The 144,179-nt window shown below is 35.3% G+C and overlaps 1 protein-coding gene and 1 long non-coding RNA gene across 54 annotated transcripts; one reads left to right on the top strand and one right to left on the bottom strand.

Annotated features, from left to right (window-relative positions):
- Positions 1-30,915: 30,915 nt before the first annotated feature.
- LOC100987968 (uncharacterized) lies at positions 30,916-47,505 on the bottom strand. Of its 4 annotated transcripts, XR_008620674.2 has the most exons (6): positions 47,057-47,192; positions 40,972-41,197; positions 38,511-38,764; positions 35,957-36,038; positions 33,123-33,178; positions 30,916-31,956 (listed from the first exon to the last, which is right to left on the bottom strand). It is a non-coding gene; the product is annotated as an uncharacterized LOC100987968 (long non-coding RNA). The 4 variants fall into 4 exon arrangements; XR_004665962.3 differs by lacking the exon at positions 35,957-36,038 and having other exon boundaries at positions 38,511-38,613; XR_010109633.1 differs by lacking the exons at positions 35,957-36,038; positions 47,057-47,192 and adding an exon at positions 47,371-47,505 and having other exon boundaries at positions 30,916-33,178.
- Positions 43,689-142,921, top strand: RBM26 (RNA binding motif protein 26). Of its 50 annotated transcripts, none has more exons than XR_008620657.2 (24): positions 43,689-48,144; positions 76,013-76,131; positions 77,424-77,560; positions 82,818-82,906; positions 83,587-83,804; positions 85,753-86,013; positions 87,862-88,101; positions 88,509-88,679; positions 89,001-89,156; positions 95,092-95,203; positions 96,345-96,504; positions 99,389-99,553; positions 100,204-100,335; positions 101,543-101,614; positions 109,989-110,114; positions 110,461-110,535; positions 111,947-112,114; positions 113,566-113,670; positions 117,488-117,688; positions 120,354-120,440; positions 132,273-132,386; positions 134,022-135,200; positions 135,859-135,914; positions 139,756-142,921. XR_008620657.2 is itself a non-coding variant. In XM_055096880.2 (22 exons), exons 1-22 carry the CDS (start codon positions 48,074-48,076, stop codon positions 139,777-139,779), a joined length of 2,949 nt encoding a protein of 982 aa, XP_054952855.1. In that variant the 5' UTR covers positions 43,689-48,073; the 3' UTR covers positions 139,780-142,921. The 50 variants fall into 50 exon arrangements, 48 of the variants coding, with proteins under 48 accessions (XP_054952855.1, XP_054952856.1, XP_054952854.1 ...); XR_008620656.2 differs by having other exon boundaries at positions 135,856-135,914; XM_055096880.2 differs by lacking the exons at positions 134,022-135,200; positions 135,859-135,914 and having other exon boundaries at positions 88,539-88,679; positions 89,016-89,156; positions 100,213-100,335.
- The last annotated feature ends 1,258 nt before the right edge of the window (positions 142,922-144,179 follow it).

The following is a 144,179-nucleotide window of genomic DNA, read 5'->3' as shown; positions in this document are numbered from 1 at the left end:
ATGACAGTATGCCTTGGTGTGGATCTTTTTAAATTTACTCTGCTCATACCAGTGGCCTTTCAATCTGTAGGCTCATTGCCTCAGTTTCAGGAAATTTTTTCTCTTTTTCTGGACTCCTCTTACTTCAGATGTTCTTACAGTTTGATCATTAGAATCTGTTATGTTTTCTCTACTAATGTCTTCTTATTTGCTTTTTTTTCTTGTTTCTCTGGGAGATTTGATTAACTTTATCTTTAATCTGTTCTATGAAAGGTTTTCTTTTATATATTATGCTTGTAATTTCTAAGCGCTCTTTTCTTTGTTATTTTTCATTTTATCCTGTGTTTGTCTTTGTTTTTTATGGATGCAATATTTTGTGGAAGGAAAGGTATATAATAGGATATGGTACTTGGGGATCAGGTTAGGAAAAGATGGTTGGCAGCCTTCTTTAGAGAAATCTGAGGACTTATTACACTAAAACACTTTCTATGAAAATACCAGGAATAACATAGAATCAGACTTCTTACTTCTCAAAGTGGCTTCAGGACTGTGCTTGTTTAATGCTATGGAATAATGATATGTTTTTCATTTAGATATAAGACAAATCTGTAAATTAGGTTACAACAGGTATTAGATACTCTAATGGACTGGATAATGATTTCTAACCAAATAAGATTATTTTCCTAGTATTGGGCTCTCACCAATACCAAACGATCCAGTTAGATTTCAGTTTGTCTTCCAATTTTCTGGCTGCAGGATTCCTTAAGTTCAGAAATAATTCAGACAGCTTTGCAGGGGAGAGAAAAATGGCTCCCCTCCATCCTTGTAGGTTCTTTGGCTGGGCTACAAATTAAATTGACATAAGACAGATTAACTGAAGAAAAACCATTTTAGTTATGTGCATATGCATGGGAGTCCCGGAAAACATGAGACTCGAAGAAAGGCCAGATGATTGAAATTTATATAGCATCCTGGGGCTTCTTGTGGGAGGAGGCACCAAGTTATGGAAGGGTGATGGGGGAAAATGTATGGTAAATGAAGTTTGTCTTGCTATGCAGATAAGCCTCTCAAGTAATAAAAGTTGTCTGGAGCAGCCCTCTTCCTGATACAAATACTTTTGATAACTTAGATTTGTTTTATAGATGTAAATTTCTCTTACACAAGGGGAGCTTTTCAGAGCTACTCCCGTGTCTGTAGATTCTCAGAATAACCAGCTCAAAATATGCCAAAGAAGCATATTTTGGCATGGCATATTCTTGTCTCCTCCAGTCATATTTTGGGATGGTATGTCTGAGTCCCAACAATGTCATAGAGATTATAGATATTTGCTCAGTTTTCTCAGTTTCAAGAGACACATAAATGCACAATAATAATTGAGATTCACAAACTTTATCACACGGAATGATTTTCCTCAGTTTCTTGTTTATGACTCTTATAACTGGGTAAATTTTACACTCTGTAGTTTGCTTAGGTTTTTTGTTTTGTTTTGTTCTGTTTTCAGATCTATCTTAAAAGAACAGCCAGGTAGGCAAAACTCTTTGTACCTTATCTGGCCGTCAAGTTAAACTCGATTAGTATCTCTCTCTTTCTCTTCCCATAAATGATCTAACTGTATTAATTTCCCTTTATGAAGTTCTGCACCAGCTTGAGCTGGGACAAACATCACAGACTCACGCTTCATTCCAGCTAATGGACCAAAGTTTCTATACAGGTGGAATTGCATTAACATGAAGATTAGTGGCAACTGGTGTGTTTTTTAGGAAGAATAAGGGAGAGACAGTCCAACCTTTTCCTTTGAAGACGATGGAGACTGTCATGTGCTGATAGTGTAGATGCAGATCTCAGGTCTGTCTTTCGAAGTGGCTGAGCCATTTCCTCTCTTGCTGAAGAGAGTCTCTGCCCTGAGTCACCGCCCTGTGGTTGCTAGGGGCTTGTTAGCTGCGTGGTAACCCTCTCCACCGCCACCTCCCACACACTGAGTTCTGGGGAATTGCCCCAGTTTTCAGCTCTGCTGAGGGTGGTTTGTGACTCATCTTCTTTTCTCTTTAGTGACCTTTTAAAGGTCATTTCTCTTGTAGGGCTTTTTTTTATTTATTTGAACACAAGCAACAATGGTCTAAAACCAATACATTCATTTTGCACACCATTTATGTAAAATTGGCTTTCTATTCTGCTTCAGATAAAATATTTACTTTCCATTAGGGAAAAAAAAGTGCAGGATGATCTTATTTCCTATGGGACAGTCAAGATTATATTTCCCAAAAATGTTATCAGTAAGTGTCCAAAACAAGGTAAAGAGCCACAATCCTAGGAGTCTTATTTAGAACCTGTTTATTCCTAGCTTTATATACAATACCTTCCCTGGAATGAATAGGGTTGCCAGTGCAAGCAAAGTTGAAGCATCCAATCTTTGCAATATTTTGCAATAGTAAGTAATTTTTTTAAATCTTTTTTAAAAATCTGTATAAATTTAAGGGGTACAAGTGCAGTTTCATTACACGGATATATTGCATAGTGGTAAAGTCTGGGCTTTTAGTGTAATGATCACCTGAGTAATATATATTGTGTCCACCAAGTAATTTCTCAACTATCACTTCTCTCCCACCCTCCCACCCTTCCAGGTCTCCAAGATCTGTTACTCCACACTCTATGTCCATGTGTATAAATTATTTAGTTCCCACTTATAAGTAAGAATAAGCAACATTTGACTTGTTTTATTTAAGAATTTAATCCTAGTATATATATTTCTTTGTTTTATTTTATTGTTATAGTTTAAAGATGTTATCACAGTTAAATATCCTCTACCTTTTAGAATTGAAAACCTCCTTGCCAATATTTCATAAGTCAGAATTCTTGGCATGCCGATTAGCAATTTAACTCCCCATACAGAGGAGAATATATATGGATGGGATATGGAAGATGTGCCTTTGCTATGCACTTAACTCTTATCCCTAGTAACCAACTGGGCTAGAGAAGTATAAGCAGCCCACTTGTATTGGAATATAAAGTGTGAAGGTGAGAATGGCCGATGATATAAGAGAGACAGCATTAAGGAGCTTACATTTTTGTCATTTCATTTTGAAATTTATATTCTTAAATTTAGGAAATTTGTAAAGTTCAGAGGAAAAACATATAAGACTTTAATATAATTCAAGAGAGTTAAAAACTACAGAAATATATTTCTCATTATATAATTCAAATGGCACAGTAATCACACTGAGTAGATGCTAAGTAAATGCTCTATACTAGAGTTTTATTGGTTTAGCATATGTGTGAATATGAGAGTGAATGGGGAAATATCAAAAGAAACAATATGATTCAGAGTGTACTTTTTGGTAATCTCACATTTAAAACTTCACAGTTTTATTATGTATACACACGCACACACACACACACACACAGACATGTATACATCGTGAAAATAAAAACACATAACCAAGGCAACCCTAAGAGTCCTAGGATACCAAATGCCTAAATAATAAACTGAGATTAATTTTTAAATACCATACATAGTAAGTTGTTTCTTTCCTTCCTGCTTGCTTCCCTTCTTCGCGCCTTTCCTCTCTTCTTTCTTCCTTTTCTGTTACATTTGACAACAGGAAGGAAGGAAGGAAGGAGGCAAGGAAGGAAGGAAGGGAGGGAGGAAGGAAGGGAGGGAGGAAGGAAGGGAGGGAGGAAGGAAGGGGAGGGAGGCAGGGAGGGAGGGAGGCAGGAAGGAAGAAAGAAAGAAAGAGGAACTTCGAGAGGGGTGAAGATCAAATTTGCATTCCCAGTGCTGGCATGTGAATGTGGTTGGTCCGAGCTAGCCACCCCTTGAGCATGTTTGCAGATTGGTCATTGTTGCATAGTGCCAATGAGAAATGATTGCAGTGCTAGTGTACACGGACAAGAGCAATCATTTTTATGGACCATGTAGCAAGATTGTGTCTATGACATTAAAAAACTGTACCCAGAACCGGGATGATGATCCAGATAGCATAGTTTGCTTAAGACAGGTTTAGATGCCATATAAGTCATCACACAGTTTGTTGGGAGAGCCCTACTTAACAAGAAATAAAAACTGACAAATTCAATATTTCTGTGCTCTCTCCCAAGGCCTTGGGAAAGGCTCATGCAAGTGAGAGATTCTAAAGCTTAAGCTTAAATATTCCTCTGCTCCAATAGGGCACGTTCTTTGATGTGACACAACCTTCCCATGGACGATTACAAAACTATTGCCACCAACTGTCTTAGTCCATTTGGGCTGCTATAACAAGATACCTTAGACTGAGTGGCTCAAAAACAACAGCAATTTATTTCTCACAGTTTTGGAGGCTGGGAAGACCAAGACTCAGGTGCCAGCTCACTTTCTGGGTTACAGATGGCATCTTCTCCCTGTCTCCTTGCATGAGGGATGGGGCAAGGCAGCTCTCTGAGGTCTCTTTTATAAAGGCATTAATAACTTCCTAAAGCCCTTACCTTCTCACAACCATCACCCTGGTGATTAGTGTCCAACATATTAATTTTAGGGGACACAAAACTTCAGACCATAGCACCAACCAAGCACATGTCCTCTGGGGGACTCAAGAAGCCACATTCTCTGCTCATCTGACCCACACAACATCAAAAAATGATTTCAGTGACAATTTTGTCTATTAGCCCAAGATGGTCACATAACTAATACCTCTCCAGATGTATAGGATAGAAGTTAATTATTTGTATATTATGGATGTATTAGTGCAATAAGGACTAATTCTCTCATGGAACTAGTTGAGAAATACTCCTTTATTCTCATATCTTGTTATCCTTTGCTGAAAATGTATCACTGGAAGTTATACAATCAAATGTATAAAATACATGTGTTAGAGTACTGACTGGTAGTACTCTTCAAGCCAATTTCTGTGAGACTTATTTATCACCCTGGACTATAGTCCCAGGAATTGGGGTTACTCAGATTGGGCACATATAGGCACATATAATCCTCTAGTTAGTACTAGAAGAGCAATCTCAGTCACTAGGGCCAAGAGGCAAAGATGAGGTCATAAACAGGAAGTGAGGAAAAGCAGCAGGAACCATGGTGGTCAGGAAAGGAAGTATCAAGTCTAAACAAGGAAGAAATATTGCAAACCTGTTCTTAACCGGCCTAAGTCCCATGGTACAAACATGAACTTGACAGAATGAGTCCCAAATGAGAGTCAGTGGTGTGCTGACACAGAGAAAAGATAGTCCTTATTACTTATTCTCATGTTTTCCAAAAATGGAGAACAATCTTTTAATGAACAATCATGAAATTAATATTAGTCAAGAGTAGAAAGTCACAATTAAAGAACAGGTTGCAAAGAGCATATCAATAATCTGAATGAAGTCTGCTAATTTGCATAAATTCCATGTCAGTTGTGAGATGCATATTAGCTATACCAACGCGGAGAAGAGCATCTAGGAGGAATTCTCAGAAAAGGCAATGCTTAAGATGAATCTTAGAGATGAATAGAACATTTCAGGATAGATTAAGCAGGATAAGGACAACAAAGTAATGTGAATAAGAACTTGTGTATCAGTGTACTTGAGGGACTGTGAAAGATGCAGGAATAAAATAAAGATTATCTAACATTCAAAAGAGATAAGAAGATCATTCCACACATTTCCCAAGGGGGATTCTAAATTGGATTATTAAAGAATGCTTCAAGTTCTTCTAGTTCCCAGCATGGATTAATTTGAAAAGATCAACACATCCTAATCTCTCTAAATCCCACTTCTACCATTCATTACTGGCATTAGAGAGTGTGCCTGTGCGCTTGCAGAGGGAGTGGTGGGAAGGAGAGAAGGAGAAGAGGAACATTGATTAAGGGGCTGCAATGAAAATTAGTGCAACATGACACTGGGGACTGAAGCAGGCAACAGAAAGCCTATAGCAATGAGAGATGTTTAGGCCAGATGATTAAGAAAAGAAAAAGAAAAAATTCGCCAAGTTTCAAAAATACTAGAAAAAGAGTTGCAGGAATTGAAGGCAGAATTCACTACCAAAAATATAGATCCCAGGAAAATAATAGCACATGCAAATAGTTTGGGATGAAATAGGAGGAAAGGGTGAAAATGGGAGAAGATAAACTCTTGCTCTAAAACATTGGTTCTTAAAGTTTGGTTCCTACACAAGCATACATGAAAATTTGTTAGGAATGCAAATTCTACTGAATTAGAAACAGGGTGGAATCCAGAAGTCTGTGACTTGATAAGCCCACCAAGCAATTCTAGTGCACACTGAAGTTTGACAACTGCTTCCCTAGAGCATCAGCTAGAGTTCGCAGCTTATTTTAATGGGATTAAGGAGCTCAGTGTAATTCCAATGGCCAGTTTCTGCCTCATGTGTTAAAATTGTTTTTTTAAGAAAAGCCATCCAAAATCTTTGCCCTGCGTTTAGAGTCCAGGGATCAATCACAAATCCTTTTGCTAAAAAGATCTGCTACACAAAAGAATGCCAGCTTTTTCCTAACCACCGAGAGTTACAGTGCTTTTTATAGTTCTGAAAATAAAAGACCTAAAAAGAGAAAACTTAGTGAACTTGCTGCTGATTCATTTGTATGAAAATTTAGTGAACTTGCTGCATCAAACTTTATTGACCAACCAATACAATTTATGAACCACCATCGGTTTTCACTCCAGCTATTGTATTATGACTTTTGGCAATTATTTGCAATAATATTTCATAAAATCTTAATGTTAATTCAACTGTCTAGGTTCCTATTGTGTATTTCATAATAGATAAAGTCAGGTTCCATAGCACATCCTCTTCTTCTTCTTGGGGACAGGAGCTTAGAGAAAAAAACACTATACACTATAAAACAAAATGCAGTCTGATTTAGGACCTGTATTTCTAACCTAATAAATCCAATGAGCAAAAGACAATTTGCTTGGAAAAAAAAAACATACATGATTTCCTTTTCATAGGGTTTATGAGTCAGGGTCTAGGCAGGAGACAGAATCACAGCAGTTATCTAAAAGCAAAAGTTCAATATAAAACATTATTAGTTGAAGGTGGTTATCTGTGAGCATGGGCAAAAGGAATACAGAAGTATCAGGTGTAAAACAGCAGCTACTACCTACCTATTGCCTGTGAAAACACAGACAATAAAAGAACTAAGTACAAAGAGAAGGCTGCTTCCTGAGCGCAGGCTGAGATTTTGATCTCTTCAGATGGGGAGCCGCTGCCATGGAATGCAACAGCCTGCTGGTGGTGAATGAGGTTGCCAGAGTGGAGGTTGGCTCTGGTCTATAGAAGAGGCTTACAGGCCGGGCGCGGTGGCTCAGACCTGTAATCTCAGCACTTTGGGAGGCTGAGGTGGGCAGATCACCTGAGGTCAGGAGTTTGAGACCAGCCATACCAACGTGGTGAAAACCCATCTCTACTGAAAATACAAAACAAAACAAAATTTAGCCGGGTGTGGTGGCTGGCGCCTATAATCACAGCTGCTTGGGAGGCTGAGGTGGCAAAATCGCTTGAATCTGGGAGTCAGAGGTTGCAGTTAGCTGAGATCACACCGCTGCACTCCAGCCTGAGTGAAAGAGCAAGACTGTCAAAAAAAAAAAAAAAAAAGGGCTCACGGTTGCCAGAAGGAGAGAAGGAGTGGGCAGAATAGTGCTGCTCAGAAGTGGCTTCTGGTAAGGAGATCATGGGCTCAGGGTATGACTAGAGCTCATCTGCACGGCTGGCTACTGGTCTCCTGTTCTGAATAATACTATTTAAGGACCGGAATATGGAAGGGGAAGGGTCTTCCTGCTGCTATTTTCCTGGCATGGTTACGCCTGTGCCCACTACTGGCGAAGTCTAACATTCCCCTGGCAGGCAAGTGGGAACTGTTGAGTCCAGCTGCAGTATCATAAAACAGGGCAAAGAATAGTGCATTTGGAGCTGAGAGACAATAAATTGATAACTGTACAGCCCAGCCTTTGGCTACGTAGCTTCCACATACAGTTTTCTACACACATTTAAACTTCTACTCAAAAACAAAACCACTGAAGTTTTCCACCCAACCAGACGTAGCTATCCTTCATATACGTGAAGTTCTGACCTTCTTCCCAAAATGAAAGGACACACTATTCTAAGGGTTATTGTCATTCAAAGTCCCACCAAATACTCTGTTATCTAAAGGCTAAATTGTAAATGCGACCTTCAGAAACTTGTATGTAAAATAATAAATGAAAGAGAGAGAAGAAAATCACTAAGACATACAAATAAATGTATACACATACCAAGCAAACAGAAAATCTACAAAGCCTCTATAGTCCTTGTTTCTGGAATAGGCCATGAGGCTGTAATTGCTATCTACATTATTCTTCAACTATCCCTTCCACATTTCTCTTGCTTTCAGAAAAATGCCAACAGGCTGAGCCTCTTTACCTGGTGTAATGACCCAAAACCATGGGTAAGATATTCATATTTTATAAAGTTGATATAAAATCTTTTTCTAATAGATGACATGGATCACATATTTGCATACATAATACATAAAGTAGACAATATTCTCCTTCTTTCCTTTTTCTCAGAAAGTTATGACATGAACTTCTGATGATCCTAATCTTTTTTGTTTATACTAAACTTTCTATATAGTTTGTCCTTTTTATTTTTTCACTAGTTATAAAGCCAAAGTTTGTCAGTGTCAGTTTCTCATATAAATGAAATGGCTTTAATTATAATTACAACAATGAAAATTAGTCTTGTGAAAAACACTTCCAGAATTTTTCTTACTAATATTACACTCAATGTAATTTTATAATTTAATATTTATTATTTTATTTTATATTTAATATTTATTATTTAATATTAACATTTAATATGTATGCTGAAAATATAATTTACTATATTTATAAATATATAATATTTATGCTGAAAATATAATTATCTTGTTTATGAAACACATGATGTATTGCAATACCAAATACCTGTTTCAAACATTGTTAAATGTTTCCATTACAAAAAAGAAAAAGCCCAGATTAATTTTAATCAGACAGTTCTATATTCTATTTATATGGAGAGTTTAGGAAATGAAAACTCAGTTTATCTCATCAGCCTTATTAATATTTGCTTTTCCCCAGATAGAATGTTAATATAGCTTATAACAACTACTGAATTGTAATTAGTATGTAAGATTTTCCAAACAATAGCTAGAAAAAGGGCGATTTTATAATTCATATCTTTAATTTTAAAATAATTTGTACTTATGTTTTATTTTCTTTTAGCATATAAACTTGATAAAAGTCAAAACTATAAGACCAATATAAAGAAATACTATGGGCTGAATGTGCTTCCCCCTAAAATTCATATATTGAAGCCCTAATCCCCAGTATCTTAGAATGTGACTGTAGCAATAGGGCCTTTAGAGGTAACCTAAATAAAGTCATATGGGTGAGCCCTAATCCAATAAGAATAATGTTCTTATTAAAAAAGGAGGATAGGAGACAGACATGTGCACATTCACACAGCGAAGAAAGACCAGGTGAGGCCACAGTGAGAAAGTGACCATGTGTAAGCCGAGAGACCACAGAAGAAACCAGCCAACCCTGTGGATACCTTGATCTTGGACTTCTAGCCTCCAGAACTGTGAGAAATACATTTCTCTTGTTTAAGCCATAGTCAGTCTGTATTACTTTGTTATGGCAGCCATAGCAAAATAGCCAAGGAGTTTTTGACATTTTTCTCAACCTGTGTTGAAAATGCCTACTATATACTACACGCTATGAGAAACACAAATGTTTTAAGGAATGATGGTTTCACTCACGTTTAGAATATTCATACTTATTGGGGTTGAAGACCACATTTGTAGATCTTATATTCTCTAATAAACAGATGAGAAATTTGAGGGTTTTTTCCTTCATGATGGCTAAAATACATCTGATAGTGTTTGTTTGAACTCCAATACATAAAATCTTTCAATAACATGTACATATAGCTTATTCACAGAAAAAGTATTAATGAAAGACAAGATATTTTTCAGTTCAACTGCCCTATCACAAGGAATAGCAAAGCAAAAGCAGTGAAACTTATACTGCCTTTAAGTGAGAATGTCCCAGTAATTTCCAAACAGGTGCTTATTACCAACTGAACACCCACTGAAAAATAATAGTTTGGGGCCAGAGGACTGATAACTAGAACTGAGTAGTGAGCGCAGTCCAAGCACCAATGGAACTATCTTCCCATCTGTAATATCCAGGATTTTTCTTTTCTTTTCTTTTTTTTTGAGATGGAGTCTCATTCTGTCACCAGGCCAGAGTGCAGTGGCATGATCTCGGCTAACTGCAACCTCCACCTCCCGGGTTCAAGCAATTCTCCTACCTTAGCCTCCTGAGTAGCTGGGACTACAGGCATGTGCCACAATGCCCAGCTAATTTTTGTATTTTTAGTACAGACGGGGTTTCACAGTGTTGGCCAGGATGGTCTTGATCTCTTGACCTTGTGATCTGCCTGCCTCGGCCTCCCAAAGTGCTGGGATTATAGGCGTGAGCCACCGCGCCTGGCCTTTCTGTTCTTACAAAACAGGAGTGGTTCTGGTATTTGTTATTGTTCTGAGGAGTAATTACAGAGAATTTCTCTCCAGTAAGAAGTTTTAAAGCTTACACAACTGTTTTTATCCACTTAAAATAAAAAAGAAAAAGAAAAACCTGGGGTATTACTTGAAAGAAGATACGTTAGTAAATGAGAGTTTCGTCTGTTCTCTGTGGATTGGTACAAGCTGTATAATCTGTTCCAACCCACTCATCTACATTACTCATCTCTATCACTGAATAATTGAAAGTTAGCCTCACTTTTGGGCACTTACTGCATTGTCTTCTCATACATTCTTAATTCTGTATTGCTAATAATGTATTAGCAATACGTTGTTGATAATGTACCCCCTTATATTAGAAATAAATAATTAATCAAAGGTGCTAAACTCTGGGAATATGAGCTGTCAGCTTTGCTTTCCTCCCTAAATATTGAGTTCATTACTTTTATTACTTGATCCAGTGGTTAGAGTTAGCCCATTCTCTGCTGAATATTAAATAAGCATTTGGGGGAAGCTCCTTCTGGAAATGAACTAATTAATTTTATCATAAAGAGACAGAGGCAGATTTACAGACATGTTTATTTATAGTACTTGCTAAGAAATGTCCCCAACACGTACTTATTGCTGAATGTGAGGCATTCTTAGGCTGTGTCTCTACCTTTTATGATTAAATTAAACAAGATTAATTCCATTAATTCATTCTGTCAGTCCACAAACATTTGATAAATGCCTGTGGTAAGATATTGTCTGCATTAAGTTCCCTAGAAGCAGAGTGTGAGATGGGGATTCTTATTTATTTATTTAGAGACAGAAGGCAGTGGCTTAATCTCAGCTCATTGCAACCTCTGCCTCCCAGCTTCAAGCAATTCTCCTGCCTCAGCCTCCCAAGTTTTTGGGATTATAGGAATGTTCCACCATGCCTGGCTACTTTTTGTATTTTTAGTAGAGACAGGGTTTCACCATGTTGACCAGGCTAGTCTTGAACTCCTGGGCTCAAGTGATCCGCCCGCCTTGGCCTCCCAAAGTGCCGGGCCTGTCCCGCAGACCCTGGCTGACGGATGAAATGAGTACTCCAACACAAGTATGCAGTGTAAGAGCAGCTAGGTGACTGCCTGGCTCTAGTGGCCAGAGAGCAGCCCCAAGAAGCTGGAGCTGCTTGCTTTTTTTCAGTGCAGGCATAATGCCAAAAGCCTGGAGCAAACACAACCTATAGGTAATTAACATTTATTGTTCCCCTTTCAGGGAACATCATGCGCACGGATGATCAAAGGTCAGTTCCTGGTCAACATAAGTAAACAAGCCTGTTTAAGATAAATTCCCCTACACTTCCTTGTACCTACTCCTTGCCCTCTGCCTCTCGGTTATAGAACAGCTGCCTTCAGCTCTTCTCCCCAGGGGCTCTGCAGAACCTTCCAAACTTTCAGAAGGTTTGCATCCTTTCCGTATAGTTTTTCCCACCACTCTGACCAATTTCCTACACCAAACTGCTGGGATTACAGGTGTGAGTCACTGTGCCCAGCCCAAAATGGGGATTCTTATTTAAATGATTAGTTGAGAAAATGCTCTCAGGAGAAGTTGGGGTGGGAGGTAAGAGAGTGCAGGAGGAAAAAGCTTAGCAAGGATGTAGTCTCATTAGGACACTGCTTTCAGGCTGGTCCAATGGGAAACTCTGGACCCTTCAGGGAAGGGAGTCACCTTTTGTGCCTCATGTCAGTTAATTATTGGAAGGGGTTATAACCCTTGAAGGTGTGGCTGCTCTAGTCTTCTGTTCTACTGAGAAGAAGAGACCAATTCTCCTGAGATAGTAACAGTTGTGAGTTGTTAACAGCAAATACTCATAAGAGCTAAGGAATAAACCAAGGCCAGGGCACCAATAGTGTCCACTAGATCAGGGGTCTCCAACTCCTGGGCCATGAACCAATACTGGGCTGCACAGCAGGAGGTGAGTGGCAGGCGTCGTCTGTATTTACAGCCACTCCCCATCGCTCACATTACTGCCTGAGCTCTGCCTCCTGTCAGATCAGCAGCAGCATTAGATTCTTATAGGAGTGCAAACCTTATTGGGAATTGCTCATAGAAGGGATCTAGGTTGCATACTCCTTATGAGAATCTAGTACCTGATAATCTGTCACTGTCCTTCATCACCCCCAGATGGGACCATCTAGGTGCAGGAAAACAAGCTCAGGGCTCCCACTGATTCTACATTATGGTAAATTGTATAATTATTTCATTATATTACAATGTAGTAATAATAGAAATAAAGTGCACAATAAATGTAATGTGTTTGAATCATCCTGCAACCATCCCCACCACCTTGGTCCATGGAAAAATTGTCTTCCACGAAACTGGTTCTTGGTGTCAAAAAGGTTGGGGACCACTGCACTAGATGACTGTGTTAGATACGATAATGACTTATTAAATTTTACAGGTAGAAAGTACCATAGAGATTATATAAGAAATTACCACTTCTTTTCCAATAAGGACAACTGAGTTGAGACACAGTACCAGAAGCACCCAATTTGGCATAATTTGGATTAAAGCACAAATCTTATTTCCAGCAAATGTAATTTTTATTATATCGTAATTCTTGTTTACTTCCAGAAACTTTTCTTTTGATTAATATATAGGTAGCAGAAATCTTATCTCTACTATGTTTCAGAGAACTAAAGGACTAGATAACATATTTTGGGACTGAGTGTTGTAATAGGAAAGAATTAACTGCTCATGAACAGGTAACTGGATGACTTCTTCCTACAATGAGTTTAAGAATTCAGCATCAAAGTTTATACGAAAATGCAAAAAATAATAATAATAGAGCCCCAAACTGGAAATACGAATAAGAAACGAGAGATCAGTTTCTTCCTATCCTAAGTGACAAGGCAGAAAAACCCCAGGGCTGGAATAATGCCTAGAAATGGAAGATCTGAAAGAGATATCTCATCACCAATTTTTTTTTAAACACCATTAAGTATTTTGACCATATTTTATAAGGTGGAATCTCGAAAGAGTGAGGATTCTATATTCAAAGCTTTGGAATTGACATAGACAAAACCAGGAATTTTCCTTTTCTCTTAAAATGTCCCGGCTTTATAGGTATATTTTTTGCAGTCTTTAAGGATTCTGTAACTATACCAAATAGCCAAACTGTGAGAGTCATAAATTCTATTTATCTATCTGTTTATATCAGGAGTTCTTAACCTGGAGTCCTTGGATGTACAAAGGGTCTACCTGGATGGAATTCAGAGGGTCCTTGAATTCGAATGAGGAAAAAAATTACGTCTTTATTTTCAGTAACATTTAACTGAAATGTAGAAAATCCTTCAAGTATGAATGCTTGCAAGAATCTTAGTCCCTATGACCTTGCCACCAATAGAAATTACAGATACTTTCCTATCACAGTGAATGCATGAGTGCATTAGATCTCAGCCTTCCTGTCTACAGACACTCATGCACTGGAGCTGGCCAACCAGAGTGCAATGCTGGGCCTGCAAATGGTGAAGCTGTATAACCTCATAATAGAAGTTTAACTCAATGGATTTGGATAATTTTCATATTTGCAATGGACTGAATGTTTGTGCCCCACCAAAAAAATTTACATGTTGAAATACTAACCCACCCAGTGTGATGGTATTAGGAGGTGGGGCTTTGGAGGCGTAACTAGGTCATGAGGGTGGAGCCTTCGCTAATGGGAATAGTGGCCTGATAAAAATATATGAGAGAGCTTTCTTCCTCTCTCTCTGTTCTCCACCATGTGAGAATACATGAAGAAGCCAGTGGTCTTCAATCCATACAAGGGCCCTCACCAGAACCTGATCATGCTGGCACCCTAATCTTGGACTTCCGGCCTCCAGAACTGGGAGAAATATGTTTCTGTTGTTAGCATCACTTGTTTATTGTAGTTTGCTATAGCAGTCCAAACTGACTAAGACAGTATTTCTTGAGAGAACCTGTTTCTTTTTAAGCAAACTATGGAAACTTTAATTACATTTATGGTAACATATTTTTAAGAATCAGGAGGCCAGATGTGGTGGCTCACATCTGTAATCTCAGTGCTTTGGAAGGCCAAAGCAGGTGGATCGCTTGAGGCCAGGAGTTTGAGACCAGCCTTGCCAACATGACAAAGCCCCATCTCTACCAAAAATGCAAAAATTAGCCAGGCGTGGTGGCACACTCTTGTAGTCCCAGATACTCGGGAGGCTGAATAGGAGGATGGCTTGAGCCCAAGAGGCGGAGGTTGCGGAGTGAGCCGTGATTGCACCACTGTACTCCAGCCTTGGCGACAGAGCAAGACCCTGTCTCAAAAAAAAAAAAAAAAAAAAAAAAGAATCTGGATTATCAATACTTGAGCTAAAAACACCAAAAGCTGGAATTCAACTGGCTTTTACACGACATGCGCATTGCCTTATCAAAGTTTATTGTTCTTATTCATTTTTAGCAACAACAGCCTCACACTGATGAATATGGTAAAAAAAATTTAACTTTGACTTGCCAATATTTTAAACCTATTGTTATTTAACACATTTTAAAAGCTCATATTTTGCCACCTAATAAAAATATTTTAGGGCCAGGCGTGGTGGCTCACGCCTGTGATCCCAGCACTTTGGGAGGCCGAGGTGGGTGGATCACCTGAGGTGAGGAGTTCGAGACCAGCCTGGCCAACATGGTGAAACCCCGTCTCTATGAAAACTACAAAAATTAGCTAGGCATGGTGGCACATTCCTGTAATCCCAGCTACTGGGGAGGCTGAGGAAGGAGAATTGCTTGAACCTGGGAGGCCGAGGTTGCAGTGAGCCGAGATCATGCCACTGCACTCCAGCCTGGGCAATGAGTGAAACTCCATCTAAAATATATATATATATATATATATATATATATATATATATATATATATATATATACACACACACACACACACATATACATATACATATATGCAATTGATTTTCCATGTAATCTTATATGTTTCTTATATATTTTATATACTCCAAACATTTTCTTAATAGGGGTACATTGGCTTTACCAGACTGACAAGGGCCCCATGATATAAAAGAAAGTTAACAAACCCTGGTTAGGTATAAATTACTTTCTATCTATGTAAATAATGACATTCACTGGCCTTTGCTATTACATTTTCACTTAAATAATTATATTATTTTCAACTCATTTTTTTTTCCTATTTTTAACACCTTTAACAAAATATATCATATATTATAAAATTCACCTATTTCTTGTGTAAAATTTGATAATTGTAATAACTTTATCAAGTGGTGCAACCATCACCATAAGTCACCTTTAGAACATTTTCATCTCTGCAATTAGATCCTGCATGCCCATTTATGGTCTTTAGCTCATTATTAGGTATATTGAATGAAATTGCATTCCACCTAGGATGCAATTGATTGTAAATATTTTTATGTTATAAAAGTGAGTCTATAATAAAAATTCCGTAACAGTGCTGACACTTACCATAGCATGACATTTTAGAAACAAAATTAATTAAAAAATACTCATTCTAGGTTAATGGTTACAAACATGCAGTTAGAAGAAACAGGTTCTAGTGTTTGATAGTACAGTAGTTTGACTATAGTTAACAATATATTATATATTTCAAAATATCTAAAAGAGAAGATTTGAAATGTTCCCAATACAAAGAAATGATAAATGTTCAAGGTGATGGATATCCTAAATACCTTGACTTGATCATTATACATTCTATATACGTATCAAAATATTACACATATACACTATAAATATGTACAAATATGTATAAATACAAAAATTTAAAAATATTCATTCTAATTGATTCTGGCAGGAGTCATCAATGGATACAAAAACTAGTGTGAAAATGTTTGAGGAGTAACCGGATAGTTATGTAATCTCAAAATATCTTTCCATAAAGCATTTATTAATTATAATGGGTAAAACAATGTTAAAGTGGAGAAACATGACAAGCATCAACTTAGCCAAATGGTCAAGGTTAACATCACCAATAATAGGACAAATCAACAGCAAATGCCTTCTAAGATGGTGCACCGAGAAGAACATAGCATCATTTGTCTGGTAATCCTGCCAAAAGTATATAACTTGAATCTAATCAGGAGGAAACATCAGACAAACTCCAATGTGAAGGACAGCATGCAAAATAATTGTCCCATACTCTTAAAAACATCAGCTTCAGTGGGCACTGTGACTCATGCCTGTAATCCCAGCAATTTGGGAGGCCGAGATGGGAGGACCACTTGAGCTCAGGAGTTTGAGACCAGCTTGAGCAACATGGCAAGACATTGTCTCTACAAAAAATTTTTTAAAAAATTAGCCAGGCATGGTGGCACCTGCCTGTGGTTCCAGCTTCTGGGCAACACAATGAGATTCTGTCAAAAAAAAAAAAAAAGAGGCTGGGCGTGGTGGGAGGCCGAGCGGGGCGGATCACGAGGTCAAGAGATGGAGACCATCCTGGCCAACATGGTGAAACCCTGTCTCTACTAAAAATACAAAAATTAGCTGGGTGTGGTGGTGCATACCTTAGTCCCAGCTACTCGGGAGGCCGAGGCAGGAGAATCGCTTGAACCCTAGAGGCAGAGGTTGCAATGAGCTGAGATCATACCACTGTACTCCAGCCTGGCAACAGAGCGAGGCTCCATCTAAAAAAAAAAAAAAAGTCAGCTTCATGAAATACCCGAAAGACTTTCTATAAAGAAAGCCTCAGGAATTCCATAATATAGGCAAGTAAAGAGATAAGGGCTATATATTAAGTAATAGTATTATATCAGAGTTAATTTCCTAATTTTTATAATTATGCTGTGATGTAAGAAAATGTCCTTGGTTTTAGGAACTACACACTAAAGTGTATAGCAGGAAAAGACATTATATCTACAACTTATACTTTTAAAAATAAATTTTATGGTGTATATTTGAGAGTTACAACATGTTATGGTATACATACAGACAGTAAAATAGTTACTATAGTGAAGCTGATTAACATATCTATTATCTCGCATAGTTTCTATTTTCGTGGTAAGAGCAGCTAAGATCTACTTCATTAAAAATTTCTAATGCAATATAATTTTATTGACTTTAGTCCTCATGTTGTACATTAGATCTCTAAACTTGTTCATCCTACATACTTTCTATTTGGTTATCTCGCATAGTTTCTATTTTCGTGGTAAGAGCAGCTAAGATCTACTTCATTAAAAATTTCTAATGCAATATAATTTTATTGACTTTAGTCCTCATGTTGTACATTAGATCTCTAAACTTGTTCATCCTACATACTTTCTATTTGGTTATCTCGCATAGTTTCTATTTTCGTGGTAAGAGCAGCTAAGATCTACTTCATTAAAAATTTCTAATGCAATATAATTTTATTGACTTTAGTCCTCATGTTGTACATTAGATCTCTAAACTTGTTCATCCTACATACTTTCTATTTGGTATCCTCTGACCTACATCTCCCCATTTCTTCCCCACTCTGCCTCCCCTGCCATGGTAACCACTGTTTTATTCTCTAGCTGTGTGTATTTGAAGTCTTTTTTTTTTTTTTTAATTCCACATGTAAGTGAGGTCATGCAATATTTTTCTTTCTCTGTCTGGCTTATTAACATAATGTTCTTCAGGTTGTTCCAGGTTGTGGAAAATGGCAGGCTTTCCTTTTTTATGAGGCCAAACAATATTCCAGTGTGTATATATATATATACACACATACACACCCATTTTCTTTAGCCATTCATCTCTCAACGGACACTTAGATTGTTTTCATATCTTGACCACTGTGACTAATGCTGCAGTAAACATTGGAATGCAGATATCTTTATGAGGTGGTGATTTTGTCTTCTTTGGGTATATACAGAGAAGAGAATTTGCTGGGTCATATGGTAGTTCTATTTTTAATTTCTTTAGAAACCTCGCACTGGTTTTTATAATGGCTATGCCAATCTTCATTCCACCAACTGTGTGCCAGGGTTCCTTTTCTTCCACACATTTGCCAATACTTACTATCTCTTGTCTTTTTGATAACAGCCATCTTTATGGGCGTGAGGTGATAACACACAGTGGTTTTAATGTGCATTTCCCTTATTGTTAGTGAGGTTGAGCATCTTTTTATATATACCTCTTGGCCATTTTTATGTCTTCTTTGGAAAAATGTTTGTCTTCAACTTACTTTTAAATGGTTAAGAAAATGTATTTGGGTGGTGTGTGTGTGTGTGTGTGTGTGTGTGTGGAGAGAGAGGAGGAGGAGGAAAAGAGGAAATAAAAATTAACATTTGGGGAATCTGGGTAAAGATTATTCTGAAATTCTTTGTACAGTTCTTGAAACTTCTATAAGTATTAAATTATGTTAAATGAGAAAAAAAAGCACTTAGTCTTAAGTGTACCCACTGTCATACTGAACACAGAGTTCTGATACCTCAATTTATACTCTACTATCAGTTATCTTTAGCTACTGGGGTAAATTTTCTCAATAGACTTTTTTTGATGTGCCCCATTTGCTTCTTTATTTGAGTCTTTGTGCTCTCTTGTTTTGTTTATTACTTCCCTAGGGCAGATGATGCTGAGTTTCAAACATATGGCCATTTTTATTTTCTGCCAATCACCTACAAAAAAAATGCTAAGAAAGACCAATCGTTGTGATAAACTAAAATAAGGTATGGAAAATGTGGAAAAGAATGAGTCATGTATTTTGGGAGTCAGCAGCTTTGGTTGGCCACTGATTCAATTCACGACCTTGGAAAAAACCACGTCATTGCTTTATGCCCTATTCTCCTCATAATCTTTTCCCCAGAGCTTATATTACAGAGTGTTGACAGGATTAACTTATGATTGTGCATCTCTTTGAATCTCCATGATTTAGGTATTAAAGAAGTTGCCACAAATAAATATCCCTAAAAATAGTGTGCTTATGCAAATCCTCTTCTTGATATTTTGGTGGTTGTTTTAGAACTGTAAATGCTTTTCAGAAAACTCACAGTATTTCTGTGAGTTTTCTGAACTCACATTGGCTTGTGGTATACTTTTTCCCTGTGGATATTGTATTATTGAGTATTATTAAAGACAATAGAAAATCATACAAGAGATTTATTAAATCTCCATTATGTTTCCTGTTTTGCGTTTTCATTTCTAGACTGGAAGTGCCTAAATTATAATTTTTTTCTTCCAGGTTTTTACCTTCTGCATCAAGCATACTATTTTTGCCTTCCTGGCGTCTATTCACTCTTTTTCTGGCATCAGCATGCTGAGTTTCTTTCAGGGAAATATGCCTCCCCCAACTTAGTTTATCTGATTTAATTGGGACTGACCCAGGGAGATGGGGTCCGTGAAGCAGATCCGACCAATCAAAGCAGCACATGTCCTATCCACAGGAACGAAATATGATACCAAGGACCATGAATCCCACGCATAACTCTTACCAAAATTATTGAGAAACGGGTGATCTCTTTCCACTGGGATTGCTAAACTGGGAAAATGGAAGTCTGGTCTTTCTAGCAGCTATCTCACTAACCTGAGGAAAGAATATGTCTAAGCCTGTTTCCAACCGAGTTGAAAGCAGAGCTGAGAAATAAAAGGAAGAAGTTTCCTTTTATTTAACGATTATTTAAGCACCTAGATTGGGTATGCCTGTATAGAGATACCTGAGGTTTGCTAATGTGGGTCAATATATTTCCTTTCCTTTCTTCTGCCCTCCTTCCTCCTCCTCTGTCTCCTTCTCTTTCTCCTTTTTCTTCTCCCTCTTCTTCCTCTTTTTGCTTAAGTTTGTTGATAGAGCTCTGACTAAATCATTTGGTGCATGTGGTAGAGATAGCTAGTTGCTTATTCAATATCCATTTTCCCCTTTATTCTCAGCAACGTAACTTCAGTTTTATTCAAGATGTCAATGGCCCCCACTTTAAAAATGCACTTCACAGCCTCTTTCATAGATAGGCATGACCATGTAACTACATACAGGCCAAAAAGATATAGGCAGAAGTTATAGGATGGGATTTATTAGAAGGCTCTTATTAACAGAAGCTCAGATGAGTTCATTTGTTCCTTGCCCTTCTGCTTATTCCTGCCTGGAATGGACATATGATGGTTGTGTCAGGGGACCAGCTGGAAACCTCTGTGGCTGGCAGTGCCTTCTGCCTGAGTATTACTTGCTCCCACTGGGCTCATTCCACCCACTTGGCCTGGCAGGCTGCACTCAGCTCGCGCTACCGGCCCGGATCCCACACCTGCTAAATGTGAGCCAGGCACAGAGTAGCAAGGGGTGTGTGTGCGAACAAGTGCGGGGTCCAGCCGCTGTGCACACCCAGGCACACTGGCTGCTGCAGTGGGGCAGGCAGCTCCAGGCACTGGCATAGGTGCCGGCTGTGTGCAAGGCTGTGGCTAGATGAGATGTACTGCACGTGGCTTCTGCTGCAGGCACCTACATCTGGCCAAGGGGAACACAGTGCCACCTGGAAGCTTGGAGACGCCAGGAACCACAGAAACCCAAAGAGGGGGTGGGGTCATAGCCCTGGCTCGGGGAGCCCCTAGGTCTGGGATCCCCAAAGGGCCACAGCTCTTTTCTTCTTCTCTCTTCTTTCCTCATTGCCCGTAACATGGCGAGTGCAGGGGCATGTTTCAGCTCTGTTTGTGTTATAGCTCTTTTAATCCCGCCATTAGCGGGTCCAGAGTTCTTGTCCCACCTCCAGGAAGACTTAAGTATGCAGATTCTGGAGGGTGAGCAAGGCAAAGAGGTGCTTTATTGAGTGCCGGAAAAGCTCAGAGGAGACCCTCAGTGGGTAGCTCCCCTCCGCAAGCAGGTTGTCCGGTCATCTGCCAAGTCGGGTGGAGTCCAAGGTTTTTACGAGCTTCAGAGGGGAGAAAGTGCATGCTGATTGGTCCATAGGCAGCCATGGGTGGGCCCAGAAAATGTACCATATATTCTCACTCCAGTCCACAGAACTGTCAGCCAAGCCCCCAGGCTTCAGGCCATCCCTGGCTTGAAGGTGGGGCTTCACCGGGAACCCGCCCCGTTTCTCCCAGGAGCCTGTCTGCTTCCTGCTGCCATCAACCTGCCATCCCTGAACAGCAGAGGCTGTTCATGCCTACGGGTGCCTACAGGCCCATGCAGAGCTGCCCTTAACCCTCCTTGGCCTCCCTCCCATGCTTGTGGGAGCCCAAAGTCCAGAGGGGGCCCAAGTGGCAGGTGGCTGGTGTCAGCACTGCCCAGAGCATGCTCACACCCAGCCAGGTCAAGACAGTGTCTGGGCTAGGCCACAACCTTGCTCCAAAATTGGAGCAGGGGCCAGGAGTCTGGAGAGGCCAGGCAGTGGGAGCAGGCACTTCCGAGCCTGTGGGGGCACAGGAACTTCCCGGCCCCTGAGAGTGCAGAGATGCCCAGGTCCACAGCTGCTGCTGTGCAGCCACAGCTGCACCGGGGAGCATGAGGCTCCCCGACTCTGCCAACTCAGAAGGGCTTCTGCCTGTTGCCAGCTCTTGTCGGCTCTGTGGAGCATGCCGCCCTGGCTGAGCCTCCCCTGCTGCAGCCAGTATCATGGCAGTGGCCCCTCCAGATGGGCCACCACTGTCATCAGTTGCAATTCCAGTGGCCATCTTATAACCTTGAGGATGAAAGACATGTATTAAGAAAGGCCTAGGCCTAGATTCCTGTTGTTTTTGTGGAACTCCTTATCAGTGTGGATCACCCATTTCTGAACATTTTTTCTGTAAAATAATATACTCTTAGACATTTAAGTCATTGTAGTTAGGTCTCTATTTCTAGGAGCTGACAACATTTCTAGATAATATGATACATCTCTGCAATCAGACATCAATGGTACTTCCTGAAATACTTTGGTTTATTTCGTGTGGATGTAATATAAGGAGAAATTATATAAGAATATCTTTGCTTAAAATGATAGATATTTCTCTTTATTTTTCCTCATTTATGAATTTTAGGTGAGAAGCAATCAATAATGCTGGCCACTACTACCTCAACTTTTTAATCTCATCTTTTCCATACTATGACAAAAAATTTAGATAGGTCAATGTGTGGCAGTTTAGAATCACAAAGCTTTGCCAATATGAGCTTGTAGAGATCCTCAACTTTTTACCTTCTGTTTATGTTTACTATTACTGTCCCATTTTAGGCCATCATCATTTAGTCAGTTACTTGGGGCTTCCTGTATCTAAATCTTTTACACTAAGCCCAATTATCTGTACTGACATCTAATAACCATTCAACATACATTCTGATTTTTAAAATTACTTTAAAAACAACTACCTAAATGAACTGGAAAGTAACTAAAATCAGGCAGAAGTTGGATATAACACTTAAAGGAAAAAAGTGGCAACAGATGAGATACAACACTAGAAAGAAATTAGCTATCAAGTCATCAAAAGACATAGAGAAACCTTAAATGCATATTACTAAGTGAGAAAAGCCAATCTGAAAAGGCTACACGTACTGTATGATTCCAAATATATGACACTCTGGGAATGACAAAATTAAAGACACCAAAAAAGATCAATGGTTGCCAAAAGTTGTGGAGAGGGAGGGATGAATTGACAGAACACAGAGGGTTTTTAGGGCAGTGAAACTATTCTGTATGATACTACAATGCTGAATAAATGTCATTATATATTTGTCAAAATCCATAGAATGTACAACACCAAGAGTGAGTTCTAGTGTAAACTATGCATTTTGGGTGATAACAATGTGTCGGTGTAAGCTCAATTGTAACAAATGTTCTAATGTGGTGTGAAATGTCCATAGTTGGGGAGATTATGTGTGTGGGGACAGGAGTATATGGGAAGTCTCTCAACTTTCTGATCAATTCTGCTGTGAACCTAAAACTGCTCTAATAAATAAAGTTTATTAATTTAAAAATTTTATAATCTTCCAAGAAATATGATAGAATCCAAAGTCTCTACAATATGATTTTTACAAGAACACTTAGAAAATTACTACATATGGGCCATACTTACAAGAAAAGACAATCAATGAAGACTAACCTCATGATGTTGGGATTAGCAGAGGATTTTAAAGCAGCTGTTATGCTGTGCTCAAGGATGTGAGAAAAAATATGCTCATAATGATTGAACAAATAGGAAATATCAGAGAAAAAACTAAAAAAAAAATTTGATATTTAAAAAATACTGTGTGGGCTTAACAGCAGTTTAAAGATGATGAAAGTCACTCAACTTGAGGATACAGCAATCAAAATTATCTACCCGGAGAAACAGAGAGAAAGAAAGCTGTAAATTAAACTGAAAAAAAAAAAAACCCTCAGGGTACTGTGAGACAATTGAAAAAAATCTAATATATGTAAATTAGATTTCTAGAAAGAGAAGCAAGTGGGAATGAACCTGAAAAAATATTTGACTTAATAATTTGTTAAAAAACATAAATGTACAAAATCAAGAACTCAGACAACCTCAACTAGAAAAATATGAAGAAAATAATATCATAATCAAATTGCTGCAAATCAAAGAGAAAAAGAAAATCTTGAACGTGGCCAGAGTAAAATGACACATCACATATAGGAGAATCATGATATGAGTGACTGCCAACTTTTCTTCAGAAACAGTGGAGACCAAAAAGACAGTGGCACAACACTTTTAAAAGGCTGGAAGAAAAGTACTATAAAGCTTATATCCATGGAAAAGATCCTTCAAAAATAAGAAATACACATATTTTCAAATAAATATAAACTAAACCTTACACCAAACAAATAAAAATGTATATGTATAAATAGATATGTACAAGAATGCTTGTAGCAGCTTTATTCTTAATTCTTAAAGCAAAACAGTATCTACAAGAGCATGGATAAAATGTTGGTATATTCATGCAATGGAAACTACTCAAAAATAAAAATGAATGCAATACAGATATATACAACATGGATGAATCTCTAAAACAATGCTGAGTGAAAGAAAGCTTATGCAAAACAGTACATACTGTATGATTCTATTTACAGATTCTATTTTAGAACAGTGGTTGTCTATGGGTGGAGGGGTGGGCATTCACTGTGAAGGGAACATGAGGCAACTTTTGTCGTGATGGTATTTTTTTGTATTTTCTGTCTCAGGTTAGTCATTTGTTCAAACTCATGGAATAGTACACTTAAGAAATGTGCATGTCACTATATGTAAATTTTATCAAGACATAATATAAACAAATAATGAACTCATGTTAATGACAACAAAACTATAATCATAACACTTCTACATATCATAGTGCCTTATTCACTCTTTTGTCACACTTATTAAGTGTAATGTGCTCAGCTAAACATTCCATTACCATGGAAGGATGGTATTTTATCGAGGGTAAAGTGGATATTGGATACATTGCATTTGTGTCACAGAGAGTAAGTTGGTGGATAGATTTCTAATTATGGATTCAATCTTTTAGTCAGTTCTAGTTCTATTCAGAATTCTAATTTTTCCTTATTTTTTCTAGGAAATTGTCCTTTTCACCTAAATTTTTGAATATCTTGCCATGAGGTAAGATTCTTTTTATGCTGTTTTAAATGTCTATTGTATTTATAGCAAGGTAATTTTTTAAACTAGGAAGTGATCCTGGTTGGATCACATTCTCTCTGTTGGAATTCCATTGTGTCCTGATTTTGAAGTGTTGGAAGTATCCAGGCCAGATATATCACCAACCTAGTTTTAGTCCAGTTTTTTGGAATGAGTTTTCATAACACACATACACAGATAATATAAATAAAGACTAAAAACCTACATAAGTAAAGGCTTGAGGTTTCGATTTATGAGATATTCCCTCCTTTCTACCATGGTTGCCAGAAGCCTCAGCTCATGCCCTTGTGACTCTGATTTGAATTTTCTTTTTCATTTCTGTTACTAGTGGGATAGTACTTTCTTTGTTGCAAGCTTAACTAGGATTTTAAAACAATTTTCCCATCAATTCTGAGAACAAAAATGTCTAGCATTAATGGTTATAGAAATAAAAATGAAAATAAGTAAATCAAGCATTTTACTCAAAGGATTGACAAGGAATTACAAAATAAGCAAAGGAAAGCAGAAGAAAGGAATTAACACAGATAAAAACAAAAATTGGTGAGTTAGAAAGCTAAAAGAAAAAGTAGAGCCGAAGAATACAATTATAGAATAATTTGAAAAATCGGTTAAGTAAACTAGCTAAGATAATCAAGAAAAAAGAATATAAAATAAAGAGGAAAATAAGTAAGAAACAGAAGAACTTAGAATCATGAGACTAGTTTGCTTAAAACTACACCAAAATGTTAGAACACCTGAAAAAAAAAGTATAATTTTCTAGGAAAGTTGCTTATGAAAGCTGAACTCTGAAGACAGAAAACTTTTAAAGAGATCAACTACCATAGGAGAAATAGAGGAAGTAAAGACCTAACTCTTCAAAAGGCCCAGATCCAGACAGCTCTAGGGGAATTTAACTAAGCTTTTTAAGATCATATAATTCCAGTGCTGTTTTAAAATGTTCCAGAGCAAGAAGAAAAAAAACTACTGAGTTCATTTTTATAAAGTGAGTAAATACTGATTCACTATCTGAAAAAAATGCACAGAAACCTGTATACTTATCTATATGAATATTGGTACAAAATATTAAACAAATGATATCAAAAAGAACCCAGCATGGCAATAAAAAAAAACTATCGCCATTTGGGATTTATTCCAATAATGCAAGAAAGCTTCAATATTAGAGTTGTCAACCTAAATAACATAGAGAGAGGCTCTCCTTAAAAAAATGCTATTGATTCGAGAATGGATATTGTAATGGGAATACATGTGCCACAGTAAACTATGTGCGTATTCAAGGAGTTAAAAAAAGAAAAAGGTTTTTTATTAAAGGAAAAATGAGGAGGATTAAATAATTGTTTTGAGATAATTATCCTTGGCTACAAGGATCGATAACAAGAGTGACACCAGTCTGAGATTGGACAGGCAGCTGCTGGGCAGACAACCTCACAGAAGTATTTTTTTGTGTGTAAGATTGCAATGCCCTTTGTGCAAGGTTGTGGTTTTTGCAGTCTTTTGTTATAGTTCTTGTTGTCAGGCATTCATGCATGACAACTCTCCCTTCATGGCCTTCCCTGACTCCATTTGTCAGGGTTTTAACACAAATAACTCCCATTTTGATTCTGACAACTTTCACAGATCTTTATTAGTACATATAATATTAATACATATACAATGAAAAATCATATAATCCTGAATCATATAATGACTTCCACAGATGGTGAACAGGCATTTGACAAAATTCAACAACTACTTATTATTTAAAAAATTTTAATGAAATATAAATCCATTGATATTTCCTTAAAACGAAAATTATACTTATCCCTGACCAAAAGTTAGCATCATAATTATGATCAAACTTTACAATCATTTCTCATTAAAGCCAGGGACAAGACAAGTCTGCCAACTCTCATCGCTATAATTATTATTGTACTCTAGCTACTGAAAAAATAAATAATACAAGAGAAATAAATTCGAGGTACAAAATTGGAAAGAATTTAAAACTATGACTATTAGTATTACTATTAGTACATAGAAAATCCAAGATAAGAATAGAAAAATTCAGTAGGGTAGTGAGGTAGAAAATAAAGAGCTTTCTTATATACATATTACAATATAATGTGTAATTTTAAAAATCCAATTTATAATAGCAACAAAAAAGATAAAACTAAAAAGAATGCAATATATGTATATAAACAACTGTAAATTGCCTCTGAAAGACATTTAAAAATAGAAAAGAATTAGTATTTTATATATATATACACTTTTACAAATTTTATTTAAAATACTAATAAAAAGCAAGTAACAAATATCAACTTTGTTTTCAGTGCACAGTGTGATCCTAAAACTTATACGGAAAAATAAACAGCCAAATAGCCAGGAAAGCTCTGAAAAGGAAGAGCAATGAAGAAGGCCCAGAATTACAGAGCAATAAAACAAATTATATAAGCACCAATGATTACAGTAAAAACTACAGAAATAGAATCAGAAGCATAAGAAAACTTACTATTTGACATAGGTGGTACTGGAACATTTTGGTAACCATTTGGAAAAACAGAATTGGATCCTTAACTCACACTGTACTTTATTTGTGAATAAAGTCCAAATCTAAATATTTCAATGAAAATTTAATAAAACAAGAAAATACTAGAAGAAAACATGGGAGAGTTCTTTATAATATGGGGGTGGGGATGGCTTTTCTATGACCCCAAATCTAAAAGGCATTAAACAAAATTGATAAATTTGGCTACGTATATATGAAAACTTCTGCATGCCAAATAAAAAACATAAGACAAATGACTTAACAAAGTGGCAACACATATCACAAAGGGCTAATCTCCCTACTCAATAAAGGCCTTCTACAAATTAACAAGGAAAGGATCCCAAAAGTGAGCAGAAACTATGAGCAGAAAGTTAACAGAAAGGAAATACAAATGGCTTTGACACATTCAAAAGATGTTCAACTCACTCATAATAAGAATAGTACATTATACTTAGAGGACACATTTTTCATCTATCAGACTGGCAAACATCAAAAGTTAGATTAAGACTCAGTTGGCAATATCATGAGGAAATAGACATATTGCTCCTGAGGGAGTATAAGTAGCTATAATTTTCATAGTAAGTAATTTGGCAATATCCATCATTATTACAAATGCTTATGTCCTTTTACCTAGCAATCCCACTTTTGGGACTTTATCCTTCAGACACATAGACTTCACATGTAGAAAATGGCAAATATATACAAGTTCATTATTGGAGAATTTTCTGTAATTGAAAATGGAAACAACTAAAAAAATTTATTAAGTGGGAATAGATCAATTATTATATATTCTTACAATCTGTCTGCTATACACTACACATGCCTAAAAAAAAGGAGTAAGGTCTCTACTATAGACTTACGCGAATGTTTCCAATATATATTAGTAAAAAGAGCAGGATACAGAATAGTGTGTATGATATGCTGTTTTTGCATAAGAAAAATTCGATTAGAATAAGATTTTATGTTCATATATGTCTGTATATTCATAAAGAAATTCTGAAAGGATACATAAGAAACCAATAATGGGCCAGATGTGGTGGCTCACGCCTGTAATCCCAGCACTTTGGGAGGCCAAGGCGGGTGGATCACTTGAGGTCAGGAGTTTGAGACCAGCCTGGCTAACATGGTGAAACCCCATTTCTACTAAAAATACAAAAAATTAGCTGGGCATGGTGATGCACACCTGTTATCCCAGCTACTCAGGAGGCTGAGGCAGGAGAATCGCTTGAACCAGGAGATGGAGGCTGCAGTGAGCCTAAATTGCACCATTGCACTCCAGCTTGAGCAACAAGAGCAAAACTCTGTCTCAAAAAAAAAAAAAAGAAAAAAAAAAGAAGAAGAAACTAATAATGGCATTTATCTGTGTCTTTGGAAGGGCTGAGAATTGAGTGAATGGGAATGTATTTAAATTATGTGTTTAATTTCATGTGTAAGAATTAAATTTGAAGTGTGTCATATTTGTCATTTTTTTATCTGTTACGTTTTATGCTTGTAGCTGGAAGGTTTCCATTTTAGTTTACCCCAGAAATCTCTGTTACAAACATTTCTTTTTTTTAGTAAAGGCTATTAGAAAAATAAATTGAATAGCTGAGTGCAGATGAGTGCAGTGGCTCACACATGTAACCCCAACTCAGGAGACCGAGGTGGGAGGATTGTTTGAAGCCAGGAGTTTGAGACTAGTCTGGGCAACATAGCAAGACCCTGTCTCTACAAAAAAATTTTAAAATTAGCCAGGCATAGTGGAATGCATCTGTAGTACTAGCTGCTTAGAAAGCTAAGGCAGGAGGATTGCTTTACCCCAGGAGTTTGAGGTTGCAGTGAGCTATGATCACATCACTGCACTCCAGCCTGGGTGATAGAGCGACACTCTTGTCTCTAAAAAAATTATAATAAAAGAAAAAGAAAAAAAAAACCTTGAAATTATGTAGTTTTAATTGACATTTTTACATAAAATATCATTAATATCTTTTTATTTAGAATTGATTTATTATTTCAACCTAAAGTATGACTTTTTTGTTTACTAATACATTTTTATTATTTAAATAACAACTACATTATTTTTCAGAATCCAGTAGCTTTTTTTTTTTTTTTCCTTTTTCTTGGTTCTCATTGGTTATAACACAGTAGCTTTTAAAAGCAAATTTTCTTCACTAAGTTGAAAACAATAAAAAAGTATGAGCTCCCTCTGCTGGCTCTGAAGTGGCATATCAAGGTACATTTTGTTTATTTGGAAACAAACTGGCACACGGTACATGCCATTAATGCAATTTGCTAATATTAGGGAGAATAATTTTAAACTGTTTTCCATAGTTTTATAAAAGTTAAATTATGCTAATGTGCCACTAATATTGGCAAGTAAGATTAGCATTTCAATATAAATGTTAAAGTTGTATTCACTATGTACCTGAGCTATTTGGTATATCCCTATATAGTGCCATATAAGTGTGTTGAACAGGAAAAGTTTCTGCATGCACCACAACAGGTACAGGAGGATTTGTTTTAAAATTTATTATGACTTTTGAATTGCAGTAATCATAAAACCTATGCTGTGTTAGTATATTAATATTTAGTTCATTAAAAATACCACAGTTTTTGTTGTTGCTGTTGTTGTTGTTTTGAGACAGAGCCCAAGTAGAGTGCAGAATCACCTGGGTTCAGACGATTCTCGTGCCTCAGCCTCCGGAGTAGCTGGGATTACAGGTATGCTCCACGACACCCAGCTAATTATTTTGTATTTTTTAGTAGAGACGGAGTTTCACCATGTTGGTCAGGCTGGTCTCAAACTCCTGGCCTCAAATGATCTGCCCACCTCGACCTTCCAAAGTGTTGGGATTACAGGCATGAGCTACCGCGCCTGGCCCATATGCATATTTTGAAGCTAGGAGAAATAGAAAATATTTGCATAGTAAGCAGTGACATATCATTCTGAGTATAAATTTTTTTGTCATGACACATAATCTCTGATGCATTGATTTATGATGTACTTTGCAAAATTTCAAGATACTTTTATTTTTATGATTTGTTTTTATCTTCCAGATCATTGATCTGTGTCTCAGTGGTAATCATCTCATCTTTCTATTTATCTACTAAATTCTTTAACTTTTTGTGTTGTACTTAAATCTGCTTAAGGATGCCTTTAAAAAAATTCAAATTTTCATCTCTCTTTTACAAGTTCGACTTTCCCCTTGTTGCTTCTGACTGATATTCCTCTCTCAAATTGCTGTCTCTTATATAAGATGTTATTTTTCTTGGTTGGCTCATAAGCTCAATTCTGATGGTTGAAATACTGGGAATTCCACATGTGGTGGAAAGCAAAGGTGTTTCTAGTCAGGGGTGCACTGAAGCCAGTTGTCACTAGCCTATGAGAGCTGATTATTAATTTTTCAAGAATTCTTCAAGCTAGTTGTTAAAGACAGATTTTATTAAAGCTGACATATAAACTTACATTAAAAACCAACACAATTTTCAAAATCATTTCCGAATTATTTAACTTCATTTTATTATTATTTATGCTCCTCAGGTAATTTACATCGACTGCATCTGTATGGTGAAAATATAGTATAATGGGGTGCTGCTGTGAATCTCCTTCCAATTCTGCATTCTGTGATATCATAGTGGTAACCTGAAATCCACCATAGTGGGGACATTTACACAGTAACTGGCAAATGCTACAAGGCTGGGCTTTTTCAGTTTTGTTGATTGTCTGGACATAAAAAAGTAATACAGAAAATGTTACCGATACAAGCATTTGGGAAAAATAAACTAAAACCTTTTGTGAAAAACAACAGGTTTTATGGAATTTACAATAAATAATACTGTATATTTTATTATTTATAAATTCTGTGCTACACATTCTTCATATCAGTAAAACTTAGAACATATATATGTATCCATACATTTTGTTTTCTAGAAAGCCACTGGTTGAACATTAACCAGCACACTACTGGAGTCTCTACCCACAAAGGTAGTATAGGTGGGCAAGGAGTCAATTCTCTGTGAGACTCCTGGGGGAGTCACTGACTTAGTACATCAAGAGTAGTGCTGTGATTTTAAAATATGTCCACAAATTCTTTGATACATCTCCTATCTAAAGACAGGCCCTGATTTTCCTCCCCATGAATGTGAGCTGTACCTAACGACTAATGAATGTGGTGGAAGTAACCGTGTTAGACTTCCAAGGCTAATTCATAAAAGACAGTGTGGGCTCTGTCTTACCCTCTTTTGGACTGCTTACTTTGGGGAAAGCCAGTGGCCATGCCATGAGGACACTCGAACATCTATGAAGAGGCCCCACATGGTGTGGATAAGGACTCCTGCAACGGCCATTTTGGACCTAGATTCTCCTGCCCCAGACAGGGCTTCAAATGACTGGGGTCCCAGCAGACATCTTGACTGCAACTTCACAGGAGACTTTGGAGCCAGAACCTCTCAGCTAAGCAGCTCCTGCAATCATAACACACAGAAACTGTGATGTAATGAACGTTTGTTGCTTTAAGTAAGCCCCTAAGGTTTGGAGTAATTCATTAGATGGCAACAGATAACTAATATAAGCAGGGAAGACTCATTATCCCCATTAAACTTCTTGGACTTTTGGGAGTCAATGAAATCTAAGACTCTCTCATATGGTGCTATACCAACTTTGTTGAAGGGAGGGTGTCTTCCCAGAGATCTGTGAAAACCAAACTATTCAGGATTAAGAAGTTCAGAAGCCACCAATACCACTATTCTTCATTTGTTTGCTTAGTCCATGGGGGAGCAAGTCGTGAACCTACTTCCCATAGCAGAGTCCCCAACACAGGTCAAGGTCCCACCTTCTCCTACCTTCTTATAGGCCTTGGCAAGGATTTGGCTCAAGGGAGGCAAATGTCTTAGAGATGGAAGAGAGGGAAAGGGAGTTATGGCTAAGTTACCATTTTTCAAGAATCTTCTGTATTTTATATATATACACACACACACACACACGAGACAGTAATCTTATATTATTGCCAAAAAAAAAACAAAGTCACTAAAATTAGGTGAAAAGGTTTTAAAGTCATCCATTATTTGAGAAAATGAAAGAACAACAAATCTCATGTAATAATTTCTTTCCTTTTCGGTTTAAGTATTTTTCATGAAAAAGCACAAACAAAGGCCAACATTTCTCGTATTCATGCCTTTGGGCCATCTATAAACCTTTTAAAACTTTCTCCTAACTTTAAATTAATGGCAAAATATACTAAAAAAAGGAGGAGGACCAACAGCCTTGTGCATTTTGGTCTCATACCTATCAAATCATAATTACCAAAATGTCCAAGGCCGTTTGTATCTATTATTTGTATCCTTTATTAGAGACATTCCATTTTAAATTTTTTGTTGATATATTCATATATTTGTAGTCCAAATATTGAGGAAATGAACTAATGCATAAATAATAATGTGATTTAATATCGCTATTTTGTGGTTAGCTTTTTTATTTTAGCATTTTATTTCAGTCTACTTTTAATTAAATAGCTATTGCACTGTCAATTAACAAAGCCTGAATTAAATAGCTATCACATTCTGTCAATTAACAAAGCCTGAATTGAATCCGGCCCTGGATCTTACAGCAGGTAACTTGTGTCTTCTATTACCTTTCCAGCTGACTTTGGAAAAGTCCTTGCACACGTCCAGACCCCAATTTTGTCATCTGTAAATATGAAGATACTGAATTAGGTTATTCTTAAATTCCTATTCAGTTTCTATACTTTTAAACAGTTATTGAATAAAATACTAATCGTATAAAAAATCATTTTTTTTTGTATAAAAGGATACAAAAAAATAAAAACTGAATTCTTATCTGAAACAGATTAAAACTTACTTGGCAAAAAAAATTCATATAAAGAAGTAGCTGGTCAGTTAAGTATTAGAAGAGGTCACAAGAAGGAGAAGGGAGTAGAGGCTGTAGGGGTTAGGGAAACTCAAGAGGAAATAGAACACGGTGTGAATCTAAAGAATCTGAAATTGATGGAAAAACCCTTATAAGATCTTATAAGACCTTACAAGATCATTACAAGACCTTACAAGACCTTATAAGACCTTATAAGATCATTATTGTTTTTCAGCCTCCAGAAAGTCTTATATAATGATAATTTGCACTAGGTTTGTTTTGGTGTTTTGTGTACTTGTATGTTTGTTTGTGATTTGAATTTGTCTTTCAAACATACAGCTCTCCATCTCATAAATTAATATCTACCTTCTGGAAAATTACATGCAAAAAGTTATTAGTTTATTGAAGAAAAAGAATTAGAATCTAGTTCTTGTTAAAGTATTATCTTTATTAGAGTCACAACTTTTAGCATGCCAAGTGATCTCCCAACTTCTATTTGTAATAAATCCCTCTTCCTTACTCAGTGATAGGCATACACTTAAGCAAAGTCAATTAGATTCTCTATTTTGATAATTTGTATCTCAACACCCAGGGTGGGTGATTGTTACTGAGTAAGCTGAATGCAGGAGCATTCTATAGAAAAAGTCCATGACTGAACAAGTTTTGGCAGCTCTGATTCCTAGAGATTTTATGGTTGCTGGTGCCTTGGAAGCCTATTCAGCATTTCCTTTGATGCAATGAGTTACTTTAATTTCATTTTTTAAAAAAGAATTTCTTCTTATATAAGTAAATCGACTACGGATATTGGTTGAATGAATGGAACTACAAGCTATGTTATAAGAAAAATATATGTCAATAGAGGTCATGAGCCTCAGTGTGTGTTTGTTAGGCATTGTATCAATGTTCACTACCCCAGGCTTAGTGGCTTAAAAACATTTATTACTTGTCACCATTCTGTGAGTTGCTGGGGAGTTCTTTTGGTTTGCACTAAGCTGTGCAAGTTGGTTGGTTTAGGATGGTCTCACTCACATGCCTGGTGGTTGTCAGGCTGGATCTTACTGGGACCTCATCACATGGCAGCCTCAGCATTCAAGCACTTTTCAAGTTGTTTCTTGCATCACATTTATTTTTATCTCATCATATTTACCTTAATCTCACTAGCGAAGTAAATCACTTGGACAAATCCAGAATCAGTGTGGGAGGACACTACTCAAAGCCCTGAATATGGGAAGTGTGAACAAACTGTGAGAGAGGACATTACTGTAATACCAGGTGTTTGGAAATATGAGTAGAGATGGCTTTTAGCCTCCTCTATCTTTCTAGCTCCTTAAAATGCAAAACAAACAAAAACCCTGAGATGTAGATGGCGTTTAGCCTCCTCTACCTTTCTAGCTCCTTAAAATGCAAAACAAACAAAAACCCTGGGCCGGGCGCGGTGGCTCACGCCTGTAATCCCAGCACTTTGGGAGGCCCAGGCGGGCGGATCACGAGATCAGAAAATCGAGAGCATCCTGGCTAACACGGTGAAACCCCGTCTCTACTAAAAATACAAAAAATTAACCGGTCGTGGTGGCGGGCGCCTATAGTCCCAGCTACTCAGGAGGCTGAGGCAGAATGGCGTGAACCGAGGAGGCGGAGCTTGCAGTGAGCCGAGATGGCGCCACTGCACTCCAGCCTGGGCGACAGAGCAAGACTCCGCCTCAGAAAAAAAAAACAAAAAACACGGTTAACTCTTTTTTAAAAACTAGTTCATTTTATCTTTTCCTCTTTCTATGGGAGATTTACAAATATCAAAGAAAGATCATTAAAAAAAAAAACAGCCTTTCTTGTGGACTAATGTTTCACTTCATGGCACCTTGAGAGTCAGACAAGTGTCAATCAACATTTCAAAAATGGTAATTATAATGTAGGAAAAAAGTGATAAATGACTGTTTAAAAATGTATTAACTATTCTATGTTAGATTTGGGGAATAAAACAGTGGGTAAAAAAAGCTTTTGCCTTCAAGGAACCTAATCTTTTAACAATACAACGTGATGTAATTGTAACAGGGATAAACACTGTGAACACTCAGCCCAGTCAGGGAAGGTTTCCCGGAGAAAGCGACTTTTAAGGTAAGTCCTGGAGTTAGATGAAGGATAGGGTTGGGCATGGTAAATGTTCTAAACCGAAGGGGCTCTTTGTGCAAAGAGTACAATGACGGACACCATGGCTTGTTTGTAGAAATAGATTTAGGAATTTACAGGCTCTATGCACCAAAATATTATAGTGCTCTCCCACTTGAAATTCAAAATAAAAATAATGCTAACTATAAAACTACATGTAGGGAAGTCTTTCTGATTTTTCCAATGTTCTCATCATTTAAAAAATAATAAATACTCTAAAAATATATTCATGCCTCTGTGTTGATGATTTATTCAGCATATACCAGTTCATCTATTGCATAATGCGGTACTGTTCTGGGAACTGCAGATACATGGTATGGCACCATTGTAGAATGTAAAAAGTGGAGAATGGGAGAAGCTTAAGAGCTAGGCAGGTGTCAATTAATGAAAGATGTAAGAAAGCATGTGGTTAAGGATGTGGTGTTGATTACTGACCTGAGTTCAACCTCTGCCATTGACTCATTCTATAAACTTGGGCAACTTGAAGCTTAGTTTCCTCAGCTGTAAACTGAGAATGCTAAATTGTGAGAATAAATAAATGTAAAGCATTTAGAACAGTGCTTAATACCATAAAACACAGTTAATTTCAATTAAGTATTACAATTAATAAATTTGTACTTTAGCCTGGGATATGGGGAGCCAATAAGGGTTTACATGATTAGAGGGGGCTTTAATGGATTTCGTTGGCTGCAGTGTATCATCTGGGTTGAATGACAATGAGTAGATTCTAGGTATGCCTAGGAGGAAGACTCAATAGATATTCATTGGGATATTAATTGGATAGTGGTAAAAGGAGAAGGATGATACTTAGATTTTTGACTTGAGCAGTTGGATGATGGTGGCTTTCTATGAGTTACATATCACAGGAAAGGGGCAAAATTGGTTAGTGAAGATAATGAGTTTAGTTTTAGAGACTGATTTGAGATGCCTAGAAGACATCCAAGTAATGACCTTTGGGAAACATCAGCATGGATATAGGAATTGAAATAGTAAAAATAGATAAGATGGGTTGGGGATCATGTTTAGATTGAAAAAAGACCAACAGGAATTCCAAGGCACATCCATATGAAGTGTGGTTGAAGTTCAAGAAGGATACATTACAGTATTCAGAAAAATCAGGGGGAAAAACCCAAGAAGATTGTGATACAATAAAAATAGCAGGGAAAAAAGTGTTTCAAGAAAAAAACATGTGAACAATGTTGTCAAATGTTATATTTGATCAAATAACACAAGACTAAATGTGGATATTACATTTGGTCAATGTCAGCGAAAAGCAAGTCACTGATAACCTTGGCAAGAAGTGTTTTGGTAAAATGATAGAGACAGAAGCTAGTTTATACTGAACTGGAGTGATGGGAAGAGAGGAACCTGGGACAATGAGTACAAACAACTCTTGCTTGCCTATAAACAGAAAAGGAAAGAATGGTGGCTGAAAGCAGATCTTCAAATGATAGAGCTGAATAGTTGTTTTTTTAACAACTTTGAAAAGATCAACACCATTAACACTCTAGTTCAAACTTCCACCATCTCACATGGACCATTACAATATTCTCCTAATTGTTTCCTTCTTCTACCACTCCCCATTGTATCTTTCTTGGCTACCCCCACCTCAGCCCCATACATTCTCCATACAAATCTAATTATAGCCTTTCCTTACTCATGTAAGCCAGTTGTAGAAGGCTTTTCCTTCTTGAACTAGAATGGGTATACCTCTTAATATTCTCTGGTGAGAGAGATCAGAGAAGCTATGGGGCCTCACACTACTGATGAGTGTTCATCTCTATCCTGTAATTCATCTGCTGGTAAGTGTTTATTATTACTTAATAATTCACAAAAGGAAGGGTGGTAGCCCCCACTTTGCACTCAGTATTGGCTGGTCTCCCTGCAGGTACTCTTCCTTCCCTGGGCCCTACCACACCTGAGCTTCCCAAACTGAACAAACGCCAATGATGTTTTCAGCAGTAGTTTCATAGAAGCATTCTAAAACATACCAAAGCAGTACAGAGTAACAGGACTAAGAGTTACTCTATTAATACACTGAGCTCTTTATTTCTTTCCTTTATTTCACATAAGGAGAGAAAAAAGTTGTTATATTTTAGGAAAGCACTGTCCAATAAAAATATGTGAGCTGCATATGTAATTTTAAGTTTTCTAGGGGCCACATTTTTAAATAAAAAATAATAATAGAAAGGTGAGGGCCAGGCACAGTGGCTCATGCCTGTAATCCTAGCACTTTGAGAGGCCAAGGCAGGCAGATCACTTAAGGACAAGAGTTCAAAACTAGCCTGGCCAACATGGTGAAACCCTGTCTCTACTAAAAATACAAAAAAATTAGATAGGTGTGGTGGCAGGCACCTGTAATCCCAGCTACTCAGGAGGGTGAGACAGGAGAAATCACTTGAACCTGGGAGGCAGATGTTGCAGTGAGCAGAGATCACGCCACTGCACTCCAGCCTGGGCAACAGAGCGAGACTCCGTCTCAAAAAAAAAAAAAAAGTGAAATTAATTTTATTAATATACTTTATTTAGTATATTAATAGGCCAATATATCCAAATATTCTTTCAATGTGCAATTAATGTAAAAATTAATATATTTTACTTGCTGGTTGTTGAGGAACACGTGAAAAACATTGTTCACGTTTTTTCTAAGGCTTTGAAATCTGATGCACATTTTATACTTACTGCACACCACAATTCTAAATAGCCACAAGAACTTAACAGCTACACATTGCTAGTGGCTATGGTATGTGGCAGTGTAGTTTGTTCTACCCCTATGTTTACTATTCATTTGCTATGAAAACAGTTTGTGATGGATGCTGCTTCCACAGCCAGGAATTGGTCCAGCCGATGCTGTTAAGGGAGTCAACTCTTTCTTCAGGGAAGGAAGGTCAAATCCTGTGTGAGCTTTGGCAGTTACATGAAATGCAGGCTTTGAGCTCATTCCTAAATTCTGGTTTACCTTGTATGGTAGATTATATTATAAACTCACTTATGTTTGCTGCTCCTCCTTGCTCCAGCCTATTTTGAATCAGGCTTGGTCACATGACTTGCTCTGGTCAATGAAATGTGGAAAGAAGTGATGTTGTCCACTTCTGTGAGCAGAAATTGTAGGAGACAATACACGGTTTGTCATAATCTCTTTTGTGTCCACCATTATGACTGACAACATCCCAAACACACAGAGGCTACTCCATCAGCCTGGGACCTGAAGGGAGGACCACGTGGAGTAGAGGTGCAGCTAACCTGTAATGGACATGCAGGGTTTGAGAGAAATGAACCCTTGTTGTTCATTACTGCAGCCAAACCTAGCCTCTTCCTAACTTATGCACTATTGTTTGTGGGTGATGTAGATTGTTTTTTCTCTTTGTTGTCTGGAGGAATGGGATAGTGCAGCTTTAAAACTTTAGAGTGTGTCTCCTAAGGGCATTCATTATGCCTGATGTTTGTTATTGCAATGTTATTGGTTGTTTTCCTGGCTTAGGTTCTGGCCCCCAATAAAAATGGCTTCAAATTTCAAAAGCCCTAATCAAGGTTCTACATCATTACCTTTTTAACAGTTTTGTCCTAAGGCTACTAAGGAACTAAGAACAATATGTAAAGGTGAATTTTCTTCAAAAGATTATCTGTGTCTTCCCACACTTCAATTAATAAGCAAATAAGATTTCTTTTCTGATTTTTTCCCCCTGATTTTTGGCTTGAAAGACAGAGATACCTCTACAATAAATATTTGTTGAAAAAAAAGGAATGAAATGAAATGATATGATAGCAGCTTTCTAGGTGGGATCATATGCATATAAGCATGTATATACCTACTTATGAAATCCATGGTGGAAGTTTATGAATCTGCTTTCTCTTGAAGAGGTTTTCTTTAAGTATTTATTCTTATAATAACTAACAAATGCCATTTGTAGTGACAGGTGAGTGAACCCAAGGATTCTTGACTCTGTCTGAGCTGACAGACTGTCACCTAGGTTACGGGTTTTATTCTCCAATTCATTTATTCAACAAGAGAACCTGCCATGTGCTATCAACTTCTCTAAGCGCAAGAGATACATTTGCAGAAAAGACATGCAAAATCTCTGCTTTCCTGGAACTTCCATTGTAGCCAGTCTGTTAGGCCTTCCCAGAGATCTTTTTGTTTTCTGGGTCTCTCCGCCTTAACAGATTTTTTTTAAAGGTTTTTTATTATGGAAAATTTCAATATGTAAGAGCTGAAAGAATTATAACCATCTCCATCATCCAGTTTCAACCACAATCAACTCATGGCCAATCTTATTTCATTGATACTCTACTCTCTCTCCTTATTCCATTTCAAATCATTTTGATAGCACAGGTATCACATCATTTCACTAATATGATTTTTAATAATATTACATACATGTTTTTCCTCTGAGGACACTTACCTGTCCTCATTTGACAGTTTGTATGGGAGACTTTGTGAGTGTCTGCATGGGTGTGCGTATGAACATGCAATATATGTATATATACCTTTTTAATGTTATTACCCACCATAACCACATCCATAAACAGTTCCACAGCACCTATGGAGATGGAGTCATAATTAGTCATGGGTATAAACAGTGCCCACTGAAGAGTTGGTGATTGCCTCTCAAAGCTTTTCAGCTAGGTGTGGTGACTCATGCCTGTAATCCCAGCACTTTGAGAGGCCAAGGCAGGCAGATCACTTGAGCTCAAGAGATCAGCCTGGGCAACATGGTGAAACCCCGTCTACCAAAAATACAAAAAGAAAATTAGCCAGGCGTGGGTGGCATGTGCCTGTGGTCCCAGTTACTCAGGAGGCTGAGGTGAGAGGATCACTTGAGCCCAGGAGGCAGAGGTTGTAGTGAGCTGAGATTATGCCACTGCACTCTAGCCTGGGTGACACAGAGAGACTCCATCACACACACATAAAAAACAAAAAACAAAAAAAGCTTTTTGTTTTTTTGAGACAGGGTCTCAGTCTGTTTCCCAGGCTGGAGTGCAGTGGCGTGATCTTGGCTTGCTGCAACCTTTGCCTCCTGTGTTCAAGTGATTCTCCTGCCTCGGCCTTCCAAGTAGCTGGGATTACAGGTGTGTGCCACTGTGCTTGGCTAATTTTTGTATTATAATAGAGACATGGTTTTGCCATGTTGGCCAGGCTGGTCTCAAACTCCTGACCTCAGGTAATCCACCCGTCAGCCTCCCAAAGTGCTGGGATTACAGGCGTGAGCCACTGCGCTCGGCCTTAAAAAAGCTTTTTATGCCAGAAGTGCTCTGGTTCAATTTAGGGGGATATGATAGTATGGCGTTTTTTTTTTTTTTTTTTGAGATGGAGTCTCGCTCTATTGCCCTGTTGCTCAGGCTGGAGTACAGTGGCGCAATCTCGGTTCACTGCAACCTCTGCGTCCTGGGTTCAAGTGATTCTCCTGCCTCAGCCTCCCTTCCAAGTAGCTGGGATTACAGGAACTCACCACCATGTCCAGCTAATTTTTGTATGTTCAGTAGAGATGGGTTTCACCATGTAAGCCAGGCTGGTCTCGAACTCCTGACCTCAAGTGATCTGCCTTCTTCAGCCTCCCAAAGTGCTGGGATTACAGGTGTGAGCCACTGTGCCTTGCCTGGGATACGATACCATGTATGTCTTCTGATCCCAGTTTACAACATCAGTAATTGCTCAAGCGTTTCCTCTTGAATTACCTAAGGATATCACAAAAGTGTTACTTTTCTTTGCAAGTCATCAGTGTCTTAACACAGATAAGAAAACTATATTCCCTTTATTAACATGACCTTGATCTTCTAGGAAAATAAAAACCCTTGAATTATTATATTAGAGTACGATATGCTTCCTGTTTTTATTTTAAAATTCCCAAATTTAATCAGGTTCTTTCTTAAAAGAAGTATGCGTTGGTGTGTTCATATTTTAAATTTATCCTATCACACCAAAAACCTTTCAATGGCTTCGCATCATTATTTTAAATAAAATCCAGTTCCAAAATCTTAACATGAAATTTTTTTACCTCTAACTTGACTGACAGCCATTCCCTATGTCCCCAATTTGATACCCTCCCACCACTCTGTCCTTAAGATCCTGACTCTTCTTTACCTCAGGAACATCCTACAAGCTATTATGTATGCTGGAATGTTCTTGTTTCAACTTTTACTCATTATTCACTTTTCTTAACCATTTAAATATCATATCCTTAGAGAAAGCATGCTTGAGCGTTTACAGTCTAAATTGCTAAAATGGTTCTTAGTTTCCTCTTTCATAATACTTATAATTTTATTATTAACTACGATTTTTAAAATGTACAAAAATAGAATGAATCAGATGATTAAATTTGTGTTATGGTGTTCTCTGGGGAGTGGATGCTGAGATGGGGTTAAAAGTGCAAAAAGTTTACTGGAAAGTAGCACCTGTGAAATGGAAAGGGGGGAAGCAGAATTGGGTGGGAGAGCCATTAGATTACCATGCAGGTCTGACAATACTTCTGCCATCCCAATATCGAGCAGGTCCTTATCCCTTGCTCAGTCTTGAGCTGCGGATGGGCATGGGGGAGAGGGTTTTCCCTGAGAATAGTGTAACTTCAACTTGAAAGCTGAGGTGAACCTAGAAAGAGTTAACAACTGGAAGCTGTCCTCCTTGCAGTTGGGCAGTGAGTCCTTTCTTGAAGGGAGATCTGAGCTGCACACCTCTGTGACTGCTATACACTGTAGGATGTCAATTCAATCCAAATTAATCCATAACTTCAATGATGAAGAATTTTTTGTTTACAAGTTCAACAATCTTGTTCTATGTATTTGGAAACTAAAGGTTCACATTTATTTATTTATTTATTTAGACGTAGTTTCACTCTGTCGCCAAGGCTGGAGTACAGTGGCTCAATCTCGGCTCACCGACAACTCCACTTCCCAGGTTCAAGCGATTCTCCCACCTCAGCCTCTGGGCTGGGTACTACAGGTGTGTGCCAACACACCTGGCTAATTTTTGTATTTTTAGTAGAGATGGGGTTTCACCATGTTGGCCAGGCCGGTCTTGAACTCCTGACCTCAAGTGATCCGCCTGCCTCGGCCTCCCAAAGTGCTGGGGTTATAGGTGTGAGCCACTGTGCCAGACCAAGATTCATATTTAGCCAAGCTAAATTTGAAAAAGAGCAAAGAAGAGGGATTTGCCTTATTATATATTAAGATATTCTATAATACAATAGTAAATAAAAGCAACATGGTACTGGAGTAGTCACAGACAAGCTGACCAATTGAAAAATAGGTCAGAAGCAGAACACAAATGAAATGAAAACAGAAAGATATAAGTGGCATCAAAAATCAGACAGGAAGGAGGCTAGGCACGGTGGCTCACGCCTGTAATCCCAACACTTTAGGAGGCCGAGGCGGGCCGATCACTTGAGGCCAGGAGTTCAAGAATAGCATGGCCAACATGGTGAAACGCCCTCTCTAATTAGATGGGCATGGTGGTGCACGCCTATAGTCCCAGCTACTTGGGAGGCTGAGGCAGAACTGCTTGAACCTGGGAGGCAGAGGTTGCAGTGAGCCAAGATTGCGCCACTGCACTCCAGCATTGGAGATGGTGTCAGACTCTGTCCCAGGAAAAAAAAAAAAAAAAAGAAAAAAATCAACAGGAAAGAATAAACTGAGTGAGTAGACTTATAGAAAAAAAAAATGGCCTAGATCCTCACTTTACACCACAAACAGGGATGTATTACAGAGAGAATAAATACTTAAGTGTGATTCTAAGTAGAGTAATGGACTGCAAAAGAAATAGAAGAAAATACAGAATCTCTTTTTGATCCGGAAATGCAGACTGTTTTTAAACAAGACTTCAAAAGCACTATTGAGAGTAGTAAGACTGTATTCAACTAGAGGAGAGAGCTGGAAAAACCTGAGGAGTTCAGCACACTATAGAGAATATTCCTGGGATCGGTGCAGCTAAAAGATGAAGGCAACTTATGGTAATAAACCATAAAGAAATACAGATCTGTTAGAGGGCATATCATTCTCTTGCCTATCTAAAATATTTTCTCCTGCCTCTGCTTCCTTCCTATTTAAAACGAAGCATGTGTCTTCAATAAACATTTTTTGAGTTTCAGACACTGAGTTAAGTGCAGGACGTAGAAAGAGGAATAAACTTGAGTCCAGTCCTTAAAAGAGCTCACAAGGCCGAGAAAGATGAGAAAACTAAATAAAATGTTTTATTTTTATCTGTCCTCACAATCTCTTCCCAGTAAATGTTTTAACTCCTGTTCTACAGGTAGGGAGCTAGACCTTTGTCCAGGGTATCATTGAGGTACTGACATTTGAGCAATAAGGAAAATCATTCTGGCAAAAGAACAGTGCTAATAAAGTCACATGGCTTTGAAAGAACATGGTGTATTGGAAAACGTTAAGCAGGCAACCTAATACTGGACATTCCAAAATGTACATGTTACTGAATAGAGAAAGTAGTCCACAGCAGCTGTTTAGTCTTCTCTTAGTAGAATTGATGATTACATCAGCTAATTGTCGCCTTTGAAGGCGGGGCCAAAGAAGATGAAGCAGGGATAAACGAAGGATAAATGTTAATGGTTAAGGAAGAGAAGCATTCTAGGAAGCAAAAATGACTAACTGTGAAGTGATAATAAGCACTGTACCATAAATTTAGAGGAGGAAGATATTGCTATCAGCCACAGTGGCCAGGAAAGGTTTCATGGAAGTGGTACGGCTTCCTTTGGTCATTCAAAAAATATAGTTAATCCTTATTACTTACAGATTCTGTATTTGTGAGTTTGCCTACTTGCTAAAATTTATTTGCAATGCCCAAATCAATACTTGGAATGCTTTTGCAGTCATTTGTCGACATGAACAGAGGCAAAAAAATTTGAGTCACCTGATGCACATGTTCCCAGCTTTGGTGAAACAAGGGGATGCTCTGCCTTCCTGTTTTAGCTCTCACACTGGAAACAAGTGTCCTTTTCATGGTCTATTTAGGGCCACATTTGTTGCATTTTTGACCTTTTTGTGATTTCACTGTTTAAAATGCCCCCCAAGTGTAGTGATGAGGCTATCTGGGTCCCTAAGTGCCAGAAGGCTCTTCTTTCTTTTTAAAGAGAAAATACATACGCCAGGTAAGCATGAGTTATAGTGCCACTGGCTATGAGTTCAATGTTAATGAATCAACTATATTAAATAAGGTGCCTTAAAATTTTTTTTTTTTCCTACATAAGGTGCCTTTAAAAAGAAACACACATAAAACAAGGTATTTATGGGCTGGTTGACAAACATTTAATAAGAGGCTTGAAGGAACCTAATCCTGCATTTCTCCTAGGAGCAATGGTTCCATATTCACTAATTCAGCATTTGTGGCTTTTTTACAGAACCACCGTGAGTAAGGATTGGCTGTATATATTAGCGGCTGTTCTTGAAGCGGGGGATTCAAAGCTATAATCCACTAAAGAACAGATAATCACATACTTGCAAAAATAAAGCTATGAGTGCTATAAAAGAAGCAATCACAGGCTGATGTCAGAAAATCTCAGAGGGACTCTCGCTTTACAGAAGGGAGGTCAAAGATGGATTTCCAAAGGCGATGCTGTATGCACTGCATTTTGACGCTTAAGTAGGAATCTATCAAATGAAAGGTAGAGAAACACATTTTGCAATGGCTCAATTTAGTGAGAGGACACACTTCTGTGGAGACAAACATTTACTCCCTCTTGAATGCTAATTTGTCATGTTGCCTTCTGATTAACCCCAGCCCTGTGATTATTACTTTATTTACTGTCCTTAGTTTAACAACAAAGCAACCCTGATGTTATCACACAAATTACAGGCTATGATGCATATAGCATTCTTGCCTGTCTGGAGGGTTGCCTTTAAATGTCTCTATAGAGTACGTACACCCTTTCCTTATGGCATGTAAGTACTGGTCTGGGGAGTAAAAGGGCAGAGATCTACCTGTCTTGCTGCCACTGAAGACCATGCTTCTGTCTGTAAGTTACCCCCAACAAAACACTCTTTACTGACCAAACTGGATTTGTCTGCTTTGTTCGTTTGATTTCTCCTTTGATGTTTGGGGGGCACTTTGCATAAAGGGCCTTTTCATGGAACAACTTATTTTAAGGAACTCAAAATAGGATGGCTGGAGCAAAGACTGAAAGGAGTTTCTAGGCAAAAAGGAAGGTGTCTGATTTATGAAAGTCCCTTTATAGGATGTTAAATAATGTGTTTTATTCTAAAGATAATGTGGAAGTTGAAGATTTTAAGCAAGAAAGTGACATGATTAGATCAAAATTTTAGAATTACTGCTATTACAGGCAATGATGATGAGGGCAACTGAAGATGAACTGAGATGGAGGTCAGCATAAAAGGCAAAGATATTAAAAGGCTTTTGCTATTATTTAGGAAGAATAAAAGACTTTAAATAAGACAGTGACAGTGGTATGAGAGATGGATGAGCAAAGTTTGAGCAGTCAGGGAAAGAAGTAGAAGCGTTCTCTGTGGAAAATAAAGTGAACAAATGTTTGGAGAAAGGGAGGGTGAGCAAATCAGTTTATCTGGGGTATACAGTATTTGACAGAAGCTTTGGAAGGCTGAAGTGGAGAGCCAGAGTAATGGAGTAGCTGGTGATAAGGTTGAAAATATTGGTGGCGTCAGCCTGTGGCAAGGCTACGACAAACAGACTAAACAAATATAATTTTAACTTACGGCAGTATTAAATTTATAAACAATTTTTATTGTAAAATACATACAAAACCTACCGTTTTCATTAAGTATATGGTCCACTGCATTAAGTACATTCATATTGTGCAACCCACACAACACCACTCATCTCCAGAATCTAAATCATCCTAAACTGAAACTCTATTATCCACTGAAATATAACTCCTCATTTCCCCTTCTCCTGGGCACCCTCTCCACCCCTGCTCTTGCTACCATTCCACCTTCTGTCTCTAGGAGTTTTGACTACTCTAGGTACTTAATGTAAGTGGAATCATAATATTTGTCCTTTCATGTCTGGTTTATTTCACTTAGCTAAATCACTTTAATCAACACCCTGGTTATTCAGTAGCTGGATTCTAATTTGTATTCTACTCTATATGCTGTATTTTAAAACAAATGTCTTGCTTTGTAGTTCATAATCTTTCCACCTAATCCTTAAAGACACTTCACTCTAGCAAATTATAAACTCAGAGTTCCTAAGAACAATTTAGCCTATCGGTGTCTCTCATAAAGAGCTTTTATTGATCTACTTACTGAAAATGTCTTTAGATTGTGAATATTTTCATTCCATTACAGTTCATGGAACGTAGACCCTTTGTAAAATTCCACCTAGTATCTAAATAGAACTCAAGCAGGAATCAAACTTATTTGATCACCCAGGAAAATAGTTTATTTATTTGGGTTGCTAATATGAAGACTCTCTCTTTTGATACTATGTAATTTCCCGATCTGAGATAGGGCTGAATTTGCTCTAAATAAAGAGAATTTTAAAAATAACAAAACTTATCTTTAGCTGGGGGAAAGTGCAGGCTGGAAACTACCTGAGAGACGTGAAGGTTCTCTCACCTTTCCCTTGTGGGCAGCCCTCAGTCATTAGGGCTCTACCAGCAAGTCGAGTACTGTTGGACAAGACAGACACTAATCCTCTGGCGGTCTCACTGGGCTCCATTAGACCGGCCTGTGTTTACAAACCTCGTTCACATCACAGCATACACAGAATATGATACTGGTAGGGCACTTAGGTAAACTGAGGAGGTAGCGTGCTCGGCACCTGGAACCTACGGACCGTCCGCCTGGTGTCGCGCACGCGGGAGTGTACGCTCTCAAAGAGCGATCCATCCGGCAGGACCGTTCCAGCTGACAGGCCACGGCCGTCTTACCGGGGACGAGCTGGAGTTCCCGCTGTTTCTGAAGTCAGCGGTCTTTTCCTCCTTGTAAGAAATAAGGTCTTTATATCATAAAGGTAAGCAAAGAATAAAAAGGCACAAAGGCCGCAAGCAACGCACACACGCAAAAATCGAACTACAGCACTCGACCCGCGCATTCTCCGCCGACCTTACGTCTCTCCCAGCAGGCTCCGGGAGCCACCGCGAGACTTCATCAATTCTCGCGAGATTTATCGGCAGCCATCTTCTTGGGGGTGCTGGGAGCCGGGAAGACCCCCTGAATCGTTCCCATTGAGCTGCCCTTCGCCTTCGCTTTTTTTACTTTTGCCTTTTCGACGCAGCCAACAAGCACCTGGTCCCGAGGCTGAGAGAAGGCTCGGGTCTAAGCGCGTGTCGCGCTTCCGGTCTGGGTAGATTTGCTGGGGAAGAGGGAAGGGGGAGGGCCCGGGCAAACCGTTGCTGTTTCAGCCCGGGCCGGGGGCCGGGGACGGGGAGCTCCTGGCACCCCGTGCACTTGTGGCCTGCGGCGGTCCTTGCAGAGCTGTTCGCCTACCGGGGCCCGCGGGAACCTGCCACCGGCGCCTCCCACCGCGGCCCACGCGGGCGGCGCGCGGAGGAGGGGGCGGGGGCAGCGGCGGCTGTAGCGGCCGCGACCTGGGCGGGCGGAGGAGTGTGACGGGCCTTAGGGCCGCTGTGGATGGTTTCTAAAATGATCATTGAAAACTTCGAGGCACTCAAGTCCTGGCTCAGCAAGACTCTCGAGCCCATGTGAGTATCCGGGGGATATCTCTTTGCAGGGATGGCAGTGGGAGATAGGCGGACCCAGAGATCTGTGCAGTTTCCCCAAGTGCCTGCGGTGGAGGCCGAAGCGGTGAACGGAGGTCCCAGGGTTCTGTGGCTTCTCCTCCTCGTCCACCTCGCTTCCAGGTTCAGGATACCCCCGAGAGTCTGAGTCGAGCTTTATTTTATTGCTGAGCTGCTCTCGTTTTCCCGTTATATATAGACCGACTCCAACCCCCACCCGCAATATTTTCCGGGGGCCTCAAAATCGGTTTATTTTAGTGAAACCGACTGTATTTTACTTCCTACAGATTATTTTACCTTGTTTTTCTAAATGAAGTAGACGGCCTTTATTGGGGATTCGGGCAGTTCTAGCTTAAATCACTCACGTTTCACCTAAATATAATTCCTGAAAGCAAGGCCACGTCTCCCATGTGCTGTCTGGCTCATCTGCACCTCTCTTCACTGATTGAAGATGTAACAGGTGCTGAGGTGGCCAGTAAAATTCCCCTTTCCCGCCTACGCGTTCGTTAGCTTGGAGAGGAGGAAGAAAATTGAATCTTCATCCATATGGAATATTTAGCAGTTTTAAGTGGGATGCTATAGATAGATTTTGTGTTGGGGGCTGCGGTTAGAGTGCTGAAATAGTCTTAGATTGGAAAATTTAAGGAGTGTTTTGACGACTTGTTAATACAAAATATGACATGAACCAAAGTGCTTAATCAGAATTGGTTGATTTACAATAATGCAATGGGGAAAATTCACGTATTTAATAAAGTTATTAGGTACCTACTGTATACTACGGGAGGCTTTGGGGATAGAGCTTTTAAATTCTAAAATCGACAAGACATAAATAAATCCAGATATTAATAGAGCTGTGACTATTGTAATAATAGAGAATCATGTAAAAGTGATTATGAGGGGGGCTACTTCACATTGGTCAAGGAAGGACTCTCAGAGAAGGTGATATTGGAGTAACATCTAAAGAGAAGGGACCATGTGTGTCAAAGTCTTGGAAAAGAACATTCCTTGCAAAAGGAAGAGCAAATGAAAGGCCCTGTAGCAGAAGTGATTGTGGTGTGTTTCAGAAAGAGAAAGGCCACTGTGGCTGGAAAGAGCCTTGTGATGAGGGAGAGAATATAAAGGCAACAAGTTGGACAAGTAGGTAGGGGCCACATCATGTATGGGAAGATGTGAGATGATTTAAAGCAGACAAGGACTGATTTAATTTTGTTTTAACTCTGCCTATTTTGTAGAGACTGAAAGGGCAATAATGGAAGTAAGAAGACTATTCAGAAGTGTGTTGTAGGCAGAGATGTGGCTAGTTTGCATTAGAGTGATGGTGGAGACAGGCAGATCCAAATACATTTCATAAGTAAAATTAATGGATTAAATGCGGGAGATGAGGGAAAGGGAAATCAAGGGTGGTGCCTTAGATAACCCAAGCAACAGAATGGGTGATAGTAGAGAAGGCAGAGAACAGGTTAAGGGGAGAAGGAAAGGGGATGGCTAGTTTTGATAATAATAAATACAGTAAGTATGAAGTCTGTGGGATACAGCTAAGTGTGATAGCAGATCATTGAATATATGAGTCTAAAACTCAGGACAGGACTGGAGAAATCTGGAGTCATGCAGATAGTATTTAAGACGATGACATTGTGGGAAATTTCATAGAAAAAGTGTGTAGATAGGGAAGAGAAGAGGGCCTAGTACTGAGGCAGGAGGAAAACTGGGCTTTATGTCATTAAAGAACAAGTGTATGGCAAAAGAGAGGAGTTTACGAAATGCTGCAGAATGCATGAAAAAATGGAGGCAAATAGGTAGCCCTTAGATTTAGCAAAGTGGAAGTCATTGGTAACCTTAGCAAAATAGTTTCACTGGAGTGGAGTTGTGCAGATGGAAGTCCTATTTCGGTGTATTGGAGAGTGGGCATCATAGTATAGCGGTGAGGAGAACTCTGGAGCAGAATGTCTGGCTTTGAATTCTGCCTCTGCCACTTACCAGCTGTATGATATTGGGTAAGTTACTTAACTCAGGGCTTCCATTTCCTCAACTGTAAAATTGGGAAAATAATGAGTGTATATTAAGGAAATCTTAGACTACTGTCTGGTGTGTAATTAGCATTCAGTAGTTATTAGGTGAATACAAAACTTATAAATGTTTTGGATTGAAATAGCTTTCCTTTAAGCGTTCAGTTTCATATTAGATTTACTGCCGTATCCCTCCATCTTACCTAAATGAGAAGACTGTAGCCACTTAGAGTGTATGCTTGTAATTTTTCTTTAGTCTTAATGAAACATATTCCATGCATCATAAAGCCTACTCTCGATGGCTGTAGCACTGCAGTCATTATGTTGTAATAAATAAGGCACTGCTAGTAGAGCCTAGACACTGGGAATTGTAATTGGTCCTTTTCTAATGTGTGTAGCTGTGGTAAAATTGAGCCCTTATTCAAGTTCTTGTCCTTTTAATTGCATTTCAGGTGGATTCTTTTGTATGATGACTTATAAAAGCTGATCCCAATTATGGATCAGTGGTTTCTAACGTTGGTTTTGTGAAATGTTATGATCTGTTATCTAAAAGGAATTTTTTTTTTTTTTTTTTGCTTTAACATTGTAATTACCAAACGACCTCTGTTTGAGAGAGGAACATACAGAGGACCAAGGGTAAGCTGTAACTTGAAACTTACATAAAACTTTTTAGTTACCTGTGGTGGTTAAATACTTCATGGTTTTGGACTTACTCCACATTTTGAATGTGTTAATTCAGCAAACATTTATTTTAAGAGTACTTAACCTACTCTGTGCTAAGCAGTGTGCAAGATATTGGGGAAATAGTAGGTAACAAGACATGAAATGACTCACTTCATTTTATTTACCATTTAGCAGGAAAGATAGGTGTTGAAGTCTGGGAACGTCAGGAAACACTTCCCTGGTGTAATGTTTATCTCAGCTTGGAAGGATGAAGAATACTTTGCTGGGGCAAAAGGATGGGATTGGAGACCTGTGAAAGCGTTATAGGTTTGGTGAACAGATTGTATGGAGGTCCTAAAAATGGACAAAAAAGATATGTTGGAGGAATTGAAAGAAATAGAAAAAAGCAAGGGAGAAGAATGGCAGTGGAAAGCTCCAGAGATAGGAGCCAGATCACACAGGACTTTGTTGAGTCATGTTTAAGACTTTGGATGTTATTGAAGGATAGTGGGAAGCCAGTGAAGGGTTTTAGGGCAAGAGGGTTTTCAGATGGATGTTTAAAAAAAAAAAAAAAGCCTGGCTGTGTTTTCAGCGTGAAATAGAAGTCTGCATATCTGTATTTACTGTTTCATAACTTCTGTACATGTATCAGGGTTCTGAGTTTCATAAATTATTGAAAATAATTTTCAATGTCTTTTTCATAAATTGAGAATTTTGAACTTTATTAAAATTGTCATCTTGAAATGCTTAAGATTGATGTTTTGTTATCTCAAAGATTTGCTTAGTCATACTTGCCAATAATATGAAACTAAATGTTAGTCTTTTTTCTAACATTTCGTTTTGATGATAAGAAGTCCTGAAAAAAAAATTAAGCTCCTTTGTTGTAGTAAACTTTTAAACAAACAAACAAAAAAACCAGAAAACACTTTCTACTGTATTTAAAACTTTTAGGTGGACTTACACATCAAAGTCATGTTTTTTTTTTTTTCTGAAGAGACACCTAAACATCTAATGAAACTTTAATTTTTTAGAAAATAAAATTGAGGGGCAGGTGGATGTAATGACGTACTGAGGTTTTGTGAGTTGAGTAGTAAAGAACAAAATGCCTAGTGTTGTGCTTCTGCCACTGTGTAGTGCTGTGGAGGAAGTGTGTGGTGGAAGGGAGATCTCTGTGTCCAGATCAGTATTCAAATCTCACTTCTGCCATTTATTAGCTGTCTAGGCAAAGGAACCTCCTCTTTCCTTATTGGTATAATAGGAAGAATTACACTATTTCCATCTATAGTTGAAAGGGTTGAATGGGACACATGTTTGTGAGCCTTGCCCTTCCCCTCCTTTCTTAGATATTGGTTGATTAAACACAGATAGGCTACATTACTACTGTTGCTACTGTTAGAATTATCACCAACACTCCTGTGGCTACCACCTAAACTGTATGCATTGTTGTTAAACATTTTGTATTATTGGACTTACAAGTTTTATGAGGTAAGCATTGTTATCTCTCCATTTTGCAGGTGATGATACTGAGGCACTGAAGCATGAAGTTATTTGCCCACAGTGATTTAAACTAAGGCTTTTTGACCCTAGAGCTGTGTGCATATTCTTAATTTACTACTACAGAATGCAGCATCCTAGTGTTTTCTGTTACTGTATATACTTTTTTACTATGACATTTTGATAGTATTGGCTACTATTGTAAAAGAACAAAGTTCTAAAGCATCGTGATTATCAGTGCTTTAGAGTTTAAGAAATAAACATCTTTGGAGTTTTTGTAGTATTTTTCCCTTCACCTGTACTTGTTACTACACCTTTCTCACCACATTAAAATTTATTTTTGTTCGTGTCTGATAGGAAGAGTTATTCTTTTGGGTTGGCTAAATGATCTTTTTACTCCTGAACTTTTGAGTATTTTTTATTCCTTTGACCTTTCCTTTTCAGTTGGCTTCTTTTGGCATAGTAAGTCCATTTCCCATTCCTTAGGAAAAACTCAGCAATAATAGCAAAAAACAAAACAAAAGATAAAACGCTTCTAGTCACTTTCTTGCTAGCTTTCTGTTCCTGTCGCTGGTAAATCTTGAAGTAGTAGTCAGACTTTTAATTTTTTGTTAATTTGCCCTCAGCCATTTACTTCTTAATGTCTTGGAATAGAATTTCTTCGTTGTAATATAATTACAACCAAAATTACTTACCTCAGTGTTACCAATCAATTTATATTTATTGCCTGAAGTTTTATATTTTTTGCCCTATGCGTGTATAACATCAGTGTGATGCCACCTTTTTAACTTACTTGCCTTGAATCCCTAATGTGTTGGTTCCTTTTCTTAAGTCAGTCTTACCCTCTTTTGTTCCTTTTCTTCAGATTCTAATTGTATTTTTCAGTGTTGTTACATTGACATTTTTTTCTTCATCCATTTTTTACTTCTGACATTTCATTAATTACTGCTAAGATTTGAATGTTTGTCTTCTCCAGAATTCATGTTGAAATTTAATTTCGTTAAGTATTAAGAGGTGATTAGGTCACGAGGGCTCTGCCTTTGTTAGGTCACGAGGGCTCTGCCTTTGTTGATTGGATTAATGCCTTTATAAAAGGTTAGGTTTTGCCTCTGCCCCTCTGACTTCTGCTATGGGAGACCTCTGACTTCTGCCATGGGAGGAACTCCGGAGGATGCAGTGTTCAAGGTCTATCTTGGAATCATAATTGCCAAACCTGCCAGTACCTTGATATGGGACTTCCCAGCCTCCAGAACTGTGAGCCAATAAATTTCTTTATAAATTACTCATCTTGTGGTATTCTGTTATAGCAGCACAAACGGACTAAGACCTTTCCCATGAATGGTTTTCTTTGTAATACATGCCAGTGGTTCTTAAAAACTTTTTTTGGAGTGTATATTGTAGATCCTTTAAAGTCTGATTAAAGACTGCCTCCCTAGGATTTACAAATACATACACATTTGCATTGAATTTCAGAGCTTTTCACTCTGAGCTTGTTAATGGATTCCAAACTAGAACCTCTACTCTGCATTTATTTTCACATAAGTATGTTTAGACTTAACCACTCTTCACAGTCTTAAGCTTTTATCTCTAATTGCTGGCTGTATATCTGCTTGGATCGCTCATCTAAACTTCAAACTAATTTCTGAAAAGAAGTGTTTTCTGGATTCACTTATTTTAATTTCATTTCTCCAAATTATGCTGGCTTGAAATTTTTTGGCTTCTCCTCCCTCCCATTCACTTAGTCATGAGGTTCTCTCTTAATAATCCTTACTGACATTGCTTAGTAGGGGGCTCACACTCCGTATCTAAATGATTGCAGTTTGCTTCCTAACAAATCTGTTTTTATCTCTAGGCCTTTCTCCCTTCCAGTTCTTCTGACATGGATGCCCAGCCTTGTTTGTATCCCATTGCTTGATCAAAACCTTCAGCATTCCCAGATAATAAATTGCATACTTTTTAGCTTGCCTTTAAGAAAGCTAATAATTTGCTTTAAATTATCTTTTCCATTTATATCTTTCTACTTTTTATATGAGTCTTAATTTCAGCAAAGCTGAACTTTCGTGATTCACTGTCATGTTATTTTTGTTGTTTCTTTTTTCTGAAACTTTACTGTTTCTTTTTTCTGAAGATTAGTAGTGGGCACCATTTATTGAGTGCTTACTATTAATATATGTTAATTGTTATACATTCATTGTGTGCAAGATAGGTATTAGGAAGATGAATTAGCATACTTCATTCATAGCTAGTAAGTGATGGAGACAGGATCCAAAAGAAGACATTTTGATTCCAGAGCCTTGTTGTATTACGGTGTACTGTCTTTATATCCTTTCTTTGTGTCGAAGTCAAAGATCAAGTGTGATTCCAGTTCTTCCAGAAAGCTGTCTATGATCTATCCAGCTGGGTGAAGTGACTCCTCCCACCATGACTCCTCTCTCTCAGCACTGGTTTCAGTTGTCATGACACTCATCACTTGTACATTAAATTATTTAGTCGTGTTATTTTAGCTTTATTATTAGAGTCTCAGGCCCTTGAAAGCAGACTCCAACTCTTAAGATTTAACTATGTTCCTGTTCATTATATACATTATCTAGCACAATGCTTTGTGTGTAGTATATACCTGATTATTAAATGTGTTAGTTGAAATTTCAAGTTTGTGTACCTAAAACCAAGGGAAGAGGCAATAATTTGGGTAAAACTATAGAATCTACCCAACTTCAGAACAGCAGATATGTGAGCTATTTGAAGATTAAGTAGTCTTTGGGTCTACTTCTTTCCATTTTTACTCCTAGCATCTTCAGTTTAGGTAAAGCTTAAGTTCAGATTTTTTTTTTCTTTGAGAGGGAAAGGTCATTGAAGTATATTAATATTTACTTGTTTAAGTATTATTGAATGTTGCTATGTGCAAGATTGCTGTCTCCATAGAGCTGCACATAAAAGAATTATAGTAATTCTAACCTGATGAATTTTACAGCTGGTAGAAGAGTTAATAGTCTATAATTATTGGTTAAAACATTTTTCTTTATTTCTTTATCCCCTTAACTTGTGATAAATTGACTTTCATAGTCACATTTTGCTGCTGCAATCTTATTTGGCCTTTCCATCTGAATGCTGAGTGGTTAAAATGCATTTAGCACTTTTTTTCTGTATGTTTTAGCACTTCCTTATCTTTGGCTGACAGTGCTTCTCAAAATTATTTTACATGCTTAAACTGAGAGATAGGGACTGTATTATGAGCAAAATGTAAAATATTCCCATGTTAGTTATGTACATAACCTAAGCTTAAGAATGACTAACCGAAGCTTGAGCTAAATAGCTTGTAAGATTTTTTTCCCTCTTCTTGCTTCCTTTGTGCCAGAGAAAAGAATGAATGAGAGAAATGAATGAATGGTAAGCTGTTCCTACTAGACTTACTCATTACTCTCCTACTACCTTATTTCTATGGAAAAAGTCTTTTCAATTTACATGCAGTAACTTTGAAATAGGTAAAAGTTTATTTTTAACTTAGGGTTTTATTTAGTATCTTTTATGTGTGTATTAAATAACGGAGTAAGTTCAAGATCTGTTACTTAGTGATTCTTCTTGAGATATTTTACCTATGTAGAAGCATTTCTTTTGTTATTTTTTTCTGCGACATGTTTTACAAATGCTTTTAAAATTTTGATTTTCTGATTTTTATTGTTAGTATATAGAAATATATTTGTATATCGACCTTGAATTCTGAAATTTTACCAAGTGTACTTATTCTAGTAGCTATTTTATAGATTCTGTGGAATTTTCTTCTACCAATCTCATCATCTATGAGTAATGACAATTTTCTGATTTTTATACCTTCATTTCTTTTTTTTTTTTTTCGAGATGGAGTCTGGCTTTGTTGCCCAGGCTGGATTGCAGTGGCGTGATCTCAGCTCACTGCAGCGTCCACCTCCCGGGTTCAAGCGATTCTCCTGCCTCAGTCTTCCGAGTAACTGAGACTACAGGCATGTGCCACCACACCCGGCTAACTTTTTTTTTTCATTTTTAGTAGAGACGACAGGGTTTCATCGTGTTAGCCAGGATGGTCTCGATCTCCTGACCTCATGATCCGCCTGCCTCAACCTCCCAATATACCTTCATTTCTTATGCTGGCTAGAAGCAATAGTACAATGTTGAAGTAGTAAGAGTGGACGTCCATGTCTTGTTTCCAGTCTAAAGGGAAAGAGATTAAATGTTTCACTATTACTGATATTGGCTCTAGGTTTTTAGTAACTGCCTTTTACCAGATTGAGAATTTTTTTCTTAATTTGCTTAATTTTTTTGTCATAAAAGGTTATTGTTAACTTGGCTAACTTCTTATTTCTTTTTCTTTTTTTTGAGACAGAGTCTTATTCTCTCACCCAGGCTGGAGTGCAGTGGTGCAATCTCGACTCACTGCAACCTCCACCTCCCAGGTTCAAACGATTCTCAGGCCTCCGCCTCCTGAGTAGGTGGGACTACAGGCGTGCGCCACCACCCTTGGCTAATTTTTCGTATTTTTAGTAGAGGTGGGGTTTCACCATGTTGGCCAGGCTGGTCCTGAACTCCTGACCTCAGGTGATCTGCCTGCCTCAGCCTCCCAGTGCTAGGATTACTGGCATGAGCCATTGTTCCTGGCCAGTTCTTTTTCTCCATCTGTTGAGACGGTCATACAGATTTTTCCGTTTTTTTGTTAATATGGTGTATTACATGGATTGCTTTTCAAATATTAAGCCAATCTTGTATTCCTGAGGTAAACCAGGCTTGGTCATGTTATATTATGGTAGATTTGATAATATTAAAACAAGTGGAAGTATTCTATCCTCCGTTTTTCTGAAAAAATTTATTTAGGGTTAGTACTATTTTTTTTTCCTTAAAATTTTTGGGATCCTTCACCAGTGAAGCCATCTGGGACTGAAATTTTTGTTGTGAGGATTTTTTGGTTATAAAATCAATGTCTTTAATAGGTATAGGGCTGTGTAGGTATTTCTGTTTCTTCTTGTGTCACTCTTGACAATTTATGATATTCAAGGATTTTTCTGAAGTTGCCAAATTTATTGACATAAAGTTACTTGCATTGTAACCTTACTGTTCGTTTAATAACTAGGATTTATTGTGATGCTTCCTTTCCCCTTTTTAATTATACCTTTGGTTGCTCTTTTATTTTCTTAATCAATTTTGCTATTAGTTTTTCAGTTTTATTCAGCTTATTAAAGAACAATGTTAACTTTTTTTTCTATTTTCTATTTCAGTGTTTTATTTTTATGATTCCCTTTTAAAACACTTTGGGTTTAATTTGCTGTCCTTTTCCTCTTTCTTAAAGTGGAACCTAGGTCGTTGGTTTTACACCTTTCTTTCAGCTAATTTATGATATTGTTCCATTGCCACTGTCCTCTGTTGTTTCTGGTGAGAAATCTGCTGTCATTTGAGTCTTTGTTCTCCTGAATGTAATGTGTCTATTTTCCCCCTTTGACTACCTTTAAGATTCAATTCCTTTTATTTGGTCAGCAGTTTGATGATGATAGGCTTGTCTGTCTGTATTTATGTGTTTTATCCTTCTTAGATTTGCCAATTTGGATCTGTGTTTTGGGTCTTTCATCAGTTTTGGAAAGTTCATGGTCACTATATCTTCAAAATTTTTCTGCCCCATTTTTTTTTCCTCTTTTTCTGAGGCTTTATATTTAGTTCCTTGTATGTTAGATTATTTGATATTATCCTGAAAATCTCATGTATGTTTTAAAAAATTACTTTTGTCCCTTTGCTTTTGATTTGGATACTTTTTATTTTCCATTTTTTTTTTTGTTTGTTTGTTTAGAGACAGTGCCTCACTCTGTTGCCCAAGCTGGAGTGCAGTGGCATGATTATAGCTCATTGCGGACTTGACCTCCTGGGCTCAAGGGATTCTTTTGCCTCAGTAGCTGGAATGGCAGTCACACACCACCACACCCAGCTAATTTTTTAATTTAATTTTTATTTTTTTTTGTAGAGATGGGGTCTCACTATGTTAACTAGACTTGTCTTGAACTTCTGGTGTCAAGTAATCCTCCCAATTCAGCTTCCCAAAGTGCTGGGATTATAGATATGAACCTCTTCCTGTTTTCAAGTTCACTATTGTGTTTCCTCTACCGTTTCCAGACTGCGAAGGAGAGTTATTTCTGATTCAAATTTTTTATTTCTGGATTTTCCCATTTGGCTCTTTTTAATAGTTTCTGTGTATTCACTGAAGTTCCCCACCTCTCCATGCATGTTGTCCACATTTTCCAGTAAATTCTTTAGCATTTTTATCATTATTGTGAAGTCCCTGTCTAATATCTGGACAGTCTCTGAGTATGTTTCCATTGACTGTTTCGTCTCATGTAGATCACATTTTCTTACTATTTTGTGTTCCCTTTAGTTGGTTTTATGCTAGATCTTTTGTGTAAAAGGACTGTAGAGACTGAAGTAAATAAGATTTATTTTCAGTAAGGGGGCATGCCTTTTTTTTGTTAGGCCACTTGAGTGGAGGCTGAGTCAGTTGCCCTGTAGTCTAATTGGTTCTGGGCTTTGTAACAACTTTCGTTTGATTCAGTTCACCATTGCCTTCAAATGCTTTGAGGGCAGAATGAGAATTTTCCCTTTGGGGCTGGGTGCCATGGCTCACACCTGTAATCCCAGCACTCTGGGAGGCCAAGGTGGACAGATCACCTGACATCAGAGGTTCAAGACCATCCTGGCCAATGTGGTGAAACCCCGTCCAAACTAAAAGTACAAAAATTAGCCCGGTGTTGTTATGGGTGCCTGTAATCCCAGCTACTCAGGAGGTTGAGGCAGGAGAATCGCTTGAACCCAGGAGGCGGAGGTTGCAGTGAGCCAAGCTGGTGCCACTGCACTCCAGCCTGGGCAACAGAGCGAGACTCTGTCAAAAATAAAAATAAAATAAAATTTAGCTAATTGCTACAAGGGGGCTGGACTTCCTTTTGTTCAAATAAGACCTTGAAGATCTTGATGCATGTTGAGAAAGGCACGGAATAGAGAAATGGATGCTACAGAAGGAAGTTGGGAGGAAGCAAGAGAAATACTCATGGAAAGCCTTTATATGCTTCCAAAAACGGCACTTTGATTCCAGAGGGCAACGTTTATTTGCCCTCTTGACAGAAAGTAGTAACCTCTAGAGGACTTAGGGCTTGAGGTAAGGACTCGCAAATGGCAGAAGAATTTCTCTTCCTACCAAAGGGGTGCTAACTCAAAAAGCAAGTAGGTGGAATCATTGAAGGGCCAGAGTGAGCCTTTATGGAGGTAGACAAACTGCTTCAAAAGCCACCAGAAAACTCAGCCATGGGGCTGGAATGGAAAGCATATGGTAAGTCGTAAGGAGCTAGCAGAGCGGCAGTTCCAGTTAGTGTTTGTCCCCACAATGTGCCAGCAGACGGGAAGGTTGGAGGTCATTTGAACTGGTAGGGTAAGAACAAGTATAAATCTCAGGGGATATCTGCTGGGGATCCCGGGTCTTTGCTGCTGTGTAAACGCAGTAAAAGCCGCAGGCGCACAAATAATAGGAAGTGTGTGTTTAAGAAGTCACGTGGCATGTAGAGTGAAAACAGAGAAGCAGACTTGCCCCCAAGGTGAACAGTCCAGCAGGTGCACAAAGCCATTTCAGAACACACACACAAAAAAAGAATAGGCAGTGCAGCTTCTTGGAGAAAAGCTGATTTTAGTTGAGAAAACAGGAAACCCCAAGCACTGCACAGTTTTAAGCTTTAACCCTATCATTCTCGTGAGCCTCCTGCCCAGGAGGGCCATTAGTGCCTCAGGTCTACTTGGTGCAGACCCCAAGGTCCTTCCCACCCCCACAAGGTGATCTCAGTGGTCATACGGGGGGAGGAGAGCCACTTGTGACCAAGAGGAATTGTTCTGAGGGTTGGTTAGTAAGCCAGACAGCGAATGGGAGAAGAAAACTGTATGGGGGTTGAATGTCTCCAGCCGAAGACGGTACTGTGTACAGGTCTCTTACAAGTAGGGAATGTACCCAAGTCAGGCGGAACCGATGTATGTTACCTGCTGCAAATCCATATGGATCTGCAGCAACCTCACTTCTTGTCTCAGAAGAAAGAATTCGACCGAGGAGACATAAGGCAGAAGGAGAAACTGAGGCAAGTTTTAGCGCAGGAGTGAATGTTTATTGAAATGGTTTACAGCAAGAATGAAAGGAAGTAAAGTACACTTGGAAGAGGGCCACGTGGGCAGCTTGAGAGATCAGATGCCCGTGGTTCCAGGTTTTTGAATTGCTGGAGAGATCTTTGTTCTTAACTCCTACCTCCTGCCTTTATGACTTTTGGAACTGTTTTTCAGCATTGTTGCTCCTTTCCTTGTCTTTTGAATGGTAACCCACCCAAGAATGCCTCAGAGGGGTTTCACTCAGCCCTTGTGCTCTACACTCAGACTTTGTTAGCTGGAAGCTAGTAGTTCCTTGGTAATCTCTTGTAGTTCTTCCTTGCTCCCAGAATTACTCATGAGTCTTTGGTTAGTAAGTGTTGATGAGTGGCTGTAGACTCACTTTGTGGCTTGTGGTACTTCTGATTCTAATCTCTCGACAGCATGTGTATATGACTGCTAAAAGATGATTTAAAGTTTCGCTGGTTTCTCTGTACCTCCATCTATGGAGTCAGATTTTTCTTCCTGACTTTCCAGCAGGAATGAGAGTAAACATGGGTTTCTTTGCTCTTCTGAAGAGTTTGTCACTTTCTAGAATATAGTTAGTTCATTTACGGATTTTTTTTTTTATTCTTCTCAAGCTTGTTGGGTTTTAAAAAATACTACAGTTTTGTAGTTAAAGCGGCTTGTTTCTTGTTGGGGTGAGAGCAGTGGTCTCTTGTGATGTTCCACATCCAGCCCGAGGTGGAATGGCTAACATAGTTTTAATGCGCGTTTGTTTTATAAAAGTTAGGTTGGAAAATTTTTCCTATGTTTATTTATATATATAAATATATATAAATTATATATGGATAACATATTTTACATATTATGTTTATATATAATATATAACATATAATTATATAACTAATATATTAGAATATATGTGATTTATGATGTAACCATTACATATATAGTACATAATACTTACATAATAATTGTATATAATATATAATGCTCCAGAGATTAATTTAATAATTTAAGAAAATAAGCTTTTTTCCTAAAAAGTAATGGTTACATCATAAATAATATATAATGTAATTATATATAATTACTAATTATATATTACTGTTATACAATTAATTATATATTTTATATATAATTAATATATAATTATATAATAATTATGTATTATTGTATAATATATAATTATATAATAATTATGTATTATTGTATAATATATAATTATATAATAATTATGTATTATTGTATAATATATAATTATATAATAATTATGTATTGTATAATATATAATTATATAATAATTATGTATTATTGTATAATATATAATTATATAATAATTATGTATTATTGTATGATATATAATTATATAATAATTATGTATTATTGTATGATATATAATTATATAATAATTATGTATTATTGTATGATATATAATTATATAATAATTATGTATTATTGTATGATATATAATTATATAATAATTATGTATTATTGTATGATATATAATTATATAATAATTATGTATTATTGTATGATATATAATTATATAATAATTATGTATTATTGTATGATATATAATTATATAATAATTATGTATTATTGTGTAATATTATGTATTGTATAATATATACTTATATAATAATGTATTATTGTATAATATATACTTATGTAATTATGTATTATTGTATAATATATACTTATATAATAATTATGTATTATTGTATAATATATACTTATATAATTATGTATTGTATAATATATACTTATATAATAATTATGTATTATTGTATAATATATACTTATATAATAATTATGTATTGTATAATATATAATTAGATAATTATGTATTATGTATAATATATAATTAGATAATTATGTATTATTGTATAATATATAATTAGATAATTATGTATTGTATAATATATAATTAGATAATTATGTATTATTGTATAATATATAATTAGATAATTATGTATTATTGTATAATATATAATTATGTATTATTGTATAATATATAATTAGATAATTATGTATTGTATAATATATAATTAGATAATTATGTATTATTGTATAATATATAATTAAATAATTATGTATTCTATAATATATAATTAGATAATTGTGTATTATTGTATAATATATAATTAGATAATTGTGTATTATTGTATAATATATAATTAGATAATTGTGTATTATTGTATAATATATAATTAGATAATTGTGTATTATTGTATAATATATAATTAGATAATTGTGTATTATTGTATAATATATAATTAGATAATTGTGTATTATTGTATAATATATAATTAGATAATTGTGTATTATTGTATAATATATAATTAGATAATTGTGTATTATTGTATAATATATAATTAGATAATTGTGTATTGTATAATATATAATTAGATAATTGTGTATTCTATAATATATAATTAGATAATTGTGTATTATTGTATAATATATAATTAGATAATTATGTATTATTGTATAATATATAATTAATTATGTATTATTGTATAATATGTAATTAGATAATTATGTATTATTGTATAACATATAATTATATATTGTGTGTTACATATTATATATTTTTTCCTGTTGATTGTTCATACACTCCCTAGTTTTTCTGATACATTGTTGGTTTCTTAAAAAGTTGATTTGTAGGAGCTTTTCATGTATTAGGGAAATTGTGATATGATCTGCAACTTTCTCTTTCCCATACTGACATTTATGTTTTGATTCTGCTTATGGTAATTTTTCTAATATAGAAATGCTTCGGCTGGGTGCGGTGGCTCACGCCTGTAATCCCAGCACTTTGGGAGGCTGAGGTGGGTGGATCATTTGAGTTCAAGGGTTCGAGACCACCCTGGCCAACATGGTGAAACCATGTCTCTACTAAAAATATAAAAATCAGCCTGGTGTTGTGGTGGGCACCTGTAATCCCAGCTACAGGGGAAGCTGAAGCAGGAGAATCGCTTGAACCCAGGAGGTGGTGGTTGCAGTGACGCTAGATGGCGCCACCGCACTCCAGCCTGAGCTACAGAACAAGACTGTCTCAAAAAAACACACACACAAAAAGAAATGCTTCATTTTATGTAGTTGAATTTATCCTTTATTTCATGGGGTTTGGATTTTCTATTGTAGTCATAGTCAGAAAAACTTTCCATATTTTGAGATGAAGTTACTGCCAGTGATATTATAGCGAAAGCTATCACTAGTTGCGCTTACTGTATGCCAGCATACTAATTGGCTTACCAGTCAATTAATGAACTCTAATTGACTATATGCGTGCTACAAATCATACTGTGACTTACCACGAGAAGTCAGTGAGGCAAAATGGAAACCAGTCACTGTATTTTCTCAAGTAGTATCATCCATGTCCTTTATGATCTTATTTTTAAAGAAAATCCAGGTATGAAGTATGGATATAGCCTTATTTATGTATTTTTATTCAGATGCACACAAAGTTATCTCTATAAAACTTGACTGCATAATCCATGTTTTCCCAGGGATTTGAGATGCAACCTTAAATAGATACTAAGTTCTTATATGTATTTGGGTTTATTCTAGAATTTTTATAGATTGATCTATATCTTTTACACTATTCTCTTATTTTTGGTGATAAAAGGCTAGTCCTCTGTCAATAATGTTCATTTTTAGAATTTTCCTGCCTGGTTTTCCTTGACTGCCCTTGCCCTACAACTTTACTTTGAAAATTTTGAATATACAGAAAAGTTGAAAGAATTTTACAGTGACATACCCGTCATTGAGATTCTACCATTAACATTTTAGTGTGCTTGTCACTATTATCCTTTGGTTCATTTCAGAGTAAATCGCAGATGTCAGTGCACTTACCCCTAAAGCATGCATACCATGCTTTACTTCAGTATTTTAGTTTAATTTTAGAATACAGATACAATCAAGTGCACAGATCTTAAGTGTACCATTTTATAGTTTTGACAAGTGTATACATTTTTGTAACCCAGTCACCTGTTAAGATAACATTACCCTTGCCCTGGAAAATTTACTCATTTCTTTTCCCATGCCCCCACCTACCTCTAGAAGAAAGCAGTGTTCTGCCTTTTTTACACTATATATTAGTATTACCTGTTATAGAACTTTTCTGTCAGTGGAATCAGAGTATTATTTTGAGCAAGGCTTTAATGTGCCTGAGATTTATCCATATTATTGCATATATCTGTAGTTTGCTTCTTTGTATTGCTGAGTAGTATTCTGTTGTCAGAATCATGGTATATACAGTAGTTAACAATAATAATGCTGTCATTATTTTTAGGCTGGATTAGTTAATTTGACACAATTTCTTAAGTCTTACTAATTAAAAATAGTACATGATGGTTCTAATAAAAATTTAAACAGTGTAGAAATAGAAACCAAAAATCAGTCTTCTTATTCCTTTCTGATTCTCATATATAAACTTGTAAACATATATCTGTAAAAATATGCATGTGCCACCTATTGATGAATATACATAACTTTTTTTCATAGATAGAATCATTTATATGTTGCTACTACAACTAATATTTCCAGTAACACTGCACATCATCCCATAAAAGTATACTGTTAGGTAGATTCCTATTCTTTCCAGTGGTTCCATAGAATTCCATTATGTGAGTGTATTGCACTTTGTTTAAATAGTGCTTTATTTATGATGTAATTATTACTTTTTAGGGGAAAAAAGCTTATTTTCTTGAATTATTTAAGTACTTCCTGTATGTAGTCAAGGAAGACTTACCAAAAGACTTTGACTTGAAAAGCAAAATCCTCTTTACGTTTCCCATCCTTGAACTTTTACTGTTAATATGTAGTTTTTATGCCGTTACAATGGCTGAAATCCAGTGTTTTGCATGACCAAATTATCTACGGCCATACCACTCTGAACACCCCTGATCTCATCTAACTTGGAAGGCAAGCAGGATTAGGCTTGGTTAGTACGTGGATGAGAGACTATAGTTTATGTAACCATTCTGTTCTTATTTGTCATTTAGGTTGTTTGCTTTTTTCTTTGGCTTTCCAAATAACTATTTTTTCCCGTTTCTTTTTTTCTTTAACAACGCAACTGGTACACTGTTTTTGACTTTTTAACTCTGCAATGAACATCTTCCTCTATGTGTATGTTTGCTTTATTCTCATTAGTAGAAGTTATTTTCTAGAAGTCAGCTAATGCTGCTGTTGGAGGCTTTCTTAGTATTAAGTATACTTTCTTGGTTTAAATCCAGTACTTCAGAGGAACTTGTTTTATGATGTTATGTATTGCATTATAAGTAGTTCCTCATTTTGTTTTTTGTTTCAAAGAGCCATTTTAAAAGAAGTTACGGGAGATAGTGTGTCAGTGTAAATTCTAGCCTACTTTTGAGTTCTGTATATCTCTGCTCCATACATTCTGCAATTATTTATTTTCCATTTTACAGGCAATTTAAAAGTTGATAAAAAAATTTATAAAATCTTAAATGAAGTCACTTATAAATGAAAAGTGTTTGAATGATTATAGATTCCACATAGCATTAATATATACTTCAGCCGGTCGTTTATTTGTTGCTCCTTGTAATAGTTATAAATGCAATAACAGGTACTTTGAGGCCTGTAACTTGTGATCTTTTTTGGACATATTTTGTAAGAAATTGTCATTGTGACGTTTCTTATTTGTTACTATTACTTTCTTTAATGATCTCAAGTGCTTATTTTACCTTTTTAAAAAGTTTAATTTTTTATAGTAGCAAGCAGACTGAAATAGGTAGAACTTATTTTTGAAAACTGCTTTATAAACTTGCAGTTACCAGTCTCTAAAGTTGTTAATGTACTTACCTAAATTGAATCGTGTTAAGTTTGGATGCCTGTGATGACATTAAACAGCCAAATTGGAGGAACAGTTAAGTTCTGTGAGAATACATGAAGTTTGGAGGAATTGTGAGTATACGTTGTGATTAGGAAAAGGCTCTTGAATCCACCTAGCCTCTGTGGGTTTCAGATGTAGAGGAAGTTTTATTGCTATACTGAAGTGATTGGACAATTTTGGAGCTATATTATGAGATGTGGGGAAGGTTAAAACAGGAGTTACTTGATCCAGTCTCTTTTTAAGAATGTTGCTTGCTGGGCGCGGTGGCTCACGCCTATAATCCCAGCACTTTGGGAGGCCCAAGTGGGTGGATCACCTGAGGTCAGAAGTTCGAGACCAGCCTGGCCACCATGGTGAAACCCCCATCTCTACTTAAAATACAAAAATTAGCCGGACGTGGTGGTACATGCCTGTAATCCCAGCTACTGGGGAGGCTGAGGCAGGAGAATTGCTTGAACCCGGGAGGCGGAGGTTGCAGTCAGCCGAGATCGCCACTGCATTCCAGTTTATGGCATGTAGAGATTTGATTAGATAAAACGTTTTGAAGACAAAGGAAGACTAGTTAGCTATTTCTTAGTCTAGTTTAAGAGTGAGTTGTGAAATGCCTGAATTTAGATTGCTATAATGTTGGTAATTAGAAGCTCCTTCTCAATACATTGTGATTTGTTCTAGGGAAAAGGCAGGCATAATTATCTGTAATACCAACGGGAGAAACAGTCAAACATACCAGTAGTTGCTATGTAACAGTGGTAGAAACAATGTACAGAAATTATATAAGTCTGGCAATTTAGGAGAAATACACAAAATGTTTCTATTAAGTAGAATTTATTTATGCCTTCTAAGGGCTCAAAATTTGGTCATGAGTGCTGAGGAAATGGGATTCTGTGACTCTTTAGAAAGACATAAAGAAAAAAAATTCTCTTGAAGATTCTAATGCTATGTACTAAATTATTTTGAAATTCAGTTAACTAAACGTTACTGGGAATGGGAAGGGAGAAAGAGCGCAAGGTGGTGAAAGCCAAATATTTTTTCACAAAAATGACCCACTTTTTCAGATCGTATGGTTCAGTGCCTTTTTTTTTTTAAAAATGAGTAAACTAAAGCCTAGAGAAATAAAATGCTAATGCAGGATTATATAACTAGTGAATAAAGCAGAAATAACACCAGACTGGAAATCTGAAAATTGTTTTTTGGAGTACAGTTCAGTGCTTTTCTTCAATACCAGACTGTTTCATGGAAAGGCTAACAATTTGGCTTGGGACAAAGTAGGTTTGAAAGGTAATATAGGACTTAAAATATAGCAACCAGAATTTAACTAAAGTATATTTTTAGGGGTGATTATAGGCATTTTTTTTTATCATAGTTCATTATTTAGTAATCCCTTAACGATTGTTAGGGTGCTTGGCAGGTTAATAAAGTGTGTCTTATTTGTAATTATATTTATTTGTAATTATTTCTAGTTTGGCAAGTCAGCTGTTAGATGAAAAAACTGAAGCTTAGTTTGCTTAGTCTTAAGATTCATGACCGGAAAAGTGTCCATAATAATTTCTCATTTTTAAAGATAAATTTTGGCATGACTGTGGTAACCGTATCAGAAAATTTTGGTAGCAATGTTAGAGAAAGACTTAGAAGTGAGTCTCTAACATATATAACCACACAGCATTAGCCAGACCTTTTAAAGAAATATGAGAAAAAGGTTAAAGGCTTAATCGACTCAGCCAAATTTATCCAACAGGATGATAGAACTAGGTTTTTTGTATTTCTAGTTTTAGTGCTATTTCTTTTGGATAATTTTGCCTTTTTGGTTTTAAAAGAAAATGTTCACTAGCCTCTGCTCTCTCATTTTAGTAACCAGAGGGATGGATTACCTGAGATCTGTTGTTAACTAGATAGAATGTGAGTAATGGAGTGGGGGTGGCCTCTAGAACCAGTCTTTTCTCAGATAACTCAATTCTTCCTCAACTATGAATAGGAATTAAAAAAAAAAACCCTAAATATGAAGGTTAGTCATGGGTTACCATATTGCAGATACACCTTTTTTTTTTTTTTTTTTTAAAGAGAGAGTTCTGTGGCTTGATGTATAACCATAATTATAACCACAACTGTCTGTGCTTAATTTGTCATTTGGGCTGCTGCTGTTTGCACTGAACAGTACAAACTTTTACTTTGGTTTTGTTATCTGACTATTGGGTCTTTGACACTTAATGGGCACTTCTTTTTTTTTTTTTATTTAATTTAGAAGTTATGTAACTTCTAAAGCTATGGTTCTCAAGTGTGATATCAGGATTCCTGGAATTTCCTGAGAGCCTTTCATGGTGTCTATGAGGTCCTTGTTTTTCCAACTATGTATCTGTGTCAGGTCAGGTTTTCTTCATGTACTTCAACCAGTATAACATGTCATAACAGACTGAATGTAAAAACAGATATAAGAATCGGCCTGTCTTCTATTAAGCCAAACAAAGGTATTTGCAAAAAGTGTAAAACATGGTCACTCTTCTCAGAAAATTTGTATTTTATTTTGGAAAAATAGTTTTTGTGTTTTTTTTTAATTTTAAAAATATGGTATTTAATTTCAGGTGAGGCTGTTTATCATAGAGCTCTGCCTATCCCTGACCTGCAGTGGGGATATGACCTAAATGGGGAAGATGAGTCATTTTCAGAGGCCAGTACGGATGCTGGGGGAGAGAAGAGTAGGCTCCTTTTTCTGGTTTCACTAGCTGTTAGAATAATGTAAGCTGGGAACTGCTTGGGGGCCATCATTTTTGACACACATAGAGAGCATTTCTGAAAGTGAAAAATGCAGAATAGAGAGTCCTGGTGATATGATTTGAACTCCTGGATTCAGAAAAAAAGCCAGCCCCACATATGGGCTTCCTGTTTGTTTGCACATAAATTCTTCTTCTGATTACTCAAACAGTTTTTATGCTAGTTTTAATGGATTTATTATATCAAACTAAACTAAATTTTTTCTCAATTTTAATTCTTATTAAATATTGATATAACTCTTTTAAATAAAAAGCTGTTTGGAGTGGTTCCTATTTTTAAAGCATAGAGGGCTCCTGATACCAAAAAGTTTGAGAACCACTGTTCTAAAAGTAAGATGGAATCATGCTATTTCTTGGAATGATGTGGGGGAATAAAAAACTGGCCAATAGTTTTCAGTGTTATAATTACATGTATTGTGATACATTTTGCAGTGATGAAGAAGTATTAATAGATTGTGTGATGCTCAAGGATGGATCATATTTAGATATGCTTATATTTTGATTTTATTTTGTAGAATGAACTGGGTGTATAATAACTCTTAATGAGTAGTCTTTGCTGTAACTAATTACTGTATATAAGTAATCTATTTTTGCTTTCTTGTTTGAATTAAGTGAAGCATGTAATAAACTACAATTAAAATTTTCAATGTATGTATTATGCTTGCTGCAATGAAATTTGGATTTTTAAAAGAGTAATTCTAAGTACAGAATATAAAATCATGACTTTGATGCAAATTAGATATTTTTCCTGAATATAAAATGAAAATTTGGAAGGAACAGACGTGGGTGCATATCCGTGTTCTAAAGTTACTCAGTTAACATATTTAAATTTAATTTTTAATTCCCACTACCACCTCCAGCTTCTTTTCAAGATTACTGAAAATGGAAGCTTGGGTTAAATTCCGTGAGTTATATTCTACTGAATTTCTAAAGTCTCCAAGAAACTCGTGCAAAACAAACTTTTTGAAATATTGTATTGGAGTATTATAGCTTTCTTTACGGTCTCATTACTGTTTTGAAAATCTGAAAAACTAAAACACAATATGGGTGTGTTGGGGGATTAGTAGAACCTTTATTTCCAGAGGTGATTTGTTTCTTATTAAGAATATTTAGTTTTTAAAGATATTTTATTATAACATTTGATTTTCTGTATTAATTTGGCTTCTGTAACTTTAGTGTGTGTACTTCCCTCTCCACCCCAGATATAGTTGGAAGAGAATGACCTTCTTAGATGGTCACTTCTATGCTTTTAAAGTGTATGCATGAAGCTGGAAGTCTCCAACTGAACTGTTTTTAAAAACAAAGATGCCAGCTGGGCACTATTGCTCACACCTGTAAATCCCAACACTTTGGGAGGCCGAGGAAGAAGGATCACTTGAGGCCAGGAGTTCGAAACCAGCCTGGTCAACAGAGCACGACCCTATTTGTACACCCAAACAAAAATTAGCCAGGTGTAGTTGTGTGCACCTGTAGTCCTAGCTACTGGGGAGGCAGCAGTGGGAGGATCTCTTGGCAGGAGTTCAAGGCTTCAGTGAACCATGATTGCACCACCGCCCTCCAGCCTGGGTAACAGCAAGACTTTGTCTCTAAAAAAATGAAATGAAAAAAAAAAAAAACTTTATTAGCTGTATCCTTAACACAGTATATTCAGGAATTGACAAAGTTTTATTTTTATGCCTTTAAAATCATTGATGTGAATGACTTCATAGTGATTTGGAAATTTAATTTGCCAAAGCTCACTGAAGCAGTTAATTTGAAATCCTTGGAGAATTAAAATTGGAAACCCCAGTGTTCGTGAATGCTCACTTTGCTCCATTTCACTGGACTCCTGTCCCTCATATGTGTCAAGAAGGTCAAGTAGGCCTTAGGCTCTTTCTGATGGGTTCCCTTGGCTTGGGCTTTTTAAAATTTTTTCTTTTCGGGATAGCCATAAAGCATATTTGCATTCCATTTCCATTCCTATCTAAATTCAGATCCCTGTTTAAATGTCCCTTCAACAGAGTCCTTCCTTGATAATCTTAAATAATACTTGTTTCATCTTTTCTGTTTTCTTTCTCCTTACCTTTCTTCCTTTCTCCTCCTTTACACTTTATCTTTTCAACCTGGATTTTTCCTCAGAGCACGTGTCTACATGACAATACATACTATAAACGTATGTTTGTGTAATATGCATATTGGCTCCCCCCACCCCCCAATGTAAATTCCGTGGCAACAGTGATGTTTCTAAAAGTTGTATTTTCAGGATCTAGAACAGTGACAGAGTAGGTGCTTTTAAAATTTTCTTGAATAATGAATGCGATATTTGGACGATAATCACTAAACCCAACATACTTATTTTCTTATTTTATTCATCAAACTTTATATGAAGATGAAAGATTCCCTGACAGAAATGAGCCATTGATCTAGTGAGACATATATTTGTATGTATATTCTCTCGCTTAGTAACTATTAATATGTCTCAGATCTTTTGTAGTGTGTATTTTATCTACAGTGTAATTTTTAAAAAATGCTTTTCTATTACTAATATATGTAGATCAGTAATTGAACAGACTACTGTGTTATATTTCATATATTTGCACAGTATCTTATGAACAGATTTAAACCTAATGATTTTACTCATTGATACTTGTGCGGGATTTACTATCCAGTCCAGTGCTTATTTGCCAAGAGCTGTTCAGTCTATGCTTGAAACCATTCTAATGAGGGAGAACCCTCAGGCAGTTTATTCTGCCTTTGGGAGGCCTCTGATTATTTAAAAAAAAAAAAAAAAAAAAAAGCCTATCTCTATTTTAAGCCAAAACCTGTTTGGCTGCTTCTGCTTACTGGCTTTAGTTACATTCCTTGGAGGATATATTGGACAAATGTAATCCTTTTTCCTTGTGATAACCTTTCAATTATTTGAAGACTTACCAAGTTCTCTCTGACATTTCAGTTCTCTAGGCTGAGAATCCCTAGAAAACCATCTAATAATGATATCCATTTACCATCTTGGTCATTTTCTAAGAATCTATTTGAGTTTGTTTATGCATTTATAAAGGTGGAACCTAGAACTGAAAGCACTAACACTCTACTGCATAGGAGAGCAGCACTCTTCCCTGTCTAGTTCTCAGTTTTCTGTTTTATTGCATGTTTATAATTTGTTTCCCCCCCAGCCATTTCACACTTTCATTTCCTTTAACTTAACCGTTTACTAAAGTGCTTAAGTTTTAACCTTCTGTTTGCCTTCTACAAATGCTATTGTTGAGTTAGATCTCATGCCTTATTTTGTAGTTTTTGCTTTTGTTTGTATTCTGCTCCCTCACCAGCCCCAACACACACACAGAAGAGTAATTGCAGTTGGAGCACTTGGTGATCATAATCATACTTTATTGGCAGATTTTGTTGTTTGTGGGAGCTAAGAAGTACTTTTCAAAACTTGATTATTTTTTTCCCCGATCTATAAGGCAATTTCAGGTCTACTTTTTCTTTCACACATTTTCAGGATGCTAGCAGTATATAGCAGGGGTAAAGAAAAGTCTAGCTCTGACAAGATATAGATCATTCCAATTACAAACCTTTTATCAGCAGTGGCAACTGGTAAAGTACCTCGAACAATCTTGCTAGCCATGGAGATAATTTTTAAAAATAATTTGCTATATGAATATAGTTTTTTTAATTAGTTAATTTGAATGTTTATTTAATTGACTTTGCATAACATCATTACTAGAAGTTCAGATAATATAACATTTAAGACAAATAGAAAAGAGAACATAGGTTTTGCCTTTCTGTTCCTGATACATAACATTTCAGTATATTATTAAATTTCTGTGGTCCATATTTTTTACTCAGCTTTTTGTTTTCAAAAATATTGAAGTAAAAATGGAACTTCTTGTAGGACTTAAGAAAAATTGTTTCCCAAATGCAAATTCAGTTGTTTTGCCATTAAATGTGAAATTATAACCCCTGCTTCTATATAATTTGAACTTTTAACAAATGTTAAAAAGTCATCTGCCTTTCAGATGATTTCAAGGATTTAGAACTGTATATGGTAGTATATTTGTTGTGGCTAATGGTTTTTTATTCAGTTCAGATTGCTTCTACAGAAGATGTTGAGCAGAGATTCTTCTTTAATTCTATCTTGCTGTTTTATCCAACTGTGGTTTATAGACCATAATAATTATAAAAATCACGAAAGCCTTCCTCTAGATTTTTAGCTGCTAACATTTTAATTCAGTTTTAAAATGTCCTATTTAAAAAATAATGGTGCAAAAATGAAATAGATTTGGTATTTCGTTGAGAGAATTGAAAAATGACAGGTAAGTTACTGGAAAAACCACTAATAAGTTAAAAATTCACCACAACAATCAAACCAATATTAAATTACAGCATTTAGACTCAGCGTAGACTGAATTTATATACAGCAGTTGCAGTAAAACACAATAATAATATTATGTATCATAATGATTTCCAGTAAATTGAAATATGTTTAGCTTGATGTCTAGTTTGGTTGATGTCTGGTTGATTTGGTTGATAGGGAGTGACTGTAACTCTAGGTGTTTAAAAAGTAAATTGGAAGTCAGGTTTCTGGCACCTCGTTGTAAGAGGCAGTCTAGTGTGGTGGTTAAGAATGTGGACTTTGGAGTATGAGATTTAGTTTTAAATCTTGATTCATTTCCTTGCTGTGTAGTCTTGGGAAGTCTAGCTTTTCTCTGAACCTCAGTTTCTTTATCAGTAAAGTGAGAGCCCAATATAGTATGTAAAATTAGAAGTGCAGTTCATGGCACAAACTAGGTGTTGAGTAAGTGTTAGTAATTAACTACTGCTATTATTTTATTGTTAGTTACTCTAACTTGTAAAATGTTAATAATTTTAGCTTAGTTATTAACAATTATATTATTCTTTTGAATTGGATGAAAATAGTTCAGGCATCAAAAATTTCCCGTCCTGACATTGTTAATTGAAATAAACCAGGCACAGAAAGATTAATGCTGTATGTTACCACTCATATATGGGAGCTAAATAAGTTGGTCTCATATAAGTAGAAAGTAGAATAGTGGTTACCAAATGCTGGGAAGGGTGGTAGGGAGATAGGGAGAGGTTGGTTAACAGATACAAAGTTACGCTGGATTGGATGAGTAAGTTCTAGTGTTGTTTAACACTGTAGGGTAACTACAGTTAATTTATTATATATTTTCAGATAGCTAGAAGAGAAGATTTTGAATGTTCCCAACACAAAGAAATAAATGTTTTAGGTGATAGATAGGCTAATTACCCTGGTTGTTCATTACACATTGCATACAGGTATCAAAATATCACATTGTACTCTGTGAATACATACAATTATTATGTGGTTTTTTTTTAAAAAAACTTTCCCTTCTTATCCTGTCCCTCCTTTACTTAGTTCATACTATCATCCTGTCCAGATAGCCGTAGTTTATTTATCCTTCCACATATGTATAAACCAGATTTCTCTCTTCTCCCCCAACACAAATGGCAAATACTATACAAACCTTTTCTTTGTCTTGCATTTTTAATTTAATAAATTGATATGAAGATTTCTTTAAGGGTTGAAAACTTCATTACCTGTCTTTTTATCTTTTTGCTACATGTCATTCTTTTGTGTGGATTTTAATACAGTTTATTTTTCCAGTTCTCTCTAAATGGACATGTGCACATTTTTGATTTTACAATCAATATGACAATGAATAACTTGTACACATGTCATTTTGAACACGTGAGTATATGTGTAGAATAAATTCGCAGATGTAAATTGCATTTGTGACCTTGATACTACCAGAGTATTCTATCAGCTACCAGTTTACTCACACCAGCTCATGTTTAAAATTGCGTTTTCATTAGTCTTGCCACCAGAATACATTTTCATATTTATTGGATTTTGCCAACCTGATAACTGAAAAATATTTCAGTGTAACTTAAATTTGTATTTCTCTTATGGGTGAGGTTGAATTTTTACTCATTTAAGAGTCATTTTTATTTATTTTATGGTTTAGCATCTATTCATATCCTTTGTCTTTTTTTTTCTTATAATGTTAGTCTTGGTAAAAACACTGTGGGTTAGGGGAATTAGCCTTTTTGCGATGAGATAAACTGAGCTTGTTTTTCATTTGTTGACTCTTCATTCTGAGTTTTTTTTTTGTTCTGTTTTTTATAATCATGTTACTTTTTTGATAATATGGATTTTGTGTCTTCCTTACTCCAGGGTTAAATAAATTGTGTTTTCCTCTGACATGTTTCCAAGTTTATTTTGTAAAAGGCAACTGCCAAGTTGTCTCAATACATTTTCTTTTTTTTTTTTGAGATAGGGTTCTTACTCTGTCACCCAGACTGGAATGCAGTGATGTGATCCCAAATCACTGCAGCTTTGAACTTCTGGGCTCAGATGATTCTTCCCCCTCAGCCTCCCGAGTAGCTGGGACTACAGGCACACACTACCATGCTTAATTTTTTTTTTTTTTTTTTGGTAGAGACTGGGTTTCGCCATTTTGCCCAGACTGGTCTTGAACTCCTGGGCTCAAGCGATCTGCCCGCCTAGGTCTCCCAAGGTGCTGTCATGACAGGACTGATTCACTGTGCCTGGCCTCAATACTGTTTATTGCATAATTTATCTCTTCTTAGTTGGTTTGGATGCCACTTTTATAAAATCTGAATTCCTAGTACATTTGGATCCATTTCTAGACTTTCTTTTTTTGCTGTTTAAACTAATATACTGATGGGTATGTTTTTAAGAAATAAAATGGCTACACATAGCATTAAGGAGTGTTAGTATAAAGAGAACTTAAATTTCTTCAAGGTCCTCTGTGACCCAGGTGCTTTTTACATGTATTAACTCACTTAACTATTATTCTCACTAATTCAGTTTGTAACTGGAATTTGTAGAATGTGCAGTTGGCTAAATTTTCTTCAACATTGGTTTTTTTCTTTAGCTGTGATGCAGATCCATCCGCCCTAGCAAAATATGTTCTGGCTTTGGTAAAGAAAGACAAAAGTGAAAAAGAGTTAAAGGCATTATGTATTGATCAGCTGGATGTATTTCTTCAGAAAGGTAAGATCTTTGGTTTAAAAATACTACTATATTTTAAAAAGTTATTCAAGGCTTGGCACAGTGGCTCACGCCTGTAATCCCAGCACTTTGGGAGGCTGAGGTGGGTGGATCACCTGAGGTCAGGAGTTCAAGACCAGCCTGGCAAACATGGTGAAACCCTGTCTCTACATAAAATATAAAAATTAGCCGGGCATGATGGTGGGTGCCTGTAATCCCGGCTACTCGGGAGGCTGAGGCAGGAGAATTGCTTGAACCTGGGAGGCAGAGGTTGCTGTGAGCTGAGATCGCGCTATTGCACTCCAGCCTGGGTGACAAAGTGAGACTCATCTCAAAAAAAATAAATGAAGTTATTTAAAATAAGTTTATCCACAGAATATTAAAGGAACTCAGTAAGAAGCCCTAATTTTAACAAAGTTAAATAAACAGTATTATTATTGAGTATATCCATAGCTTATTTAAAATGGATGCCACCTCTCAGTAATGTCCATGTGCTTATTCTTAAAGCATGTTGATATTTTTTCTTACATAGATTAAAAGATTAAGAAAATGACTGCCTATTTATTTAAAGCTAGTACTGCTTAGGAAACTGCTTTGAATCTTACCTAGCGCATTGCTTTTCAGCTTTTTGTACCTTGCCACATCTAGATTATGATAGTGTTTGTGTTTGCAACACTGAGTAGGCGATGTGGAGAAGACTTAGTCATGGCTGGAGGTGACTAGCCCAGAGGGCTGCGACCATTCCAGTCCCTACTGTCTTGAAAATAGCATGAATCAGTATTGCCTCAGGACTTGTGCCATGGCACACTGGTTGGGAAGCTGTTGATATTAGTATATTTTCTTTCTTTTTACTTTTTTTTTTTGAGATGGAGTCTTGCTCTGTCACCCAGGCTGGAGTGCAATGGCGTGATCTTGAGTGGAGTGGTGTGATCTTGAGTGCAGTGGTGCGATCTCTGCTCACTGCAGTCTCTGCCTCCTGGGTTCAAGTGATTCTCCTGCCTCAGCCTCCCTAGTATCTGGAATTACAGGCACCTGCCATCATGCCTGGCTAATTTTTGTGGAGACAGGGCTGGCCAGGCTGGTTTTGAACTCCTGACCTCAGGTGATCCACCTGCCTTGGCCTCCCAAAGTGCTGGGATTACAGACGTAAGCCACCACGCCCCGCCAGTGCTAGTATATTTTCTAGTTTATAAAAGTCAAGGTATGTTTCATCACATTAGAGATAAGAGATGTGGAAGCGGGGAATTAATCTTAACAAATGTGTTTTAATCTGTGGTGTTTGGTTTTATTTTTAGAGACACAGATATTTGTGGAAAAACTTTTTGATGCTGTGAATACAAAGAGTTACCTACCTCCTCCAGAGCAGCCATCATCAGGAAGCCTGAAGGTAGAATTTTTTCCACACCAAGAAAAAGATATAAAGAAGGAAGAGGTAACGATTTGTGTTAATACCTTACAGGTTATTTAAACACATAAGAGGAATAACCAAACTGAGTTTTTATCTTCTATATCTTTGTGTTGGAGTCCTCAGGACCACTCCCAGTTCAAATGATTTTTCTAGGAGGACTCATAGGACTCTGCATATAATTATGCTTATGGCCCTGGCTTATTTCAGCAAAAGGATATAAAGCAAAGTCAGCAAATGGAAAAGGTGTATGAGGCCAAGTCCAGTGGAAAACAAGCACAAGCTTACAAAGTCCTCAGAGTTGCACAGGATGTGCTTAATTCCCCTAGCAGTGAACTGTAACAACACATGGGAATTAGGCAAGCTCCTTAGAAACTCTGCCCTGCGTTCTTATTTGGAACTGGTCACATAGGCACCGCCTACCTAGTATGTACCAAAATTCCAGACTCCTGGGAGGAAGGCAGATGTTCAGTGTAGACCATATTGTTTCATAACTAATTCAGGCATAGTGAACCATTCCTTATCAGGGGGTAATGGGAACCCTCGAGAAATCAAAGTGCCCAGGAGCCAGCCTTACAAGCATGCTGGTTTTCTAAGGTTAGTATTGTCAGGCCTGCTTTTACTCTGCACAATATCTTACAGACATAGAGTCTTAATATCTGTTCTATGAAAATAATTAGGTTGACAATTGGTCTGTTTGCTTTTGTCATACATGTATTTAGTAGGGGACTGTTTTTAAGGTAGTAAAACACAAGGACCTTCACAAGACAGTGGAAATGACTTCATACTTCAAGAGGTCCCAAAATTTTTGTGTGTATTTTACAACCTTCTCTCTTCACCCTTAGTTACTAGTCATATAATAATTTATATCTTTTCAATTTGATGTTAAAAGATTATAATTTGGCCAGGGTGAGCGTGGTGGCTCATGCCTGTAATCCCAGCACTCTGGGAGGCTGAGGCGGGAGGCTCACTTGAGCCCAGGAGTTTGAGACCAGTCTGGGTTATATAGTGAGACCTCATCTCTATGAAAAAAATTTTAAAATTAGCCAGGTGTGATGGGGTGGTGCATGCTTGTAGTCCCAACTACTTGAGGGGCTGAGGTGGGAGAACTGCTTGAGCCCCAGAGCCTGAGGGTGCAGATCGAAGCATTCCACTGCAGCCTAGGCAACTGAGCAAGACCCTGTCTGGAAAAAAAAAACAAACAAACTATAATTTTAGTGAAAATAATTGTTGGCAGTCAAGCCATTATGTTTCTGCATTTAGCCCTAGCTTTAGGTCACACATATCTTGGTTAAAATTTTGGTTCTACAAATCACTGGTTTGTGACCTTGAAAACATTACTTTTCTGAGCCTCATTTTACTCAGCTGCAAAATGGAAATATTAAAGGTTCTTGTGAGGAATAAGTAAAATAATGTATATAAAGCACCAATCAAGTGCTTTGTATACATTATTTTACTTTTCACACGTGGCACATGGTAGGTTCTCAGTAAATGGTAGCTGCTGTCATTTTTGAGATTGTAAGAGATGTTGCTGTTGTGACCTTTTTTTCTCCTTTTATGCTTTTTCCAGATTATATATAAATAATACATTTTATTATGCGATAAAATATATATTATAATATGTAATCTCAAATATATTTATATCTCTATCTGAATATATTTACACACATGTATATTTATATATTTTCATATACACATACCCACATGTAACATCCCAATCAGTTTTATCTGCCTGGGAAGACCAGAAATGTAATTTATAACTGAACCTATTTCATACCTAACAGTATAAGGGTTCTGTTAGGAAGAAAGGGACGGTGGATATTGTGTTGGCAATTGCTTATGCAACATAGAGATATGCAATGGTTTATTCAAGTTTTGCCTACTGGTGGAACTTTGGTTTGGTTTCAGATTTTTGCTGTGAAAAATTATACTTTGGCTGGGCACTGTGGCTCTCGCCTGTAATTCCAGCACTTTGGGAGGCTGAGGCGGGTGGATCACCTTAGGTCAGGAGTTCAAGACCAGCTTGGCCAATATGGTGAAACCCCGTCGCTACTAAAAACAAAAATTAGCCAGGCGTGGTGGCAGGTGCCTGTAATCCCAGTTACTCGAGAAGCTGAGACAGGAGAATCGCTTGAACCTGGGAGGCAGAGGTTGTAGTGAGCTGAGACCATGCCATTGCACTCCAGCCTGTGTGACAAGAGCTAAACTCTGTCTCAAAAAATATATATATATAATATATATAAATATGAATAATATATATTATTTATTATTTTAAAATATAAATATATATTTATATATTTATATAAATAGATATTTATATAATACATAAATATTTATATAAATATATAAATATATAAAAATATAAATAATATATAGTATATAAAAATATGTATAAAATATATATTATATATATTATATGTATGCTTTAATTCTCAGAAAATCGTGAGTAAATCACAGTCCCTTGGCTTGAGTAGTCTTCCCCTAAATCGAGTTAGTAGCAAAGCCTTAGTCTTATTATCTATTGATGTAATAATACTTCCTGTTTTTTCAACCAATTGTGGGAGATACTTATCCCTGATCTTTCAGAATTGTTGAAATGCCAGATGGCAATCTACGTTTAAAATGCTGTGGCTATACTAAAAGTTTGCAGATGGGCATGTACTGTGGAATATGGTGATCTGTTAGATTACTTGCAAAAGTGCATTGAGGAAATAGAAGGGAAAGAGTGCATCAGAAGGGTCGTATTAGTACCCGGTTTTTTGTCTGGTCTGGGAGGAGAGCTGGAATAGGTGGAAAGAGTACGAAAGTACTTGAATTTAAAAAGGCAAACTATTGAAAGAATGCTTTAAAGATTATTTCTCCTAGTTTGGTCTATTAATAGGATTTCCACTTGATTTCTCATCTAAAGTGGCACACTTTTTTTTGTTTGTTTTTTGAGACGGAGTCTTAGTCTATTGTCCAGGCTGGAGTGTCGTGGCCCCATAGTGGCTCACTGCAACCTCTGCCTCCTGGGTTCAAGCAATTCTCCTCTCTCAGCCTCCCAAGTATCCCTCCTGTAATCCCCTTCTGGGATTACAGGCGCGTGCCACCATGCCCAGCTAATTTTTGTATTTTTAGTAGAGATGATATTTCAGCGTGTTGGCCAGGCTGGTCTTAAACTGCTGACCTCAAGTGATCCACCCACCTCTGCCTTTAAAAGTGCTGGGATTACAGGTGTGAGCCACTGTGCCCAGCATAAAGTGGTAGATTTTGACAGTCAGAAGCCCTTATCAAAAGGATGCTGGAACAGCTGGCATAAACTGGGACATGTGTACCCTGTGCGTAGACTACCTGCATGAGAATATCTTATGGTTCTCAGTAACACAAAATCTTGAGCCCTATCTTATTTATAGAAGCCACTTGCACGATATTTCCTGAATTTGTTCAACCTCTAAGTCCCTTTTTTGTAATTACCTAGAAAAACAGTGATTCCTGTCGTTCCTGTTGTTGAGGACCATTATTCTCAACAATATAGTCTGGAGAAAGTAGCACTGAGAATATTTTCCAAGGTTGCTTTCTAGTAGCTATGTGAATGGAGGCACCTTGTAGGCAACAGAAATATATAGCTGTCATGCTGCTATGAGAAACTGGAGAACTATTTCACCTTATATATTGTTTTCCCAGATATATATATATAAAATATTATATATTATTATATATAGTAATATATAATATATAAATATATAGACTATATAAATATATAGTAATATATAATATATAAATATACTATATAAATATATAGTAATATATAAATATATATAGTAATATATAATATATAAATAAGTATATTTATACATATATAATATATAATATATATTTATATATATTTTATATAATATATAATATATATTTATATATTATATAATATATATTATTTATATATAATATATATTTTATATTTATATATATTTTATTTATATATAATATATATTTTATATTTATATATATTTATTTATATTTTTATATATTTATATATAAATATATAAATACATTAGAACTCACCAAGTCATAAATACATACACACATAAACATATACATATTTATATATATTTATATATTTTTATATATTTTATATATTTATATAAAAATTTATATAAATATATAAATAATACATAAAATATATAATATATAAGATATATCTTATATATTATATAAAATATGTAGTATATAAGATATATATTATATAAAATATGTAATATATAAGATATATATTATGTATTATATAAAATATTTATTATAAATATATTTATATTTATATTTTATATAATATATAATATATTTATATAAAATGTTTATTACAAACAATATTATATAATTATAATATATAATATATATTATATATAATATATTATATATTTATTATAATATATAATATATATTATTATATATATTATATATTATATATTTATTATAATATAAATATATAATTACAATATGATACATAAATATATAATATATAAATATATATTTATATATATAAATATGTATATGTTTGTGTGTGTGTATGTATTTATGACTTGGTGAGTTCTAATGTATTCTCCTATATTCCTTGATGTGTTTGGTACCACACCAAGTCCACGAAACCAAAACACGAATATATGTTAGACTTTTGAAAGAGGAATAAAATTGGATTTCCATTAATTATGTTAAATGAGCATACTTGCTTAAAATGTTTTCTCACCAATGTAATCATTTCATTATAGTTAAATGATTATACTTAGTAGAGAAATTTACTTTGTTTGGATAATTTTAGAAGATGACAATTTTGCTTCTACATTATATAAACTAATTTTAATGTTAATTAAATTTTATTTAATGTTAATTAAATGTTAATGTTAATAAAGTCATTAAAGCAGTAATGTGTCTAAGGCTTTTTGTTTGTTTGTTTGTTTTGAGGCAGAGCCTCACTCTGTCGCCCAGGCTGGAGTGTGCACTGGCGCGATCTCAGCTCACTGCAACCTCTGCCTGCCAGGTTCAAGCGATTCTCTTTCCTCAGCCTCCAGAGTAGCTGGGATTACAGGCCCCTGCCACTGTGCCCAGCTAATCTTTGTATTTTTAGTAGAGACGGGGTTTCACCATGTTGGCCAGGCTGGTCTTGAACTTCCGACTTCGTGAACCACCCGCCTCAGCCTCCCAAAGTGCTGGGATTACAGGCATGAACCACTGTGCCCAGCCCTATCTAAGGCTGTTTAACAGTGGAATAACTACTAAACTTGTACACTTTTTTTTTTTTTTTTTAAATCAGATCACTAAGGAGGAAGAGCGAGAGAAGAAGTTTTCTAGAAGGCTAAATCACAGTCCTCCCCAGTCAAGCTCCCGATACAGGGAAAATAGGTGAGCAGTTCATTGAACCATAGTCAGTGTTTCGATGTAAGTTATCTTTTATACGAATGTTTATACTTGGGTTATCTTTTACACAGAGGCAAGTAATATCTACTCTTTTATTGGTCTAGGAAAATATAACTAGGTCCGTTTCTACCATGACAATCTAGGTCAGATTTGTAGATCTTGGGAGTGAGTTTAGAACAGTGCTTGACATATATTAGCTGCTTATCTTTTTATTCCTAACTTCAGATTCCAGTAGAATCTTAATGTGTGGGTGTTTTTTTTTGCCTGCTGTTTCCATTTAGTGTGATTAAATTGTTTTTCTCATTCAGGCTTCAAAAGCACTTAGAATACAATGCATGTGATACATGTCTGTAAGTGTGAGATTATATGTACGGGATAGTATGTTCTATATGTACTCTAAGTCTTATATACAGATGCCTTTATCTACAGATGCCTAATTGTATAGTTGCCAATGTGTAATAAGACTAAGGGTTAAGGCTTTAAAAAGATTGTTTTTCATTTAAAAGGGATTTAAAGTACTGAATATTAAGCTCAGTTTTTTCAGTTGTCTGATGGTAGGATAGAAAGTTAAGTTACAAGAATTAAATGTAACTTTTGCATTTAATTAGCTTTTTCCTGTGTCACTTAAAAAATATTTGTATTAAAGTGATCACATATTTCTTTAGAAGCCGTGATGAGAGGAAAAAAGATGATCGTTCGCGCAAAAGAGATTATGATCGAAACCCTCCTCGAAGAGATTCATACAGAGACCGGTACAATAGAAGACGAGGGCGGAGTCGCAGTTATAGCAGGAGTCGAAGTCGAAGTTGGAGTAAAGAGAGGCTTCGTGAGAGGGACAGAGATAGAAGCAGGACTAGAAGCAGAAGCAGAACACGAAGCAGGGGTAAATAATATATTTTGATTATCTTTTTATGAAAAACTCCATGTTTAAATGTTTTTAAAAATTGCTTAACATTTTGTCAGTGTTGTCTTCATTTTTTTCTATTATGATGTATTCTGTGGTCCAAGAGAATGCTTTTTAAAAATTCCTTTAAAAGTTTTATTCCTTGCAAATTAAAATCACAGTTACCACTACACATTCAACAGGATAGCCACGATGATACAGACTGATTCTATTCCATGTTGGTGAGAATGTAGATAAGCTGGAACTCTTTGGAAAACATTTTGGCAGTATGTAAAAATATTAAAACTACACTTAGCATATGGGTCCGCTATTCTACTTCTTACTGTTTACCTGGAAGAAATGAAAGTGTATGTCCACACAGGTGTTTGTTCACAAAGGTTCACAGCAGACTTATTTGTAAGAGCCAGATCTAGAAACAGCCTAAATGTCCATCAAGAGGTGAATGTATAAACATGTTGTATATCCATACCATAACATGGATAAAAAGAAAAGAACTATTGATACATGCAACAAAATGGATGAATCTCAGTATAATTATGCTGAGTGAAAGAAGCAGGACAATACATATGTATGTTAAAAAAATTTTTTTTCTTAATCTTTGTTTTTGTGACAGAGTATTGCTCTGTCGCCCAGGCTGGAGTGCAGTGGCGCTGTTTCAGCTCATTGCAACCTCCACCTCCTGAGTTCAAGCGATGATCATGCCTCAGCCTCCCAAGTAGCTGGGATTACAGGCGAGTGCCACCATGCTCGGCTGATTTTTTTATTTTTGGTAGAGTCACGTTGGGGGTTTCACCAGGTTGGCCAGACTGGTCTCGAATTCCTGACCTCAGGTGATCCACCCGCCTCAGCCTCCCAAAGTGCTGGGATTATAGGCCTGAGCCACTGTGCCCAGACTAGTTTTTAAAAATGCAAACTAATCTGTGATGACAGAGAGCAAAGCCAGTCGTTGCCTGAAATGGAGTAAAGGAGAGATGATAGATTACAGATTACAAAGGGGCATGAGGATTCTTTTGGAAGTGATGAATATGTACATCATTTAGTTGTGGTATTGGTTTCAGAGGTGTTATATCTTGATTAAAACTTATACAGTTTAAATATATTCAGTTTATTATGTATCAGTTATACTTCAAAACTATTTTTAAAAGTTTAAAAAGTTTTATTTCAGATATATATTTTTGCAAGAGCGTGTCATTCCCAACATGTATAATTTTCTTCTAGTACATGTTATTGAAAGTAAGATGTTGTAGTAAAACACCTAAAACACTTTTCAGTAAAACACCTTTTCTCAAACTTTTTTTGCTACTCTTAATACTATTTATGGCCTTTGTATAAGCCCTGTATTCTGTTACTCTTTTCTTAGAAATTTTCCCCTGCTGTGATCTAGGTATACTAGGCTTCATGGAATGTTACTTCACTTAACTAATCTCTATAATTTCTTTTCTGTTTCCTGAGGACCATATGTATAGTCTAGTTAATTTCTTTGTGCATGTTTAATATGAACTCCTTCTGGCTCATCCGTTCTTAATAAGCAGCCATTGTAGTAACTTTAAATGGATGACTACAAAATGTTCATCACAGGAAAAATAACCATACTTTATTGCATGTTTTGTTTTGTGGTCTGTAATTATGCATACTAAGATTGTGATGAAGAAAATATAAAATTCCTTTTTTCTATAAACAAAACTCTAAGGAAAAACATTAAATACGGCAGCATTACCTGGTTTTGTAGTTTGGGTTATATTAAAAAGAAATCGCTTACCTTTTAACATTGTATATTAATTGAATATTTTTTAAAAGAAAATGATTATTATGCAAAATTTAAAACTTTTTTTTCTATGTTTATAAAAATATCACTATTTCTTAGATCTGGGATTTGTTTTTTTTTTAATACAGTGTAGTTTTATATGTCATTTATCTTTTGTTGCAGAAAGGGATCTGGTAAAACCTAAATATGACCTGGATAGAACAGATCCATTAGAAAATAATTATACTCCAGTCTCTTCGGTACCTAGTATTTCATCTGGCCACTACCCTGTACCTACTTTGAGCAGCACTATTACAGTAATTGCTCCTACTCATCATGGAAACAACACTACCGAAAGTTGGTCTGAATTTCATGAAGACCAAGTGGACCATAACTCTTATGTAAGACCACCCATGCCAAAGAAACGGTGTAGAGACTATGATGGTAAGTCTTTCAGCTGTTTCATAAAGTATTTAATTAATATTTCCAGCTGCCTAAATTCTGTGTTTATGTTGTACATAGTTATTCAAAGACTTACCTCTGAAAAGTGGGAAATTAGCCTTAGTCACTTTTTGAATTCCTCAATATGATTGAAACATTTATTAGTTGCCACTAATTTGATTATCAATTTAAAGGTAGTATTTATTTGCAAGTAAGTCTTAATAAATTGTGGGAGTTTACCAAATGAGTAAATATCTACTGAGTTTTTATCAGGGAATCTGCTACTGAAACATTATTGACAAAACTCATTTCTTTAGAATGAGTGATTATTGGACCGTAAATAGAAATGTACCTAGAAATGTAAATGTCACCTTTGTAAGAATTTTATTAAAGAATTAAAGACTTTTGGCTGGGCGCAGCGGCTCACGCCTGTAATCCCAGCACTTTAGGAGGTTGAGGTGGGTGGATCATGAGGTCAGGAGATCTAGACCATCCTGGCTAACATGGTGTGCAACCCCGTCTCTACTAAAAATACAACAAATTAGCTGGGCGTGGTGGCTGGCGCCTGTAGTCCCAGCTACTCAGAAGGCTGAGGCAGGAGAAGGTGTGAACCCGGGAGGTGGAGCTTGCAGTAAGCCAAGATCGCACCACTGCACTCCAGCCCGGGTGACAGAGCGAGACTCCGTCTCAAAAAAAAAAAAAAAAAAAAAAAAGGAATTGAAGACTTTTAAGGATTTACCGTAAAAGATTTATAAGTAGTATTAAAGCCATCATTGCAATTTTTTTTAGTTTTAAGAGATTTAAATGAAGGACATTTCTAAAGACAAAAATATGACAAAAATTATATTTAAGTCTCATCTCGTTAGGTTATTTTCATTTGTGTGTTTTTTTTGTTTTTTTAGTATGTATACGTTAGTTTAACATTGCTCTGAAGTAATGCCTGAGCCTGGGAAATTTATAAAGAAAAGAGGTTTCTTTGGCTCATGGTTCTGCAGACTGTACAAAAAGTGTAGTGCCAGCATCTGCATCTGGTGAAGGCCTCAGGAAGTTTACAATCATGGTAGAAGGCGAAGGGAGAGCAACTAAGAGGGAGCAAGAGTGGGGTTGGTGGTGGGGGAGGTGCCATGCTCTTTTAACCAGCTCCTGTGAACTAATAGAGGGCGAACTCACTTGTTACCTTGGGAGGGCACCAAGCTATTCATGAAGGATCTACCCCCATGAACCTAACACCTCCTACCAGGCCCCACCTCCAACATCGTTTGTCACATTTCTCTCTTTTGCCTCTTCTTTTTTTTTTTTTTTTTTTTTTTTTTTTTTGAGATGGAGTCTCCCCCTGTCCCCCAGGCTGGAGTGCAATGACACAGTCTCGGCTCAGTGCAACCACTGCCTCCCGGGTTCTGGCGATTCTCCTGCCTCAGCCTCCCTAATAGCTGGGCTTATGGGCGCCGGCCACCACGTCCAGCTAATCTTTGTATTTTTAGTAGAGATGGGGTTTCACCATGTTGGTCAGGCTGGTCTCGAACTCCTGACCTCGGGTGATCCACCTGCCTCAGCCTCCCAAAGTGCTGGGTTTACAGGCATGAGCCACCACGTCCAGCCAGATTGTCACATTTCAACATGAGATTTGGAGAGGATAAACATCCTAACTATATCAGTATGTTAAATATACTATCACTTTACAAGTATTTATATTACTGGAGAAGATCAGGTAGCTCTTGGGAAATGGTTAGTTATACTTTTGTCCAATATTAAAAATATTCATATTTTTAAATATTTTACTTTTGCTAACTTAGAGAAAATATATATTTCCAGTGCTTTTGACATTTGTTTCTAACTATTCCTTCCTCATAGAAAAGGGTTTTTGTATGAGAGGAGACATGTGTCCTTTTGATCATGGAAGTGATCCAGTAGTTGTAGAAGATGTGAATCTTCCTGGTATGCTGCCTTTCCCAGCACAGCCTCCTGTTGTTGAAGGACCACCTCCTCCTGGACTCCCCCCACCTCCACCAATTCTTACACCCCCACCTGTGAATCTCAGGCCCCCAGTGCCACCGCCAGGTCCATTGCCACCCAGTCTCCCACCTGTTACAGGTAAGTAAATCTGTTTGTTTCCCTGTATTTATCTAGCCATTCTTAGTCTATTTTTAAAACTTAATAGATTCTTAAATTAAAAGTACCTAAAGGAATCCCAAAAATGCCTGATAGAAATTAATAGCAGTATACTTCCATTTGGAATACACCTCCACTTTGTAGCCTGTGCCAAGCCAGTTACTATGGTTTGGAGTGACCCTGTGAATTAAGTATATCACTGGTAAAACCCAGCTGCCTGCAGGCCTTCATAGCTTAAGGCAAACCTGCTTTGGAATGTATTAAAAGGATATTTTACCCTGGATATCTAATTCAATTGTAAGGGCTTGGTGTTTGTAGATATTATAGTTTGATAAATGAGAAGATTATGTTCGGATGTGCAATAACTTGTTTTATTTGTTTGCTTTCAGATGATATTTCTTATTCTTTGGTTTTGACAGGACCACCACCTCCACTTCCTCCATTGCAGCCATCTGGCATGGATGCTCCTCCAAACTCTGCAACCAGTTCTGTTCCTACTGTAGTAACAACTGGCATTCATCACCAGCCTCCTCCTGCTCCACCCTCTCTTTTTACTGCAGGTGCAGTTTTGGCCCTTTTTATATTCGTAGTGTAACACAGTTTTAGATGAAGAATTTTAAAATGTCTAGAGAGAATTGCTCTGTGAGGACTACTTTTCTCACTAAAATTATGTAGCCGTGGTGAATGAACATTAAATAAGCCCTCAGTTATGAATGTTTTCAAAAAAACATTTTCTTTTTAATAACTTTTTAAAATAAAGTTATTTTCTTTTTGATACATATAGAGCATGTTATATGTTAATATGTTATATTGTTTACTTTTTCTCTTATCAATATTAAAAAATTACCAAGTGGAGTTTTATAATTGTTTTTTAATTACAGTTTTTGTATTACCAGATACATATGACACAGATGGCTACAATCCTGAAGCCCCAAGCATAACAAACACTTCCAGACCTATGTATAGACACAGAGTGCATGCACAAAGGCCCAACTTGATAGGACTAACATCAGGTGATATGGATTTGCCACCCAGAGGTACTATAATTAATCTTTCCTTCCTGTCATTTTCATAATATAAACAGTGGGAAAACATCTATAAAGAACAGTTGGTCTTGCCTTTATTGGGGTTGGATAAGGAATGGTGATTTATTTTATTTCATTTTATTTTTGGAGACAGAGTCTCACTCTGTGGCCTAGGCTGGAGTGCAGTAGCGTGATCTCAGCTCACTCTAACCTTTGCCTCCCCTTTAAGTGATTTTCCTGCCTCAGCCTCCTGAGTAACTGGGATCACAAGTGCATGCCACCATGCCCAGCTAGTTTTTGTATTTTTAGTAGAGATGGGATTTCACCGTATTGGCCAGGCTGGTCTTGAACTTCTCTGACCTCAAGTGATCCGCCCGCCTTGGCTTCCCAAAGTGCTGGGATTATAGGCTTGAGCCACCGTGACTGACCGGGATGGCGATTTTGTTTGTTCCCTGTATCCTTCGTTCCCCCGTTGGAGAAAATATATTGTGCAATTCTGTATTTGTGGTAGAGGTGACACTTTATAATAAAGTGTAATACAATTGTTACACTGTCCAAGAGGGAAACGAATTTCCTTAAAGAAGCACGTTTTCTTGGGTAGCCTTTTTTTTTTTAGTAATTTGTATCATTTGTAATCTTGAGAGTAACGCTTTAATTCCTAAAGATAAGTTTATTCCTAGTTTGAAAAATCAAATAGTGCTTGGTATTTATTTTTGCTGACTTTTCACCTGTTAAAATTTGATATTAGTTTGCGTATATTTTTAAGCAAAGGATATCATGTGTTAAGAAATGACTCTTAAAATTTTCTTAGAGGAGACAGACTTCTGGATAAAATTTCTAAAAGGTACAATTTGGGTTGACATAGTCACAAGCTAGGGCAGCAAAGTGCCCTACATCTAGAGTGCCCTACATCTAGAGTGCCCTACATCTAGAGTGCTACACTAGAGATGTAAATGTAAACTAATAAGATTCAGAGGGAGAAAGTTCACATTAATTTGGAAAATACAGTATTTGCTACAGATCACATTTGATACAGGGAAATGAAGGATTGTCAGACATAATGGAAAATATTTCCTGGGCTAACAAAAAATATATCTTTTTCCCTAACCACCTCAATTAAGTTTTAAATCCCATTTTCTGTCCAGTCTTTTCTTGTCTTACCTAGTCAGAATTAAAAAATCATGCTTCGTCAGTTGTGAATAAAAGTCTTAGTAAGTAACAGTGCCTAATGGAGTTTGGTAAATGTGTGATTACTTACATACACTTTGTGTTTTTTCTTTTATTCATTGGAAGCTAGCTATCAGATTCTGAGCATCTTCCTTGAATGTTTAAAGGACTTTTTGTAATGAAGGTGTAAGGAATGTTTTAGTTCAGATTTATATCCTCTTTTAGATCATAGGACAACATTTAATGTGGATACCCATTCCTCTTAAATTCTCTTTGAGGAATTTCAATAGCTATTATTAACAACAATAGAAAAAAAGATTTTTTTTAACAGCTTGTATGTGAGGGATATATGGATTCCTTGTAATTGAAAAGTGGCCACTTAAGATTTTAACTGTCGTGTGATGTTTACCTATATCCTGAACCTGTCTCCCACCTGGCTAGTTCACAGAAACCCTCTTTTCTTCTTTGGATAACTATTTAGCATGTAGTTTGTTTTCCTCATACCAATATTCCTTGCTTTTACTGGGAACCTTGTAGTGGGAATTTCCACTTCAATTAACCTTTTACTGGGGATTCCCACTAAAGTCATTTCTTTCTACCTTGCTGCTTTGGAGCTGTAAATACATGCTACTACAGGTCAATATTTATTAGATCCATTCACATGCCAGGGCAATTTCTGGTTGTGATCAAGAGAAGCAAGGGGATCAAACCCCTTGCATTTAAATGTTACCATGTACAAGTTGGATGTGTGGTAATTTCAGCTCTTAATGCATATTGTTACAGAAAGTGATCCTGTTGAGAGAGAAATGTCTGTCATACCTACTTAGAAATTTGAATGCTTTTTCTCATAGAATCATTATTGTACATAGTGATTATTTTAGTACTCTTCTTTAGATACATCATGTACCATTTTTGTTAGCTAGTTTAGGATTGATTTTTCCATTAATAACAGTGATTTTATGTACCAAACAACTGATTTAGCAACCCATCTAAATTGAGGATTGCCTTTAGTCCTTCTGTTTTCTTATCTCTTTTTAGTCCTCTCCCTCCTCCCACCATGTGTTCTCATCTGTTCCCAGTTTGGATTTTAAATTTACTGTCCTGGATTGTGACAGATACATAAAAAGCTTATTTATTGTTAATTATATAATTATTACACATTCCTAATAGCCTATAGATGGCCTTAATTTAAATTTGTCATAGACTTATTATTATGTGATAGTTAAACTTTTATGCTTACTGCTTTAAATTTTGAGGGCAATTATTCAGCAAAAGGAAAGAAATTTGGGCCCTTTGATGCATTGAAATTACTAATGTAAAAGTTACCTAGAGGCCCTGACAGTTATTTTTTGCAGAGTTCTAAGGAGGTGGAAAACTTGATGGATGATGTCATGATTGGATATAGGGAGGAGGAAGGGTTAAGTAGTTTTCCATTTGTAGTCAACAAAACCAGTGCTGACAATTTTAGACAGAAAAACAATTCATTAAAATGATTATTGGGGAAAAATACATTACATAAAACTATTTAATATTAGATCACTTGCTGAGTATATACCAAGAGGAACTTGCTTCTGTGTTTTTAATACCCTTCTTTTAAATATATACCAATGAAAGGGATTCTGAATTAGAGAATACAGATGAGATGGAGCAAACCCATTTCAATTACTGGAGGCAAAACACATTATTCCCTCTCTTAGTGAACCTTCAGGTACGGAACATATTAAAGTAAAAAACAAAAGATGTTGGATAGGTCACAGATTCTCCAAAAGGGCTGGTGAACCAGACTTGGGAGACAGGAATAAGACCAAAAATCCTTTTGCAGAACCGGTCCTTGGAAGGTACCACTGGACAGAGAAACATCACACGTGCTAGATACAGGATGTTTCCTAGAGATGTAGGATAAGTCAGAGTTAGACAGAGGAAGAGAATAGATACAGCCTATGTACCCTGTGATACTTTTGACTTGGGGCAAAGTCCCAAAATTGAAGGAATTTTGTGACTGTAAGAGAAGAAGTAAGAGAAGAAGTAAGTAATGTAGAGGGAGGTAAGAGGCTAATTAAAAGCATTTACAGAATTTTAGAATAGAGGTGATAGTAGCTGGGCTAGGGTAATAATAGAAATGAAAAAAATAAGTTTAGTGGAAAGAATTGACAAAACTTGTAACTTATTGAATTTGGAGGCTTAGAATAGGGGTAATAAGTGGATGAAATTAGACACCCGTTTCCTGCCCTGGATAATTGGGCAGATGATAATATCATTCATTGAGAAGAACAGCTTTGACAGAAAGATAAATTTAGTTTTGAAAGTGTTTAACTTCTTGTCCCCCTGGGGCATTTGAGTAGAAATGTCCAGTGGGAAATAGGATATGGAAGTCTGAGGCCCATGAGAGACAGTTGACTAGAATATACAGATTTTGGAATCATGCATATGTAGAACTTTGGTCCTTAATCTTTTCTTCTGTCCCATTAGTACCAGTGGGAGGTAAAGGGAGATAGAAGGAGCCATACCAAAATCTGTAGGTCTGACTTACATAATTTTAAAAACCTTTCTCGTGTGTTTCTAAAATCTTCCTCTCCCCATCCCCACTGAGAATCACTGAAAAAGATGAATGAAGCCATGGCAGTAGATAAGAAAGTTATTTTAGGAAGGCTATGTAAAGTGAGATGAGAAAACCCAAGTATAACTACTTGACAAATGTCAGCATCAAAGTAAATGGACAGAGAAAGGAGAACTTTATAGAAAACTTAGAAATGAAGCCCAAAAGCTGCAGACAAAAGCAAGGAGTGGGGATTCCTAAAAACCTAGGGAATATAATACCTAAGATGGAAAAGAAGATGATCAACAGCCGCAAATTCTCCTGAGAGGTCCAGAAAGAGGGCTGGGGTGTATTCATAGGCTTAAGCAACAGGTGAGGACATGAGTGATTTTAGCACGAGCAAGTAAAGTGAAGTAATGGGAGCAACTGCCAGTTTTCAGAGGATTAGTGAGTGGGTGTTAAGGAAGCAAAGTTAGTAAGTGTGGACATTGATTAGGAAAGGGCTGTGGGAGTATGGAGAGAGATGTTGTTGCTAAAGGGAAAACTGGTTTTACGAGAGTTTCTTTTTTTTAAAATGGAGTAATTAGAGCTGTAATGTTTGAATGTTGATGGGAGGTATCAGTGTCCTGGGAAAGGTTGAAAATGGAGGAAAGCAGCAGGGGTCTAGAGCGTTGATTTGAGTCTCTGTATGTATGGCATATGTGGGTAGTCATATATCAAATATGACTTGACTGGGATGATTGGGAAAATGGTAGTTTCATTAATAGAAATGTTTAAGAAAAATAAAAGATAGACTTAATATGAAAATAATTTGAATGTTCTGCATAGTGAGTTTTGAGATACCTGTAGGATTTCCAGAGAGAACAAAGAAGTTGAAAATTTAGAATTGAGTATATGCTCTCCTCCTGCAGGAGACCATAGCTGTGGCCATGAGAGATATTGTGCTGAAACAGATCTTCAGTTCTTTTGGTTAGTTAGGTGTTTAGAAATATGTAAAAATAGGATTTTAGACAAATCAATTTTGCCATCTATAAAAAAGGAGTTTTTAAGTTACATTTTTCTATGTGGATTAAGGTTTGCATGTTTTAAACTTTGGAGTCATTTGGGAATAACAGGTTAAATGTACTATGCTCATTACATGCCATGTAAGTAAATATAAAATGTTGAAAGTAACAGACTTTTACAGCTCTTTTACACTGTATTTTAGACTTGAATCTTTTCCTTTTTAAAGCAAGTACGCTTTCATTACATTCATATTTTATGAGTCTATTCCATATTTAAAAGCAGCTCACTTCAATCATAACTCTAACCTTTCACTTCTCAAAGATTATTGGATTAGTGTCAAGTTTTGAATCTTTTAGATTGTGCATTTGATTTCAAAACTATGAACTTAAAGCCTCAAAGTGATTATTTTCTCATTTGTGCATTGATACATATATATATTTGTGGTGAGGGTGATGGTAGATGGGAACAGTGACTTGGGTTTTATCTACAAAGAAGTGACCTACAGAATCACATTTTAATTTGGCATGTGAGAATTGATTCTTTTTCATAGTTAATTGTGAAATGAATATGTTGAAATAAGTTTGAAAAAACCCTTAGATTACTGTATTTGAATGTACAGTAATTCCCCTTTGTCTGTGGGTGATATGTTCCAAGACTCCTCGTGTGTAAAACCACAGAGTACCAAACCCTACATATACTATGCTTTTTCCTATACAGTCACACCTGTGATAAAGTTTCACTTATAAATTAGACACAGTAAGAGCTAAACAACAATGTCTAATAATAAAATGAAATAATTATAACAATATACTATAATAAAAGTTATGTGAATGGTCCCTGTCTTTCTCTGTCAAATATCTTTTTGTATTTACCCTTCTTGGGATGATAGGAGATGATAAAATGCCTACATGATGAGATCAAGTGTTGGAGCAGGATGGTGTGAGATTTTATCACACTACTCAGAACTGCAGGCAGTTTAAAACTTAGGAATTGTTTACTATTTCTGTAGTTTTCCATAATTTTGGACTGTGGTTGACTAGAGATAACTGAAATCGTAAAAATGAAACTGGATAAGGGGGAGCTACTATACATTTATTTCTATTTCTTCTAAAAAAAAAATATATATATATATATATTTAGACAAAAGCCAGAAATTTTCCTGTATGAGGAAGGTATCTATGATAAATAGAAAATATTAACCTATGCTTATTTTTTTCATTTTCTTTTGTTTTAAAACAGAAAAGCCTCCCAATAAAAGCAGTATGAGGATAGTAGTGGACTCAGAATCAAGGAAAAGAACCATTGGTTCTGGAGAGCCTGGAGTTCCTACAAAGAAGACTTGGTTTGATAAGTAAGGTGGCCAGGAAAATTGAGGAGTATAATTGTGCATTGATTTTCAGGATCATTTCTGTATTATTATGACAATATGGTTTGGTTTCTTCCAAAAATGTTACTCTGTTCTGTAAGCAATCCCCAAGTGTGAGTTTTCTAAAAATTGGTAAGTTAGTTGTCTGATGTTAGAAAAGCATTTTCTTACAGAAATGGTGTGGTAGTTCAGGGCATAATTTTTTCCTCTTATCATTTACCCTCCTCCAAAAAACCCACTCTTTAACTTAGACCTGTTGAATACTAGCTATATACAGGATAGTCATGAGCCTCTCATCATTAGAGGAAGGGGGTATAGGTCAGACCTGTCAAGAGACTTTCATATGTAGGCAGTTCCTGCTAGGTAGGAGCTAGAAAGGGCTTTTGTGGGAGTTGGAGAGGCTGTCTAGGCATTGAATGGTCAAGGAAGAGCTTCAGAGAAAGGGGTAAGGAATCAGAATGTTAAGATATGTGTGAGGTGATTCATTTATAAATAAATGTGTGAAGAGAGACTAGGATCACTTTTAGAGGTTTAACATCTACTTAATAATGGATAGTTTCTAGTTCTTTGTGATTAATTCTGTGATTTAATGCAGAGTAACCTCTCTAGGCCACAGTTTTGTCCTTTCTTCAAGTGTCAAAATGTATTCTTTATAGTTCCAACAATTCTTTTTTTCTTTTTTTAAATAAAGCGGGAAAGAGGTTGAGACTGTCATCAAAGAAAATAAAATTTAAAATCAAATTTAAAACTTAAAGTTTTAAGATAGGATATTTTTTAGTAAGCTGACTTTTACAGAATCAGAATAAAGGTTATATATGCAAATTGACTAAAAGAGGATACTGAGACTTTTCCTGATAGGAATGTTAAGTAGAGGTGGATCAGAAGTGGAAAGTAACAAATGATATGGCAGAACCCTTCTCAGTTGGCTTCCATGAAAGATGCTAACAGTGCTCATTTGGAAACTTCATTGTTGGAAGAAAATTTAAATTTCCTTTATCAACCAGTAATTTCAGTTTGGGGGAAAATTGAACTTAATTGGATATCTATTTTGTTAAACTTTATTCCCTTGTATTTGGTCAGGGTCAGGGTTTATAAATGTATTGACTAACTTGAATTTTGTTTACAGACCAAATTTTAATAGAACAAACAGCCCAGGCTTTCAGAAGAAGGTTCAATTTGGAAATGAAAATACCAAGCTTGAACTTAGAAAAGTTCCTCCAGAATTAAATAATATCAGCAAACTTAATGAACATTTTAGTCGATTTGGAACCTTGGTTAACTTACAGGTAACAGCCATGAAATGGTTTTGTTATCTCTTCCTTCTGTTTAGGGAACTTAATGTAATAAGAAAACTACCTTTATAAATAAATATTATAAGGCTGGGCATGGTGGTTCACGCCTGTAATCCCAGCACTTTGGGAGGCCAAGGCGGGCGGATCACCTGAGGTCAGGAATTCGAGACTAGCCTGGCCAACCTGGTGAAACCCCATCTCTACTAAAAATACAAAAATTAGCTGGGTGTGGTGGCAGGCACCTGTAATCCCAGCTACTCGGGAGGTTGAGGCAGGAGAATTGCTTGAATCTGGGAGGCTAAGGTTGCAGCGAGCCGAGATTGCGCCACTGCACTCCAGCCTGGGTGATAAGAGCAAAACTCCGTCTCAAAAAAAAAAAAAAAAATTGTTATTCTGAATTGGGAAAATTGGACATGAAATGGAACTCTACCTTTTAGGAAAAAATACAATTTTTAGTGTTTCAATTGATCATATTATCATAAACTTTTTACCTAATAAAGGTTGTCATAAAACTACAGCAAAGTTAATCACACTGGTAAAATCCAATCTTACAATAGTTTTCAGTTCCTCAGTTTCTCAAAATCATTTCAGCAGAAATTTTAGTCAGATTTTTGTCACTCCTATGGTGGGATGCACTTAATAGAGACTTTTGGGGCCCAGATACCTTGTAATCTGTAATTAGTTTAAACATTTACTTTTTCTTTACCACTTTTGAATATTCTTCAAGGTAAGTAACAGTAACAGTAATTTGTATTTGACTGCACCTATAATTAGACCTTGGCTTGGGTATATGTAACTTGGGTGTTTTTTTAGTATTGAGTTTATATTATGTGATACGGTGAAAGTGTTGAAATAGTATGTTGAATTTTTCCCCCATTTTGTATGGTGTTCTTTTTGCAATTAAAATAATTATGTTTTATAATTTAATAAAAACAAATTTTAGAGGATACAATTCATCCTAACAACTTAGGATGTTTTGGAAAGTTTTGTTTTCTTGCCATTGAAAAGTACTATAAAAGTAATAGAGCGGGAAAAAGATTCATGTTTGATTCAGGTAGGGCAACAGAGATATATACATAGAATTTAAAGGAAATGGTTCCCTTTCAACTGTCTATTCCATTCCCCTGCCCATCTATAATTACATTATTGTTAACAGTTTATCATGTGTTATTTTAGATTGTTACACAATTCTGTGTCTATTTATCTGTACACAAACTTAAAACTATTTATGAGCCCATAGTATACACATTACCCTGTGGTTATTTACTTAATCTTGAATATCTTTGAGTTGTCTTTTTATGGCAATTTCATTTGATCTACCACTATATCTAGTCATAAAAAGGTTTTCAAAATATTCTTCACACAATTAACTACACTGGTAATATTTAAAATTTTTTTTAAAGCTGAGGGGCAAAACATATCTCACTATTGCTTCTATTTGCATTTACTCAATTACAAGTGAGGTTGAAATCTTCTGTTGATTGGTTCTTTTGCCATGTCTGTGTACTACCTGCATTATTGTTCTTAAAACATGTTTTTCAAAATCAATTTTCAAAACTCTTTAGCTTCATGCTAATTAAACATAGTGATGAAATTGATGTTTATAAAGTCTTAAAAAATGTATAATTATTAAAATGTTACCAAAATTATCTTTATAGTTATAATTAATGTTTATTGAATACTTCTGACTGTGTACAATCTCTGTTCTATGTGAATTATTTAATTCTTAACACTGAAGAGTGGGTATGGTTATTCTCATTTGTAGAAAAAGAAAACAAGGCCCAGAAAGGTTAAGTAACTTGATCATGTTCATGTGAGAGTAGCTGCCAAAGTTTGAGCCAGGCAGTTTGATTCCAACTACTTTTTTGTTTTGTTTTTTGGTTTTTGTTTTTTTGAGACAGAGTCTCACTCTTGTCACTGAGGCTAGAGTGAGGTGGCATGATTACGGTTCCTTGTAGCCTCGACCTCCTGGGCTTAGGTGATTCTCCTGCCTCAGCGTCCCGAGTAGCTGGGACCACAGTTGTGTGCCACCACACCCGGCTAATATTTTTTCAATTATTATTTGTACCAGTGGGGTCTTAATATGTTGTCCAGGCTGGCCTTGAACTCCTGGGCTGAAGCAGTCCTCCTGCCTTGGTCTCCCAGAGTGCTGGGATTACTGACATGAGCCACCATGCCTGGCCCAGGCCACTGTTAATCTCTTTTCTGTATTGCTGCACACCACCAGTGGTTTATATACCACACTTTGGAAAACTCTATTATTGAAAGAATAGGAATTTGAAGTGAAAAGTCTTGGATTTATTACTTATTAGCTGTAAGTGTCTATAGAATCACATTCCTTGAAGTCTCGGTTTTCTCATATATCAAATGTGATTGATGCTGTTGTTACATGGTCTCTTTTTTTTGTTCTTAAATTTTCTTGTGCTTTTGGAAATGTGAGAATTACAAATTTGGGCAATCGTTCAGATGGATTTTTCTGTAATTTTTTGTTAGAGATAACCCCTTGCAAAGTAATTTACTGCCTTCTTCAGATTCTGTGAATCTTTGCCATGTCATTTATTGACAATAGGGATTGTTTCTCATAGTTGCTATTAAAATTGGGAATAAAAAGAGAAACACTTTGAATGCCTATATGTAACATTTATGCAGTCGACTTTCTCTGCTATTATATAGAGGAACTCTTTTTATGCTGTGAACAATCCTTGGTTACTATTTCTTCTGGAGTAAAAGTAGACTGTGGTCTACTAATCCAGATACCAGCAAGTATAAATACAGAATCTTACTTGGAAGGACCAGTATTTCACTTACTGGGGAATTTTACTCTATGAAGCAACAGATTCCTTTGGAAATTCACTGTTCTTAATATTTTAAATCTTAGGTTGCTTATAATGGTGATCCTGAAGGTGCCCTAATCCAATTTGCAACATACGAAGAAGCAAAGAAAGCAATATCAAGTACGGAAGCAGTATTAAACAATCGCTTTATTAAGGTTTATTGGCACAGAGAAGGAAGCACCCAACAGTTACAAACTACTTCTCCAAAGGTAAGAGAGAAATTTGTGTAAAAGTACGTGCATTTCTTAGAAAGCTCTTAGCATAGTGTTTACGAGTAGAGGCATTGGAATCAAGTAGGCCTGAGTTCACACCCTGGTTCTGCATTTAGCTTCTGTTACCTGTAAAGACTTGAAAAATTTACTCAACCTTTCTAACCTGTTCTCTCATAATTGTGATGTTAATTGCTAGTTGAAAGAACAGCATGGTGTATGTGAGACATATGGAATAGTCCGTGGCAGATAGGAGTACTCAGCTATGTATATTCCAGAAATTTAGACTGTAGGTTCATCTTAGAAATTCTCTCTTCTTTCCCCTCTCCCCTTTCTCCCTCCTTTTTGTCCCAACCCCCATCAGTGTGTAATGTTAAGAGTGTTTATAGAGGTATATTACAACAGTATGGGTTTTGATTGTTAGAAGATAGTGAAAGTTGGACTTTAATTTATTCCAGTAAATAAGTTATTTTATGCAAAGAAAACATCTTTGTATATGTGTGGATGAAATTAGAAGGCAGTTAGGTTTTGACTATAAGCTGCATTTTAAAAACTTTCTCTGCATGGGCAATGTAGTAACAAAATAACACAGGTCACTTTCCATCCTTTTGAATGAATCAACTTGTTTAACATTTTTTCCTTGTTCTGAGGTAATGCAGCCTTTAGTCCAGCAGCCCATTTTGCCTGTTGTGAAGCAGTCAGTCAAAGAGCGGCTGGGTCCAGTACCTTCAAGTACTATTGAACCTGCAGAAGCCCAGAGTGCCTCTTCAGACCTTCCTCAGGTAAAGCAAAGGTCTTACGATTGTGCCCGTAATAGGTTCTCAGTAATTTAGTTTCCCTTGGTGATTTGAATTATAGTTAATTGTATATATTTTACATAGAAATATGATAGTCTTTACATATTTGAACCCCACCTATAAGGTTTTTTTTTTTTTTAATTTTTACCATTACCATAACATTTTCTCAGTCTCTACTTTTCCTATAGTATTTAAATCTTAAATTCCTCTCTCCAGTTAATATTTATGAGAAAGATTTCTCTCTCACTTTGTGGAGGAGATACATGTCAGCAAAACTGCCCGAAGAGTGAAGTTGAATATATTAAATCTTATTTTTCCATCATCTTTTTACTTAATTAGAATTCTGTTCCAGAGATAATTGTGTAGTAGACTGAACTAAACTAAAAGCTTATGGTAAGGGAAGGCTTAAACCATCAAGTTAAGCATGCTTGATATTATACTGTTTTAAGTACTTAGACCGCTCTCTCATAACTTTGCATCACTTATTCCTGACTCTGGGATTCTTTTCTCCATATATCATTTCCTTCCCACTTCCTTCAACACTTGAGTGGCAGTTTCTTGTTTCTACATTCTCAGTCTCTGAAACTTAGCTTTCCTTTGTCTCCTGATGTTTCAGCATTTGCTGTGTAAAATAGAGTTAGGATGTAGTATCCTACTTAGCTAGTGGATGCCACCTTATTAAAGTAGTCTTCCTAGATAATTCCTGAAGAGTAAGATGCTGAATTTCTGCAAGGACATGCAGAATGTCTATTGGTAAATTATTAGTTAATTTAAAAAATTCCCAGTCCTAACATCCCAAATTATCACCAAATACAGTATATTTGGATATAAAATAAACATACTTTAGAAGAAGTTGGCACTATTTTTAAGCTCAGTAAGTGGGCATATATTTTAATTTTTAAAATTTGAGATTTTCTCCTAATTTATTCTGTGTCAGTGGCAGGGACTTTAGCAACCACGTGGCTCAGACCTCTTAGTTTACATCATTTTTCATGATTGAATAATATTGCATACTGTTTATTTTTGTTTTCCTACATATTTTCTTTCTGTCTCTTTTAAGAAGGACCAAGTTTTTGTGGTTAGTATTGGTATACTCATAGACTCTGTATAAGTAGAATCAGAATGTTCAAGATCCCAACAGACTTTTATATGTTTGGGGAAACACTGAATATGTCCATTTTAATTTTTTTAGAATGTAACTAAGTTATCTGTGAAGGACAGGTTGGGTTTTGTATCAAAGCCATCTGTTTCAGCAACTGAAAAGGTAAGAAGAATAGCATGATGTGTTTGTCTTGGCTTCATAAATGTTTTCAGGTGGCATCTTAATTTTTAATTTTTTTTCATAGTTCTAAACTCTTGCTTCTTAATAGTATCTGTATCTTTTCCTACCTTTTGGTTTCCATTTGCTGAAAAAGAAAAATATTTTCCTTTTTTTTACTTTTGCATCAGCATTTTAATACTTGCCTCCCACTATATTTCCATGTACTCCATTCCTTTTCTTTGTTTTATTCTTTTTATTTACTTTGTTTTCTTTAGAGATACTGTGCATTTTGGTTTGACAACTCTGGCAGCCTAATAGAAAGGGCCATGATTAGGAATTTCACCTGAGTTTGAGCCCTGGCTCTTCACTTACTAACTGCATGACGTTGGGCAGTGTTCTTAATTTTTCTGAATCTTTTTACTCATCGGTAAAATGGTGATGGTAATATTTATCTTGCTTATGGGGTTTTCTGAAGATCAAATAAAATCATTTATTTACAAATATTTTTGTAAACTGGAAAGGATGATGTAAATGTAAGTTTTTCACTTATTACTAAACAGTAATAGAGGTAGCATAACAATACATATAGTCATTTCTTTTTTTTTAAATGAAAGGGGATAAATATTTATTAAATCAAGACCATTTATGGATATATCTTATAGTTCTGTGTAGATGTTATTTTTTTTCTGTTTAGGTATGAGTAAATACTTTGTCTTTGATTTTATTTGAGGCATATGAAATCACAGAATGTGAGAATTAAATAATCTTTCTTAGTTCTATATGCTTATCTTAAAGTCAAGGCCCAAACATTGTTATGATTTCATCTGTATACTGTGAGTCACTGAGCCAGAACTAGAATTTGGGGCTCCTATTTCTAGTCCATGGCTCTTTTCAGTCTGAAGATTGGGAATCAATTTCAGAGATAATGCATCAGTGAGATAGCTGCCCTGCTGTCTTCACTATATTCTTCAGTATATTATTTTCTTTATTTACAATGTTAAACTTTGGCAGTTTTAGGTATTTGAATCTGAGTTTGTGTATCAGACTTTGCTCTTGGGCATCTCAGCATTACTTCGGGCATAATGTGCCTAAAATGAATTCATTATTTCCTATATAAATTAATTTATCCTAGCCCTTAGCTCAGAAAGTGATAACACCGTTTTCTAAGCTGTGTGATCTAAAAGCCTTACAATCATTTGCTTGTGTTTGTAGACCACTTCTTTTTCTGCCACCTTCAGTTTCCTAGCCTCTGGGTGCAGTGTCTTAACTGGCATTCCCCTCGTCTAGTTTATACTGTCACCATCTTACACTCAGACTTATTTTGGCGTTAATTCATTATAGAAACTTTGAGTTTCTCAGCTAAATTACTTTCCTTGATTCACAGCTCATTGATAACTCAATAATTCTGGTTCTATTACTTCTGCTCTAGTCTTTTTACCCAAGGGAGTACTTTTCTGCTCGTTTTCCTTTGGCCTTTCCTGACTTTTATTATTTTATTTTATTTTTTTGGTGGTGATTTTTCTGGAGTGCATCCCCCCCCCCCCCACTAAATTCCAGTCATTATTTAAAGAGTGAAAGTCTCTCTAACATCTCCCATGAAACCTCCAGATTTTTCTGTTATCCCCGCCTCCTCCTTGGAATTTCTGTGCTGCTTAGTCTGTGCTACTAAATTTAGCAGTATCAAATACTTACTTGGATTAGGTTTATCCTCCTTGAAAATAAGTATTTCAGAAAAAAGAAACACTGGAAGTGTTTGAGGTGATAGATTTTGATTATTACATAATGTATATATGTATCAAAACATCACACTGTACCCCATAAATATGTACAGTTCTGTCAATTAAATGTAAAATAAAACTTAACACTAAGTTCAGCTGTACTTAGTGTACTACTGAGAAATTCTAGAGACATCTAAAATGCTCAGTTATATTTGGAGTCTGTAATATCAGATTTGGACTTTTGAAATTGAAGTGTGTACTCATAGCATTTATAAAATTTTTGCAGTGTATTGTGAGTACAAATTTGTAGTTGATAATATAACTTTACTAATGCATAGACTAATATATGTACCCATATATTATGCTAATGCAATAAACTACTAACTGAATTTTTGTGGGAAAAAAATCATTTATGGTAGCAAGCTATTTATGGGGAAAAATATTTTTGATAAATACCGTAAACAGCCTATTAAGGAAAACAGTAAGTATGTAACTTTTATTCATCTTCAGTGAGTGTCTTTACAGAGAAACATTTTATTTTTGCTTATTTTTGTTGTTTCTGTTCCCCTAATCCTTAGGGGGTTTGGGTCCAAAATACTTACAGGGCAGTGATTCAAAGAAGTCTTAGAAAGAATAGAAGAATGTTCCCCATCATCAAATATTAGTTGAAAGATTCTTTTTTTAAAAAAAATGAAGGCAGGGGAAAACCCAAAGCTTGTATCTATACAGTATCCTATGTCATTATTAAACTAAATAAATACACAAATGTAACATTTTATACCTTCCCTATCAACAACACACAGTAAAACCTTTAGTGATTATTCTTTATCCTGAGACCCCATTTTCGTGAGGAGGCTAGAAGAGAGGAAAGTTAAAACGTAATTGCTGACGGTAAATATGAAGATATTGCAAGAGGTATTTAGTTATTATGTGAATAGATTTGATAAATTATGTTTGAGTGCCTCTGCTTACTAAAGAAATTCATGAAGAATAAAGGGCTACATCTGTGTATACTGTCCTGGTTAGTTTTTTAAAACAGACTTAAGACCGTTCAAATTATCTTGCTGAATCCCTTCTAAATTCTAAGAAGGCAAACTGCGTAACCAGTGGAATATTTAATCTTCTTTATCATATCAGCTTTAAATATCAGATTTATGATACAGGATGTTATTGTTCTTGTGGTTTTTGCAATGTAAAAATATATCTTGGTCTCTGCATGATGATATATTAACATCTATACCATGGAACTTTTAAAAGGAAAATTGTGTGGTATAATTAAAAGAATATTGCATGTTATAGAGAAACTTCACCTGTTGATTTAGCAGCTGCCATTGTGTAGATGCTAAGTAAATCTTATTATGTTTCCTTGGATTTTTGAAATTTGAATTTGTTGTGTAACTTTGCTAGTTAAAAGATTTAGAGGGATTTGGCTGGGCGCATGGCTCACGCTTGTAATCCCAGCACTTTGGGAGGCCGAGGTAGGCAGATCATGAGGTCAGGAGTTCGAGACCAGCCTGGCCAATACAGTGAAACCCTGTCTCTTCTAAAAATACAAAAATTAGCTGGGCCTCGTGGCAGGCGCCTGTAATCCCAGCTACTTGGGAGGCTGGCAGGAGAATCACTTGAACCAGGGAGGTGGAGGTTGCAATGAGCCAAAATGGCGCCACTGCACCCCAGCCTGGGTGGCAGAGCTAGACTCTGTCTCAAAAAAAAAAAAAAAAAAGGAGTGGGATTTATCATAGTTTTTTTTTCTTAACTGTTATTGACTATTTTTAATTTTTATTTTTTAATTCAGTGGCCTCTCAGGATTATTACCTGCATTTTTTTTTTCAGGAAAATATGAAATTAATTTATTTGAGTGTATTAGCTTTGCTGAACTTTGTAGTAACTAAGCTATTTGTGTAGCAAAAATTCATTACTAGCTGTACATATTTTTTACTTTGATGTTTGTTAAAATATTTCTCTGCAAGTTTTTTAATCTTTGTTTCTTTTAATCCCTTTGTCTATTTCACTTATATGTGGAATCTTAAAAAGTTGAACTCATAGAAGCAGAGAGTAGAATGGTGGTTACCAGTGGCTGAGGACAGGGGATTGGGAAATGTTGGTCAAAGGTATAAAACTTCAGTTAGATAGAAGAAATATATTAAAGATATCTATAGTACAACGTGGTGACTATAGTTAATAACAATGTGTTGCATTCTTGAAAATTGCCAAGAAAGCAGCTCACCACAAAAAAAAGTGACATAATACAAATGTTAATTAGCTTGACTTAGCCATTTTACAGTGTATATATTTCAAACAGCATGTTGTGCATGATAAATACACAGTCATCAACTTACAGTGACTTGACTAACAATTTTTCAATTTGATGATGCATTTATTACTTACAAGTTGAAAATGTATTTTCAACTTAAATGGTATTTCAACTTACAATGGATATAGCCCCATCATAAGTTAAGGGACATCTCTATACAGTTTTTGTCAATTAAAAGAATAAAATTTTGAAAGATACAAAAAAGATAAGGTAGATCAGTGCATTAAAACATACTTTGTGTTCTTGAAATTTAAAAACGATTAATATCTAAAAGTATGTATAAACTTAACTTTAAACCAAAATCCCATTCTTCTCATCAGAATTCTCAGGTTTGATACAGAACGCACATCTATGTGCTGCTTTAAGTGAATATCATAAACGAACATTCAGATTTACTGAACAGGTGACTACTTACTATGAAAACTGACCATACAGTAACCGTATTAATACGTTTCCTACACATAGCTCCTCATACTGTCTTTTGATTGCATTAAACCAATGTATTTCTGCTTTAAAAACCTGTTGGAGCTATTTATTGTGAGTGTGGCTGTTAGACATCATAACTATATTTGTATTTAATTTCTACTTAGGCATTGGTTATTGAAAAATCATACTTGGATAACTTAATTTTACAAAATACTTTTTTCCCTTCCATTCTTATCTATGAAAAACAGCTGTTTTTCTCTTTCTTTACGATTACTTGTAGTTATTGTGGCTGGTATTATTTTACATAGGAAATAAAATAAGGAGGTGTTAATGGATTGTAACCTCCCTCTCTTTAGGGAAAATAAGAGGTATTAGTGCTATACATTTTAACAACACAGCACATGATACTTTTCAACTTACTTTCTGAGTTCAGCATACCAAACCTGACAATATACTATAAGAAAGGAAAATTACAGACCAACATCTGTCATGAACATAGACACAAATATCCTAGAGAAAATATTAGCAAATGTCCAGTGATACATGAAATACATAATCAGTCATGGCCAGGTAGTATTTATTCCAGAAATTCAAGGTTGATTTACCATTGGAAAAATCAGTTTAATTGATGTTAGTAGAATGAGGGAGGAAAAAACCCTAGATGATTAGCTCAGTAGAGAAAGTGTTCTGTTACTTAGTTACATTAAACACTCTGCAAAGGAGGAATAGAGAAAAACTGTTTTAATTTGATGAAGGAAATCTGCAATAAAAGAAAAAAAACTACAGCTAACATAATATTCAATTGTGAAATATTGACTGTTTTTCCTTGAGGTTGGGAAAGACAAGGATGTCCATTTGCATCACTTTTATTTTTTTTTAGTATTGTACTGGAGAGACTCATGGGTGCACTAAGGAAGGAAAATAGAATAAACCATATAAAGATTGGAAATAAAACTGTTTACTTGCAGATGACATGTTGTAGATATAGAAAATTCAAAATAATTCACACAGTTGGGATTAAGTAAGTGTAGTAAGATGTATAGAAGTAAATATGTAAAAATTATAGCACATATAGAAATGCATTTGGAAAATAGAAATGTGGTTGTTTGGAGAAGTCACTGTCTCTGTTCTTAGGAATTGGAGTATCTTCTTTTCTGTTGGGCTCGTTACTTCCCTCCACTAATTTCAGTTTTAATAGATTTTCTTCTTTTGAAAATACATGTGTCTCTTACTATCCAAACTCTCTAATCTCCAGAACCAGATAGATTCAAATAGTGAACAATATAGTTCATTGTTTATAAGTCACATTTTTACATTTTAACACCTCTGACGGGCTGTGTCTTATAATTGTTAGACACAGGTTATGATTGGCAGCCTTTTTTTCTTTAGTAGGGGTATATAAATGATAGTTTGTCTTACAGTCACTGAGTTGTAGCCTTAGTGAGTCACATTCGTGGATGTTCTAGTTTTACAGAAGGATGTTCCTGGATAAAAAAGGAAATGGGAATACTTCTAGGAATAAAGGAGTCTTATCATTATCAGATACTTTTATTCACTTTGAACCAGCACTCCTTAGTCTGATACTACATGTCAAGAATGATTTGAAAAGGAGTATTCTCACTGAAACTGGAGAAATACTTGGTTAAATAAATTATATGGGTTTGTTCTTGGCTTCTCACTGCTTTTATTATGAAGATAATATAAATTAAAAACTGGAAAATTGGGTTACGATATTCATTGTTTCACACTTAAATAATTAGGAGTTTTTTCTTTTGGCCACAACTTTTCAACTTATGGAATCCTCATGAAGAAAACAGTTTGTGAAACTTAATTAGGCTCTGTTTTCAGTTTATCCTGTGTTTCTCTACTAATAAAGTTATTGTCTTATCTTTGTATAGTCATGTGGTTTGGCATTTTGTGCTGTGGTTAGGTAGCATGGAAGAAATTTTTCTCTAGAATTACAAAGAAAGGTCACCGAAGTCTGACCACAAACAAAATCTTTGTTTAATTGGTCGAGTATGGTGGCTCACACCTATAATCCCAACAGTTTGGGGCGCCAAGGCAGGAAGATTGCTTGAGCTCAGGAGTTTGAGACCAGCCTGGGCAACATGGCGAGAAACCCTGTCTCTACAAAAAATACAAAACATTAGCCGGGTGTGGTGGTGCGCGGCTGAGGTCCCAGCTACTTGGGAGGCTGAGGATCACTTGAGCCCATGAGGTGGAAGTTTCAGTGAGCCAAGATCCGGGCCACTATGCTCCAGCCTGGGTGACAAAGTGAGACCCTGTCTCACAAATATAATAATTGATCAAATTTTAATACACATCAAATATTGTTAAGAACCTTTCTTTTTAAATATCAGCTGTACTGTATGAAACTAGTACAATTATAGTATTTTAGGTTTTTATTTCGTTTAGAGGCTAACACTTTCTTGAATACTTAGAATAGCGATTTGTGATGTTCCCTAATCAAATTTCATGATGAAAGATTAGAAAGTAGTCTTCAGATTGCTACTTACCTGTTAACTAGATGTTAATGTTTCAGTGGCTAAAAAATAGGGCCACTTTTCTCATTTATGCTCTTAAACTTGAGTAGTTCTTTTAACCTTATTTAGGTCATGAACTCCTTTAGAAACAGTGACTTTAGAAAACAATGTTTTTCCTTAGAAAAATTGCAGTGTTCACACACATGCTTTCATGTTTAGTTTTATAGCATTCGTAGATCACCCTACAGGGATTCCTAGGCTTTTTAAGAACCAGTAACCAGTCACCCCGTGGAACTTAAACTGTTTTTCTTTTGAAGGATAAAAAAGATACCCAATACTTTTTTTTTTGAGCTGACCGTTGTATAGAAAAGGTTGTCCACTCTGACCTATAGTCATTTCAGTCTAGTTTAGTGCAGAAATGTTTTTTGAGTACTTACCCTGTGCCCTGGCACTGTTTGTAGCACTGAACCAAGTTAAAAAACAAGCAAAATCTCTGCCCTCTTGGAATGAATTTTTGGATTTGTAAGGACTTTAGACACCATCATGTTCATCTTCTTTATTTTATAGATGAGCAAACTGAGGCCCAGAATGGTACTTAATCTTACCCGTGGTCTCATAATTAGTTGGTGGCAAGACTTAGGTACTGGAAGATGCACAGAAGAGAAAGGCAAGTCTTTATGTTAATGCCCTTACATTGTAGACGGGGGAAAAGACACATTAATTAATATATTATCAGGTCGTTTTTTTTTTTACTAAATAGCTGACACTAACTAAAAATAGCTAATAGCATTTTTACCTAACTAAAAATAGCTAATAGCATTTTTACCTAATAGCCAAAGAAATAAAATTTCATATAAGGACCTAGGTAGAAAAGAGAAATGTTTCAGGCTTTGTTAGAGGTCTTGATTGTGTTAGGCTGAACCTAAGCTGAGTTTAGGGGAGTAAGGTCAGTTCAAGCAGAAGGAGCATTGCTACCAAAGGATTGGAGAATGAATGCAATAGGGTATGTTTCAGTACTGGAAGTTGCAAATGATTGTGTTAAATTGAGGGACAGCAACCAGTTTCCTCCTGTGCCATGCTCTTGAGTGTGGTTTCTGCTTTAGTCACTACAAATATTAGTAAATGTATTCAACAACTAATACTTTCTCAGTGATATAGTAATAGTAATGTTTTTCTTTTTGACATTTTCATGTTTTTCTTTACTTTTTTTTCTATAGGTATTTGGTGTTCATTTTTTTAAATTTTAGAGCTTATTATTTATACTCTACCTTTCAAATCACCAAATATGATTTCGTTATTATAAGTATAAAATACATTTAGTTCAGTGTGTTTTGAAGCTGAAGTTTAACAGTAGTGCTTTAAAGTTGAGTCTTATAGAAAATAGGATATCATGAACGGCTGATATATATTTTTAAAAGTTGAATTTGTATTGGTAGGTGTTGTCTACATCTACTGGCCTAACAAAAACAGTGTATAATCCAGCTGCTTTGAAGGCTGCACAGAAAACCTTACTTGTTTCCACCTCTGCAGTTGATAATAATGAAGCACAGAAAAAAAAACAGGTAAGTACAACTGGTATAGTATAAAAAATTTTTGCATATAGGAAAGCTTTCCTTGTGTATGTGTTTTTTCAGTGCTTATTGCAAAATAAGACTACAAGGGTGTTTGTTGGCTGCCACTGAACATTTATTTTCCATAGTATAGCAGTAAATAAAAATTTTTTCTTTGAAAGAAAGGTTCCTGTGATTAATCTTTGAAACTTGCATACATATTTTAAGTTTTACATAGAAAAGCCTTGCATATAATTTTTGTTGACAGACTTCTGCAGTTACAACTATTTCTCTTCTCTTGAATAATATTGTTTATCCTTAGTAATATTCTAATGATATTTTTGATTCCTGATTCTAGGAGGCATTGAAACTTCAGCAGGATGTAAGGAAAAGGAAACAAGAAATTTTAGAAAAGCACATTGAAACACAGAAGGTAAAATGTTAAAGTTAGATTTGGCAGAATTGCAAATGTTATAATTTGGAGTGAACTTAATCTTATGCTACCTAGTCATAAAAAGATTTACTATAATTGGTAATGGTAAAGCAAATATTTGTCAGTGATAATATTGGAGATGAAGAGCATACATCAAATGGTGGGTATACTTTATACTTTAACTGGTACTATAGTTATCAACATGAAATTAAGGTGTTCATTCAGTTGTGTTGCTGCACAGTAGTTTTTTCAACAGATAATTAAATAGAACCTTTTTTCTCAGTATTGATATGTACCTTTCTTCACTAGCTTAGGATCCTCTAGTCCTGTGTTGTTTAGTATAGCAGTTAGTAGCCACATGTGACTGTCGATAGCCACATCTGACTGTTGAGCATTTGGAATGTGTCTAGTCCAAATTGAGATGTGCTATAAGTGTAAAATATACACTAGATCTCAAAATGTACAAAGAAAAAAATAAAACATCACAATAATTGTTGAAATGTCACATTTTGGATATATTAGGTTAAGCAAAATATTTTATTAAATTGTATTTGTTTCTTTTTATGTTTTTAATGTGACTGCTAGAAAATTAAAAATTACTTATGTGACTTGGGTTCTTTCTTTTGGACTGAGTTACTCTAATTTATGACATTTAATTAGTCTCAGTTCTTGATTATGTCTAGTAATGAAGGTTAGTAGTATGACATTTCAAAATGTTGAAAATACAGAAACTACATTTTGATTTGAAATGTGTGTCTTTTCTAATTTAAAGTTGGATATACTTGATTAAGAAAAATCACAGTGCTTTACAAAACCAAAAACTGAAGCCATCCTAATTCAGGAAACCTACAATAAATCATGTGGCTTCTTTTACCCATACTATCTTGCTTATCTTGTTGTTTCCTGTTCATGTTGGGAATACCATTCTCAGGTGAAAAAGTAATTAAACATTCATTTTTTCTAATATCTCATTGTATGAAAGAAACCATAAAACTTTTCCTCTGGTTCTTTCTGGGCTGGAGATGACATTGATAGTGGGAATACTTAGAGGCATAACATCAACAAATGGATTAGAAAGTAAAATTGTTAATATATTTTTCAAATTGATAATTTTTCAGCGATAGAATTGAGTTTCTTCTGGTTGTGTGCTTCAAACTTATGTTCTGAGAGACCCAAATAGTAACAGTTCTTCACAAATTTAACCAAGAGTAAAACTTGAGTTGAGATAAAGTTAGCATCACCAAATCTGCTATTCTGCTATCTTTAGATAATTCATGGTTGTTAGCCTTCTCACGAATGCATAAACTAAAAAAAGTAGTAATATTTATTTTTAAATTACTTTGCAGTGTTTGTTTTGTTAATGATAATAGGAGTAATTAGCTTTATTTTTCTCTTTTTAAAAATTTGGCAGATGTTAATTTCAAAACTGGAGAAAAACAAAACAATGAAGTCTGAAGATAAAGCAGAAATAATGAAAACTTTAGAGGTTTTGACAAAAAATATTACCAAGTTGAAAGATGAGGTCAAAGCTGCTTCTCCTGGACGCTGTCTTCCAAAAAGTATAAAAACCAAGACTCAGGTATTTTAATTTCATTGTTGTTCATATTATTACTTATTAACAAGCATTAGACACTACATTTTTACGATTCAGTTTTTCTTGTAGGTAATATCTTCTGTTCAAAATCTGACCATTGTATGTACCATTCTCCCCCTGCCATAAATAAAAAAGTACAAACAAGTAAACTCTACTAATCTTTTAAATTCTGTGGAGTTATAGTTGGAAAGTCACTAATTAGAAAAATAGTCATGGGTAATCTTGAAAAGGCTGCTTGAGGACAAAGTGATATAGGTACTTGACTACTTGACTAAGGGTTTGAGTTTTATATAATAGTAGTTGGTGATATAGAGGGTTAATAATAGACAAGTATGAATAACATTCTGACAACACCGTACATGGTGGATTGATTGAAAAGGGGAAAATTCAGGTTGATCAGGTAGATCAATCTACATAGATGGTAATAAGTGATTAAGAAAAAAACAGGGTTATACAATGTTTATACTTGGTGTGTCTGTATGTATATATGTATAAGGTCATGACTCTAATTGATATTTTAAATTCAAACCGAACATCACATGGCTCTTCCTTATTTCATATTTTATTTCTGTTCCCATAATGACGACTTCGTTCCACTAATATCAATATATGATTATTAAACACAGTGCTATAATACGTTCAAAGTAGCTCAAAAATTGCTACAACAATACCACTTCCAACAACTAACTAAATATAAAATTCAAAATTTATTTACGTTCTTTACAGCCTCGGTGTATTCCACTAAAGGTGTAAAGTCAGAACTGTGGTCTAAAATTACTTTTTTTCCCCCTTTTGTGTAGTTGTTACTAATTTGATAAAGTTAAATCTATTTGCATTTGTATTCAGTTTTGGATCGCCTCTCCCTGGCCCCAATTCTTGCAGATTGTATTTTATTCTTTGAACAAGTGAAACAATTCTCACGGTTCAAAAGCAAAACTATAAAAAGGAATACATAAAAGACCCCTTTCCCTTTGACTCCTGGCACTCTGTCCCCACCCATCCCTTATAGGTCACCAGTATCATTAGTTCTGGTTTATCCTAGTTTTTCTTTTTGTAAATGTATGAATGTAGATAGGTATGTTTTCTACATAAAAACATACTCTGTATTGCTCATTAGCACCTTGGTTTTTTAGGGTTTGTTTTTTACTTTTCCTTTCAGTTATTTCCTTTAATTACCCCATATCAGTCTATGTAAATCTCCTTCTGGCTGCTGTATGGAAAATGAATTATAGGAAAATCAGTGAAAGTAGCAACAAGTTAGGAAGCTGTCGCAGTTATTGTGGAGGTGTGGAGTATTTTGGCTTGGACTAGAGTGATTATACTGGAGATAGAAATATATGGATTAAATGGGACTGTGTAAAAGTTACTTTAAAAAGGTTTGTATCAATACAGGATAGTAATTACTGTCACCTAAAATATTAATTACTATTTTTTAGATGCAGAAGGAATTACTTGACACAGAACTGGATTTATATAAGAAGATGCAGGCTGGAGAAGAAGTCACTGAACTTAGGAGAAAGTATACAGAATTACAGCTGGAAGTATGTTTAATCACAACTACACAGTAGGCTTAAAAGAAGCAAATGTAGTTGTAGTGGTCAATTTAAAAATATATTCCCTTCCCTTCATTCTCATTAGTAATTGTTGGTAATCCCTGGCATACATATTGAGATGTTAATATAGGAAAGAGGGAAGAGGTCAACAAATTTTTCAGAGGTACTAGATAAAATCTTATTTAATGAGGAGTGGCAGTAATTCTGCCTATATCCCCAAGTTCCTCCATTTCTAATGAATTTTATTTCTTTTCTATTTTTGGTCTGTCCTCCCTGGAATAGAAAACTTATAATAAAGTCTTTTCAGGTATTCTTATGGAGATATTCTTTGCATATAAATTGAGTTGCTGTATGTGAGTTTTAGTTGGAGAACTATATTGAGAACTATTTTGAAGAATATGTTTACTTGAGTTTTGCCTATAGATGGTGCTGTGGATGTTTAGAAAAGAGAAATAAACTTCTTTCTTGTAATTTAGTTAGATGGTTATTTATATAAGAAACAACTCCTAGTGAAATTGATTCCTGTTATATGATATGAGAGAGAATTTTTGAATAGCAAAAAGAGGTTCAAAGATTGGAACTGTATTTTGAAATAGACATTAACGTCATTAATATAGTTGGCACATGTCTGTATTGTGGTTTGATACAGGAATTTAAGATTTTTATACTTTAGATTATTTAGCTTTAGCTGAGATTAATGCTTTTTTCTTAATTTGTTGGCAACTTGATCATTTTTTGGACACGGTAGAAATCTGTTTTGAATACTGCCATCCAGGTATTAAAGACTTAACATTTAGTAGCTACCATACTTGCCTTAAAGCTCTGTCTTCTCTGAAAGTCATAGGAAGCCATAGGATGTTGTCCTAAATGTTCATACCTTTGCATTCTCTGGAAACTTGATGTGGTTGCATGTGTGTCCTGCCCAGTATTTTTTTTGGGGAAAAAAAAAGTTTGAAAAATATTTCTTTTATGTTAATAGAGAAATTGTGTTTTTCCCATTGTAGCGATTTTATGCCAGTGTTGGTGGAATCTTTGAAACAAAATATCATTTTCAAAATTCTGGCCCATAATTTAAATAAATAATAGCATTAACAAAATTCCTTATTATTCTGTGTTTTGCTTTTTTATTATAACATAGTTAAACACTGAATGACATTTTCTGTTTTTCCTTTATCACGGCTTACGTTTAGTTTTCAGTGAATATTAGTTTTATGCAGTAATGCAGTACTTCCCAGAGTGTGTTCATTCACCACAGTCATTCCATTAGTTGTTAATAGAAAACTGGTGAAAAAGGGTTCTTAGGCTAAATAATACAACCTTAGAACAGGTTATACTGGATATGCGTTTTTACTGTGGGGTTTCTTAGAGGCTTTTAATTTCTGAATCTCTAAAAATACATATTAAGTATTCAGTGTTACTCAAGTTTATTTGTCCAAGGACCCTCCTTTTCAAGGAGCATTTTGAGGCATTAATATTCCTCAGAGCATACTTCCGTATATACTGTTCTATTACTAATGTTAATCCTTGAGCTTCAAAATTTATTATTACGTGTTATTTTGTTATATTGACAAATGAAGAATTATATATATGATAATCCAAAATGTTTTGATATATGTGTAAGTTGTGAATTGATTACGTCAAGCTAACATGTCCATCACCCCACATACTTGTGATTTTTTTGATGAAAATTGAACATTTAAACTCTGCTGTCTCAGCAATTTTCAAGTATACAATAATTATTAACAACTGCGGTCACCAACCAGTGCTGTACAATAGATCTCTAGAACTTACTCTTCCTATCTGACTGAAACATTGTACACTTTGACCAACATCTCTCCATTCTTCCTGTCCCCACAGCCCCTGGTAACCACCATTCTGCTGTCTGCTTCTATGAGTTTGTTTGTTTTAGATTCCATGTATAAGTGAGATCATACAGTATTTGTATTTCTTTGCCTGGCTTATTTCACTTGGCATTATTATTTGGATATTAGATGATTATTTTAGCTAATGCTAAGATTAACTGTCTTGAGATGCAGAAACTGAAATACCTATACTAGCAGAGATTTGGCAGCTGTGCCTGCTTCACACTTCCATTTGGGTATCTCACATCTAAGACTCAACATCTTCAAAATTTTGCTTATCTTGCTCCTACACCCCATCTGTACAGTTATACAAACCAGAAATCTGGCAGTCTTAATTGATTTCTCCCTTTGCTTCAGCATCTATATCTAATTAATTATCAAATTTTATATATGTTACTCCTAAATGTATCTTAAATGCGTTTACTTCTATCTCCATTGCCACTACTGTAGTCCAGACTTCCTTCTTCAGGTCTTTTGTAGTGGCATACTGAATGGTTTCCCAGCTTCTTTTCTTCCTTCTACTCTGTTCTTAAAACTCTAGCCAGAATATCCTCTTCAGCACTGATTTGGTTACATCACTCTTTTACTGCTTAAAATCTTTTAATTTATTTTCATGGCTGTTGGGATAAAACTCAGAATCCTTAACATGATCCTTAAAGTTATGTGTAATCTGACTCTGCCTTTCTCCAGGCTTATCTCTCCATCCAGCTACATTGGATTATATTCAATCTTTGGGAAATTACATTTCTTTCAGCGTTGGTCCTTTTTTTCATGCCGTAACCCCTACCTCATTCTTGCCTTTTTTCTTTGCTCCTCCTTTGATTCATTGAACAAGTATTAAATACAGTCCACCAGCTACTGCTGGGAATAAAGCGGAGAATAAAATGGAAAAAAAAATATCTTGAGGGAACATACATTCTAGTGGGTTATTCACTGCAAATCTTTGAAGTTCTTCTCGAATCTTAAAGCATTTCTTCACGTTTTGAGTCACTTCTCATTAATATAGTTAAATAACTTAGTTGTTCTTGTTGTTTTTTAAGATGGAATCTTGCTCTGTCGCCCAGGCTGGAGTGTAGTGGCGCGATCTCGGCTCGCTGCAACCTCTGCCTCCCAGGTTCAAGTGATTCCCCTGCCTCAGCCTCCCGAGTAGCTGGGACTACAGGCACAGTGCCTGGCTAATTTTCAGTATTTTTAGTAGAGATGAGGTTTTTCCATGTTGGTCAGGCTGGTCTTGAACTTTTGGCCTCAGTTGATCTGCCTGCCTCGGCCTCCTAAAGTTTTGGGATTACAGGCGTGAGCCACCACGCCTGGCCATAACTTAGTTGTTTAATGCTTCTTTACACTTACGACTTGGGTTTCATGAGGGTAAAGACTTGCACACAGAAAGTGCACATTAAGTATTTGTGGAATGAAGGAGTGGTGTGCCATCATCATACAGAATAATGTAGAATATCAATGTGTTACATCGGTTCTATAATGATGTTAGTGATAAGTAATTAAAATGATTTGAGATAACTGTACCTATTGAAGTCAGTTGGCAAACAAATAGAAAATCATAACTGGAAAAAATGTATTTATTGTGAATGTAGGTATTATCTGTTTATTATCCTGACTTCTGAAGTAACATTTAACACTGTATACTTGGAAATCAGGAGTTGCTGATCTTTTTGTGATATATCCTGATGTCTTAGAGAGCAAGAACTTAGAAAAAGGCACATTTAGTAATTCCAAGACCTCGGTGTTATTTTTTTGTTTCAGTTTACTAGCCACCTACATTTACTTTCACTAAACTAAAACCCCAATTTAAATTATGTGATCCTTTTATAGGGCATTTGAATACATTGTCAAATTGCATTAAAGTTTTATTCATCTGCCAGAGTGTAATGCTTGGCTTGTGTTAGTAATCACAGCATTGTTTAACCTGTGTGTCTAATCTCTTCTAGGCTGCCAAACGAGGGATTCTTTCATCTGGTCGGGGCAGAGGAATTCATTCAAGAGGTCGAGGTGCAGTTCATGGCCGAGGCAGGGGGCGAGGGCGAGGGCGAGGTGTGCCTGGTCATGCTGTGGTGGATCACCGTCCCAGGGCATTGGAGATTTCTGCATTTACGGAGAGCGATAGAGAAGATCTTCTTCCTCATTTTGCGGTACTTTCTTACTGCTCAACAAAACAAATGCTGATAATCATCATTGGGGATAGTAGACATAATTAAAGAGGAAGTTATGAAAAGGACATAAGTAATTTCAACTCGTTAATCTGAACAAAGAGTTTAATCTTTAATTTTTTTGTTAATTTAAAAACAAACTGTAGGATTTGTATAATTATCTAGAAGAGACATTACTATTCTTACACTTAGTAGGCCATGAAATATTGTGAAATGAACAATATAAACTTTGCTGTTTCAGAGAGGGAAGTCTTGTAGTTTAGTTTGATTTGATATTTACTTTTAAAGAAAAAGTTAACATATTGCATGGGCCATCCAGATTTTTAAAATAAGGTTTGTGTTTGTTAAAAATGTATTCTTGATCTACCTGACCCAGTACTGAAACAAGATAAAATTTTGACCTATGATCTTGAAGTTGCCTCCGTCAGTGTCAGGATGTAATGAAAAAGACTTTATATAATGGTAATATATTGACCTACAAGAAGGGAGAATGGGATTCTAGTCTCTGTTAATCCATTATTTAACTTGGACTTCCTGGGATTTATTAGGCTCATGTTCAAAATGAAGATTATACTTGCTGAATGGCCCTTTCATCTCAAATGCTGTGATTCTTAGTGGTATCCCAAAGGTTGGTTACTAAGCATCAGTTTTACCCTCAGCATTATATTTAATAGTAGTTGCTCTGGAGATATGAAGGAAATAATCAGTTCTTTATCCTCAAGGCTTTTACATGTATCAGTTTAACACAGAATAAACTACAGACATAATTTATAATCAAATTATAATTTATTAAGCACTATAAATACTTTAGTAACTTAGAGAAGTATCACGCTGGCATATGATGGAAAAAAGAACAATAGAGGAAAGTTTCATAAAGTAGTAAAACTGTAATTTAGATCTTAAAGAATAGGTAAGCTAGTAGGTAGGTACATAAATGATTTAACCTTTTGAAAATTCAGACTTAGGTGTTTAAAAATCATATTGGAGGCTTGCAGCAGTTACAGATATTTTGTCAGGACATAAGGAGATATTGACAGAAATGGCTTATGTTTAAGAAATAACCAAAATGATTAGTATTTAAGAATGAGGAGTCTAAAGTCCTGTTCTTGGTGGATTTAAAGGGATAAAGAAAGGAATTAAGAGAACTAGAAAGGAGCTTGGAAATAAATCTTGCCCATCTTTTCCCTGCTGTGTACCCCACTTCCACACCTTCCACAAGAGAAAGGAGAGCCAGATAATTTGTATGTTGTGTATAGTTTTACAGCTAATCAGGAAACTAACAATGAATGTGCTAAAATAATCCAAACAGACAAAGTGAGTTTGTTGTGATTTATGTTTTGGTGAGACTAAGGTGCTTTTGGCTGAGAAGTATTCAGAGCCTCTAAATGAAACTTCTGACATGCATTTGGACATTGAAATTTCACTCCAAAGTTCACATTTAAATTATTAGTCTTAAGTATGAGCACAGATTTAGTTGAAGTTTAGCTTCTTTTCTCTCAACCTATGATTTGAACACATGATGGATGTCAGAGGAAAAAAATTTACATTATTTAATATCTGTGATGTTAAAGGACCATTAACTATTACAAATTGTGATTAACAAAAATGCTGTATCTTCCAGTACCAGTAGTAATAGTAATAAAAATTATAACTAAAAACCTATAGAGCACTTACTTTGTGGCAGGTATGCCCTCTGAGTGCCTTACAATAATTCATTATGAGTTATTTGGATAACCCTGTGAGGTAGATACCTTTATTACGCCCATTTTAGAGGTGAAGAAAATGATGCATGATGAGGTTAAGTAACTTGTTTACACAGCTAATAACTGGCAGAGCTAGAATCTTAGTGGCTCTAGGACATTCTCTTTACTGTGCTCTACAGAACATTTCTATGATATGTGTGGAGCTAATGAGATTATAGTTATAATTTTTGGGGGGGATAATTAGGAAGGTATTGATAATGATATATAAAGGACTAGAATTTTGTGGGATAAAGGTTGCTGTTTGTAGAAAAATCCTCCCACACATGAGGGAAAAAAATCCAACAAACCAAAAACAGGGATAATATAATGTAGCTTTTAAATGTTCTAAACAACTATAAAGTACAGTAGAGTGTGTAGTAAGCAAAACCATGGTCAGTTAGGGTGTTAAACTTTTGAATCAAGAGACCTGGAATCTCTTCCCATTAATTAACAATTAACTTTGGGGAAGTTACTTAAATTTTCTTTTTCTTTCTTTCCCCATTTATTGGGAATGATACCAAAAACTCACAAATTCTGAGGATTCAGTATGTTGCTTAAGAAAGAGTTTATCTTGGGATTGGTTTAGTGAGTATAAGAGGAAAGTTAGTTAGCAAGAACGCTCAGGCTTTGACCATTATTTCCTTCATTTAAAGCATAGTTCAATCGAGTATAAGTTTTATTAATTCTGGGAAGTGTGAATTGTATGTAAGATTGGAAGACAGGACCACCTTTTATCTTATCAAGTACTAAAATAAATTACTCACCATACTTTTCTGTTAACCATTATGAATTGTTATGTATTCTGGGTTATATTTATTAGTATTTTAATGTTTTTTAATACCATTAGGATTTTTGGATATTTCAAAATATTTATTTGGAGGAAATACTTTTTTTTTAATTTAAAGCAATATGGTGAAATTGAAGATTGTCAGATTGATGATTCTTCACTTCATGCAGTAATTACATTCAAGACAAGAGCAGAAGCTGAAGCAGTAAGTTTTAAAAATAATTTATCAATTCAGATTTAAATGATTTATAAGTATTACTTTTAAGTTTTAATATAAATGAATTTTTTAACTTACTAAATAATATGCTTTGACAATAGGTAGAACACCTGAAGTGGAATTCATGCCCTCAAAGAATGTCCTAATGCAGTTATAAGCAATTCTGTGTGTAACATAATACAATTAAAATACATAGTCACCAAGTGGAATGTCAAATTGTGCTGTCGTGAGATACCAGGGATTCTCCTTTCTTTCTTTTTCATAGTAGATAGGGCCACCCCACTACCCATTATTCTTTTTTTTCAGCTGACCCAAAACAGGATCTGCTTTGGCAGAATGAGTGGTGAGGGATAAGGTACAAGCAGTTCTAATGTCTGCCCATCTTAGCCATTCCTCATCTACTGCTTCCTGGTCTCATCAGGTTGAACTCTAAAAGAAGTGTCCCTAGTTCAGCATAGCCCCAACTAGACTTCTATGATTTTTTGCCTAAGACATGGTATATACCTCTAACTTTGAGGGTACTCTTAGTAAAGTTACCTTAAACTATCAATCTTGAATTGTCTTTCCAAGGACTGACCTTGTCTTTCATTTGGGTTTCAAAGATTAAAAAAAAAGGAAAATGGGAGTGAGGTGTAGGGGATTCATAGGAGCCTTTTTTGCCCTGTGTGTTCTTTCTTCAGGAATTGTAGAGAAGACAGTGTCACTGTTTTGTCCTTGACATTGTTCCAGGGATGAAATAGTTTTCCAAATGAAAGCAATGAAAGAGTGAGATGCTTTTCAGAAGTTTTAAGTTGATTTCAACTTAAATAAGTTTTGAAAAAACCTCTACATTTATTTATCCTCTTTGTAGTGAATGTTCTCTGCCAGCACAGTGGTACATTGCTTACCTGGTAGAAGTTGCCCTTGGGGCATTGTAACCATAAGACTATGGGTCTGATAAGTCATTCAACTGGAGCCTTGAAAAAATCTAGTTTTGGGGGTAGAGGTAGGGGGTAGTACATTATTTCATAAAATAGGAATTCCTGATCTTAGGGTGTTCTCTTTTTAAAGCTAGCTTTGAATAATCATTTCTTTAATGTTCTTTTGTGAAAGTAAAAAGTAATTTAAAATTGATGAGATTTTAAAACTCATAAGCTTGTATGTGTGTATGTTATATTGAAAAAGGTAGATCTTTGATTAAATGTTCTCTCCAGGGTATTGTTAAGTGCAAGTTTAGAATAAGCTTCCTTTCAGTGGTGGCTTCAGTTGATAATTTTTAGTCTCTTGCTAGATAGGTAGTTTTATGTTTTATGTATTTTCTAGGGAATAGTGGTATTATAAAATAATGATAGTTGTTACTGTACAAATGGTTCAGATATTGCCAAATTTGTGGATTTATTAAGAACTTTAAATATGTACTACTTCCCTTGCTTGCTTATATGACTGAGAAAAAATTAAAACCTCTTCTTAAATAATTTTTGGAAATTTTGCTCGCGGAAAGACTTTTGACACGTACCTTCTTTCTTGGGTCTTGCTTTTTGTACCTTAGGCGTTTATACAATGTATTTTTCAAAGTTAATAGCAATAAAAAATACCAGGGATTAATGTATAAGGAAGACTTTAGCACTGAATTACATGAAGGTTGAATAAGTGACAGAATAACTAAGGCCAAGTTAGGTCTAATGAGAATTACCTATTTAGAGGAAATAGCTTTAGTTGGATTTACTTAATAGACTAAAAAGAAAGAGTAATGACCACTGCTATGATAAATGTTTAGATTTTTAGTTACAAAAGTTGTTAAAGCATAAGCATATCCTTAAGCCAGAAAGTTTCTTAAAATTTTGTAATGTTGAAAAGAATAGAAAATTAAGTTGAAGCTTATCTTATACAAGCAGGATACATATAAAGCAGTGGTCTTCAAACTTTTGGATTTCAGGGAACAGTAAAGTTTAGGAATTTAAAAATTTGTGTGTTTGTCATAGAGGTATCAATTTTTTATTTTGCCAGGGAAGAATACTTTAAAAATACAAAAAGATTGTCATGTTCTATCACCATTGTTATATAAAATAAAGGAAATTTTAACACTGAAAATGTAGGAGAACATGAACTTGCAGTAAAGGATAGGCCTTCCCAAGAAAAAACTGTCAGCCCTTGCCAATGTTTACTGTCAAACATTACATTGTTCTTGTTTTCTGGACCATTATCCTAGATGAGTGAATGAATTTATTTTCTATAATCAATAGATGCATAGTATTTCAAGGTGAAAGTACAAGAATAAATAAGGTAATTGAGACATTCAGATATAACTGAAAAGTGAGAAGTTTTCCTCAGGAAAAATATTGAAGCATTTTAAAGACTATCAGTATAAGCAGAACACTGTTAGCTTTAGGTTAAGATGGTTTATGGTTTGACTCTGCCTTGTTACCTAGAAGATGGTTCCTATTACCTTATTTTCTATTTTTTGTCTATCACCATGCCAAAGTACTAAAGTTGGATAAGTACTCAGACAAGAATAAAGCAGTCGTCTCTTCCATGACTGATTTGAATATTATCTTTTCTGCACTGAATTGTTACTGTACCTTTGTAGGAGCCCAAGATCCTGTTCAGAATAGGAATAATTAAGTTGCTGTTTTAGAAGAATCAGAACAAAAATGAAACCTATAGTCCCAAACTCACAGAGGTACAATTTTTTTTTTTTTTTGAGGCGGAGTCTCGCTGTGTTGCCCAGGCTGGAGTGCAGTGGTGTGATCTCGGCTCACTGCAAGCTCCGCCTCTCTTGGCTTCATGCCATTCTCCTGCCTCAGCCTCCCGAGTAGCTGGGACTACAGGTGCCTGCCACCACGCCCAGTTAATTTTTTTTTGTATTTTTAGTAGAGACGGGGTTTCACCATGTTAGCCAGGATGGTCGCGATCTCCTGACCTAGTGATCCACCTGCCTCAGCATCCCAAAGTGCTGGGGTTACAGGTGTGAGCCACTGTGCCTGGCTGAGAGGTACAATTTTTTATATCAAAAGGAAAGAGGGGCCAGGCGCAGTGGCTCACACCTGTAATCCCACCATTTTGGGAGGCCGAGTGGGGTGGATCTCTTGAGTCCAGGAGTTCGAGACCAGCCTGGGCAACATGGAGAAACCCCATCTCTACCAAAAAATTAGCCAGGTGTGGTGGTGTGCACCTGCAGTCCCAGCTGTTTGCGAGGCTAAGGTGGGAGGATCACCTGAGCCCAGGAGGCAGAGGTTTCAGTGAGCTGAGATCATGCCACTGTGCTTCAGCCTGGGCGACAGAGCCAGACCCTATCTTAGCAAAAAATAGGGGGAAAGAGAATCATGTTTTACTAAATGGATTCAACCAAAAGAAGTCAAATTATGTGCATAGCAGAGTGTGTGTGTGTGTGTGTATGTTTTTACTGATACTTAATAGTTATTAAGTGCTGCTATGTGATGGGCACTGTGCTACCAGAATTAGTAACTTGAGGTCTGAAGCTTGTGGGAAAGTAGCCATGTGCATTGAACTCAAGAGTTAAAGAATTGGAAGTCTTTCTTTGTAACTTCTAAAAATTAGATTTTGCATGTTTTTAAAAATGCATGGTCATATATATTATATAATTATATGTATTTGTGTTCATAACTCGTGCTTTAACATTCTATAACATTACAAATATTACTAAACTTGCTTTTAGCCTTCTTTTATATATTAGTTATATTATCGTTACTAAAAACATAAGGAACCATAGGATTGCAGTTTACTTTTCGGTAATTATCTGTATCTCAAGTCAGTTTTCTCCGTAGTTTTTGCAAAACACTGTTTCTGCAAGAGATCCCCTAACAAAAGATTCTCTTGTCAGATAAGTTTGTGAAAGGCTGCATTTTTATATTCCATTTAGAACTGTAGTCTAAATGGACTAAGTCCAGAGGTAAACAAACCTGTTTAATTTTGTTTCGCCCAACATTTTTCCAAACTTAATTGTTTCCAGAACATTTTCCACGTAAGATGTGGAATCCACAATTACTTTTCATAGTTTTTTCCTCCTTTGTTAGATCTTTAACCTTTGTGCTTTCTGTTATGTATATGCCATTCCTTAATTTGCTGTAAGCTTTGAATGAATGTGTGTAAGAATAAATAGTCAAAAGACTAGAGACAAGCCTCTGAATAAACTATTTCAGCTTTAAAACTCAAATTTTGTGTACATTTTATAGTATAGAAATTAGAATTATAAAATGTATTCACATATGCACATCATTGAGCTTCAGCAGTTACCGACTTAGGGCCAATCTTATTTCGTCTATATTTCACTCGCTACAACTTGCCCACTCCTTATTTTGGAGCTATTCACAGTCATTGTATCATTTCATCTGTAAACATTTTAGATGATAGAACCTTAAATGATGGAACCAGTTTCTGGAGTTTTGATTCCTTCCTTTTTCATTTAGGTTTTAACGTAGGTTGGCTCTTCGAATGATAGAGCCTTAAAAAAATACAGTACTACTATCACACCTAAAAATTATATTCCTAAATATCAAATATCCAGTCAGGGTTGACATTTGTCTAATTTCTTGTAAATTTACTTTTTAAAAATAAGGATCTAGATAAGGTTCATATTTTGATATAGCTTGATTGGTGTTATGCAGTCATAAATTCATATATAAACATTTTATGGGTACAAATCCATTGCTCTCAGTTATTAATGTTGAAGTTATTCCATCTTTGGCCAGGAGACTACAGGTTGGCTCCTGAGTGCTTTTGACAGGATCCTAGTGGTTCTGTTCCTTCTGGTATGAGAAGGTGTTCTAGGTTCATTTTAAACACTGTCTCTTCCAGACCTGGAATTGACCCTTTCTCTAAGGAGCTTTGGTTTATTTATTAGGCAAAGATATTTAGACACTACAGTTTGGGTACTAGGGGTACGCATTACTATTAAGTATGTTACCATCACTAATCCTTTTCAGTTGTCAGAACTGGGAGTGAAAAAAAAACACATATATATATATGTATATGCACATATATACACATGTATAAAGAAATTTAGAGCTCATACTGATACTTTGCATTTAATTTGGGGCTATAAAGTTTTTAATACATACACATATATACACACATACAAGTAGATAGGTAAAGATAAATTCAGAATTCACTCTGATACTTGTTAATTCTAGACTCTATGGTTTTTACTTAATCTCATGGGTCTTAATGTCTCTACATTTTTCCACCTTTCTCGCTGACACCAACATGTGGGTGAACAGATATGTACGTTTAAATTTTTAATGAAAATTGCCCACCATACAGGTTATACTTATTTGCCCACCAAAGATGTATGAGAATGCTTTTTCCCTACACTCTTGCCATAGTGTGTACGCTACATAGTGGTTTTACTACTTTTCTTATTAAAAAAAAAAAAATCCATAGGTATGTAGTTTGTCCTCATTTTTATCGGAGTGGGGTATCAGTTTTATCTTCAGTTTATCAAACTGAAATAGAAACTCATTTAGGTTTTAATTCACTTTTCTGATTGTAGTTGAGCCATTTTCATGTTTAATTAAATGCTGTCTGTTTTTATTGTTTGTTTTTATGTCTATCAACTGTTAATGTCATTTGCCCATTCTATTATTTTGCTGAGTAGTCTTTTTTTTTTTTTTTTTTTTACTTAATGCAGGGGCTCTTTGTATATTTGGAAATTAGCTTATAGCTTATATTTTTATGAATTTTCATTTATGCTGTATTTTCCACAATAATAGTTAATTGTCCGGTTAATCTTTTTTTATAGTTTGAAAGGCTTTCACCAATCTGAGATGAGAAACATTTTCCCTTGTTTTTTCTAATACTCTTAATAGGCTTTTTTTTTTCTTTGAAGACTTCACATTCATTTTTTAAAAAATTTACGTGGAACTTATTTGGTCTAAGGAGTGAAATAGGAAGCCTACTGGGTTCATTAGTTAAATCTAGTTTTTCCAGGCTTATGTGAAATATATAAATTTCTGATATGTTTATTTGGGTGTGTTCCAGACTCTTCCATTGATGAGTTCTCTCTTCATGTGCCTGTTTCTCACTGTTTTAATTAAACTAGCTTTCTAAACTCAGTAGTTTGTCAGGGCAGTTTGGATTCCCTCTCACACCCAATTATTACTCACTTTCAGAATCTTGCTGGTATGTTTTAGGTGTTTATTTTCGATGTAAACTTTTGAATAAACTTAGTTTCAAAAAGATAGACTAAGTTATGGGAGAATGAACATAATAATACTAAATTTTCCTCAAATACTAAGTCTTCCTCTAAAACCTCATTGTCTTTGAAGTTCTTCAGTACTTTTTACATTGTAAGAGCATTTTAATTTTTTTTAACATAGCCAGTATATATTACTAGTGTTAAGGTTTTCTTTTTTAAAAATTAATTTAATTTTTAGATTCAGGGAGTACACATGCACGTTTGTTAATGAGTATATTGCATACTGGTAGGGTTTGGGGTTCTAGTATACCCATTACCCAAATAGTGAACATTGTACCCATTAGGTAATTTTTCAACCCTCATCTGTCTCCCACCCTTCCTGCTTATAGTTTCTTTATATAGACAACATACGTTGCTTATAAATTTCCCCATAATAATTCATCTTTTTATTGCTATTTTAAATGAGATCTTTTGTTCCATAATATTTTCTATTGGTTCTTCATATGTACGAAGACTGTTCATCTTTTTTTATTAAATGTGTAACTGCCATCTTATCAAACTATTTGATGGTTTTAATTTTGCTCTCTTGGGTTTTTTGGGTTTTCATTCAATTTATCTTTGGTTAAACATAGTTTTACCTCTCACATTTCTACACTTATACTACTTTCTGTTATTTCATCGTTTACCTTTAGAAAAATGTTAAAAACATCGGTAATAATAGTGACTGACTTTTTTGCAGAATGAAAATGCTTCTAGTATTTTCAGTATTATGTGTGATGCTGGCTTTTTGTCTTAAGGTAGAATACAAATGACTCTGTTTCATTAAGATTTTTGATCAGAAATGGATTTTTTTTTTTTTTTTTGAGACAGGTTCTCATTCTGTCACCCAGGCTAGAGTGCAGTGGTCTGATCACAGCTCACTGCAGCCTTGACTTCCTGAGCTCAGGTGATCCTCCCACCTCAGTCTCCCAAGTAGCTGGGACTATAGGCACACGCCGCCACAGTTGGCTAATTTTTGTATTTTTTGTAGAGATGGGGTCTCACCATGTTGTCCAGGCTGGTCTTGAACTCCTGAGCTCAACCAATCTGCCTGTCTCAGCCTCACAAAGTGCTAGAATTACAGGTTTCTGTCACTACGCCCAGGCTAGAAATGGATTTTTATAATGCTTTTTGATGTTTGTATAACAATGAATTTTTTTTTTTCTTTTTCACCTTATTTCATTGCACTGCTTCTAATCATTCTCTTCTGGTTTAAATCCCATAGTACTGTATTTTTAAAAATCACTAAAGTCTCTTCTTTTTCTTTCTATTTCTCTTTTTACTTTTTAAAATGATTTTCAAAAGTAAGATTGGTTTGTAAATTTTGGGAGGGATATTTTTGTCAGGTATCTCTATTACCTGTCATTGGAAAGTTTCCATTATTCTTTGCTTTCTGAGATAATTTAAGTTGCATCGGAAATATGTTTTTTAAAATTTTAATAGAATTCATTTGTGAAACTATCAGTATCTAATGATTAAATGTGTCTTTTTACAGGCTGTTTTGTAGAAATGATTTGTTTAAGTTTATCTTTGCTGGCTTTAGTTTGGTACTTTGGTAGTTTTTTCAAAAATTATCTTTTTAATCTAGATTATCAGCTACATTTGCATTGGGAAGCAAATTTTATCTTCATCTGATACTATTTCCCCCCCTTTCATATTTTGTGGATTTTTACATTTAGCTCCACTTTCACCTTTTTGACCACTACGTCCTAGCCCAAGTAGGCATCCTGTAGAGCACATTTAAACATGGTGTTCCTTAACATTTTATAAATGGCTATACAGTTCACTTTTAAATATATATTTTAATGGAATTTTAAAGTACATGCATAACTCTTGAAGCACTGCCATAGCATACTTTAAAAAGTTATTTGCATTAATTATTTGTACTGTTTAAAAGCAGTACAAAGCAGTACAAAACTTAGGTCTGTTTATACCTAAGTTTATACAATCATGTGCCACTTAAGAGGGATATGACCTGAAAAATGTGTTGTTAGACAATTTCATTGTTGTGTACACATCACAGAGTGTATTTACACAAACATAAATGATATAACATACTACACACCTACACTATATGGTATATAGCCTGTTGGTCTTAGGCTACGAAACTCTGGCATTGTGTTAACTATACTGAATACTGAGGCACTTGTAACACAGTGGTAAGTATTTGTGTAGGCAAACATATCTAAACATAGAAAAGGTACAGTAAAAATAGGGTATAAAAGATAAAACATGGTATACCTGTATGGGGTACCTACCATGAATGGCATTTGCAGGACTGGAAATTGCTCTGGGTGAGTTAGTGAGTGAATGTAAAGGCCTAGAACATTACCATCGTATTTTATAAACTCGTACTTTAGACCTTATAAACACTGTACACTTAGGCTATACTAAGTTTATAAAAACATTTTATCTTTCTTTAATAATAAATTAACCTTAGTTTGCTCTAACTTTTACTTTTAAACTTTACAATTTTTAAAAACTTTTTGACTCTTGTAACGCCACTTAGCATAAAACAGACATGTTGCACAGCTGTACAAAAATACTTTCTTTATATCCTTATTCAATAAGCTTTTGTCTATTTTTAACTTTTTTTTATGTTTTACTTTTTAAACTTTTAATTAAAAACTAAGACACAAACACATACATTAGTCTATGCCTAAACATGGTCAGAATCATCAGTATCACCGTTTTCTACCTTTACGTCTTGTCCCACTGGAAAGTCTTGAGGGGCAGTAACACACACACAGCTGTCATAGGCAATGTGTGTATTATAGGCTGAGGCCTACGATAACAGTTCCTTCTTCTGAAATACCTCCTGAGGAACCTGCCTGAGGCTGTTTTATAATTAACTTAAAAAAAATTAGAGTACACTCTAAAATAATGATAAAGAGTATAGTATAGTAAATATGTAAACTAGTAACAGTCGTTTGCCACCATATTCAAGTATTATGCTGTACATAATTGTGCGTGCCATACTTTTATATGACTGGACTGGCAGCACAATCGGTTTGTTTACACCAGTTACACCATGTGAGTAATGTATTATGATAGTTATAAGGTCACTAAGCAATAGGAATTTTTCAGATTTATTAAAATCTTAGGGGACCACTTTTGTATATAGTCATTGTTGACCAAAACATTGTTCTGTGGTGGCTGACTTTATGAGGATTTTAATGGATCACAAAGGACTTGTTTTAAATCAAGGAATAAAACAAGTTATTCAGTAAATGATGTTGGGGCAATTGACTAGCTATTTGGAAAAAAGACAGCATTATGTCTTTTTTAAATATCCAAATAAATTAAATTGGATGAATTTTTTTTCTTTTTTTAATACATAAAACATTTAATACATGCTACAAAATTCTTTTTTTTAAATAGTAAAATCCTAGGGATTTAAAAAAAATAGTCTTAATATTGAGAGGGCTTTTTAAGGTATGGCACGATATTCATAAAGGAAAACATTGGTAAATTCCAGTACATGAAAAATTTAAAACTTTTTGATGACAAAAACAAAAGAACAACAACAACCCCTTTCTCTCCAATAAAAGGTGCATCATAAAATCAAAATCCAATCAGGGAAAATATTTTGCCCAAAATATCACCAAACTTCATTCAATTAGAAAAATATAAGCAGGCCAGATTGTGAAAAAAGTCAAACATTTCACTTCTAATAGAAAGTCACACAAGATGTACAAATACACAAGATTGTTCATATCTGTAGAAATTGCTTTAATTATGCTAAATATATAATATATATGGCCATTCAAGAAAAGTGACATTTATTGGTATGGACATCGAGAGATATTTATGAAAAGAATTGGGTTAATAATTTAACCATGAAGTTATAAACTAGTATGTTTCCGTATACATACCATACATATTTGCATACAGAAGTTCTTTCAGTATGTGTGTAGAAAAATAAATGTAGGATTTAACTCCGAATTCCTCACAGAATGGTGGTTATCTCTTAGGGCTAGGGATAATCATGGACTGCTTTTTTACATTATGTGGCCTGAAATTTTGAATCTTTGTAAAAAGTGAAATGGGTGGGTTACAGAAGGAATTGTTTAAACTTTAAAGATTTTATGTTGCAATTACCTGAAATACTGGTTTCTTGAACTTTTCTAATATAAAACATAGTTTTATCAAAATGAAAGTAATTATGGAATATGTTTCTTATAACATCAGAAGTTCTTAGTTTTCCTGAGTAAATTTACATCTTTACAAAGCAAAAACTCAGTTCTTTCAAAAATTTACACAGCCTAATTCTCAAGTTTGTAATGGAGCAATGTTAATAAAAAGTTTGTAAATCATTTTGTAATTAAAGTTGAAACTTTAGAAAGTTGTAGCCTCATCTTACAGATTTGAGGAGCTGTGTGCTGAATATAGAGATGTGTAAAGTTAGATCATCAGAAATTTTTGTCAGTAACTTATTTTTGAAAATGTCAGTAATTCTTTTGCTTTTTAGGTGAATTTTTTTTAGCTGAATGTAAGGATGAGTTTTATGAGTAGGTATTTTTGCATTAAACAGTTGGAATTCCTTATAGAATATGATACATTTTTATGTAACAGTGATAGCTTCAAAAAATTGCAAATTGTCCTGGAACTAAAATACATATAAGTACTTTTTAAAAAAATTCTAGTTGTATGACATTGTGACAAAAATTCTCTGAGCAGCATTTGAACAGGCATGAAATCTTTTAAATTTATCATAAATTTATATGTGCAGGTTTAAAATTTATACCTGGGGATTTTAATACCACACAACTTATGTCAAATATCATTGAATATGTAATTGTTTCTACATTTCACATTATGCTGTACTTTGAGATTGTATTATAAATCTTGTGTGAGTGTAAGTTATTGGCAATATGTTGCTAACACTGATTTACCGTAGTTCATGTTACTCTAATTTGAATGCAGTTTCCAAACCAGCCACTTAATATAGCAAGTACTTAGACATGACTATTTTGTAAGTTCACGTTTTATATTCAGTTATAAAAGTTTGGTAGGAAAAACTGTTTTTCAATAGAAGAGTTCAGAGGGGTTTTTTTTCCTTTCATTGAGACACTTATATTTTGTTTTAGTTTTATAATAAACATTTTATGGTAGTTGGTCATTTGATGTAATTTGAAAATAATATACTTTACACATGCAAAATTATTATTAAAGATTAATAATTATATACCATTTATAAATGAACAGTAATTGAAATAAAATATATTTAGCATATTGATCCTAATTTAGACATTGATTCAGACATTAAAACTAGGATCTTGAAGTACCTTGGGATTGTCATCTTAAACAGCAGTTGTCATTGTGTTATAAACATGTAGACATACTTCTTTTAGTCAAATATTGGCCAGTAGTGAAATAGCTATATTTTATTATGAGAAATTATTCTTGTTTTCTTTTTGAAGGAATTTGCAATTACTAGTCTGATTGTAGGAGTAAATAACCATAAAAAGTAAAGTGTAAATTATAATAATAGTAAATTGAATAGTAAATAATCAAAAAGCAAATGGGCAGATAGCCATCTTCAGTTGTCTTTAGCTATTTTAATTTTAATGTTAGGCACTATGACATTTATTTTTTTCTTCAGAAATTTTTAATGTCTTATATTCCAATATTTTTAATCATTTTAGGCTGCAGTTCATGGAGCTCGTTTCAAAGGGCAAGATCTAAAACTGGCATGGAATAAACCAGTAACTAATATTTCAGCTGTTGAAACAGAAGAAGTTGAGCCTGATGAAGAAGAAGTATGTTATTTTTTTTCCAATTATTTTTACCCTTAATCGTTCATAGCTTTTATATAAAATGTGATTTTTATGGCCATGATTTTAACATAAAACTTTTATTCCTGACCCATAGTCCAGGCAGGGGATATCAGATAAATGCAAACAACTTTAAATTTTCTGGATAATGAGAAGAAATGTGGATTGCTAATTCAAAAAGAATATATGAAAATCATATATATATACTCAATTTTTATTTACCCTTAGAGACAATGATTATTCATTAGATTTTTATCCACAGGAAATCTTGTAATATTTTAAGTTTTAGGATAATCTATTCTCAGTTGCTTTATTAACATTTCAGCTTTCCTTTATTTTAATTCATTTATCATTTTAGTCATTAGAATGAATGCCTGTTATATGGTAGATACTGTCATAGGCACAAAAATGAATAAGACACGGTCCCTATCTATCATCAAGGAGCTTATAATCTGAAAAGGGGGGTGGTGGCAGACACATAAGAAACTAGTTACAATAAAAGGCAGACTGATAACGCTGAATAAAGATTTGAACAACATGCTCTGGAAACTCAGAGGAAGGAGTGATTGTTTCCATCCCAAAAATTTTAAAGGAGGTATTGATAGTGGAACTGGGCCCTAAGCAGTAAAACAGCTTCATAAGCTAGAACTGGAGCTGGTAATATAATTGAGAGGTATTTTAGATGGAGGGATAAGCATCAGGAAAAATGAAAGTGTGCATTTTTCTTTGAGTAACAGCAGTTAGTCTGATGGCTAAGAGGTACGGGCCAGTGAAGTGTTAGAGGCTTTTGAAACCAAAAACTTAAAAGTAAGCAACTCTTACTTAATCACAAAATAAACTTTAGGAAAAAGTTTAAGTTAAGAAATAAAGGTAAGGTGGGAAAACGAAATAATTCCATGTTTTACCTTCATAATGGCACTTCATTTTGTTTGAAGAGCATTTCAAGGCTGTTATACATATCCATAGTCAAATGCAAGAATAAAAATGTATATTTTGAAACTCATATACATGATTTGTCATTTTATATTTTAGATTATACCTTTGTCCTTCCATGAGTTTGAATTGAATGGGGAGAAAAGCAGGAGAGCTCCTGGTATTAGGTATTTTGAAAAGTTTGAAATAGCAGTCTGAGAAGTGTTTATGAAGGGAATGGGGAAAAGAAAGGAATGCAATAATAGAAAATGTTTGTTGCATACAGCAGAAAATAAATATAAATATAAATCTTGGTAGAATTTTATACAAGTCTTTGGTTGATTTTAGTATTCAAGGTTAGGAGGGTAAATTAGAGAAAACTTACTGTTTTCTTTTTTAAAAAGTTTGACCAATATTTTAAAGGTACAGAAGATGGCGTAATTTGCTAAAGAGAGGCAGGAAAAAATGGCATGTACAAAGGCTTTATTTGATATTTGTTTAGTGTGTTTCATGCAAGCAATAGAATAGATCATATAGAGAAACCATTGAGTGGTTAAATGTTGCTTTTATTTGTTTTGTGAATGTTCTAGCTATAAAAATACCTTTTGTATTCAACTCTGTTGAGAGGATGAGTATTTAAAAGTGTCACCTTTTTTTTCTTTTCTTTTTTTTTTTTGGGTAAATTCCTAAATACATTTTAACCTAAAGTTTCAGGAAGAGTCTTTGGTGGATGACTCATTACTTCAAGATGATGATGAAGAAGAAGAGGACAATGAATCTCGTTCTTGGAGAAGATGATTTGACTGATCATTGATCTACATATGCTAGAACTCTACCTGTGTTTCATTAGTATTATCTAATGTACTTTTACATATTTGTAAAAACAATTTTTGGTAAAATGTGATGAAGATGGATTTCACAAATAGACAAAAAAGAAGAAAACTACCTTCTGATCTTGTATTTTGAAAGATTGATGTTTGCATTTTATTTCAGTAAACAATTGCTAAAGACATCACACTAGAAACATATGCAATGTTTTTATTACATACTTCTACTGGACATCACAGAATTCTTTGGGTTCTTTGTAATTTAATGAATAGGTCTGAAAACTTATGACCAATACTTGTTATAACTTAGAAGACTTTGTTTTATTCCAAATAAGGAATGAATTTGCATTTAAAATCTTAATGTTTTCAAAACTGAATAGATAACATAGTACTCTAACTAAAGTCTCCAAGTTATGTATTATAATATTACATAGTAGTATGCTTAGGCTTTACTATGTATTAGCCTTTTGTTGGACTGTGTATGTATTTTACCATATGGGTTTTAATGATAATGGTGTATGACTGCTTTACATGAGTCCTTATGCATCCAGATGTTATAATAAAGTGGAATGGTCTCTTTAAAAAAAAAAAAAAAAAGGAAAGAAAAGAGAAAAGCAATGACAAAAAAAAAAAAAAAAAAAGCCAAGACAATGTTCCTTGATTTTAAAAAAAAAAGAAAAGAAAAAAGAAAGAAAAGAAAAAAATTAAAATAGACCATTCCAGATGGTGATCTACCCTTCCCCCCAATTATCACAAAAGGAGCTATAATCACTAACTTATTCTTAATAATAATGGTTACTGGTACCCTTACAATAATGTACAATCCAATGTTTAAAAATTATACCACTTGAGTTTGGTTTGATCCTATAAATTTTCAACAAATGTCTTAAAATTTAAAAGCAGGCTGATTAGTTTGGAACCAGACTGCAAGTAGAGCTAACATTTGGTGAATAAGAAAACATCACATTACATTTTGGATGTATGAAAGAAAACTTGACCATTTGAAGATATATGAATAAAGAAATGTACTATAGATACTACTTTAGGAAAACACTGTTTGGTAAGTGTTCCAGTCTGATATTTTAAGTGTGTACTTCCTATACTTGTATAAAAATCTTTGACGTTTGCAACAATACTGTGATTTTTTTAAGTGGATTTCTTTTGCAAGTGAACATGATCATTGAAAGTTGATATGGCAGTTTCCAGGAAATAAATGCATTCTTTGTAGAATGGGGGTGGGAGATTACATATTTATATTTTCAAATTCATCATTTCGATTGCAAGTGTTTCTGCCTCTCTTGAGATTATAGTGATAATATTAAAAAATCACATTTAAAAAATTACTTTCTTCCATATTGGGGTCCTCACAATCAAAAGCTGTTGTTCCACCACCACCATAGTCTTCTGCCAGTGGAGTAACTTAAGGATGCTGTTCTTTTTCTTCTTCCCCATACCCCCCTAATTGGGGTTGAAGTTGTGTGTATTTTCTTGATGGTAACACTATTTCATAGAAATGCTTTGCCTTGCAATTCGTGTCTACGTTTATATTTAAAATTTCAAAATCAGATTTCAGTTGTCAAAATAGTGACTTTGCTCAAAAAGTCACTATTTTTACTTATATATTTAAATCAAAGATCTATTTTTATGTAGTCTCTTGTATGTTGACTATGTGCTATTCTGATTCATTAGGTAAGTTTGTTTTCTTTTCTTTTTAGTAGTCGTGAAAGGTGCCAAATTGGCAGAGGCTCACGTTTCTTCTCTTTACACCAAACAGGTATTACAAAGAAAGTAAATCTTTCAAAGGCCAGTTAAATCTCCATGCTGATTTTTGGCTTTATAATTTGATTAGTATGTTTTAGCCTGATATTTCAAAAATTATAAAATTCCCTTACAATGTAACTGAAAATACATATTCTGTTTATTTCAGTCCATGAATAGCTAATCAGTTTTCCTAGAACTTAAAATGTTTTAAGCCATGTTGCTTTGAATGAATCAGAAGACAAATATGTTTCAGCGTGATCCCAAAGAATGGAGATTAAATCTTACCAACATTAATTAGGTTTAGAATTATATTATTCATAGTATTAATATTATTTTAATTATAAATATTACTTAGTATTAAGTTGCTACTGAATTTTTTACTTGTTTATAAATACTAGCACTCTACATGTACTTTCATATGTTTTCATTTAAAACTTAGGAAGGAATTGTTCATTTCCATTTTACAGATAAGGAAACTTAGGCTAATAGAGATGGAATGATTTGCCCAGTCATAGCTAGTGGGTGAAAATAGATTTGAATGCAAGCATTCTGATTTCAGTGCCAATTTTTTTTTTTTTTAACTCTACGTTGATGCTGCTGCTTTCCTAATTATTGATGGAGTGGAACATGAGATTGTGTTTATAGTAAATATGGTAGTTCTTGCCTCAAAGATACTGCACAAAATTAGCAGACTTCTTGGTCATTCGCCAGTTCATACTTATACCCTCCCTTTTAATACAGCACTTTGTTCATATCTCTGTTACAGTACTTACATTGTAATATAATTTATCTGGTTTATGTCTGTCTTCCCCACTAGATTACAAGCTCCTCTAGGAAGGTGGACCATGTCTTATTCATCATTTTATCTTTAGTGCTTATCACAAAGCCAGGCTTATAGTGGGCACTCAAATGTTTGTTGGATGAATTAATGAATGAATGAATGCATATTTAAATATCCAATCATAGAGTGACAAATACCTCCCTTGTTAATTCTTATCAATTTTCCAAAAATCTCTTGAAGATCTCCTCAGTCACTGGGAGTATTTTGCTAAGCAATTGATACAGTTCGAGTTTGTCACTTGTGGGGTTACAAGTACTGATGGAGGTATACACATATGTAGGCTTAGTGGAATTTCCACAACATTTAGTAAGGCATTAATATTTTGGACTAATAAATGTTGTAGTCTGTTTCAGAGGTAAAATACACTTTTGGTTTCTGTCAGTGTATATGATTAGAAATGCTAAGAGCCACCAGTCTAGTCCATCCCACTAATTTTTATATCCAAAGGTGATCTAGTTTAGAATACTAGACAAGGTTTATATGAGATTTAGCTTTTGGTCCCAATTCTGCAACTAACTCTGTGGCCTTAGACAAGTCTCTTGCCTTATCCAGGGCTGTTTCCTTGTCTGTAAAATAAAGAGTTGGACTAGATGATCTCTAAGGTCCCTTTTACATCTATAGTTTCCTTGGTACTATATTAGTGTTTGATACAAAACAATTTAATATATCTAAGCCAGTTCTCCCTGTTATCGTTGTTGTTTTCTATCATTTTATCATTGGAAACAACTTGGATTTGGTTATGATAATTTATATGATGCCTCTTGGTACAGTTTTGTGTATAGTGTTCCTACATGCTTGCATTTGCCAGTACAAATTACATTCAGCCTATAAAAGAGAGATGAACTTCTGTATTCACCAGCACTTCCTTTTTCCAATTGTAACTTTTCATTTTCCTTCTAAATTCAGAGTTTTAAAGTAGAAGTACTTGCTAGTAATGCAGATAGAGTCAGTTCTCTCACCAATATGGATTTAAATTGTCCTTTCCATCTCAGTTTACTCTTTTTTAAAAAAAAAAACAAACCAATATGCTACCTGAAACTAGAAACACATTTTTAATTCTGCAGCTCTCCTAACAGATTATTTTGCTTTAGTACAGAGCTGGGCTGCAGGCTGAGTTGGGAGTTGGTAAAGGATTGAGGACAGCAATGTAGGTCGCCTCTTCCTACAGGAAAAAATTGAGGAATGTTGTGTATTACTGGTTAAAAGATTGATTAGGATTATTTCAAGGGATGGTTGAGTTGTCGTTTTACGTATTTCACCCAATATTTTGTGTCTCTACTTAAGCAGTGTTGTTTTAAATGTTACTGGATAATTGTAACATAATCAAATTAAATTTTATATTTAACTGATACCCAAGCATTTGATGAAAACATGTTGCAGGAATAGGAGAGTATTCCATAGCTTTTGTTTTATTGTGATTTGATTAAATGTGACAACTAATAGTTTAAAGACAGGACTTCACTGTTTTAGCTGATTTCCTGTAGAAAGTGTGGCTAAGTTTAATTGAAAGAAATGTCTTCTTACTAGAACTGATTTTGGGGGACTTCATCCACTCTTACTTGGAACACTAACTGTTGGCTATAAGGGTTCAAAAAGGAAGCAACAGTTGCTTATTTGGTATGTTGAAATATCACTGGCTATTTTAGAGTATGAAGCAAACTTTATCAATATGTTTTCTTTTCCCCCCTTACACACAATGTAGACTAATGGTAGAAAATTAGTTTTAGTTCTTCTAGAATTTATATAAATTTTGTAAGCTCCACCCAACACACACACACACACACACACACACACACACACACACACACACACACACCTGCCCCACTTACAAAAGTCTATATTAGCCTTTTAAAACAAAAATTTCCTGCGTGAAATTCTAGCTTAGTTAACTTTTTGGTCTTTCTCTCGGGGCTTTTCTTGTTCTTATAAAATACTGTAAATTACAAATGGAAATTTAATGCAGAATTAAATTTCTAGTGTACAATATTTGTAAGACAAGAAGAAAATTTCCTTTTCCCAGATCTCAGGAACTACCTTGTTCCTGTTAACTTCTTGAACTGGCTAGTTGCTCAAAGGTATGTATACAGGCCTTTAGGGAAGAGCAGTTTTTAAATTTTTCCTTTCTGATCATTATATACCTGTCAGATGACAATAGATAATCTTCCAAAGTTGCTACCTAAAAATCCTAGGAAAGAAACTTTGGTGAACATGACTGCCATTCCCATTAATTGCTAATGAAAAACATCAAACTTGCTTAGTAGAAAAACACCTAATTTGGTATAACTTTCTTGCAGTTTATCCATATTATGTGCTTGTTACTTAATGTAATTAAAAGCATTTTAAAATTCTACTTTTTTCGTATCCACTTTTTATACTTGCTACTTCCTAAATCCTCCCTCACTTTATTTCATCCATCTACTCATTTCCCATCATCCAAAGTTAGCCTCTCCTTGTATACCAGGCACTGTCTGATTTCCATGTATTCCTTTTATTTTTACTGTGGGCCTTTGTGCTTAGTATACTTTTACTTCATATAATGTGATTAACAAATGAAGTGATTATCATATGGAGTTTAAGGAAATTAGATGTATCTTGCAATTACTTTGAAATCTTTGGGAAACCTTAAGAAAATTGTATCTGTTTTCATTTTTATTTACAACATCTTGGAATTTGTTCATGATTTCCTAAAATTTCTTTGCCTACCCACATCTCTGTGAAAATTTTCCATATCAGTTAAGTAGTTTTTGCAATGAAAATTTTAGACCATAGATATGTTGTATGCTGTGATCTTTTGCAGCCTAATGTTTGAAGGAAGCATGATGCAGAGAGGTTTTGTTAAAATCATTTTAGCCCAAAGCTTTGTGTAATTTTCCTGCAACTTTGATTTTGATTTCTTTCTCAAATAGACTTTTTTAATGTTTAGAAAAGTTGGAGGTCAATTTATGATGTGATTCAAGTTTTAGATTTATTTGCTATTTTCAAAGTTTTTTTTAATAGTCTTCTCTTTTTCCAGCAGAGAGAGATCATCATTGCCTGAATTTAGCTTTGTGACTGCAAGAGCAAGACCAGTTCCTGTCTGGAGACGACTGTTACAATAATATCATCCTATTATTTTATGTTCACTCTTTATCAATTTGAACAGATGTTTACATGTACTATAATTAGCATTTTATCTCTACAGTTCTCTAAGAGTACATCTGAGTCCAAAGTGTATCTGAATGTGTGCTCTGACCTTATTCTTAAATGTTTTCTCCCCGTACTTTATAGCCATTTATTTTTTAAACACGTTAAGAAGGAACGAAAAAGTTCTCTTGGATGACGTATATTCAAGTCTGAGCCAAATTGAGGATTGTGTCTAGGAAATCTGTAAAGCCATACTACTGTGTTCATTAGCATGAGCAATTTAAAATGAAAATGAATTAAAAAGTTAAACATGAGTTTGGTTTTAATTTTGGGGGGATCTTAAGATATATTTCTGGGAGTAGGATAGCCACTGAAAATAATTTTGAATAGATGATAAAGTACTTTTTTATGTACTGTAATAGCTTGTGCATTTCTTCTGAATATACTTTCTGATGTTGCCAAGGTCATTTACCCAAATATTTTTTAAAAAATTCTTAGCCCTTCAAAGCCAACAAAGAAAATAATTTTCTTCCAAGTGACAAATGATGATCTGTGGATTATAAATATTTTAAAAATTATATGTCTTAACATAATTTTTTCACATTTTTTTGACTTTCAATCAAGACATCGAAGACGACCTTTAAAGCAAGAGGAAATAGTGTTGTGTGCCTAACATTGGTAAAGACTAGTTTTTAACCATTTTAAGAAGTGTATGTCCAAATTATTTATAAGCAGTATGACTTAATATGGCTTAGAATTACTTATAAAGAATCTGATTAAATCTCATCCTAAATATGTACCCACAATATCCTTTTTATAATGGGCACTATAAGAAATGTTTGCACTTAGTTTCTGAGTATTCCTTCATAGATTCTCAGGAGGCATTTAAAAGGTTGGAAGCTATACTCGGTAGTAACTATATTAGAAAAGTCCAATTGACACTGATTTTTATTCACCCTTGTTTTATTTTTATCCAGCCATACTACCTTTATCACTTTTTTTTTTTTTTTGGTGCAAAGCTGAACATTCTGCAAACTTTTTTTCCCCTTGAGTATGCATTGCATTTGTCATGAGTAGTAAAAAGAATGTAATAAACACATCAGTCATAATGTAAATTAACTGTTTTGATCCACATTGGTTGGATACAGCATGGTTAATTCTAGGCTTGGTTAAAAATACATAATTTGGAAAGTCTTCTAATATTTTAAAGACCTAGTAGTTTACAAGGCCTTTTTTTGTTGTTGTTGTTGTTGTTAGACTTTTGGTTCACATTTGCAAACTAGCCACAGGGTGTTCATAAATATTTCCCCAAATTAGTTGAGTATTTTTAATTGTAAACAAAGAATTTTCTGCCCCTACTACACTGGTTTACTGCTAGGGTAAAGACCATTGTCTGAAGACACTAAACTTGGTGTTAACAGTGTTGATTGTTTAATGGATATGGACCACATGCCACTACCTGCAACTTTGTCATCCTGGAGTTTTTGTTTGGTTTGGTTTGATTTTTCATTTTTTGCTTTTAAAATTAAAAACAAAGCAAAACAAAATTGAAGATACCATTGAGAATCAGAATTCAAGATGACTTGATTCTCACTAAGATCACTGCGCTTTTTGAAAATTGCTTTGAGATCTAGTCAGTTACATATTTAAAATCCCCATGTTGATTAAAGATAAGGTTTTCATTATTTTCCTAAATAGGATTCTCATGGAGCTATTGTAGATAACTGTACAGAATCACTTTTGTGTAATTGAATGAAGCAGTATCCTCTGCATGATTGCATAATGAAAGCCTTTTATATATCTATATTTTTCAATATACTTAGATTTTACACTATTAAGCTGCTCTAGTCATGCTATATTTGTTTTTTTAATAGAGTTTATAAATATTTATGCTCAAAATACAGATCAACTGAATATTTTTGGTCTTGTTTACAAGATAAATCATACTTTAAAATGATACAGGCCCCTCAAGTGTCTTAGGAAAAAGTCATTGGTGCTATAAAACCTTTCAGTATCATTTTTGAACCCATTGTTCAGACTTTGCTAGGTTTTAATCTGATTCCTTGTGATTTATTATAATGTAGCAGCATACTTATAAAAGTGGTCTGTGCTGAGTCAGATAAAGAGCCCAGCCCATTAGAAACACATCATAATTTAAGAATATGATGCAGAATGCCCTTACACTTATTTGTGCCCAGCTTCCCAAAAAGAAAATTGTTTTGTTAAGAGGAAGGCAGTTAATTTGGCTAGAATCCAAAAGCTCATTCAGCATGGCTGTTTTCCCTTATTTCAAATGAAAAACTTTTCTAATAGTAAAATATGTAATCCTGCTTTGCTTTAAATTCCCATGTCTGTCACTCAACAGGAGGCATAGTGATTCTTAAATATTTAGGGAACATTTGGTGAGTTGTAAAGAGAAGTATTATTGCATTGTAGGTTTTTGCATTGATGTGTGGATTTTTTTGTTTTGTCCCCAAGATTTCCTTCCAGCACCTTAATGAATGTTCATATGATAGAATGTTTTAAGTATCAGCAAAGCATTCATGGATGCCTGCTTTTCATTCTCAGAAGGCTAAACCTGTTTTGGGTATGATGCTACTTCAGAACATATTGTCTGGCACAAGATTTCTTCTAATAAGTGGTTTATTTAAACTCAATTTCGGTGGACTGTTGAGTTGAAAAACACCAAAGGAGTCTTCTTGTCTGGAGACTGGATTGTTCCAGTTTTAAATACCTGTGCCCATAAGTATCCCATTTCATGAATGTGTGTTGGCATGGGGAAAAAATTTCCCTGCTCTTTGAGTGGAGCGAAAGCAATTGGTTAAGCTGTAGCAGCTTTTTTGTTTATTTTTTTAAAGTAATAATAAAACTTGAACTGAAAAAAGATAAAACTTGAACTAGAATACTACTCTTGTATGCTTAGAATGTTTATAGTATTAAATGTTTATGTGGGGTTGTCAACATTTTTATTATTTATAGTTGAATTATGTTTTGTTAAATCCATATTATTTTTTTATATTTTGAAAATTTTTAAAATAAAAGTCTTACTAAAAACAGTTGTTAACGTTTTAAAATTGTCCTACATCTTGCATCAGTTAATTTATACTAGAAAAAAATTGCATTCATTAGGCATTACATAATTGAGAATTCTGAAAATGTTTATACGAAGAAATGACTCCACATTTCCTCTTCCCCTCTTTACCCTCCATTTTAAGTTGTATTAAGTCAATCTTGGCACCAGTATGTCACTGGCTTTATGTCTCCTCCTTTCACAGATACATAAATCCTCATGATCCTTCCCCCAAATTCCTGACTCCTTTCCTGCTTGGAAGTTTTTCTCTTTATTCTGCTTGGCAGCCAAAAAATTCTCTTTATCATAAGTGATAAGAATAAAAATACTATTCTGATGTTAAAGAAGGAATGCCATAGTTTCTGAAGTGAAATTGGACACAAAGTGCTTATAGTGTCAATTTGCAAAGCCGTTGAAAGTTTTCAGAACTTCTGTAATTTCCACAGTTCATCTGAGCCATTTTTTCCCCCAATCTGATTTGGCCTGCTTTTCCAGCATTCAGCATGTTCATTTCTTATTTAATAGTTTTATTGAATGATGAATTTGAATTATTTCGATTTTCATCGCATATGTATCTTCTGTCATCTAACATGGTAACGTGACACTGCTTCTGCAAGAAAATACATTCTCATCTACAGATACACAAATTTTGATAAAAATCTAGTTAAAAGATCTAGCAAAGTAGAGGACTTTGGTTAATAATGGTACAATTATTTTAAAAAGTTATATGTTTGTGTATATGCACACAAACATGTATGGCCAGCCCCCGTGGAGTATTTGCAGATTAAGCATGTTGTCAGCCTTCACTTATCTGAAAAGTGTTTCTGCACAATGAAGGAATTTTTCCTTTAATCTTTTTCATCATGTAATATTGCGGAGAAGCTAAAAATTTTTAAAAGCGTGGAGGTACTATGATAGCCTGTCATTTATAAATGATCTCCAGACATTTTAAAAATGGAATTGTATAATTTTTACTGCCTTGTAACCTTTTTTCCCTTATGATATTGATACTATTTTTAATGGTACCTCCATTATTTGAAGATGAATCAATGTAATGAATCAATTCTCATTTTGGGAACTTAACCTTTCCACTTTTTAGTATAAACAATGCTGTGAACATCATGCCTTTGATTATTCATGATATATTCTCAGAACTTCCTGGTCAGTATATATAGTTTTTAAAACTCATGATACATTTTGAATTTTCTTTTACAAAGCAGATATGTATAAATAAGTAATAATTG

This window comes from Pan paniscus, chromosome 14, assembly GCF_029289425.2.
Source record: "Pan paniscus chromosome 14, NHGRI_mPanPan1-v2.0_pri, whole genome shotgun sequence".
Taxonomy (NCBI): domain Eukaryota; kingdom Metazoa; phylum Chordata; class Mammalia; order Primates; family Hominidae; genus Pan; species Pan paniscus.
Note: the sequence above shows the minus strand (reverse complement) of the source record. Positions and strands in the feature narration are given on the sequence as shown.

What these genes read in the sequence shown, in the direction of transcription:
- RBM26 (XM_034936823.3), top strand. Translation starts at nt 48,074, where the DNA reads ATGGTTTCTAAAATGATCATTGAAAACTTCGAGGCACTCAAGTCCTGG. An exon ending in AAGCAGAACACGAAGCAGGG is followed by an intron (nt 83,805 to 85,752) that starts GTAAATAATATA and finishes CTTTTGTTGCAG; the next exon opens with AAAGGGATCTGGTAAAACCT. An exon ending in CAAGAGCAGAAGCTGAAGCA is followed by an intron (nt 120,441 to 132,272) that starts GTAAGTTTTAAA and finishes TAATCATTTTAG; the next exon opens with GCTGCAGTTCATGGAGCTCG.